Below are 133913 nucleotides of genomic sequence, written 5' to 3'. Positions count from 1 at the left end.
AGCCTCAGGCTCTGTGAAAAGCCGCCGGTGACGTCAGGGCCACGGGGGTGGCCGCGGGGCTGGGTCGCCATTCCGGTGTCCGCTCTCTGGTGTGACTGGTTAGCAGCGCCCCCTGGTGCTGTGTCACCTGCACCTCTGGGGACCGCGGCCAGACGCTGGTTTGGAAAGACGGATGGTGCCGAGCCCCCCTCCCCACCAGGACTGCGAGTGGGTCCTCTTACATTGAATTGAACTGAAGTCATCTGTTGGCCTTCGGATTGGAAGTGCATTTGCATGGCTCAGAAATCAGAGTCCCCAAAGGCACTCAGAGCGGGTCCTTCCCACCTGCCCAGCCAGCCCGTCCCCTCCCTGCAGGTGACCCATGCTTGTGACTCGTGGCGGCTCCTCAGACACGGGCGGCCGCACGCCAGCACACGTGTGTCACCGAGCCATGCACGCCGGGAACCTCTCCGTATCCGTCCACACAGCCTCTGCTCTCTTTTATTTTATTTTATTTAATTTCTAATTTTTATTTTTTTTAAGTTTATTTATTTTTGAGACAGACAGAGACAGGGAGAGACAGAGCATGAATGGGGGAGGGGCAGAGAGGGAGGGAGACACAGAATCCGAAACAGGCTCCAGGCTCCGAGCTGTCAGCACAGAGCCCGACGCGGGGCTCGAGCCCACGGACCGCGAGATCACGACCTGGGCCGAAGTCGGCCGCTTCACCGACCGAGCCACCCAGGCGCCCCACCTCTGCTCTCTTTTAGAACATTTCGCCTTTTATTCTCTTCTGTCTTTACTGAATTTTTAAAAATTGTGGTAAGATAAATGCAGCACAGAAACGGCCGTCGTAACCACTCTCAAGGACGCAGTTCGGGGGCGTCAGGCGCACTCACACTGTCGTGCAGCCGTCTCCCCGTCCGTCCCCAGAACGTGTTCGTCTTCCCAGACTGGACTCTGTCCCGTTACACACGGACCCTCCCCTCCCCCAGCCCCACCCTCCCGCTCTCGGCGTCCGTGGCTCCGACTCCTCCAGGGCCTCCGGCGAGCGTCCACTCCTACAGGACGTGTCCCCCCGTGACGGGCTGACGTCACTCAGCACGGTGCCCTCCAGGTTCGCCACGTGGCAGCAGGTGCCGCGATTCCCCTCCTTTTTGGGGCTGACGTTCCCGGGTGTGGGCGGAGCACGTGGCCGCTTCCGCCTCTTGGTTTTGCCAACCACGCTGCGGTGAACGTGGGCGTGTACGTCTCCCTTCAGATCCTGCTTTCGGTTCTGGGCGCGCGCAGCGGCGGGACCGCGGGGTCACACGGCGATTCCATGTCACATTCTCGGAGGCGCTCTGCTCTGTTTTTTTGGAAATATATGAAATTTATTGTCAAATTGGTTTCCATGCGACAGCCAGTGCTCATCCCAGCAGGTGCCCTCCTCGATGCCCCTCACCCACCCTCCCCTCCCTCCCACCCCCATCAGCCCTCAGTTTGCTCTCAGTTTTTGAGATTCTCTTATGCTTTGGGCCTCTCCCGCTCTAACCTCTTTTTTTTTTTCCTTCCCCTCCCCCATGGGCTCCTGTTAAGTTTCTGCTCTGTTTTACAGCTGCCTATTGGTCCAGCAGGCTTTCTGCCAGCGCCCTGCTGCTGGGCAGACGGGGGTCTCCAATCTTTTGCAATTGGAAACACACTTTGGGGAGTGGGCCCAGGGGTCTACCCGAAGGATGCATCTCTCGGAGTCCCCGTGTCTCCACATCACACGTGGCCGGTCCCCTGAACTGGCGCCTGCCCCGGGCATTCCCTTACTCTTTGTTCTTTGCCATCTGATGGGCAGCAGATGGCCCTGTGTCAGCTTTTATGCGTCTTCTGTAAGGACAAGGGCCAGGGGCATCCTGGGACATGTCAACGTGCCTTTTGTGCTTCCTCCCCAACACGGGGCTCAAACTCACAACCCTGAGATCAAGACCTGAGCCGAGATCAAGAGTCGGACGCTTAACCGACTGAGTCACCCAGGCGCCCCTGCCTGTTCGTATCTTTGGCATATTTTTCTGTTAGGTGTGTTTTTACCGGTTTGTAAGAACCCTTGAGTGTTCGGGATATTAGCCTCTCATCTGTGGTAAAAGTTAGTTGCAAATATATTTCCCAGTTTGTAATTTTTCTTATAACATTGAGACGGGTTGTTTCTGTTTGTTTTATTTTTTTAATTTTAATTTTTTAAAGTTTATTTACTTATTTTGAGAGGGAGAGAAATGGTGAGTGGGGAGGGTCAGAGAGAGAGAGAGAGAGAGAGAGAGAGAATCCCAAGCAGGTCCCACGCTGTCAGCACAGAGCCTGACACGGGGCTCGATCCCGCAAACCATGAGATCGTGACCTGAGCTGAAATCTGGAGTGGACCCTTAACCACCTGAGCCCCCCGGCCGCCCCAAGACCAACTGCCTGTCTGTTGTGTCCGTTCACTTTAGGGACTGATTGGTCCTTGTGATGCTGGGGCTCCTCACCCAAAATTGCAGAGGGCCCAGCGTCTGTCTGAGGCTCATTTTGCGCCCTTTGTGCCCCCACCACCCTGGGGAGGGAGCTGATCTGCACTTGCTCTCTTGTGGCTCATTCCCGAGCCAGGCTGGATTCACTGGAGAGCGAGGTTTCTGGGTAATGGGGGCCGTCAGAGGAAGCCAGGATCCCCTCTGCGACACGCTGGCGGCAGGCCGGGCCCTGGCGGCAGGACCCTTGTGTCCCGTGGTCCCGACTCTGGACCCTGAGCTGAGGACGGACGGTCTCTTTTCCAGGCCGGAGAGGTGTGATGTGGGCACGGTGTTGCTGTGGAGACAGAACTCTGGATGGGTGTTTGTGAACCCCTGTAAGGCGACAGCCTCTGCGGTGTCCCATGGGGTGCGGGGCAGCGTGGGGATGGGCTCGCTCGCCTGGCCAGCACCGTGGGAAGGGGAGGGGATCGGTCACCCCCAGACTCCCTCTGTGGTGTGCAGGGGGGTGGCCCTCCGCCCCCGTGGGGACAGGACCGGGGGAGTGTGACCCCGGATGAGCTGGGACAGGCCCTCGCCAGCTGGCCATCCGTCACCGGGGACCAGGGGACCACGGGGCTCTGGGGCTCTGAGCTTGCCTGGGGGCCTCTCGTGTCTCCCAGCCCTGGGCGTGTCAGACTACTGGGTGCTGGGCACTGACTTCAGGGACTATGCCGTCATCTTCACCCAGCTGGAGTTCAAGGACGAGGCCTTCAGCACCGGGAGCTGTACAGTAAGTGGAGGAGACCCCGGGCCCGCCCACAAACTCCCTGCCGGCCGCAGCCACGCTGTGCGGGAAGCACATCGTCCCAGGGTCCGGGGCTAGAGAGAGGGGCCCGCCGCCTGGGCTGGCCCCTGTGCCCCCAGGGACCCGGCGCCTCGCCATGGCCCTCTCTGCCTGGGGCCTCATCCCTGCACTCCCCCTGCTGCAAGAGGGACAGCTGGGGCGGGGGCACAGGTGTGAGGGTCCCCTCCTGCCCCGCAGGTCGGACGGAGCTGGCCAGCCAGGAGGCCGTGTGCCTCTTCACCAGGTGGAGCAGGGGCCTGGGCTTCCTGTCCCAGCAGCAGGCCGCGCTGCAGCGGGACCGTGAGTGTCCCCCGGGGCCGCCCCCCGCGCCCAAGTGTCCCCCGGGGCCGCCCCCATGCCCAAGAACCGGCTCACTTCCGCTGGTCTCGGGGAGCCTCCCGGCCTCAGTGAGTCAGGCAGGACTAGGGGGGGTGAGTTCTTCAAGGAGTCACCTGCTCCCTGCCCGAAGTCAGGCCGACAGGGGAGGCCCCGTCTCGGGTGAGGCTGTGGGCCCGACCTCACGGCTCCTCTTGTCCCCCCAGTCACCTGTGCGCACAAGGCCTTCCAGGTAAGCTGGCTTCCCGAGCATCACCCCGCGTCCTACACCCCAGTGCTCTGCAGCCATGAGGGGCCGGGGACCCGGGTGGAGGCAGACGCCCCTCGAACCTGGGGTCCTCCAGTGCTCTTCCTGGTTTTCAGTGAATGCTTCGCCTCCAGTGGGGACAGTGCCCACCGTGTCCAGGCGAGGCCGGCCAGGCGCTGGCAACCTGCTCAGCCACCCAGGTGCTGGGTGCTGGGTGCTGGGTGCTGGGCAGGTGCTCCCAGGGAATCTTGCTGCGTTTCCAAATAAAGCGATTCCACAAACTGCTATAGTTACCTCTCACTCGTGTGCTGGGCTGGGCTCGGTGTCGAGGGCGGACAGAGATGGACGGGGCGCCGCTCTCGTGGGGTGCGGGCCGCGCAGGGAGAGGATAGGGTGCGGTGGGCACACCTAGGGCTGAACCACACGGCACAGAGCCAGCTCGGGGGCGAGAGGGCCGGCCTGCACTTGTGTCCCTCGGCAGAGTCCCTCTGGGTGGGGGGACCCGCGCACACGGGTCTTGGCTGGGGAGTGGGGGCTGGGCCGGGGGCAGCCGCTCCCCGGGGAGGGATCACACAGCCCCGGGCCGATGGGAGGGTCGTCTGCCTGAGTGAGAGCAGGCCTGCGGTTCGAGTTCGGACAGGGTGCTGGGCCGACGAGGTGGGCACTGGTGCCCACTGGGGTGCCGGGCTGGGGCACCTCGGTGTCCGGGGCGGGGCTCTGGGGCAAGGCCAGGGGCCCAGGATTGCAGAGGCCTGGCCTGTGGGTCCTCCTGTGGTCCGGTGGGGCCCTGCCTGAGGTCTTGGCAGGAGCTGGGGTGGGGGCTGCCCATCCCTCACGGCGAGGTGGGGTGCACGCCAGGAAGGGGACAGGCGGGCACATACAGGAGAGCTGCACGCACATGCACATGCACCCCATGTGCCTGTGCACACACACCGGCTGCCCCCTCTGTCAGCACCTGCTCAGGACAGACCCCCCATCAGCACCCGCTCAGGGCAGACCCCCCCGTCAGCACCTGCTCAGGGCAGACCCCCCGTCAGCACCTGCTCAGGGCAGACCCCCCGTCAGCACCTGCTCAGGGCAGACCCCCCCCCGTCAGCACCTGCTCAGGGCAGACCCCCCCGTCAGCACCTGCTCAGGGCAGACCCCCCGTCAGCACCCGCTCAGGGCAGACCCCCCCGTCAGCACCTGCTCAGGGCAGACCCCCCCGTCAGCACCTGCTCAGGGCAGACCCCCCCGTCAGCACCTGCTCAGGGCAGACCCCCCCGTCAGCACCTGCTCAGGGCAGACCCCCCGTCAGCACCTGCTCAGGGCAGACCCCCCGTCAGCACCTGCTCAGGGCAGACCCCCCGTCAGCACCTGCTCAGGGCGACCCTGCGGTCAGGTCCTCCTTCTCACACGCAGATAACCTTATGAAGTGACTCATGGTGACACCAGCTGGCTGTTGTCTCTCTTCCGGGGGTGGGGAGCTAGTGTGAGAGGCCCAGGGCTCCCACTGTGAGGAGGGACGGCTCCAGGGGACATGTGGTGACCTGAGGTCTGGGGGGAGTGACCTCGGGAACACGATGGCTTTGTCTGACGCCTCCCAGGCAGGCGGCACCGACCAGGCTGAGCACCTGGGCCGGCCCTCTGTGCCCGGGGCAGGAGAGGGCCCGCAGCCCCCCGGCCTCCCCATCGGCCCACCCCAGGCCGGCTCAAGGCTCCGGGTTGGTTGGACGGCCACGGCAGGGTCCGTGGGTGGGGAGATTTAAACTCAGTGCCCTGGTGGCCGAAGAAGGAGGCTGAAGATGGGACCGGGGAGGCTGGTGCCCACGCTGGTCCTGGCGCTTGTGCTGGCCATGGGGTCCCGGCCACAGGAACAGCCGCCCAGGGAGGCCCACAGCCTCAACTGGAACAAGGTAAAGCCGTAGGCCTGCTGTCCCCCGAGCCAGGCACCCAGGCCGTGGGGGCCGGGGGTCGTCCGAGTGTGGGCAGCTGGAAGATCGCTCCCTAAAAATCTTCCAAGGGCCTTCCCGGGGCCCTGGGCAGTGCCCCGAGGCTGGCAGGAGTCTCCGGCACAAGCCCCTGCCAGCCCAGTGGGACTGCCCCCCGGCGTCTCCCAGAGCAGCTGCCGGCCATGGGGGGTGGGTAGGGCGCAGGGCCCCAGGCAGGTGCACCCAGAGATGCTAGGTGGGCAGAGGTGGAATCAGCAGGACGTGTTCTGGAACGAGGAGATCGCTGGCAGGTGGAACCCTCCAGCGGGGGTGGCTGTGGGCACAGGCTGAGCGGGCTGTGGCGGTGTCTGGGACGGTGGGCTCGTGGCAGGAAATCAGAGGGATGGGGCCCCCCCGGAGGCCCCGCACGGGAAGAAAGTTATAGCACACGGTTCCCACTGCCCAGCCCCCACACCCCCGGACAGTCTGGCGTCTGCCCACCAGGGCCCCTAACCAGGGGCCATGCAGGTCTGTGGGTGTTGGATGCGGGCTGGGTGTCTGGGAGGCATCCCTTGTCTGGTGGGTTCCGGGAGCCTGGCTGGGAGCCTGGGAAGGAGCGCCTTCCTCAGCACCTCTGCACAGTTTTCAGGGTTCTGGTACATTCTGGCTGTTGCCTCCGATGGCCAGGGGTTCTTGCCTGGCAGACACAGGAGGAAGCTGGGGGCATCCACGGTAAAGGTTCACAAAGTGGGCCAGCTGAAGGTGGTCCTGGCCTTTAGCCGGTGAGTGGAGCAGGGCGGGGGGCCCAGCACAGCGTCCCCAGAGCCCTGGCCACGGCAGCCTGGGGCATCATCCTGTCCGGGTGGGGGTGCCGGAGCCGGATCACCGGGAAAACCTAGAGTGACGGTCCCCACAGCCCTGAAACCTGTCACTTCCTGCCCCTAAAATTCAAGAGCCTGATTTTGGGAGAAGCCCCCACGCTACACGGGGTCACTCAGCAGGCACTGGGTGTTGGAAGTGTTTCCCTTAAGCTGTGGGACCGGTCCCGGTCCAAATTGGAAAATTCCAGAAATGGGCGTCCCGCCTTGTCCCCCTAGGTCACAGGGGTGCCAGGCATACACGTTAATTCTTCGGAAAGATGGGAAGAAGGCGGTGTTCAGGAACACACGTGCGTATGATAGCCTGGGGCCGGGAGAGGGAGGCCTGGGGTGGCAGTGCCCCCCCGGCTTCGTCACCCAGACGCGGGACAGGGTGCCTCTGCCGGCGCCGTCCCCGGCCGCCCCTCCGTCCTGGGGAAGGTCCGGGGGGGGGCGGGATGGGTGCCAGGCACACGGGGCGGTCAGGCGGGCCGTGGCCCCGGGGGGAGCAGGGGGCTCTCGACCCCTCCCGCACGCCCCTGCCTTGCTTCTCTCCCGCCCAGTGAAGGGGGTGGAAGGTTTCCACGTGCTGTCCACGGACTACAGCTTCGGCGTGGTCTACCTGCGCCTGGGCCGCGCCGGCCGGACCGCCAAGATGCTACTGTTCTTAAGTGAGTGACATCTGGGGGAGGGGGTGTGCGGGGGCAGGTAAGGGGGGGGCGCAGGGGCACAGGCTCAGAGGGAGGCCTCTGCCGCAGCTCGGGCTCCGCGACAGGGCGCCCGCGACCGACACCGATCCTCACGGCTCAGGGCGCGGACCCGATGGAGGGTCTCGCCGCGTCAGGTGTTGGGGAGGGGGCTCCGGTCCCTTCCTCTTCTTACCAGGGCACTGATCCTGTCGCGAGGACCCCAGCTAACCCTGCACACCGCCGGAGGCCCCGACCCCTCGCACCGTCGCACTGGGGCTTTGGTGTATGAATCTGGGAGGACACGGGCAGTCCATACTTTGGGTCGCAGCCCTTGCAGGGCAGGCTGGCGGCAGGTGGCAGGGGGCAGGTGGGTGGGCGGAGCCTGGAGACCACGTGGGCAGGTCTCTGAGGTGGCTGCTGCAGGGGTGAGTGGGGGAGGCCAGTGCAGGGGGGAGCCCGGAGGAGGAGAGGCCAGGCGTGGGGCTGGCCATCCACGGGAAGCTCAGGCCCTGGCGCTGAGGGCAGGATGGGGGGAGTTGGGGGCAGGGCAGGTGGAGGTGGTGAAGGGAAGGCAGACGGGGAGAGGTTCTGTGCCGGGTGGGGGCGGTACGGAAGGGAGTGGGGTCGGGAAAGGACCCCTCCAGGCACGGGGCACGCGGGGCATGCAGGGCACGCACGGGGGGGAGGCGGGGGGGGGGGGAAGGGCTGCAGCCAGAGGGGTTGGGTGAGCAGACGGGGCTGCCCGAGCCGGTCTCCAGGGCCTCGCTGGGGACACCCGCCCGCCTCGGGGCACAGAGGGGACAGAAGGACATTTCCCCATCACCTGTCTGCTGCGCCTCCCGTGGCAGCGCCCTCGCGTCTCTGTCCTGCGAGGGACTGGCGGTGTCCGTGGGGGTCGGGGTGCAGCCCACGCGGCCAGAACTGGTAAATGACGTGACTGTGCTTCCCGACCGCAGGCAGACGGAACACTTCCAGCTTCCCGAGCATGAAAAGATTCGTAGACATATGTGAGACTTTGGAGCTCGCCGATGGTGTGACCGTTCTTCCGAAAGACGGTAACACGTGGTCGAGAGCCCTCCCTCCCCCACCACTGTCCAGGTCCGCGCCATGCCTGGCCCCGTCCGCCCTGTTAGGGTCGGCTCACCGGGGGCAGAGAGAGGAGGGGTGACAGCGGTCTCTTCCAAGCCCCGTGGGAGGTGCTCCCCTTCCACGGCCCTGTCCTGCATCAGCACCAGGCTCGTCCTGCCGACGGGCGTGGGCGGTGGGCACCGGGCAGCCCGTCTGGTCTGGGCTCTGTGGCCGTGGCTGGACGACCCGGGCAGTGTCCCACACCAGCACACGAGAAACCGGGGAGAGAAAGGGAACGCTCGTGGGCAGACCGGCCCCCACCGGGCAGCGCCCCCTCAGTGCCCCTCTGTCTCCACAGCCTCCTGTGCGCACACCATCCTGCCCTGAGGGCCACCACCGTTACTTTGGGCTCCGCTCGTGGCCCTCCGAGACCCCAGGAGCGTTCTTCACGGTTCCGGGAGTTCGCACGCTGAGAGGTGTTTGGTGACCCCGGGCCGCTGATGGGGTGAAGTCCAAGGGCCGTGGCTCTAGCCCAAGAGGGATCCTTGATGATCCTCAGGAGCTGGGGATAGGAGGGCACGTGCTGGCCGGCAGGGAGAGTCCAGTCCTGGCCCGTCAGCTCGTGCCCTCCAGGTTCCACGGCCGAGAGGGGCTGTCACCTCCTGTCTGCTGGGAAATAGACCTCGGACCGGTCCAGTGTAATCCTCGCCGCGTGTCTTCTCTGCAGTGAGTCTGCGCACCGCTCCCCGGGCTCCCCGACACCCCACACTTCCCCAGGAAGCCGCTCACTCCTTCGGGAAACACGTATAAGCACCCGTGACACGCCAGGCACGTGCTCGCTGCTGGTGAGAGGGCAGTGAGCAAAACAGGCAATAGCTTATTAGAATTTGGGGACTATCCGCCTCCGAGGGAGAGGGCCTCGAGCGTCCTAGATGCCTTCTGCACAGCTGCACAAGGACTACACACACCATAATTCTTCCAGACTCTTCACAAAGACGTTACCCTAATGAGGTGCCTGCAGGAAGAGCCCTTGACCACCTCACGCTTTCTGTGCCAGTCTCCCGGCTCGGCTCGGCTGGGAGCCTCAGCCCCACGGTCACCCAGGAGGCCAGGGCTGCAGCCTCAGCGGAGGCTCGACTGGGGCAGGGTCCGCCTCCAAGACCGCGACCGGGCACGTGCTCTTGGCAGGATTCGGCCGGGACCGGGGGGGTCTCAGGACTTCTGTGTCTCAGCCCGGAGCCTCTGCAGGTTCTTGGCACTGGGCCTCCTGGGGCAGCTCATACTGTCTGCTCTTGCTTCGTCAGAGAGAGACACACACACAGACACACACACTGACACAGAGACAGAGAACGGACCCGGGAGAAAAGGAACCCGGAGAAACCACAGGCTTTCATGAACCAGCTTGGAAGCGACACCCATCGTTATATTCTCTCCCTCAGAACCGGTCACACGGGCCTTCCACCGGGGAGGGGAGGGTTTGTCACAAGGATACAAGAGGCTGTGTTAGTAAAAGAGGGCACATGTCGGAGACAGAGACCTTTGTTTGTGCTGTGACACCACAGCCTGACGCCAGCAGGGACACGGCCGGTCCTCCCGTGGCCCAAACAGAAACCGGGAGATGCAGAAGGCTGGACAGTCACACCACAGGGGGGAGAGCATCCCTCACGACCCAGGGCCAGAAGATTCACAGGCCTCTGGGCCAAATAATGCTCCAAATCAGTGCATTCCCCGGGATGGAGGCCAGACCCGTCCCAGTCCAAGGGGAGGCGACCCCCATGGGAGCAGGCATCAGAGATGCGGGGGGGTCCCTGGGAGGGACTCGGGCAAGTGAGACCCGAGGGAGGCAGAGGTGGTCACCTTCAGACGGGCAGGTTTCTGGTCTGGGGACCGGCAGCCTAGGTGTCCACGTGAGGAAGCAGAGGCCCCAGCCGATCCCCAGTGAGAAGTCCTTGTCCTGCAGGGGACCGGCTGGCCCAATACTGGGAGAGTCCCCAGAGCCCGGAGTCGACCCTTCCCCAGCCCCATGTGGGGCCCCAGGCAGGTTGGTCAGCTCTGCTCCCCTGAGATCAGTGAGGGGGGGCCTTCGGCGGGTGGTGAGATCCCCCAGGAGGAGGGACCCTGAGCCCCAGGAGGCCAAGATGCAGGCCTCCGGGTAGGACAATCCAAAGTCAAGGAGATGGGCTTCCTGACCCAGCTCGTCTTACTAGTGACCCAGGCTGTGCTATTAGCCTCGGTGTCCCCATCTGTGACATGTGGACGTAACGGGCCTTCTAGATGGGTGGGCACATTCCCTGAGACATGAGGTGGAATCGTGGCCTGGTGCCTGGAGGACATAAAGGGCCACCTGGAAGGCTGTCCCAGAGTCCCCCAGGGCACAGGATTCCGGAAGCCCGTCCTTGGCCCCTGCCTGCTCTCCCCCTTCTGAGAACACTCAGCGTTGTTTGCGGAGGAGGTAGACATGATCCAGGAGGTCAGCAGGGCCCACGTGGAGGAAGGTCAGCGCTGGAGGGACAGAAGGACGTGTCCCGTGCCCCCTTCCAGGGCCCGAGCTGTGACGCCCTCTGACCGGACCTCTGACCTGACCTGGTGTGGACCCCGCTTCTGTGGTTTCACTCCCTCCCTCCTTCCCTCCCTCCGTGCCTAAATCAGCCAGCGATCTCAGGTCCCTGCCGTGTGCCGAGCACCGTGACCTCTTCAGTGAGCACGACCCAATAGGTCCCCCACGTGGCATCTTCCTTTGCAGGGTCTGAATGTTCCTGGCCGTGTCCCCTCTGGCGAGTCTGGGAGGGAGGCCTCTGCTCACGTTCCCGACAAGGAAGCACGAGTCCAGAAGGTCCAGACGACCTGCCCCAAGTGCCAGCGTGTGGAGCCTGGACAGAGGGTGGTCCCTGAGCAGAGGAGGACTTGGGCCCACGCAGCCCAGAGGAGGAGGGGGAGCACCGTGGCGGCCTGGCGCTCAAGTCCGCTGGGAGACGGTGTCCTACCCGGACCGGCCCTGTCCCCAGGGCATTCGGGGTACCTGCGCTCCCAGGTGGCAGGCTGGCCCCGGCTGGCAGGAGAGGAGGCGCCCCTGGGGCAGGACAGAGCCCTCAGGCAGAGAGGAGGGTCGCAGGTGCTCCCCCAGGGGCAGGTGGACTCGGGCGCCCTGAGGGGGCGTCACCGGGACAGCTGTGCCTTGCCAGCCGCAGTTCCCCAAATCCAAGCACAAGACCCTAACAGCCTCTGCCCCACCCCCCAGACAGAAACCGCTTCTGTCCTTGTTCCTTTGTGGATGCGTCCATGCCTGCCCTCAGCACCCTGTCTGCTCCCTGCTGTGTGCACGCACCTGGATCCCACAAGCGAGCCCTGGACCCCACCCAGGGGCTCTGGGCCACAGCCAGCAAGGGGGAGCGCCGTCCCCATGGCCCTCCTCACCCTAAGAAGACACATAAGCCATATTCACCAAGGTTTGTAACCATCGTACACTCTCACACACACACACACACACACACACACACACACGTAGAGCAAAGGGTGGGGGCCCTGGAGGACCCGCACACGTATGTCTCCGGCACCTCCCGCCGCCCCTGTGCTTTTGTGGGTTTGCTCTGGTTCTCTCGGATCCTCCGCCCGGCTCCCTTGAAGGCGTCAGGTCTCCGCCCGAGTCCCTGGGTCACCCACCCACCTCTCCTGTTAGGAAGACGTGCAAATGCACAGCCTGCATTTCCTCCCATCTTCCTCTCGCCTCCCAGACTTCGGTCGTCAGATTTGGGAGTCGAGAACACCCCTTGTGTCTTCCCTCACGTGTCCTTCCACCTGGCTCTTCCCAGGCTGTCCCCGAGGCTATCCTCAGGCTGGATTCGTCTCCTGGGAGGTGGGGGTCAGCGGACAGAGGGCAGACGGTGCCGGTGGGGGCAGGAGAGGGCCGTGGCCCACAGGCCGAGTGCCGGCTTGTCTGCCAGGGCCTCTGGGCTGGGTGAGCCCCGCCGGTTCTCCTCTTTCTTACCGGGAGGCATCCTTGTCCTGAACGGGCACCAGGGAACCTGAGTGAAGAGACCACTTTGCTTTGAGACGAGGGGCGGAGTGGCAAGGGCTGCAGAGGACGTTGGCCTTGGATGGGGAAAGCGAGGCCGGCCACGCACTGCTGTCCCGTTCAGGTCCCTCTGTCACCTGAGTGCACCTGCAGCCAGAGGGGCTGGTTCCCGGCAGGCTGGCCGCGTCCCCCTGGAGCCCCCGGTCCCTCCTCTCTGCCTGAGGACTCTCTCCCGGAGACGGGAGCCCGTCACACCTGTCTCTGGGGACCTCTGCTTCCTCACCTTGTAACCTGGGAGGCCGGTCGCCAGACCAGAAACCTGCCCGTCTGAAGGTGACCACCGCTGCCTCCCTCGGGTCTCACTTGCCCGAGTCCCTCCCCGGGATGCCCCGCATCTCTGACGCCTGCTCCCATGGGGGTCGCCTCCCCTTGGACTGGGACGGGTCTGGCCTCCATCCCGGGGAACGCACTGGCTTTGGTGCATTATTTGGCCCAGAGGCCTGTGAACCTTTCTGGCCCTGGGTCGTGAGGGATGCTCTCCCCTCTGTGGTGTGACCGTCCAGCCTTCTGCATCTCCTGGTTTCTGTCTGGGCCACGGGAGGACTAGCCGTGTCCTGTCTCGTGTCAGGCTGTGGTGTCACGGCACAGACAGGGGTCTCCACCCCGAGACCATGCCGTTGTCACCAAAGGGGCCTCTTTTTCCCCACCTAATCTTTAATCCATTGTGATTTCAATATCAAACGAGAAAAAGTCTATTTCAAACGACCACAAAGTACAAAAATGAATCTGTCTCGTCTGAAAAGTCGGTGCAGACCCAAAGGTATCTCTGGCGAGATTCCACTTGAAGGAAACCTCCAGAGTAGGTAACGGAACACGGAGAGAAAGCAGACTGGGGGTTCCCAGGGGCTGGCGGGGGACGAATGGGGAGTGAGGGCTCCGGGTACACGGTGACCCTTGGGGACCGAGATGTTCTGCAACAATATTCTGTGGCGTGGTTCACAGCGTCGTGAGCGTACCCCGTGCTCAGGAATTGCACAACGTAAAATAAATAAATTTTTATTGAAGATTAATGTGGATTTTAAACAAACCATGAGCAAATAAAGTAACAGCTAAAAAGTAGAGAGAAAGGATAAGGGAGAAGAGGAAGACTCATTCTGGTGGGACGGTGGAGACTGGGACTGGAGCAAGAATTAGAAATACAATAAACACCCTTTGTAGGCCTTCGGGCCCTTGATTTGTGGCCGGCATCCATGCGGGAACAAGGGCGGTGGCAGGAACGGTGTCGGGAGCAGAAGCAGGAACCAGCTGACTCTGTTCAGGTGCCCGCTGTCCCAGCACAGGTCCCAGGTCACCTGCTGGCTCTCCGGCCCCTGCAGGAGTCGCCCCAGACTCCACCCCTGCCTGCGGAGCCCCCGAGGCCCCCGATGCCGTTGGGCCGGGCTCTGGAGCCACACCGGCTTCTGCTCCTGCCCCGGACTCTTGAGAAGGAAACAGAGTGATGGTTGCAGTGTCTCCAAGGCCTCAGGGTGAGAGGAGGGAAGGTCCCCCCCCCCACTCAGCACCGGCCTCTCCAGGGGCCTTTGCAGAGACACAACTCACCCCAGAGCCTCCCCGAGAAGCCGAGGCCAGGAACCCACACCAAGACCTCTGCCCCCTGCAGGCCGCAGCCCGGGGCTCTCAGTCTCTGCTCCTGGCCCCACACCAGCCCCCGGGGGCTCCTCCCTGGGAGGCCCAGCACCGCCCAGCCCCGTGCATCCCATCCCCCACCCCCAGCCTTCTCACCCTCAGGCTCTGGCTCCGGGGGCTCCGGGTCCTGATCCCAGGACCGGTGAACCAGGACCCTGTGGAGGGGCCAGGGTGGTGAAGGAGGCCTGCCCAGGCCACCTCCAGGCCCTGCTTCCCGAGACCTCCGTGCGGCCACTCTCTCCCTGGGTCCAGGGTGGCCCTCCTGGGCGACGGGGCACACGCACAACTCTGTAGGGCAGGTGTAACGGGATTCCGCCAGACGTTTCCCGATTTCATCGGTTGATTTCTGTAAAGACAGTGACCCGCGGACGGCCCGGAGACATCACAGCCCGCCCGGCCATCCTCAGTGTCCTTCCACCCTCTCCACCTCTCTCAAAAATAAATAACCATTAAAAAAAATTTACAGAAACCACAGGAAAGTATGTGGATGATGACTTATGGAATAGAGAAAATAAAGACATGGAAATTATAAAATTTTTTTGAATGTTTATTTATTTTTGACATAGAGAGAGCCAGAGCATGAGCAGGGGAGGGGCAGAGAGAGGGAGACACAGAATCCGAAGCAGGCTCCAGCCTCCGAGCTGTCGGCACAGAGCCCGACACGGGGCTCGAACTCACAGACCGCAAGATCATGACCCGAGCCGGAGTCGGACACTCAACCGACTGAGCCACCCAGGTGCCCCAAGACACGGAAATTATTAAAAAAATGCAGTGGAAACTCTGGAGTTGAAAAGTACTGTCACTTGTGTGGAAGATTTTCTGGGAGATCTCAACAGTATATCTGAGATGGGTGAGAAAGTTTCCCACACAATCGGCAAACTGTGAAGGGAGACCAAGAGAAACCATCCAATCTGAAGAGCAGAAAAAATGAAGGAAAAGGAGCAGAGCCTTCAGGCCGTGGAACTCAATCAGGCAGCATAGCCATACTCACAGTCCAACAGAAGAGGAGGAAGAGAGAGGGAAGAGACAAGTATCTATTTAATACAAAAGAAGACAGTAAGCGACATGAGACATATAGAAAACAGATAGTGGAGGGCAGACATAAATCCAACTGAAAGGGCGGGCCTATGCCGGCCGACTCCATCTTGTTCTGTGTCCTTCACCTTGACCACACCTCCTCCCCTTGAGTAACCCCCCCCCTCACCTGTCTAACAGGACTCGGACCCTTCCCCAGCCAATCGGCTGAGGCCACAGCCGTTACCTCACCAACTGCCCCTGGGCCCCAATAAAACCTTTGTCCTTTTGAAACTCGCTCTCTCTCCCTGGTATCTCACCGCTGCGTCGGTGCAGGTAGGGGATTGAGCTCGAGCTAGCTCGAATAAAGGTTCTTTTGCTTTTGCATCGGACTCGGCTCCCTAGTGGTCTTTGGGGATCACGAATTCTGGGCATAACATTTGGGGGCTCGGCCCGGGATCCCCAAGACCCCTGAGGGACCCCCGACCCGGAGAGCCTGACTGGCCACGGTTAGTGTCTGTTTGTTTGTTCTGTCTTTTCTGTGTGAGCTCACTTCTGGAGTTCTGGTAGTGCCCGACGCGGTCTAAGTGGACGCACTGGAGGACCACGGGCCGGGAGTTTCGGAAGACGTTCCGATTCTCCCTTCTGGAGGGACGTGGAATCCCCTCAAAGGTCTGAGACGAGGCGGGTCGCTCCCGCTGGTCGGTGTGAGGCCGTCGTCTTTGGAGGGACGTGGAATCCCCTCATCGGTTTTGGAGGGACGTGGAATCCCCTCAAATGTCTAAGCTAGCTTTCAGTGTTGCTTCCATGGAGTTGGAAGATTTTCTAGGGGCCCTCTGTTTGTCTGTTTTTGTGTTTCTCTGTTTTGTTCTGTGGACTTACTGGACGGACGTTATGGGACAGACTCAGACTACTCCTCTAAGTATTATGATTGATCACTTTAAGGATGTGAGGGGAAGAGCTAACAACCTCAGTGTGGAAGTCCGAAAGGGTCGGTGGCAGTTTTTTTGTTCTAGCGAGTGGCCAACTTTCAATGTCGGATGGCCACCAGAGGGGACCTTCGACCTCCCTACCATCCACCGAGTCAGGAGTATCATCTCTCAGCCTAAGACGGGCCATCTTGATCAGCTCCCTTACATTATCACTTGGCAGGACCTTGTGGAAGACCCACCCTCTTGGCTTAAACCCTTCCTAGCCCCGCTCCCTCCGGAGCCAAAACCCATTCTTGCTTTGCAGGGGACAAAGAAGAAGAAAAGTCTTATCCAGCCTTCAGCACCCCTCTACCCTGTCTTACAGGGGGGTACTGAAGAAGAATTAATTTTTCCTCCCTCGTATAACCCCTCTAGGATGCTGGAAGAACACCATCCTCCCCCTCCGGGGGAGGCAGATGCTGTTCCGAGAGCGGGAGGCGGAAACGCTCCAGTGGGAAGCCCGCCCTTCACCAGACAAAGGGCTCAGAGGGAGCAATCCGCCTCCGCCGCCGACTCCACTATTCTGCCCCTGCGAGCCACCGGACCCCCAGACGCGGAGGGGAACCAGCCCCATCACTATTGGCCTTTCGCCACTAGTGACCTCTACAATTGGAAAGCTCAGAATCCTAAGTTTTCCGAGAAACCGGCAGGGCTTATTGATTTATTAGACTCTGTTCTTTTTACCCATCAGCCCACGTGGGACGATTGCCAGCAGCTTTTGCAGGTCCTGTTCACGACTGAAGAAAGAGAAAGAATCGTCAACGAGGCCCGAAAACTAGTTCCGGGCACAGACGGGAATCCCACCACCAACCAGGCTCAGATAGATGCCTCCTTCCCCTTAACTCGGCCCCAGTGGGATTTCAACACGGCAGAAGGTAAGGAGAGGCTCCGGGTCTACCGCCAGACTCTAATGGGGGGTCTCCGAATGGCTGCTAGAAAGCCAACCAATTTGGCCAAGGTAGGAAATGTACAACAGGGAAAAGATGAATCTCCGGCTGCCTTTTTAGAACGGATCATGGAGGCATTCCGTACCTATACCCCCATGGATCCAGAGGCTCCGGAAAGCAAGGCAGCTGTTATCATGGCCTTTGTAAACCAATCGGCCATAGACATTAGGAGAAAATTACAGAAAATAGATAGACTAGGAGAAAAAAGTCTGCAGGACTTACTGGTGGTAGCCGAAAAGGTATATAATAACCGGGAGCTTCCTGAGGACAAGCAGGCCCGCGCCATGGCGACTGCCAGCAGTAAGCAGACTCGAGACCTGGCCAGAATACTACTAGCTACCACTGCTGACTCCCCTGAGGAACGAGACCGCCATCTCCGGCAGCTGGCAGACGACACAAGAAAAGGTAAAAGAACCACCAAGGGGGGGAAGCAGAGGCTGCAGAAGGATCAGTGCGCATACTGCAAGGAGATAGGGCATTGGGCCCGAGATTGTCTGAAAAGGGCCGGCGGGAAAGGAAGCAAGACTGATCGAGTAAAAGTCCTAGAGCTAGATGAACTAAGTGATTAGGGGAGTCGGGGTTCGGACCCTCTCCCCGAACCCAGGGTAACTCTTAAAGTGGAGGGGACCCCTGTTGACTTCCTTGTCGACACCGGAGCACAACATTCGGTCCTCCGCACCCCACAAGGAAAACTAGCCAGCAAGAAGTCCTGGGTACAAGGGGCAACTGGTATGAGCCAGTATTCATGGACTACCCGAAGAACAGTAGATTTGGGAACGGGCCGGGTATCCCACTCCTTTATGGTAATACCAGAATGCCCCTACCCGCTGTTAGGACGGGACTTACTGACCAAGATTGGAGCTCAGATAACTTTCAGACAAGGGGGGCCTCAGGTCACCGATGGCAAGGGCCACCCCATCCAGGTCCTGACCATGAAACTGGAGGATGAATACCTCCTCCACCAGGAGGCGCTCCCGAGAGAGGATAATATAGACAGATGGCTACAAGAATTCCCCTCGGTTTGGGCAGAGACTGGGGGGGGGATGGGACTAGCCGCTCATAGGACCCCAGTCCTGGTAGAGCTCAAGCCAGGAGAGAGTCCGGTAAGGATCAAACAATACCCCATGTCACAGGAGGCCCGGAAGGGGATCCAGCCACACATCCGGAGACTATGAAGCCTAGGGGTACTAGTTCCTTGCCAGTCTGCCTGGAACACCCCCTTACTGCCGGTCAAAAAGCCTCACACAAATGACTACCGACCGGTACAAGACCTCCGGGAAGTAAATAAGAGGGTCGCGGACATACACCCAACTGTTCCCAACCCATATACTCTCTTGAGCTCCTTGGCGCCCTCCAGGGTCTGGTATACTGTACTAGATTTAAAGGACGCCTTCTTCAGTCTGCCGCTGGCACCCCAGAGCCAACCCTTGTTCGCCTTCGAGTGGCATGATCCGGAGGAGGGCTACAGTGGGCAACTCACCTGGACACGGCTACCTCAGGGATTCAAAAATTCACCCACCATCTTCGACGAGGCACTACACGAGGACCTGGGTGAGTACAGAAGGGAGCACCCTGGCCTCACCCTCCTACAGTACGTAGATGACATCCTGATTGCTGCTGACACGGCCAAAGACTGTGAGCGAGGGACCCAGGACCTGCTGGCTACCCTGGGAGCTTTAGGGTACCGGGCATCCGCGAAGAAGGCTCAGATATGCAGGGAGAGGGTAAGTTACCTGGGATATATCCTGGAGGGCGGACAGCGGCGGTTATCAGATGCCAGAAAAGAAACTGTCCTAAAGATCCCTACTCCCACCTCCCGAAGAGAAGTGAGGGAATTCCTAGGATCAGCCGGCTACTGCCGCCTCTGGGTTCCAGGTTTTGCTGAGATCGCCAGGCCCCTATATGAAGCTACCAAAGAGGGGAAAACATTTAAATGGACTGAAAAAGAAGAAATTGCCTTTAATCAGTTAAAAAAGGCCCTCCTAAGTGCCCCAGCCCTGGGCCTACCAGACATTATGAAACCCTTCCACCTCTTTGTAGACGAACATAAGGGAATAGCAAAAGGGGTTCTAACTCAAGCCTTAGGCCCCTGGAACCGCCCAGTGGCTTACCTGTCTAAGAAACTAGACCCAGTGGCTGCCGGCTGGCCGCCATGCCTAAGAATTATTGCGGCGACAGCACTCCTAGTCAAGGATGCAGACAAACTGACCCTAGGACAGGAGATCTGGATCACAACCCCACACGCCATTGAAGGGGTCCTGAAACAGCCTCCTGATAGATGGATGAGCAATACACGTGTGACTCATTACCAGAGCCTCCTACTCAACCCTCCACGAGTGCGGTTCCACCCCAGTGCAGCCCTCAATCCTGCAACCCTGCTGCCCGACCCTGACCTAGGTGCTCCACTACATGACTGTGCGGGAATCCTGGAACAAGTACATGGATTCCGGATGGACCTGACCGACCAGCCCCTCCCCGATGCCGAGGCTACTTGGTTCACTGATGGCAGCAGCTTTGTGCGAGATGGACACAGGTATGCGGGTGCAGCGGTGGTCACCGAAATGGACACCGTATGGGCGGAGGCTCTACCCTCCGGAACGTCAGCCCAGCGAGCGGAGCTCATAGCCCTCACCAAGGCGCTGATGCTGGGAGCTGGAAAACGGCTTAACATCTACACAGACAGCCGTTATGCATTTGCCACAGCTCATATTCATGGGGCAATTTATCAGGAGAGGGGGTTACTGACGGCAGAAGGACGGACTATAAAAAATAAGCAGGAGATACTTAACCTGCTTACGGCCTTATGGCTTCCTGCCAAGCTAGCCATTATCCACTGCCAAGGGCACCAAAAAGCTGATAACCCAGTAGCTAGAGGTAATCGAAAGGCTGACCAGGCAGCCAAGGCAGTAGCCCTTACTCCAGTCCCCACCATGACCATACAACTACCAGACCCGGGAGACCCAGTTTTACCAGACCAGCCCAAATACTCCCAGGAGGAGTTACAGCGGATCAAGAAACTCCCCATGGCCCAGGAGATAAAGGGATGGTGGTATACACCTAACAAGGAGCTCGTGCTGCCAGACCGGCTCGGAGTCTCAATATTAGAGCACATGCATCGGTCTACTCACATGGGGGCCCGAAAATTAAAAGACTTAATCCGACATGCCGGAATCAAGATTCACCAACAGGACACCAAAATAGAGCAAGTTGTATCTGCCTGCAAGACCTGCCAACTCACCAACGCGAAAGCCACATCAAATAAAAAAGGAACCAGGCTCAGAGGCACCAGACCGGGAGCCCAATGGGAAGTCGACTTCACTGAAGTCAAACCAGGAAAGTATGGTTATAAATATCTTTTAGTATTTACAGACACCTTCTCTGGCTGGGTGGAGGCATACCCAACCAAGCATGAAACGGCTCAGACGGTGGCTAAGAAGCTACTAGAAGACATCTTACCCAGGTATGGTTTTCCTGCCATGGTAGGATCAGACAATGGACCAGCTTTTATCTCTCAGGTAACACAGGCAGTAGCCAAGGCGGTGGGGGCAAACTGGAAATTACATTGTGCTTATAGGCCCCAGAGCTCAGGACAGGTAGAAAGAATGAATAGAACCCTAAAAGAGACCCTTACCAAATTAACCATGGAGACTGGCGGGGACTGGGTGACTCTCCTACCGTACGCCCTTTACCGGGTTAGAAACACTCCTTACACTCTGGGTTTTACTCCCTACGAGATCATGTTTGGCAGGCCACCCCCTGTTATTCCCAGCCTTCGAGCTGAACTTCTTGCAGAGTTTAAAGATCAAGAACTTTTTCTTTCCTTGAGAGGGCTCCAGAGGGCGCACGAGGATATTTGGCCGCGCCTCCGTGCCATCTACGAGGCTGGCCCGACCCTGACACCTCATCAGTACAAGCCGGGAGACTGGGTCTATGTCAAGAGGCACCACCGAGAGACTCTCGAGCCGCGCTGGAAGGGACCCTACATTGTAGTGCTGACAACCCCCACCGCTCTCAAAGTAGACGGCATCGCGACCTGGGTCCATCACACCCACGTTCAGCCAGCGGACCCCTCCTCGATCCGGAAGGACTTCGTCACGCGATGGGCCATCAGTCGGGACCAACACAACCCGCTCAAGCTCAAGCTCAAGCTACAGCACATTCGACCCACCTAATATTGGTAACTCTGTTAACTCTGCTTGTCATTGCTCATGCTACCGGGAGTCCCCACACCCCCCAAAACATCACCTGGCAGATCATAGATACCAGCTCAGGGACAATACTTAATTAGACCTCCCAGAGCCACCCCAGGGACACATGCTTCCCAGAACTTTGCGTAAACCTCTAAACTCTGTTCCCCTTGTCACCATAAATGCAGCCGGTCCCATGATTGGGTCCCTAAGCTACATGACAAGGGAGGAATGAAAGGGCGGGCCTATGCCGGCCGACTCCATCTTGTTCTGTGTCCTTCACCTTGACCACACCTCCTCCCCTTGAGTAACCCCCCCCCTCACCTGTCTAACAGGACTCGGACCCTTCCCCAGCCAATCGGCTGAGGCCACAGCCGTTACCTCACCAACTGCCCCTGGGCCCCAATAAAACCTTTGTCCTTTTGAAACTCGCTCTCTCTCCCTGGTATCTCACCGCTGCGTCGGTGCAGGTAGGGGATTGAGCTCGAGCTAGCTCGAATAAAGGTTCTTTTGCTTTTGCATCGGACTCGGCTCCCTAGTGGTCTTTGGGGATCACGAATTCTGGGCATAACACAACCTTATCTAGAGTTCCACTAAATGTAAATGGATTAAACATTTCAATCAAAAGACAGACACTGTCAGACTGGATGGAAAACACCATCCAGCTCCATGATCTACAAGAGAAATGCTTCAGACTGAAGACACAAGGAGGTGAAAATAGCACGATGGAGAAAGAGACACCATGTGAACAGTGATCATGAGAGCTGGAGAAGGTCTATCAAATTTAGAAAAATAGACTTTAAGACAAGAGAAATATTACTAGACACCAAGAGGGATATATCATAGCAAATGGAGACTTGATTCTTCAAGAAGGTAAAATAATTATAAATGTCCATGCATTCAACACCAGGGTCTTCCAAATTCATGAAGGTTCTCTCTGGTTCACTCTGACAAAAAAAAAAAAAAAAAAAAAAAAAAAAATGAATAACAAACACCACAACCAAAACCAAAAATGAGAAAAGGCACTTAAGCTCCCAGTTGGAGAGGAAGAAGCGAAATGGTCTTTCTCCACAAATGACTGGTTCTCTCTGTAGAAGATCTTGGGAATCGACAACAAGAAACTATAAAAATCAATAAATGAGTTTGCAGTGTCATCCATTGTGTTTCTGTGTACTAGCGTTGGGCAATCTGCAACGAAAAAGCAAGAAGACAATTCGAGTCACAATACTCCCCAAAAGAGTAACACGCTTAGAATAAATTTAACGAAGAAGTGCAAGTCTTGTGGGCTGACCTATAAGCCATTGCTGAGAGAGCTCAGATGTTGTACGTAGACGGAGGGATGTTCCATGCCTGTGGATTGGAAGAGTCAGTATTGTCAGGATGGCGAATCCCCCCGAATCAATATATAGATTCAATTCAATCACTGAGAAAATCCCAATGGGATTTTGGAGGGGTTTTTTGGGAAATATACCAGCTGATCTTAAAATTTATATGGAATTGCAAGGGATCCAGATAGCGAAAACAATCTTGAAAAAGAACAATGTTGGAGGTCCTATACTTCTCAATTAAAAAGTATTGTTGGGGCGCCTGGGTGGCTCGGTCGGTTGAGCGTTCGACTTCAGCTCAGGTCATGATCTCACGGCCTGTGAGTTGGAGCCCCGCCTCGGGCTCTGTGCTGACAGCTCGGAGCCTGGAGCCTGTTTCGGATTCTGTGTCTCCCTCTCTCTCTGACCCTCCCCCGTTCATGCTCTGTCTCTCTCTGTCTCAAAAAAATAAATACATGTTAAAAAAAATTAAAAAAAAAAAGGATAGACATATAGATTGATGGACTATATCGGAGAACATGGAAAGAAGCCCAACTATTTTTGTCTAATTGATCCTGACAAGGTGCCAAGGCAACTCATTGGTGAAAGGGAACATCTCCTACTAATTCTGCCACGATAATGGCGAGACCACTTGCAAAAAGATTAATTTAAGCCTGCACTGCACAACATATGAAAAAACTAACTTAAGATAGAGCATAAATCTAAATGTAAGAGCTAAAGCTATAAAATTTCAAGAAGAAAACACAGGAGAAAATCTTCATGACCTTGGGCTAGCCAGATTTCTTAGATATACACCAAGAGCACGATCCATTTAAAACAAGACAGATTGGACTTCCTCAAAATTTAAAACTTTTGTGATTCAAAAACACCATCATTTCCAAAATGTATAAAGAACTCTTGAGTAAAGAAATAATAGAGGAAGAGGAGGAGGAGGAAGAGGACAAGCCATAAAAATGGAAACTCAGCTTAAAAAACGGGTAGAAGATCTGCATATGCATTTCACCACAGAAAATGCACGAATGGCCAAAGTCCCGTGGAAGCGACTCAGCCCCACTAGTCATCAGGGAAATACACATCAAAGCACAACAAACACCCCCTTACACCCACTAGAAGGGCATCGGCCAAGAAAATGGGCAAAAACAGGTGTTGTCACGGATGTCGGGAACATGAGGCCATCGCCCGTTTCGAGTGGGAATGTGAAAGTGGGGCCACCATGGAAGACACCCTGTCATTTTCTCAAATAATTGCATAGCGCTGCTGGAAGACCCAGGAGCCCTCTCCTAGGCACGTACCCCACAGAGCCGGAGCCGTACGTCCGCACGGAGACCTTCACACAGATGCGGACACAGCATCCCTCGCCGAGCCCCGAGGTGAAACAACCCAGATGCGCAGCAGGTGGGGAATGGACAAACAGAACGTGGTCTGCCCCTGTGATGGAATATTGTATCATTCAGCTGTGAAAAAGACCAAAACACTGGCCCCGCTACCACGGGGATGTATCCTGAACACATGATACTGAGTGCCAGGCCACGTATTTTATGGATCCCCTTGTATGAAATGTCCAGAAGACAAAAATCCACAGGGCTGGCTTCCAGGGGCTGGGGTGGGGTTGGGAATTGATGCTGGGAATTATGAGGGGCCTTGTTGGGGAGGTGGGAACGTTCTAAAAGTAGATTTTGCCGAAGTCTGCGCAAGCCTGAAATAGAGCAAAAATCCCGAATTGTCCGGTTAACACGATGAACTCTAGGGGATGTGACGTACGTGCCGACAAAGCTGTTCAAAGGCAGCGTGACCTGGAAGCCGTTCTGTCCCTTGACGGAGGCGGAGGAAGAAGAGAGAACTGAGAAACATTTCCAATCTAACCCAGCAGTTTGATGGGAACGTCCGCACTGCTGGCACCTGGGGCAGGGTTCAAGGCGAGCAGAGTCACTCGGGAGTCACAGCGAGGTCACCAGACCAGCCTAGTTCTGGGATGGTTTCCGCTGAAACCCGCAGCGTCCCCCGCTTCCCCAAACAGAACAAAATCAGAACAGAGAAAGCAGACACGCTTGCTCTGTCCAACCTACAGCAAGGTGGTGACGGTGGGCCGACCCTTGGAAGTCACCGGGTCCGCCTGGCCCTGCCGCCCGGCGGTCAGTGCCGGGGGCCGCGAGCCAGGGGCCAGCTTCACTTCCCCGCGCAACGGCCAAGCCAGCTGGAGCCTCGCGCACGCGGATATTGATGTTGGCTTTTCCACATGCACGGCAGACCGCATAATTGTTTGAGAGCGAGGACTTTTGAGACGGGCACGGTCCGTCTCTGGAGTCTTAAAGGTCAGCTGCTACGGGTTTAGAGATACATCCTGTTGCTTTGTCCCGGTGCCTCCTTCCTTGTTGCTGGAGATCCGCAGTGATGGTGGCCTGTGCAGGCCCCCCCCCCCCCGCCCCGTGTCACCGCTGCCGACCTTGCGCTGCCCAGCCCCTGCCTGTCCCCCGATGCTTGAGCCCGCCGTCGCCCGCACCTCTCCCGATAGAGTACCCTCACTGTGCCGTCCACGGCAGGGCTGTCCTGACCGCAGCACCCACACCAGGTGCCGTGCTTTGCCTCCCACCGCCGGATCAATCTGGCCGTGTGTCGGCTCATGTGGCTGGAGTCCAAGCTCCGGGGCGGGCTTCCGTGAGGTCACTCAGGGTCTGGAAACTCTCCATGTCTCTACTCAAGGGCCCACGAGCTTGGCTCATCCTGATGGGGTTCCTGTTGTGGCTCTCAGATGTCCTTGGTTTGTCTCTTCCCGTGTCTCCCGGCTCGTTCCAGAGCCGTCACTGACCAGAGGATGGGGTCGCGGTTAGATCAGCCAGACTCACCGTGAAGGGCGGTCAGCATCCATGAGGACACCGGTCCATGGAGAGCGGGGAGGGTGGAGGTCGGGAACGGTCGCTGGGTCACCCGCCACGGTGCCACCAAAGGCTTCCTCGAGACCCTGACTTCCGGCACTAACAGGGCTCCCGTGGGCCCAGCAGCCCAGGGACACTGTCAGCCCTTCACACTGGTCCCCCTGATGCCTAGGAGAACCTGAAAAGATGTGTTCGGCACCCACAAGGAAATGCCCAACGGCCCCAAGGGACGTGGTGGCCGCAGACCAAATGGGGAGCAAACGAATAGGGGAGAAACCATGGCAATAATGGGATTATCCCCAAATTCAACCTCATACCTAATGGCAACCCTGTTAAAACCCCTGGGGAATGTTCTTTGGGGGGTGGTGGTGAGATTATAGACAATTTACATGTTTTCTGAAAAGCATAAGATTACAATACAAATATATCGGCTTATATTTAATGTAAACAGCCTTTAAAAAAAAATTCTGATTATACAGCTGACCCTTGAACGACACGAGTTGGAATTGCGTGGGTCCACTCGCGACCCGGGATTTTTTTCAGGAAATACAGGCCAGCGCCGTAAATGTGTTTCCTCTTCCTTTTCATCTTCCTCTGACGTTTCTCTTCTGTGGCTCCCTTTACGGTAAGAACACAGTGTGTGTTCACAGAACGGGCCAACTATGAGCCAGTCGACTGTTCGTGTGATCGGTACGGCTTCCGGTCACCAGCGGGCTATCAGCAGTTCAGTTTTGGGGGGAGGTCAAAAGTTATATGTGGATTTTCAACTGCCCAGGAGGTGGGGTTGGGTACCCCAACGCCTGCGTTATTCAACAGCCAACTGCACAGAACTCAGAAGAGGCTGAAAATTTAAAAGTCGGAGTTAGACTCTCCCTTGTTCAGCTCCCCCACCCCCCAGGGGAGTCTTTCTATTAGTATTCGGAGTCTGGTAGGGCCATCCCATAGGCAATTGCAAACAAGGGCTCAGAAAACCAGAAAAGGGGAGAAATGGGAGCGGGTCAGAGGCCACGGTGTTGTAGACCCCCCTCCCCAGCGCACCCCCTGGTGAGCCTGCCGCGGGAGGCGGCCCCTCGGTCACGCACAAGCCCCGGCACGCACCAGCCTCTGAGGAGTTGGCTCCCTTCCCACCCTCTGGCCCCTCCACGCCTTCCGTGAAGGGGGCCAAGACTCACGGCCTCTCCGAGGTCAAGGCCGATGGCACCTGTGAGCCGGCCTGCCGGGAGCAGGGGGAGGGCACGGGGACAGGGCCTCCCTCCCTCGGCGCTGGTCTCGAGGCCCCGCCTGCGACAACTTCAGCCGGGGTGGGCTGGGGACTGCCGGGGAGGCGAGGCGGGAGAACTTCAGGGTGGAGGGCAGGGGCCAGATTCCCCGGGGGGCAAACAGGGCCGGTTTCATTCTGTTCCCTCCTCAGCGGCCCCTGCTAGTGAGCCCTTCCTCTCTGCTCCTCCTAGTCGGTGAGGGAAAGCGCACAGCCTGTCATCTGCGGCACAGGGACAGTTACCGGCCCTCAAGCCCCCTGCTCAGAACCGGCCCCAGCTGCAGAGTGAGGCGTCCAGTCCCCCGGAAGAAGCCCGGCTGAGATGTCAGCGTGTCCGTAATGAGGCCCCTGCACCCCCTTGGGCCGGCCAAGGCCGATCGGGCACGACCCCCGTGCCGAGCACACGGGGGGGGGGCCCGACGTGGCTCCCGGACACCGACTGGGAGAGGCCTGCCTTCGGGTCCCGTTCCCTGGGATCTGCCTCCCGGGAGGAGGGTGTGAGGAGCCCCCGAGAGGCTCCTCGCGCCGGGGCAGCGGCCCAGAAAGGTTGGCCAAGCCTCCCCTGGGGCCATGGCCACCGGCACTGACCTAGCAGCCAAGACAGGAGGACACACTGTTCGTGTGACATTCACCATAACACAGAGCGAACTAGTGGTACAAAGGGGTCCTGTGTTCAGAGAAGCCGGGGACCTTGCAGGAGCTCAAGGTAGAAAGAGCTGGAACAGAAACACGGCGTGACCTTTCCTGGAAGCCGCCTTGGCACCGCTGGGCCCTCCGGCTGCCTCGCTGCTCCCGGGCCCTGAGGTCAAGTGTGGCTCGCCTCGTGCCAAATGGCTGCCACTGGGTCAGCTGGGCTAAGTCCAAGCTTCTTTTTGAGCCCAGTCCCGAAGGAACGCGTGAGCCAGCCAATGGGGGAGGTGGGAGCCGAGCTGACCTGGTGACGGGGCCCCCTCGGCACGCCGCCATCAACCGTGACACGCGGTCCTGCACGGACGGTGGCCCTGGCCCCTTCTTCCCGAGGACAGGGCGGCCGCGCTGGGCTTTGGGACGGCACAGGCCGGGGGTGGGGTGGGCGGGGGTCAGATGGAGACAGACCGACCCGCGCTGGACATAGAGCAAAAACAATACAAATTATTAACCTGAACTAGATGGGAAAGTAAATATTTATTTGGAGCGAGGAAAAAAATCCACAAAACTGCACGCCGAAACAGCAGAGTACCAGGGCGCCTGGGTGGACCCGGCGGCTGTGCATCCAGACTCTTTTTTATTTTTATTTTTTATTTTTTAAAATTTACATCCAAGTTAGTTAGCATAGAGTGCAACAGTGATTTCAGGAGTGGATTCCTTGGTGTCCCTTACCCGTTTAGCGCCCCCCCCACCACAACCCTTCCCGTAACCCTTAGTTGGTTCTCCATATTTATGAGTCTCTTCTGTTTGGTCCCCCTCCCTGTTTTTATATTATTTTTGCTTCCCTTCCCTTGTGTTTGTCTGTTTTGTCTCTTAAAGTCCCCATATGAGTGAAGTCATATGAGTTTTGACTTTCTCTGACTGACTAATTTCACTTAGCATCATACCCTCCAGTTCCATCCACATAGTTGCAAATGGCAAGATTTCGTTCTTTTTGATTGCTGAGTAATACTCCACTGTATATATAGACCACATCTTCTTTATCCATTCATCCATCGATGGGCATGTGGGCTCTTTCCAGACTTTGGCTCTTGTCGATAGCGCTGCTATAAACATGGGGGTGCATGTGTCCCTTCGAAACAGCACACCTGTATCCCATGGATAAACGCCTAGTAGTGCAATTGCTGGGTCGTAGGGTAGTTCTATTTTTAGTTTTTTGAGGAACCTCCAGACTGTTTTCCAGAGCGGCTGCACCAGCTTGCACTCCCGGCATCCAGACTCTTGATTTTGGCTCAGGTCGTGATCTCACGGCCATGAGATCGAGCCCCGCGTCGCACTAAGTGCTGACGGTGCAGAACCTGGGGGCTCTCGCTCTCCTCTCTCTGCCCCTCCCCTGCTCACACTCACGTCCTCTCTCTCTCTCAAAATAAACATTTTTTAAAATAAAATAAAAATTACAAAGCTACGTGCCAGACACATCACCAAATCCAAGGAGAACCATGACATTTGATTAGTTACTACATGCACATCTCCAGAAAATGTCATTGTCCCGTGTCTTTTAGTCGCTTCCCGTGACGTTGACTTTCTACTGTTTCCTGCAGCAGGAAGAAAATTCAGGCTCCGCTCTAGTATGGGGCACCAGAATTCGTTTGTCATTGCTGGTGGCTGGGGCGCAGAAGACACGTGACTTCCAACATGACACATTTGTTACCCCGTCGGGATTTGGTGCCTTGACCAGAATTCTGATCAATTCTGCTTCGTGTGATCACCGTCCAAACAGCATAAAAGTGTGTGGCATCACCCTGCGGCTTCAGACAGAGAGGGGCTTGCGTTTAGACCGGCCCTCGACGGGAACCGACCACCATTTACAAGTGACCGCACCGGGGCACGGAAGCACGGGACACAGACCGGACCCCGGCTTCGCGCAGAGCGGCCTTTCTCTTCCTTCGCTCTCCACGTGTGGTGACCTGCAGCCCACACACCCGCGTGGGGACCCCAGCGGCATCGGCACAGAGGGCAGTGGGGGGGTTCCTGAAAGCCAAGGCCACAAGGGGGAGCCAACAGAGAGTAGCTCTACACTCAAGTGGCCGTCACACCGTCCCACTGAGCCCCAGACTGCCCGTGGCCCCCTCCCGCACCACTGAGAAGCTTCAGCAAATTTACAAATTCTCACGACCAGGGAGCAGTTCACCTGCGCATGGGAGGGGCCCGCAGGGACGTTTCAGGGTCTGTACGAGCAGAACCGCGGGGGCCCCGGGCACGAGTGTCTGCCGGGGACTGCCTGTGGTTCTCCCTTGGGGGCTCACACCCCGCGGCCGTGGATGAGAATTCCGCACGCCACGTACTAGGGGCACCTATCCTCGGGCGGGGCTCTGCGGGGGGATCTCCTTTTCGTCCCGCCCCGCGGTGACGCCGAGCGCCCCGCACCCCACTGCCTCTTCTGTCCGCCGCCCACTTTGTCCCCCGCCGCTGCTCTTTTTTCTGATTCCTTTGCAGGAGCTCCCGGTGGACCCCGCATAAACCTCCCATCTGTACACGCTGCAAACGTTTTCCTCCTGCCTGGCTTGCCTTTCACAGCCTCTGTTAGGACCTCTCCCTCTCTTTTCGGGTCTCCAAAGCTTTGTTTTTCATATTGCGCCTCACGGTCTGTAGGGAACTACGTGTGTGTGGTGTGAGGTAGGGACATCAGCGTTCGCACCTGTTCCACACGGTGGGATCCGTTTATCCAATGCCCCCCCCCCCCCCCCGCCCCCGCAGCTGCTCTTGTCACCTGCAAGGCACGTCTGCATTTCCGCTCCTGCTCAGAGCTGTTCCTGGGCCGGCCACGCCATCTCCCTCTCTCTCTCTCTGCCCCTCCCCTGCTCACACTCTGTCTGCCTCTCTCTTTTTTTTTCTCTCTCTCAAAAATAAACATTAAAAAAATATTCTAGTTCGTTAATTTCTGCTCTTTATAATTGTTTAGATTTTAATTTCTTTAGGCTATCTTTCCTGTTTCTTGACTCACATGCTTAGCTCATTTATTTTCATTGTTTTGTTGTTGTTTAAGAAACCACCCAACGCTCTAGACGTTTCTCTCTGGATTTCTTTAGCTGCCCTGTCTTTGTCCACGCAGGCCGCTATAGCAAAAGCACCAGACATTGCTTTCTCAGAGTTTCGAGGCCGCAAGTCTGAGATCACCTCGCCAGCAGGTGCGGTGTCTGGCGAGGGCCGTCTTGTCGCTGTGTCCACACCCGACGCACGGGGTGAGGCAGCCCCCCGGGGTCTCTCCGCAAGGGCACCGATCCTGTATCTGGGGACCCCACCGTCAAGGACCCACTCGCCCCAGGGGCCCCACCTCCTGACGGCATCATGGAGGGGCTAGGGGTTCAGCAGAAGAATGTGGGGGCCACAGCACGGGACACGATTCGACACCCAACCTGTTTATAGTCTTTCTAAATACTCTATACTTTTCTTGTGATTTCCTCTCAAACCACGAGCTGTTTGGTTCTGAAGTGTGGATTTTCTCTCTCTGCCACCCTGTTCACCGCGGGCCCTCGCGGCTTTGCGGCCACAAAGGGCACGCTCTTTGTATTGCTTCTTGAAATTTGCCGCATTACCCGCACGTGGACACTTTGCGGCTCTTCCGGAGCGAGATTCTTCGGCCGTGAGACAGGCCTCTATCGTCTTGCTCTGGAATCTGCTTCGCGCGCACAGCCTCTCACCCCTGCATGCCTCTGCTCCCGCGGAAGGGTGTGACGACTCCCGTGTGACCGCGGGTTCCTGCAGCTGCTTGGCCTTTTGGGTTTTGACCCAGCCTGTCCTCAAGGTCGCGACGGTCGTGCCTTCTCGGTCGACTGCTCCTTCAGCTGTTTTTGTGCTGGTTCCCCTTGCGTCCCTACTAACGCTTTTCGCCTGAAAGTGTGTCTGGTCTGTCCTGCTCTCCTGTGACGCGGGGGGAGTCGGATGTGACGTGGCCAGACCAGAGGCGGTGTGTCCCCTGCGGCCTCGCGGGCCGCCTCTGCGTTCTCCGGGCTCCTGATGTCACGTTTGCGCGTGTGTGTGTGCACATCACACACATCCCCATTTCCGCCTGCCCGTCGTGGTCCTCCCCTTCCGCGTCTCGTCTGTCACCGCTCCGCGCAAGGCGTCCACGCACACGTCTTGCCAGGAGGGTGGACGACCCCTTTGAGTCGTTCCCACACGCCGGATACTTCCTCCTCGATGCTGAATCTGGGGTCGGGTAGCCTGCCCGGGATACAGGAGGGTCTGCGAGACCAAGCCTGCGTCCTCTCTCTGGCGGCCGGCACACCAGCCGGGCTCGCTTCCCTTCCCGATAGCATCTGCTACTGTGTCTCTGGCCCGTGGCGCAGACCTGACGGGTCCATGGCGGTCACCCAGAGTTGTTCAGTCCTACAATAACGATGTTTTATCCGCTTCACTGCAGAATTGGCCACGGTTGATGGCTGGGAGCGGTAGACTGTCCGTGCCAAGCCTCCCGGGGGACCCGGGCCGAAGAGTATAAAGTGTGGCTGTGCGAAGGGCCGGGGCAGCCTTTCGGAGCCCCAGTGAGCACCTGTCGGCAGCCGTGAGCACGTACCCCTAGACATGAAGGCCCTGCTCCTGGCCGTCGGCCTCGGCCTCATCACCGTCCTCCAGGCCCAGGATCCCCCGGCCTCGGGCGAGGACATGACGGCCGTGAGGCTCGGACGGGGCAGGGTGGGCTGGAGGGGGCGCAGGGAGGCGTGAGACGTTTCAGGCCCAGGCACTGACCCCTGCCCCTGAGGCAGTGGTCAGACAGAGCAAAAGGGGTCTGTACCAGAGGACCCCCAGGGTGGAGGGCACCTGTGGAGGCTGGCAGCTGGCACCCGGGTGCTGGGCGCTGGCTGGGGAGGGTGGCGGGCTCGGAATTGCGGTGTGCCTCCAGTCCCGGGGGTCGGGAGGGCCTGGGCCCGCAGAGGGGGAGGGGGGCCCTGGGGGGGTGGTTGGCCTGTGTCCTGAAGAGAGGGCACCTTCTGCAGATGTCAGGAAAATGGTACCTGAAGGCCATGATCACAGACCGAGAGACATCCCAGAAGAAGCCGGAGTTGGTGACTCCCATGATCCTCACGGTTCTGGAGGGGGGCAACCTGAAAGCTGAGACCACCTTGCTGTGAGTGTCAGCTGTGGTGGCCCGTGACCTCCCTCAGCAGCCCCCTACGTGCACACGCACCGCGAGGCCAGCATCTGGGTGCGGCGGGCACAGGCCACACTGTTGTCTTCCTCACGCTCAGCACGGGGCAGCTTTGGGGGGACCCTGCCGTGGGAAGTGCCTCACTGCGGGGGGGGGGGCACCGGGGAGGGGAGAGAAGCCCCAGACGGGACCCCGTGGGCTTTGAGGGGCAGCGCTGGCTGATTAGGGGTGAGACACCCACATCCCCTCCCCTGGGAGAGCCCCAGGGAGCTGCCCCACGTGGCACTGGGGGCCCGGCCGAGACTTGGGGTGGGAGATGGCAGCTGCCCAGTGGGCCGGCCTCAGACCCGGGGCATCACGGGGCCCTGGCGAGAGGCCACACCCACCGCAGCCCCCCACGTGGCTTCTGTGTTCCAGGATAAATGGTCAGTGCAAGGAGGTGGAACTGATCCTGGAGAAAACCTCTGAGCCCAACAAATACATGGCCTGTGAGTCCTGGAGCCTCCACCGGGCAGTGCGCGCCCCCCCCGCCCCCCCCCGGCCCCGGGAGACGGGGCAGTGACATGATTCCAATGGGGACTCCCGGCCTGAGAAGCCCCGCTCCTATCTGACCCCTAAATGCCTGCCGTCTCCTCTCATCAGTCAGTGTGCCTCACAGATATGAACACCAGCCCCCAAGCACTGGGTGTGACAGATCTGTCCCCGGGGGGACTGGCCTGTCCAGAACGTTCCCATTATGGCTGTGCCCACGTCAGGGGTAAGGGCTGAGCTCCCCACGCCCCAACCTCTTCCAGCCCCACAGCCCGAGACTTCTCCGTGACCCGGTGTGCAGGGGCTCGGGCCAGTGGGGAGGGACCTGGGGGGGAGCCCGGAGCGCGTGGAGGCCGGGGGGTCTGCTAAGCTGGACCCGGGTGAGCGCTTCTTTCCGGAGAGCCACGTGGCTTCTCCCCGACGTGTGCACTGTCCTCCCGCAGACGGGGGTAAGCGTGTCGTGTACATCAAGCCGACAGAGGTGAAGGACCACTACATTCTCTACTGTGAGGGCGAGATCCAGGGGAAGCAGGTCCGAATGGCAAAGCTTGTGGGTGAGGCTCACACATCCAGGCGCTGCCCACCTTCCCCTTCCTTCTCCTGGGAGGAGCCGCTGCCTTCGGGCTGCTTTTCCGGAAGGGAAGCATTTATCCCCATCCCCAGAGGTTGGGCTTCTGGGTCCCAGCCTGGGTCTCTGCAGTGGAAACCCAGAGCACAGGGACTCGAATGTCACAAATGTCACGGGGCAGGCCCCGCTGGTGCATGGGGACAGCTCCGCTTCCGGTGGGGGGCGGGGTGTCTCTGGGGCGGGAGGGAGAAGAGCTCTGTGCGCAAGGGGGCCTGCCCGGGAAGGAAAGGCCAGCTGCCAGCCTTCATTCCTGGACAGGTGGCTCAAGGAGGCATCGGGAGGTCGGCACCACCCCTGCCCGGTTACAAGAGGCCCCGAGAGGGTCTCCTGAGAGCTCCCTGTGGCCCAGAGCTGCAGAATGTCAGTGCCGCAGACGGCCTGGGCCCCAGGACCAGAGAGGCCGTGCATTTCCTCTGTGGCGGGAGGGTCCAGCGGCCGGGGCGGGGCGGGGGGGGGGGGGGGATCCCCAGGGTGTTTGTGAAGAGTGTGCTTCCTCCCGGGTCTGCCGCTAGGAGGCCACAGCATCCCGGCTCTGCCTTTTCAGCCATACTCCCCCCCCCCCCCCCCACCGGCCGAGGGCCCTCCGGTCCAGGCCCCACGCGGGTGTGGGGCCTCCCTCCGCCCAGGCTGGGGTAGACACGGCAGCGGCTCCGAGTGGGGCCCCTCACCCTCGGATCTCCTGGTTTCACCCACAGGAAGAGATCCCGAGAGCAACGAGGAGGCCTTGGAGAATTTTCAGGAGTTCTTAAGAGACAAAGGATTCAGCCAGGAGATCTTCTTTCCCAAACAAAGCGGTAGGAAGGGCGGCTTTGCCCGGTGCTGCCCACTCACCCGGACGGTGGATGGGGACACACTGTGTCTCGTTTTGGCTTGGCTCTCTCCGGGGTGGTCCGAAACCTTGGCCGGTGAGGGGCCTGGGCGCTGACCGACTCCCTGTCATCTTCTGAATCACGTGTGTTTTCTTCTGTCCACAGACACCTGCCCTCCCGGGACGGATCAGGGTAAGTGAGCGGCTGCAGAGGACGCCTGCGAAAACCACCTTGTTGCTGGGGGGATTTCAAGAGGCCATCTGGTCTGCCCCCCACCCTGGATCCCCCCTCCCAGGCCAGGCAAGGGGACTCCCTGCCCCTGGAGTCATCCTGGCACGTGGGCGTCGCCTGCACATTCGGTCTCATCGGGTGAGCCCCTGGGCACTTAGGAAGTCCTTTACGGAGAGCGGGCAGGAGACATACCTCCCGACATGCCTGTGCGCTGGCCAGCAGGTGCGAAATCCCTCCTCGCCCCTGAACAGTCATGGTGACTCTGTTTACCCAATGACTTGCTTAAAAGGTTCAGAGATATGGCAGCCATGTGCCGGATACTTCAGCTTTCCTGGGTCTCTCACTGGAGTTTTAGGGACTTGCCTAGTCCCTAGTCACCTGCCCAGGTGCTGGCAGAGTCAGGATCCAGACGTCTTCCCGGTTCCTCCTTTGCTCTCCCCCATCCTTGGACTGAAGCTGGCTTGTCACATGTTCACACCTGGCCTGGGAGCCTTGGGGACAGCCCCAAGGGGACAGCCCCTGGGAAGCTGCCCCTTCTGATTGTTCAGGCCCAATGGCTGGAGCCCCCCGTGGGCCCACACTTGTACCCCACAGTGGCCCCCCCCAACCTGCACCCGTACCCCACAGAGGCCCCCGCCATGGGCCCACACCTGCACCCCACAGTGCCTCCCCCCAGGCCTTCCCCCCCGCCCCGGCCTCACTGACACCCCCTCCTTCCAGAGCCGGAGGCGTGAGGAACGGATCCACTGCAGCCCCGGGGCGGCACCACCAGGACCCTCTGTCCTGCAGGACATGGAAGGAAGCCCTGCCCACCGGGCCTGGGCTCGCCCCGCCCCTCCTGCCGCCCTCCCCTCCCCCGCCTCCCTGCCCCACCCCTCTCCTGTCCCCACATAAAGAGCTTCTGCAATCACTGCTGACTGTGTGTGGGGTCCCTCGCGTGGGCTGGGGTCAGGGAGGGCGGCCAAGCGAGGCAGGGAGGACGCGAGGGCACCCGACGTCCTGGTTCTCGGCGGTGGTGCGGCGGCCCAAGGGGCGTGGGGGTGTGGGCGGAGGGGTGGGGGTGCGGCTCTGCCCAAAGGTCCTGTGGGGGCTTCCCGCGGGGCCGACGCCGCAAAGCTCAGGTCCTGGGTGGTCCTGAGGTTGGGGGTGGGGGAGGTCCTGGTCCACGGGGCTGCACGAGTGAGACTCGTCAGGCTCGGAACAAAGGGGAGGGTCTGCCCCAGGTGGGCATTGGTCCTGTATCCGGGCAGCCTGCACGGGGCAGCGGGGGCCGGGGGGACAGCAGCTCAGAGCAGGGGTGCGGCTCGGGCCTGAACCTCGTCAGGGCCAGCGGGCCAGCCCCCGCTTCTTAGGCTGCCACACCTGACCTCCCACGGTCCCCTGGGGCCTGGAAGCTTGTCAGGTCCCGGGAGCAGAAGTACGGACTCAGACACCTTCAGGGCTCCCGGTGCTTTATAAGATTTAAAGATTCTCTGAGGACACCACACCACAGAATGAGACACAGCGACACTCGGACATGAGAAGGGCAGTGGCTACTCAGCTCTGAACACAGAGGACGGCCAGCGGGGCCAGGCAGGGGCTTTGCCCGGGGCCGGGAACCAGGGCTGGAGCTGCCGGGCCACTCGCGTGCTGCACGTCGGGTGGGCCAAGCCGGCTGCCGGGGCTTCCTGCGGACGGGCGCTGGCAGCACCGGGGGCCCCGGGGTGTGCACGCCATCCGAGGGCCTTCTTGTAGCCGCTGCTCTCGACGCCCAGCTCCAGACCCAGCAGCCCAGCTGCCAGGTCACGTGTGGCAGGCGCACAGGGGTCTCGGGCAGTTTCTCTGCTTTACCGTACCCGTGGGGCCTCGGGAGCCGGCTCGGAGCCCCGAGGGCCATCTGGGGGTATGCGGTGTCCCGACTGTCCAGCCCTCTGTCCCTCAGGGCACCCCTCAGGGCACCGCTCGCGTTGTTTCCGTGGCTCCTCGCGGGTCTCAGTCCCTCCCCTTCCTCCTGCTTCCTGGGCAACACCAGACACACCATGGGGACCAGTTCCTTGTCCCTGGGGTGTTTGGGGAGGACATCAATTTAGGACACTGTGTGTCCCTGGGGACCACCCCCCCCATGGGGACAGAGGACGTGCTGCTGACGCAGCTCCTGGCCAAGGCTCTGGCTTGGAGGGACGGCCACCAGGCTCCTGGAGGTGGTCCCAGGCCTGCGCCCTCAGACTGGCCCGGCTGACGGGCCGGTCAGTGCCTCTGCCCAGGCCCCAGGCATAAGGACCTCGGCCCACAGCACACGGTGTCGCCTGCACGGGACCTTCCTCTGCCTGGGATCAGACCAGAGCCGTCCTCAGCACAGCCAGAGTCTCAGCAAGACCTCCAAGCTCTGTCCTGGGCACCGTGTCACGTGGGGAGGGGCATTTTGGAAGAGGGGGTGTCCCTCAGACTGGTGGTGAAGAAAGAAGAAAACCAGCGGCCGGTCTCAGGGCTTCCGAGGGGCCCGGGGATCCACAGGGGCCCCGAACACCGTCCCCGTTCTGGTTGCGTTTCCACCCCCTGTGGGCCTCTCAGCTTGTGAACGGGGTTGCCTGGGGCTGCAAGACACGTGACCTTGGGCACCTGCTCGCAGCTGGCGTCTTACCTGAACAGTGGAAACCTTGCCCCCGGACAGCCCCGTTGTCCCCGGATCCCTGTAGGTGCCCGTTGACCTGCGTGTCTCACCCAAATGGTGGGATGTCACAGGGGGTTGGGAGGGGACAGCAGGTTTCCCCTTGACTCCCCCCTCCCCCACCGCCGTGACGCTGACTCCCCCCCCAGGCAGTCCCTGCCCTGCTGGCCGCTCTGTCGCCCCCAATCCTCAGCGACTACAGTTTTGCTTTTGTTCAGGAAGGGTATTTCCAGCAGACGGGATTCTGGGTGGGCTCCTTCCTTCAACACTTTACAGACATCGGCCCACGTCTTCCGGCCCTGGGGGCTTCCCGGTAAAACGCCACGGCCTTCCCGATGTCACCTTAGCCCGCATCTCAGATATCGCATGTGGGTTTGAGGCTTCCCAGTGTCCCTCCCTTGGGGGTCCCTGACCTTTTGTATCCATCCCTCATGGCTTTTAAGAAAATCTGGGCACTTTCTAAGTATTGTTTCTTCTACCGACTCTCAGCCCGGCCCGCCCCACCCCTCCTGGAAGGCGATTATGCTCGCTCTGGACACTGGCCTCCCGAGACTGTTCTGGTTTTCCACATTTTTTTGTCTCTACTCCCAGGGTTGCCTTATTCCTCCTGACGCGGACTCAAGTTCTCCGCGGCTCCTGTGTCCCTCCGTCGGCCTTGGCCAGTGCGTTTCCACGTCAGCTATTGGAACGTTTAGTGTTAGGGGCCCCCGTCTCCCGCCGGGCTCGCCTGTGTTTGCGTGGGTCAGCAGCACGCTTTCCCCTGCAGCCTTACGTGTCCTTAGAACACGGCCTCAGCCTCCTGGTCCGCAAGCCCCGTGTACCTCGAGCCTTTCTCTTTAGAATGGGTTGTATTTGGGGCGCCCGGTGGCTCAGTCGGTTATGCGTCTGACGCTTGATCTTGGCTCAGGTCCTGATCTTGCGGTTCGTGGGACCGAGCCCCACGTTGGGCTCTGGGCCGACGGTGCGGAGACCGACTGGAACTCTGTCTCCCCCTCTCCCTGCCCCTCCCCCACTCTCACACGCTTGTGTTCTCTCAATCTCTCCCTCAAAATAAATAAACTTAAAGAAAGCAGAATGGGTTGTAGTTTCCCGTTTCCTCGTCTGCTGAGTAATTTCGGGTTGCCTCCTGGGTTTGGGGAACGTATTGTACAAATTCTGGATTTGGTGGAGCTCCTTGGAAGAGTGTGGACTTTGCCCTTGCAAACAGGCGCCTCCCCTGTCTGAACCCAAGCTGCACAGTCTGCCTCCCCTGCATGGTGGCAGGTTCTTCTTTCGGCCCTAGCTGGGCGGCACGGAGTCTGCCTTGCCCGTGCCCGTCGTAGGGTGAGCCTGAGATTCAGACAGTTCATGTGCAGCACTTGGGGCTCCCGCTCTCTGGCTGCCTTCCTTCGAGGATTTCTCCCTTCCCTTTCCAGCAGCCAGAATTGCCCAGGACTCTGTCCCCTGGTTCTTCAAGCCAGGAGGAGGGCGGGGCTTCTGTGAGCGCCGCACCTGCTCTGCGGGGCTGAGAGAGAGCAGAGAGAAGGGGGAGCGAGTGCTGTGACTTCCGCGCCTCTCGGTGCCCTCAGAGAGTGGTCTCCGGGCTCCGTCCAGAGTGAATAACGCTCCCTGAGCTGGCGGGCAGGTGGGAGGTGGGGGTACCACCATTTGGTAAAGGAACTGCCCTTGATAATCCCAAGAGAAGATGGTGCGTGTGAGCTGAGAAACGGCCAGAGTCCCCAAATCCTTGCTCTGCCCTGCGAGGGGATGTTCCCGCGGTCTGGGAAATCTGATGGGCTTTGTACACAGTCACCACGAGGAGAGGACAGAACGTGAGTGTCCCAGGCGGGGATCCCGTGGCGTCAGACCCTCACACCTCACTGGAAGCTCGTCCCCCCCCAGGCTGGGCTGACCCAGAGCCCGAGTGGGGGGCCGTGCTGCTGTGCCTTGGGCTGCTGTGGGTGTGCTCCTGCCCCAGGGAGAGCCCAGCCTCTGTGCCCAGGAAGGACGGGCCCGGGGCAAGATGAGCGGGGCCCCGGCATCGCGGCCGGCCCCCACACCTGCCTTCCACACTCAGACACACTTGGCCCCGGGTCACGGCCTCGGACGCCTCCGCGGCTGTACAATCTTCTCGTCTCCAGGCTACTTGGTGGCAGTGCTGACCCTGACCACGGTGAGCGGGCAGGCTTGTCGCACCCAGGAGAGCGGGAAGGGGTGCGTCCGGGCCGGGGGTGCCCTGGCGGCTCCCCTGCTGAGGGCTCCCTGCCTGGGGACCGTCATGACAAGACAACCATAGTCACCAAGGCGTGGGAAGGGCTCAGACCCGGGGGCTTGGCCCCCCAGAGACACGGGTGGGGCTGGCCCCTGCAGACAAGCGGCCTGGAGAGAGAAGGGAACCCGGAAGCAGGACGGCAGCGGGAGCCCTTGTGGCCACAAGGCCCACAGCTTGTCCGGCTCCCCTCCCGCGTGGGGTCTAAGTGCCGTGGGCAGAGGGCGGGGGAGGGGGTGCCCAGCTTGGGGGGCTGCCTTCTCCCCGCTCCTCTTCTGTCTCGAGATGCTTGGTCCGTAAGCAGGATGCCCAGTGGAGTTCATCCACTGGCGGCTTTACAGGGATTCCACGGGGACCCTGGCCCGCCGGCCCCAAGCCCCACGAATGTCTCTCCCTTCCAGCGCAGTCGGCCCCGGCCGGGGTCCCGGGCCTCCTCTCTGATGTCTGTGTGGTTCTTGCTGCCGTTAGTGCCCGAGCCCTGCCACCAGTCACTAATTCCTCACGTGACGCTTTGTTCAAACGGCCGTGTGGTCTCTGTCTCCCGATCACCCCGAGTGACAGACACAGGACCCTTTCTCTCTTTCACGCTCAGAGCAGTTCTGGGGTCTCAGCCTCTCCGAACGAGAGCACGAAGCAGTTCCCAGCCGGGCTTTGAAGCTGCCCCCAGCTGCCCGAGCCGCCTCGCAAAGTCCTGACCCTGGCGCGTGCACGCAGACCAATGAGTTCCGCTCCATTCAGCACGGAAGGCAGCTCTCTCGGGGTGACCCCTTCCAGTCCATTCCTGCACGGCGCCTCGGCAGAGGGTTTCCAAGGGCAGGAAGTCAGGTGCCCCCGGGCAAGGGCAGAGGGGCTGATAGTGCTCGGGGAGGACCAGGGGGCGGGAGGGAGGGCCGCGGTCCTCACGCTAACTGGACTTCATCGGTGTCCCAATCGGGGGTCGAGGGCCCGTCCCCTCCTCACGCCCCCCCTTGCACAGGACTCGGCAGGGTCTGAATTCAGCTGCTGACGCAATCCCGCAGCCCACACTGTCGCACGGGGGTCCGGTTTTCCTGCACCTCCACCCGGACGCTTCGAGAATGAACATGAGGCAAAGGCCCTCATGGAACCAGAGCTCCAAAGTTCGACGTCCCCTTTCTGAAAGCTGCAGCCAGACGGCCGCCGGTCCCACATTTCCGGTCAAGCTGGGTTCCCGAAACCTAGCTTCCGACGGGGGCTGTGTCCCAACGAGCCAGCGGAGTCATCCGAGGGACTGTGTCACTCGGTGCCGACACACCGGTGCCCCGTCTTCTACCGACGAGGTGGCCCCACCTGTCTTCTGGGCAAGCACACGCACACACGTGGAGACCCTGGGAAAACCGATTCCAGAGGACCCACCTCCCAAGGGGCTGGAGGAAGAAAACCAGCCGGAAACGCTGTGCCTTCGGGTGTTGGCCCAGAAAGCGGTAAGGGAGCGCGCTCCCCGGCGGGGCCGGGGGCGGGTGGGTGTTTGCTCTCCACCCCAACCCGTAGCATTTTTAAGTACGGTTCTGTGAACATTAACTCGCATGGAGACCCGCGTAGCCAAGTTCAGGACGTAGAGCGGCTCTATCCCCTGAAACTCCCCGCAAAACCTCCCTCCTGCTGGGTCCCCGACCCCTGCAACCACTCACCCCTCCTGCACACCAGGAGCTTTGCCTTTTCTAGGACGTCACAGAAACGGAACCACACGGCACGGCGCCCGTGAGCCTGGCTGCCGTTGCCACCCACAGAGCTGTCCACTTGGTCCACCCCTGACTCAGTTCATCGTGTCAGTCCATCGCACGGGTGGCCCGGGGTCTGTTTGAGCCGCTCGAGGTGAAGGCCTGCGGGGCGTGTCTGGTTCTTGGCAATTACGGCTGGAGCTGCCATGAGCATCCGCAGACGCGTGACTCTGCGTTCTCTTCTCTTTCACGTGCAGACCTGGGAGAGGTCACCGGGTCGTACGTAAGGTTAAGGGTATATTCCGATCCGTGAGAAATCGCCGAGCTGTTCCCCGGAGCAGCTGTGGACCAGGGTCCTGCTCTCGGCCATCCTCTCCGCCACTCGGCATCCCGTGCTGCGGACGGTATGAGTTGCTGTCACCTCAGGGCCGGCAACCCTCACCTTGGCTCCCACGGCCCTTTGCCGCCTGGGTGTCCTCTTTGGGGAAGCGTCTGTTCCAGCGTTTTGCTCGTTTTTATTGGGTCATTCACTTTGTTACTGTTGAGGCTTGGAGTGCTCATGTGTCTTGGGGTTTTTTGGGGGGCGGGGATTATGAAATCTGCAAACATTTCTCCCAGGGTGCAGCTTTATTTTAAAGAATTCTCTTGAGGGGCGCCCGGGTGGCTCGGTCGGTTGAACCTCCGACTTCGGCTCAGGTCATGATCTCGCAGTCCGTGAGTTCGAGCCCCGCGTCCGGCTCTGTGCCGACAGCTCGGAGCCTGGAGCCCGTTTCGGGTTCTGTGTCTCCCTCTCTCTCTGACCCTAACCCACTCGCGTTCTGTCTCTGTCTCTCTCAAAAATAAATAAACATTAAAAAAAATTTTTTTAATAAAAAAAATAAAGAATTCTCTTGACAGTGGAATTTGCAGAGCAGAACTCTTGCATTTTGACGACCTCCGGTTCGCTAATCTGCCTTTCTGACATGCTTCTGGCGCCGATTCACCTGACTCCAAGTCATGCAAATTTCTCCTAAATTGCGTTGCACGAGGCCCATGACAACTGAGCTGCTTTTGTAAAGGAGGGCGTGAGGCTGACGTCAAGGCTCCTTTGTTTGCCTGTGGATGTTCCATTGTTCAGCACCTTTGTCGAACAGCACACAGGCCCTGTGGTGTGGCCCCGTGCCTGGTCCTCTGTTCTGCTCCGTTGACGTGTGTGTCCCTTCTCACACCCACATGACACCTGCAAATGGAACGTGGCATCAGGTGACATCTTATCTGCCTTGAGGGCTGGGCCCACTCCCTGCCGTGGCCTGCCGGCGCCCCTCAGCACCCCCGAGTCTGCAAGCCTCAGCAGGGCTGTGGACACAGGCCGCCCCACGCCCCCCACCGGTGCCCCGGTGTCCCGGCTCCTTGTCAGGATGGACAGCACCAGAGTCTCCACAGAGCTGGGGCGTCAAGGGGTCCGGGGAGCCCTGTCTTCACTGAGACCTGGAAGGGCCCGCCCCTGGGAGAAGGTCAGCACAGCAGGGAACAGGGGAGCCTTTCTCAAGGCCTGGACCTGCCTCCTGGTCTCGGGCCTAAAAGGGCACTGGGCCCGCCCCTTCCCCACCCCTGGAAGGCAGCGCTCTGCTCAAGAGCACCTTTCCGGGGTAATTACTGGGGGAATGACAAGTGACACGTTCAGTTCCATCACCCAGGGGTCACTGAGGGCGTGTGGGGGAGGCGCGGCTCGTGCACAAAGGCACAAGTTCTCGTCTGTGGGGTCCGCTACACCCGCTGCGGCCCTGGGCTCCTGCCGAGGCCAGCTCCGGGCCCCAGGACAGACGCTCCCGCCCAGGACCTGCTGTGGTCCTGGAAAGAGCACGGGGGTCCTTACTCAGAGGGAAGCGGGGGCTCGGCCGCTGGGTGCGGGCTCTGGGGCCCGCGCCTCCCACCCGGCCAGTGTGAAACAGAGACGGCGGGCAGCAGGCAAGGCTGAGGCTGCCGGGGGAGGGCAGGGCCACTCTGGGCAGGTGGCCGTGAGCAGGGGAACCGAGGCCCTGCTCTCAGGCAGCCTACTTCTTCCAGGAGAAGGTGGCAACAAATGAGAAGGCGCGCAGGGTCATTCTGGAGAGGGGGGCGCGTGCTGGGCTGGATGGGGCCCCAGAAGATACGCCCGCCTGGGGGCTGATTCAGACGCAGGGTCTTTGCAGATGTGATCGATTATGTTACAGACCGTGAGACGAGGTCATCCTGGACCGAGGGCTGTGCACCGAGGGCTGGTGTCCAGAGGAGAGAAGACGGGGATTGGGGACAGAAGACACGGAACGAAGGGCACACAGCTGGGGCGTCCGGGAGCCGGGAGAGGCGGCAGGGACCACCCCCCACCCCCGGAGCCTCGGGGGACAGGACGAGGCGGGGTGGGGGTGGGGGCTCAGCCCTGCCACCCCTCGATCTCAGACTTCTGCCCACCCAGGCTTGGTGACCACGTTTCTGTAGCTCCTGAGAACCCAGGAAACGAACAACCGTCCTACAGCAGATCAATCAAGAACATGATGTGCGGGGAGGGAGGGGACATTCCCAAAGCGTGTCTGGGGGCCTCCCCAAGGAGGCGTCGTTGAAGCTGAGCCTGAGGCCCAGAACAGGGCCCTTATGGGACAACCAGGGTGGGATGTGGCGGGTCCAGGAACAGCAGGTCCAGGGGACCTCCGAGGTGGCGCGGGCAGGCCCGGGCGGAGCCAGGTGAGCCGTGGGGAGGGGGCCTGGGGCTGAGGAGCCGCCCCACTCATTTCCCGCCGGAGGCTCCGATACTGACAGTGTGTCCCCGCCCATTCAGGGACCTCCTGCTCCGAAGCACAGACCCCCTGCGACCCACCGCCACTGGGAATAGGTGACCCGGGAGAACACGGGGGCCTGAAGACTTAATGAGCTGTCATCCCAGATGATAGGCTCTCCCTGCCAGCTGGCGGTGGGTCGCAGGGGGTCTGCGCCAAGTCCCCGGGACCCAGCCTCTACACCCCGGCCCTCCCCGAGCCCCAGAGACAGGCTTGTCTGGCAGCCGTGACCCTCCCCAGGCTATTGTCAGAGAAGCGGGAGAGTCAGGGCCAAAATGACCTCCATTTCGTCCTCAGCACCCTCAGAGATGAGGGAGTGGCTGAGGGAACATGCTAGAATCTGGAAGGGACTGGGAGCCCCGGGGGGGGGGGGGTGGACAGGGGACCGCTGGGCGGCCTCAGACGGGCTGGGGGACGAGCGGCCGGGTCCTGGTTGTGTCTGCTGGGGCCCGTAGGTGGAATTATGGGGGGTGTCGCGGTCGGGGGGGCTGGTCACGTGTGCGGCAGTGCCTGCAGAGGGCACACGTCTTTCAGACCTCGGGCAAGTGGTACTTTAACGCTCTCGTGTCGGAGGCGGGCTTCCCAGTGGCCGAGGTGACCCCTGTGCAGTTCTCGGTGCTGGGCAGCGGCTACGTGACGTCTCCTTGATGCACAAGCGAGTGGCCTCTCCTTCCCGTGGCCTTAGTCCCCACTCGGGGGCCTCCTGCCCTGCTGTGCGCGTGGGGTGACACTAACGGCCACCTAACTCTGGAGGTAGAAGGGCCCCAGGCAGGGCAGGAGGAGAGGCCTGGTGCGTCCCCCCAAACAGGAGTGGACTTCAAGCCCTTGCCCACCTGACTCCTGCCCTCCAAGACCAGCGGCCGGTGCCACACGGTGGAGTCTGTCCTGGAGAAAACCGCTGTGCCCGGCGAACACAGAACCTGCTGGGCGTGGGGGGGGGGGGGCGGTGCCTCACGCCCTCCAGGCCTTCCCCCTCCCCCGCGGCCCTGGGTCAGGTCCTGTGCCCAGGAGGGGGCAGGCTCGGGACTTGAGTCCCTGGTGCTGGGGACCCCACTCCTGGGGCTCAGGTCTGGGGTGGAGCCCAGGGGGCCTCCGCCAACGTGCCCCACCCTGTGACCTTTCGCGGTGTGGGGCGTGAGCCACCTGCACGTGGAGGGACGCCCGAGGGGACACCCGTGAAGGGCCACCTCATGTTTCACAGCGAAGGGCGTTTCCAGGGGCAGAGGCTCAGCACAGCCAAGCTCATGGGTATGTTTCCGCCACCCCCACCCCGACTGCTCCCGGGCTGTGCCCCTGACACCTCAGCTTGCCCTCTCACCTCTCCGCAGGTAGAAGTCCTGGGGCCTCCCGGAAGTTCTGGAAGCATTTAAGAAATTCTCACAGCGCGAAGGATTGCCGCAGGAGAGCGTCTTCAAGCCAGTCCAGACGGGTGAGAGGATGGCCTGGCCCGTGTCCCCTGGGTCCCCACCCGGACCGCTCCTTGGGGGAGACATCGGTGCAGTGACGTGTCTCAGGGGCGCCAGGGGCCCCGCTCTTGGGTCTTTGTTGCCGGAGCGTGAGCGGTGCTGGGGTCGGGGCCCTCGGCTGGGGCACCTTCCCATTCGGTCTCCTTCTTCGTTTCCACAGAGAGCTGCGCCCCCCCGGTGATTGGGGTGAGTGACCCCTGGAGAAAAGTCCTGTATTCGTTGGGATGTCGGGTACCCCAGGGGCACCCCAACCTGCAGACAGGAGGGACCCGGTGTGGGCAGCCCCCTCTGGGGCCTGCTCGTCGCCTCGGATATCTGTCCCCAGGTGTCACTCAGTGACATTGAGGGACTCCTTTTCTTTCTCTGTCCACTGGCTTCATATGTGGAAGTCGGGGCCAGGGGCCCAGGGTCTGCCTGATCACACCCGGCCCACCCAGAGAGAGCTGCCAGGCCACCCTGATCCAGGACAAGCTGTCACTTTCCCCTCCTCCCGCATCCCCTCTGCTGCCCTGTCACCAGGACCTCTGTCACACGGCTCACTAATACTGGAACCAGAGGTGCCGTGACCCGCCTGAGGCCCCCAGATCTGCTGGGAGCACAGCCAGATGAGGACGAAATGGGGCTACTTTTGAGGTCCCACCGTGGCCCAACCCCTCGTGCACACAGAGCTTTGGCTGGGGGCAGATGGCAGAAGGACCCTCCCCCTCTGCTCAGACTGGCTCTGCAGCGGCCCCCCTGTGAACCCACACCTGCACCCCACAGAGCCCCCCCAGGCCTTCTCCCCACCCCCGGCCTCACTGACACCCCCCTTCCAGAGCCGGAGGCGTGAGGAACGGATCCACTGCAGCCCCGGGGCGGCACCACCAGGACCCTCTGTCCTGCAGGACATGGAAGGAAGCCCTGCCCACCTGGCCTGGGCTCGCCCCGCCCCTCCTGCCGCCCTCCCCTCCCCCCTCCCTGCCCCACCCCTCTCCTGTCCCCACATAAAGAGCTTCTGCAATCACTGCTGACTGTGCCTGTGTGTGGGGCCCCTCGCATGGGATGGGGTCAGGGAGGGTGGCCAAGCCAGGCAGGGAGGACGCGAGGGCACCCGACGTCCTGGTTCTCGGCGGTGGTGCGGCGGCCCAAGGGGCGTGGGGGTGTGGGCGGAGGGGTGGGGGTGCGGCTCTGCCCAAGGGTCTTGTGGGGGCTTCCCGCGGGGCCGACGCCACAAAGCTCAGGTCCTCGGTGGTCCTTAGGTTGGGGGACAGGGGTGTGAGGGTGACAGGTTTCAGATGTGGGGACACACGCAGGGGGGATCTCCTGGCCCCCCAGCTCCCCGCTGGCTGGAGACCGGGCAGGAGTGAGGGCGGGCAGGGGTTTGCCCCGGGCCACAGATGGGGGCAGCCGGACACTGGGAGCCCAGCCGGGGCGCCCTCTGCTCCTGCCCCCTCCCTCCGGGCCTGGCTGGACGCGGCTGGCCGGGAGGGAGCCGCTGTCTGAACGCCCTGCAGCCAACCCTGCGGGCTCCCAAAGTCACTGGGCAGCTTTGCATCCAGAGGCCTGACACACAGCCGCGGGGACCAGCGTCTCCCTTCTCCCGGCGGGAGGGTGAAGCCGGCCCGGCTCCCCTGGAGGCGGGGAGATGAGGGCAGCTCCGTCCACGCAGGGTCAGTGCAGCTTCCTATGTCGCGGACATCCCTGGGTCTCTCCGGGACACAGCCGGCCCCAAATGCAGACTGCGGGGGCCCAGGCAGGAAACACGGGCCAGGGGTCCCTGCTGCGTCCAGAAGCAGTGCCTGAGGGCCCGGCCTCACTGGCCTTGGCCTTGCATGTCTGGCTTTCTGTAATGACAATGCTCCTTACCCTGCTTTCCCTGCAAAGACACGAGGCCCTCAAGCTGGGTACCTGGCAGGGAGACCCCTTGGATGCCGCCCCAGCCACACGCTCCTGTCCTGGGGTTCCAGGCCTGTCACCATTTATCTACCTGGTGCTGACCTGTCCCTAAGCAGCTGGTCCTTCTGCCGTGGCTGCACCAAGGCCCAGAGAAGGGGCTCCGGGGAGCCGGGGCCGGGGGCCCAGTGTCTGTAATGGTCTGGGGCTGAGACACAGGGTGGGGGTGTAAGGTCTGACAGGTGACAGTCCCAGGAGGCCTCCCTCCAGCTGGAGAACAAGGAGGCAGGGGGCCCGTGCCCAGCTCCTGGGGGGCCCCGGTGGAGCCCAGTAGCCTGGTCTCCGGGTCCCTGGTGGGGGAGGTGGCAGACACCCCGTTGGAGGTATTTTCCCTTCCGGAAAGCCAAGCCCAGCACCTGCCCGAGCACCGTCCACTCCCCCATGACCCCAGCCTTGCCTGAAGGCTGGACAGTGGTTTGCAGGGAGGCCCAGACCCAGGAGTGTCCCAGGGAGGACAGTCACCGGTGAGACGGGGCGGAACAGCGAGACCTTCACGGAGTCCTGTAAACTGCACTTCCCGTGGGGCCCCCCTGCTCCCTGACCCACACCTTCCCTCCAGCCCCCCGCAGATGCTCTGCACCTACGGCTCCTCCTGCTGGTCCTCAGCAGCGGCTGCTCGGAGGCAGAGTCCTCCTCTTACACCCGGCCTGAGCACTGATGTCTGCGCTCCGTTCTGGAAAATTCTGGAGAATTCTGGAAAATTCTCCATCACTGCCCCAGTGCACCTGCCACTCCATCTCGCAAGTCCAGACAGACGGATTTCGTCCTTGGTCTTTTATTGAGGTGACAGTCACACAACATAAAATGAGCCATGGAAATGAACAATCCAGTGGCATTTGGGACACTCACGATGCTGTGCAGCCACCACCTGTCTCTGGTCACAGAATGTGTTCATCGCCCCAAAGGGGACCCCAGCCCCCCTCCCCGAGCCCCGACACCCTGGATCTGTGCTCTGTCCCCGACCTTCGTAGGTGAGGAATCATTCCGCGGGCGGCCTCTCGTGTCTGGCTTCTCACACGTGGCGCACTGTGACGTTTCCGAGGCTCCCCCCGCCGTGGCGTGTGTCCGCGGCTGTGGCCGGTGCTGCTGTGACCACGCGCGCGTGTGGACTCATGGGAGCCCCTGTGGGCGGATGTTCTGGGTCAGGTGAGGTTTGCCCACCTTCCGTCGCCCTTCACGTTTTATTTCCCTGTGTCCTGACAGCCCCGGTCCCGGACGCCGGCTCTGGTACAGACCGTGGGGTGCAGCCGCCGTGGGGGCCACGTTCGTCCTGTGAGCATCTGGGCCGATCGGGGTGATTGAGCACAGACGCCAGGAACAAGCCAGGTAACCGAGGCGGAAATCAAACTCAATCAGATGCCTGCAGCTCACAGAATTCACTGGATCCGGATAATCAGGCTTGAGAATGTGCAGGAACGGGGGCAGTGGGCAGGTGGGGACGCCCCCCCATCCCCACCCTCGCAAGAGCCCGGTCGGCAGGCTGCCCTGGGCCTCCGGATGCTGGACTGTGGCCACAGGGGTCACTGAGGTGAGCTACCCACTGCTCTGGCTCCCGGCAGACACACACACACACACACACACACACACACACACACGGACACACTCACCCCCAGAGGCCCAGGGCTGCATCTCGGGCTGAATTGTCTCCTTTGGCAAAGCCCCCCCTTTAGACTTGAGAACAGCCCCTGCCTCGGGTCCCCGGGCTGGCCCAGGTCCCTGCGCACAGAGTCGCCTCCTGAGCCGCCTTGTCTGGTGTGCACAGGGCACCCTCCTGCGTGAGCTGAGCCACCGGGTGGGGACACAGGGGACTGGGTGGCTGTGCGGAGATGGGGTTGGCCAGAACCAGGGATCAGGGAAGGGGTTTGGAGCTGCCAGAGCTCAGGGACCAGAGTGAGAAGTGACAGGACCCTGGGGACCGGAATCCATTTTGACCTGGGGACTCTGTCCTCTCAGTGAATACTCACCAGCCGGTCACGTAGGAGCGATCGTGGGTTGCATTTTTATTTAAAATGTTATAAACACTCACGTGTGCGGAGAAGACTGGGTGGCGGGTGAGCCCCCTGGACCCTACACTCAGCTTCACAGCTGTCCGGGCTCCACAGACAGACCTGTCACTTTCCTTCTGTCTCTGGCGGAACATTCCAGGGCCAACCCCAGACATGCCTCCCTGGCCTCTGTAATGAGAAGAGACTGCACTCTGCTAGCGTGGTATTTTAAACAAAGCAATGTGCTGTGACCACACGTGGTAGTTACCACGCGTGAGCACGCCTCAGTGGCCGCCCGTACCCGTGTCCACATCTGGGGGTCGTCTCGCACACGGGCAAGGCGGGGCCGTCCCTGCCTCGGTGGGTCTGGATGGGCCCAGGACTAGCACCGTCTTGAAAAGTTCTCCAGGAGATTTCAGGGAGCCCTCTAGGTCCAGAACTGCTTCCCCCAAAATGCACAAGCTCCAGGGCCATCCCTTCTGTCTTACAGAGAAGACACTGGGGTCATATCTGCATTAGAATCTCCTTACTGGTAGCTGAGTGGGTGACCGGGGACAGGGAGACCTGTCTCCGTGGTTGTGCCCACTGACAAGCCTCTGTGCGGGTGGCAGTCACCCAGATGCTGCTGGGGACACAAAAGGGAGGTCGTTCCAGGGTGAAGTTGTCAAGGTCGTTTGGACACAACGTGGTGACCCCGGGTTCCCAATGGGGGTGCTGCCTGGGTCCCGGCTGCCAAATGGCACAGAGCTGGGGAGCACAGAGGCAGCAGGCTCAGCTGTCCTCAGAGAGCACGACCCAGGAAGTGTTCCCGATACTGGCGACCAGCCTGGACCCACACCCCGGGCCCTGCCCCCTCGGGGGCCTACCAGGAACCGTCCAGGGACACAGGGAACGTCCCGTTCCCGCTCGCTCCGCAGGAAGAAGGCCTCCCCTTGTGCGGGTGGAGGAAGCCCCCTGAGGGCCTGGGGATGAGCCACGGGGGATTCGGGGAACCACATGGCTCGCAGGCCCCCGGCCCCCGTATAAGGGCCCGAGGCCGCGGCCAGGCCTTCCTCAGTCCCGGGAGCTCAGCGCCACCACAGCCGCAGCCATGAAGTGCCTCCCGCTCGTCCTGGCCCTGGCCCTCGTGTGTGGCCTCCAGGCCGCCACCGTCCCCCTGACCATGGACGGCCTAGACCTGCAGAAGGTCTGAGGACGGCTGGGGGGGTGGGGCGGTGAGCTGCAGGGTGGGCGGGGGGCGGGGCCTCGGCCGTCTGAAGAGCATGGGTGGAAGCCAGGACGCTGGGACACCCCCCCAACCTGCTTCCCGTCCTCAGGGCGGCTTTCCCTCGCTTGCCCAAGGTCCAGATGGTTCCACTGAACTCGTACGACCTGTCCTTTAAAGCCGCCTGGGAACCCAAGATGTTATTTCAAGTGTGGGGGCTCCCAGAGGGGCGTCTGGTCGGTGGCGGGGGGGTCGCCCAGAGCTCACTGGCTGCCACCCCACTTAGACCGGGCCCCCGGCCGGGGCGGGAGGGAGAGCCCGTTGTGGGGCCGGGGCCGCCTCCCCGCCCCCCATGGCAGCTCAGGCCCCCTCCCCAGGTGGCTGGGATGTGGCACTCCGTGGCCATGGCGGCCAGCGACATCTCCCTCCTGGACTCGGAGACCGCCCCTCTGAGAGTGTACGTCCAGGAGCTGAGACCCACGCCCGGGGACAACCTGGAGATCATTCTGCGCAAATGGTGGGTGACCGAGGCCCCCGGGCTGGGGGCCGGCGAGGGCCTGGGCCCAGGGCGGGCAGGCGGGCAGGGTCCTGACGGGAGCTGGCTCCGTGTGGGTGGTCCCCGGTGGCCTCGGAGCCCCCGCCCAGGGCTCCGGGCCGACGGGCCGACCACACAGGGCGGCCTCAGGGCAGTGCGCAGAGAGGCCTGTGTGGAGGCCGGCCGGTCAGCTGGGGGGTTGGGGCCCTGGGGGCCTGGGCGGTTCCTGCCATGAGGGATCAGAGAGGACAACTCAAGTTCAGTGTTACCACCTTTTAGGGAGGACAACAGGTGTGTTGAGAAGAAGGTCTTAGCAGAGAAAACGGAGTGTGCGGCCAAGTTCAACATCAACTGTAAGTGTCCCCGAGGGCCGGGTGCGAGTTGCAAGGCTGGTCACAACTGTCCTTGGGTGGTGGCTGTCCTTGCAGGCGGGGACGAGGTGGGAGAGTGCCGGTCCGGTCCCACTCTCGGGGCTGCCTGGAGTGGCCAGTGGGGTGCTGACCCGTGGGCCTGGCCACGCCCGGAGCCATGAGCCTTTCAGGCCCGGTTACCCAGCCCGACCACAGAACCGGGGCAGGGAGAGCTTCCGGCCCCACGACTGCGGTCAGTGAACAGCTGAGCTCCTGGACTCTGCTGGAGTGGGGGCGGGGGAGGGTTTAAGGATCTTCTACCGAATTCTCTATCACTAACTGCAACATTTAGGGGCTTTTGTGAACTATAAAAAGCCACAAATGGAGAGCTAAGTGCTAAAATTTAAACAAAGGAGGCACAGAAACTTCTTGTGGGTTTTCGGTCGGCAAATTCGATTTTTCTCTCACGCTGAAGATGTGCTCTGGGCCACCCTGACCCTCCTCCTCTCTCTCCTTCCTTCATGCCTCACCCCCACCTCACCCCTACCTCCGGCCCCTCCCTGCCAAGCCTGAGTGCTTGGTCGGGAGCTCTCCTGCTCACAGCCCCGGGCACAGCTCCGACCGCTGTGTGCGCGTCTGACTGTTCTGTCCCCGCCACCTGACCCGTGACACGCCTGGCCTAGGGGACACACCCGGCCCTGTGCTCCCCTCTTTCCACTTCCTGCTGCCGATGGCCACGCTTGCATGTGGGCAGCACCCTGGGGGCTGCAGGACAAGGAACCACACCCGTAGGGGGCTCCCGCTGGACAGGACTTCGTCTCCCCTTTGGCTCTTCTCCTCTCCCCAGATCTGGATGAGAACGAGGTCATCGTGCTGGACACCGACTACGAGAACTACCTGTTCCTCTGCCTGGAGAACACCGACGCCCCCGGGCAGAACCTCGTGTGCCAGTGCCTGAGTACGTCACTGAGCAGGCCCGGGTCCTTCCGCGTGGGGGGGGCGCTGAGGACCCCCGGTGGGGGCCAAGTCCCCTGACATTGCCTCGGGAATCGGGGATCCAGGATCCAGGCCGAGGGGCTGGGCTTAGTGTTCCTGCCTCGGCCAGAGGATGACTGCTGAGTAGAAGCTTTGGTTGGGGGTGATGTTCCACAAAAGCACCATTAAACCTGTCAAGTTCTGAGCGGAACGCAAGCCGGTAAGATCCGGTAGCAGGAGGCTGAGACGTGGCCGCTTTGCCTGAATGAAGCACTTTGTGTGCGGTTAGAGACGCGTTCTCGGCCAGCACGTCAGCCCTGCGGGCGAGCCCCAGCCGCCCGGGGACGGGGACCCTGGCCTCGTGTCCCTGCAGGGCCCCCGGCGTCGTCCTGGGAGGGCGGGGCGGGGACCCCGGAGGGCAGGGGGGCTGAGCCCCGGAGGCCACCCCGGGGGCTGACCTCAGGACGCCAGTGTGTGCTTTCTGCTCTGGCTCCCTGGACGGGGCTCCCCGAGGCCGTCAAAGCCCCGCGGCCCAGGGACTGACCCACCGCCCCCCACAGCCAGGACCCTGAAGGCCGACGGCGAGGTCATGGAGAAGTTCGACAGAGCCCTCCAGACTCTGCCCGTGCACGTCCGCCTCTTTGACCCCACCCGGGTGGCAGGTGACCGCCTCCACACCCCGCGTCCCTGCTCTCACCCTGCATGCGGCTCACCCGTCGGGCAGCCATGAGCCCGGGGCGCGTCCGTCTCCCACGGTGGCCCCCATTCCCCGGGCCCCCGGGGGAGGGGGTGCAGAGCCCCTGGGGCGGGGTCCCCCTCCCACCCCTCTGGGCCCAGGGCTGCCTCGGCGACCTTTGACCTCTCCCCCCGGCTCTCTCTCCTCCCTCAGAGCAGTGCCGCGTCTAGGTAGGTGAGCTCCTGCCCGACCCGCCTCCTGGGGTAACGTAGCAGCCCTGCCCCCACGTCCTGGGCACGTGCACGGGTGGGGGGCGTCCCGGGGGACCCCCAGCTCCCCTCCGTCGGGCCCCGGCCCCTCTGCGGGAATGGCTGGAACCCGGCGTCTCTCCTGCTGACCTCGGGGGCCGGGCTGGCAATGCCAGTCAAGTGCCCGGCTCTGTCCTAGAGCCTCTTAGGTCCAGGCATGTGCCCCACTCTGGGACCTCGTGCTTTCTTTGGGGGTCAGGTTGTTGTTTGAAGGAGGTGGGGGGGGGAACTGGACAGGGAGGGGGTTGGGTCGTGGGTGGGTGGCATTGAAGACTGATAAGTTGCAGGCCTGGTGCTAAGGGGGATGTCCTTGGCCCCACCCGGTCCCCTGTCCCCAGCAGCACGCTGCTCTGCCTTCGTCTGTGTTCGTGACCTCATTGCTCACCTCCCACACAGGAGCAAGCAGACCTTTCCGTCCCCTCCTCCAGAAGGCAGACGTCTCCTTGTCCTCTCAAAGAGGAAGCCAGAGACCTGGTCCCGTCCCCTTCCTCCTTCCTGGTCCCTGTGCTTGGGGGCCGGGCACCTGCTCTCTGAGGATTCTAAATAAAGCCGCATGACCTCTGCTCCTCGGTGTGTCATTGGGAGTGTGTGGGGACACGGGCTCTGCTGGCACTTCTGGGGGGTGGGACCCGGGCAGCATCTGCGGGGGGCAGGTTTCTCATCAACAAAACAGGAGAACCTGCTTGTGCAAAATTTGTCAAATACGCGCAAAGTATCAGAATCGATGGGCCAGGAGGAGTCCTTAATCCTTACGGTAGTTAGGTAAAAGAAGCTAAGGGGCGCCTGGGTGGCTCAGTCGGTTAAGCGTCCGACTTCAGCTCAGGTCACGATCTCGCGGTCCGTGAGTTCGAGCCCCGCGTCGGGCTCAGGGCTGATGGCTCAGAGCCTGGAGCCTGCTTCGGATGCTGTATCTCCCTCGCTCTGCCCCTCCCCCGTTCATGCTCTGTCTCTCTCTGTCTCAAAAATAAATAAACGTTAAAAAAATTAAAAAAAAAAAGAAAAAAAAAAGAAGCTAAAATAAATGAATCTACAATCAACTCAAGTTAGAAAGCATTAAAGTGAGGAAAATCAAGGTGCCTGTGCCCCACGGTGAGGGCAGGGTGAGGCTGCACCCGTTCAGTTAGCTCACCTGTCAGAAATAGCTGGGAAAAGCCACAAACTCCAGAACAATCAATGACCACAGATCAAGAGCAATTTTATTAAAAGAATCATAAGGGACTTGGCTATTTGGTTCTAGCCTCATGTACTTGAAACCCCAAATGGATGACTTCCACAGCAAATGCAAGCGTCCAAAATCAATCGAAGAAGACCAGAGAAAAAGTAGACAGGTCCCTCCGCCAGGCAGACAGGCAGGCAGACAGACCGATAGGTGCAGAGCCCCCGCCCGCTCCCCGGCCCGGCCACCAGCATCAGGAGGGGACAGACAGGTGCTTCAGGGACAGAAGGTCAGCAGTGGGCAGCTCCATACGCCACACCTGACAGAGACTGGCAGAGACAGCACAGTGACAGAAAGCCCTACCAGGAGTAGTGCCCTTGCACGGCACCAAGGGGCTCCTCCCTGCCCCGCGTTCACAGATGGCCAGTTCACCCCTACGACCGCGCAGGGGGCAGGCACCGGGTACGCCTCCGATCCACCTGCCCGATGGGTCGGCCGGCCCGGCGTCAATGCACACAGCCACCCAGGACACCCCACGCGTCAGCACGAAGCCCCTGAATGGCATAGTCGCCCCTGGGATCTAACAGGGGGGCATCGGGGTGAATTTCACACCCAGAAGACATCTCTGAACAAACTAGGTTCAGGTAACAGAAGGCGAAGGGGAATGGCTTCTCTGTAGGTGGTGAAGTCTGTGAAAACTCCTTCCTGTAAATTCTCTAAATGGACACGGGGAGGTTTCCAGCGTCTGCCGTGACGTGCTAACTCCTGCGTGGGAAAGGACGGCCATGAGCACGTACGCAGGAACCCGTGAGAAGACACTCAGGAAGGAGCACACATCAGTGAGTTAGTGATCTACCGCGAGGAACGCAGGTGTGCAGGCAACAAATTGGTGGGCGCAGGTTTTCATGCAATTTTAAGTTTCGAACCAGTTCATATCTTAAATATTTTAAATGTAAGAGAAAAATAAAAACTGAAAGGCAGCAAGCCATAAAATGATAAACAAGCAGAAACAAATGAATCTAACTTCTATAAATTGACCATTTCAGAGAAAAATTCCCAACCTTTTTTTTTTTTTTGCCAGTGACATGTTTTTTTTATTTTTTATTTTTTTATTTTTATTTTTTTAATTTTTTTTAACGTTTATTTATTTTTGAGACAGAGAGAGACAGAGCATGAGCAGGGGAGGGGCAGAGAGAGAGAGGGAGACACAGAATCTGAAACAGGCTCCAGGCTCTGAGCTGTCAGCACAGAGCCCGACGCCGGGCTTGAACTCACAGACCGCGAGATCGTGACCTGAGCTGAAGTCGGCCGCTTAACCGACTGAGCCACCCAGGCTCCCCGCCAGTGACATGTTTTAATGCCATACAGAGATAGATCTGCCATGAGGCGTGGTCAGTTCCAATATTAGGGAACATGGACAGTGATGGAGTGAGTAGCCTCATCGAGAAATCTTAGCCGGATGCCACACTCTCTGGTCACCCCATGTTCACTGTGCTGTGTGCCCACCCGGGGGTCTCGCCCCTGCGACAGTGCCCCACTTACTCGTACTCAATCTTGTGTGGACTATATTCTAGGGAAAAAGAAATCTTAACATCAACCTAGTAGTAGCATTTGTGTTGGTGACAATATGGGTGTTCTTATCAGCTGGAATCCAATTTGAAGCAGATGGAACTTTAGGCGTGGCTTTGATCGAGGACTCATTTAGAGCGATCTGGTACCAGGGAAGGAAGGAGGGGGCTGAGGACAGCGGAGCCAACCTCTTGCCACGCACAGTCACGAGGACAAGGGACAGGGAAGGACCCATGTTGTCATTGGAATAAATGAAAAGGTCAGTGGAGCAAAGTAGACTGGCGGGAAATTTGTGAAGAAATTTAATGGAAGCTAAGAGTGGCATTTCAGCTCGAAGGAGACTTAAGTCTTCTTTAGTGAATGGCACACAGCCAGCTGGAATCTGTGTGGTGCGAGCCTCATAACGTGAGTTGGGGAGTCACCCCTCGGCTTGTGGTTTCTGGAAGAGTTTTTGCAAGGTTCATGTTACTGCTTTCTTAAATGTTTAGCAGAATTTAACAGTGAAGCCAACTGTGGTTTGAGATTTTGATGGTGGGGGAGATTTTTATCTATAAATTCAATTTCTGCAATAGATCTACGTCAATTCTGGCTAAGCATTGCTTCTCTAATAAGCTTGGATACTTTGCATCTTTCCAGGATTTATGCATTTGTCCAAGTTATCAAAATTATTTCCATGAAGTTACTCAAAATGCTCCCTTGATATTCTTCTAGAGTCCATAGGATCTGTGCTGGTGTCACATTCTTCATCCCCAATAGTGATATACGCCAGCTATCTGGGGTTTCCTGATTAGTCTGGCTGGAGGTTTATCCATTTTCCTCATCTTTTCAAAGATCAAACCTGATTTGGGTTAATTTTCTATATTGGTTTTCTGTTTTCCATGTCATCGATTTTTGCTATTAGTATCATTTCTTTCCTCTTGCTTACACTGGTTTTGACTTGTTCTCCTAGTTACTTAAGCTACAGACTTAGATTTTTAAATTGAGCATGTTGTGTGGTCTAATGCTGGAAGCCGAGATGTCCCAGCCTGAGTGGCAGGGCCCGGGCTGTGGACGGATTGGTGACTGCAGGGCGGCCCGCCGACAGTGAAGCTTCTTGTACTCCCGCTTTTAGGTAATTTGGCCTTAAAAGTACCTGGGGTATTGTCTGTTGGGGAATCGCCCTCGACAGGCCCTCTGGGAAAAGAACCATTAGGAAAGAAAATAAAGTTTTGCAAGAAATTGTGCGGCCTTACGTTTAGCCCTTGCCATTCCCCACGGAGACTCCTCCACTTACAGGAAGGATAGGCTCATGCATTTGCCAGCAAAGGCAGCCAACAAAGCAGAGACATATGGATCCGAAAGCCCCACTCCGGTAACTAAGGAGTGTTATCTATGGACACAGGTCACTCTGACCCCTAGGCCTGCTTGGCCCCCAGGAGGCATTCCAGATGATGATTGAACCTCGTCGGTTAAAGTACAGAATGGTTCATTGGTTCCTAGGTGCATTGTCTCTCTGAGAATGTATAAGGCGTGGGTTTCTAAGGCCCTCTTGGCCCCCTTCCTGGCACCTCGGACCCAGGCGAATGCTTTTGTTCTTCCAAACCACGAATGGTCCAGGGAAACAACTAAGAGGTCGTGTCCCTGTAACTGTTCCACTTGAGGTGTTGAGAGATAAATGACCTTTCGTGAAAACAGCAAAGCAAATACTTTATAAATTATAGATAAACATAGATACATAATAAAAACAATAAAAGAAATTAATCAACAAGCAAAGGGCAGGAGGGAACGTTATGACAAAACAATCATGTTATTCCTTATTGGGTGATTATACAATGGAACAATTTTAGAATTGGGTAATGTTAGAAAAACATAGATGACGTACGTTACAAGGAAATCACTAGCAAATATAATGCCACGTTTACTGCAGTAAATTGGCCAGTTCAACACACTGCTGTTGACTGTGTCCGTTTTTATTTTAGTTTTTTATTTTCCAGTTTTTTATTTTAGTTTTGTTTTATTTTCACCGACACCGTTCTTCCTTCGGGAACCCCTGGTTGCTGGAGCTGGTCTCCGGCAGTCTAATAATAAGCATCAATGCCACAAATTCCCTTCAAAGTGCTGCTTGAGCTGTGTCCACATATTCTAATAGATTTCGTTCTTGTTTTTACTTAATTCAAAATACTTTTCTGTGAAGGAGCAAATCATATCTTTTGTCTATTGAGTTCTTGGTATTTCTCTATTGATTCGTAGGAGCTCTTTACATATTAAGGAAATTAGATTTTACTTGTGCTATCAGTTAAAAGAGTTAAACATAATTTTCCTCAGTTTATCATTGCTTTTCTTGCTTGGCTAGTGGTGTCATTTTAATGTGTTTCCTCTATGTGGCTAAACTCACCGGCGTTTCCTTTTGTGGCTTCCGATCACCGTCACAGGGCTTCGATCATCTTCAGAGAGGCTTTTCATATTCTAAAGTTGAATTCCTGAATGTTCAATATTTCATCTTTTGTGCTCAACATCACTCCTCATCAGGGAAATACAAATCAAAACCACACTGAGATATCACCTCACACAGAGTGGCTAAAATGAACAAATCAAAAGACTATAGACGCTGGAGAAGATGTGGAGAAACGGGGACCCTCTTGCACTGTTGGTAGGAATGCAAACTGGTGCAGCCACTCTGCAAAACAGTGTGGAGGTTCCTCAAAAAATTAAAAATAGATCTACCCTATGACCCAGCAATAGCACTGCTAAGAATTTACCCAAGGGATACAGGAGTGCTGATGCAAAGGGGCACTTGTACCCCAATGTTTATAGCAACACTTTCAACAATAGCCAAATTATGGAAAGACCCTAAGTGTCCATCAGCTGATGAATGGATAAAGAAATTATGGTTTACATACACAATGGAATACTACGTGGCAATGAGAAAGAATGAAATCTGGCCTTTTGTAGCAACGTAGATGGAACTGGAAGGTATTATGCTAAGTGAAATAAGTCAGGCAGAGAAAGACAGACACCATGTGTTTTCACCCTTATGTGGATCCTGAGAAACTTAACAGAAGACCATGGGGGAGGGGAAGGGGGAAAAAGTTTCAGAGAGGGAGAGAGCCCAACCATAAGAGACTCTTAAAAACTGAGAATAAACTGAGGGTTGCTGGGGGGTGGGGGGGGAGGGGAAAGTGGGTTATGGGCATTGAGGAGGGCACCTGTTGGGATGAGCACTGGGTGTTGTATGGAAACCAATTTGACAATAAATTTCATATTAAAAAATATTTCATCTTTTCTCCATCAAGAATTCATTGGCTTTAATTCATGAGTGAGCACCCAAACAGTATTTTCCAACCATCCACCCTGTTCTCCCGAAACCGTCTATAACTACTGAGTTCTCCCACATTCGTGATTCTCATGTGTATTTTGGTCTGTTCAGAGGCTTCTCATCCATTCTCCCGGGCTGTCCACGTGCCAGAACCCCAGTGGTTTTGTTCTGTTTGCTTCCTTTTGGAAGCACAGCTGACCCACCACATGACGTTAGGTTCAGGTCAGGTGCACAACATCGCGATTCAGCATCTCTGCACGTTGTCCTGTGCTCACCACGAGCGTGGCCACCATCTATCACCATACACACGATTGCAACCTCACTATGTCCCCCATGCGTCCCCCATGCTTCGCCTATCATCCCCGTGACTTATTCATTCCGTAACTGGGAGCCTGTGCCTCCCACCCCCCTTCACGCATTTCGGGCACGGCTCCCTCTCCTCTGGCAGAAAACACTTTTCTAGAAAATTGTCTGTTTCATCCAACTTTTCATTTATCCCGTGAAGTTAAATAAAAATTTCCCTTCCAACGGTTCTTTACTTTTTTCTCCTTTTGTGGTTGTTTCCCATATTTGATGTATTTTTTTTTCTTTTTCCTTTTTATCTTGAGTAAGGCACCTAATGGCTTCCCCATTTTATCGATATTTTTCAAGAACCACCACTTGACCAAGTAATGGTTTTTCTATTTTCTTTACGTTTCTTTATTATTTATTTATTATTTTGAGAGAAAGAGAGAGAGGAAGAGAGCGCAAGTGGGGGAGGGGCAGAGAGAGGGAGAGAGAGAATCCCAAGCAGGCTCTGTGCTATCAGCACAGACACCTCCCCTCCCATTTTCCTATTTGCTAATTCAGTAATTTCTGCTTTTATGTTTGCAGACATGTAAATGTTATCTTCTTTATCCTTCATTATGGTTACGTTGTTTTCACCCCTAATTTTTGAGTGGTATAGCTAACCAATTCCTTTTCATTCTTTTCATTTATTAACATCATCTTTAGGACAATAGATTTTCCCAGATCCCTCAGAATCTGACGTGCTACGTGTTCATTTTTATTTTCTAAATACTCTGCAATTTTCTCTCTCACTCAAGAGTTGCCCTCCAATCTCTATGTTCTTGCTGTAAAAAGAACCATTGACTAGTCTAGCTCATAATCCAATTTTGGAGGGGAAAATCGCATTTTGATCATCCTAAAACATGAAGGGTCCCCTGGTTTGTCCTCTGGGTACCAAGCGTATCTGGGTAAGTGGAGAAAGCCTGGGAATAACAGGGACCAGTTTAGGACTCTGAGTCCTACTTTGACTCTCTCCTTGTAAATGTTTATCAGCACCAGCTGAAAGCCCTAATTACCACTTGCAGCCCTGAGACTGAATTGGTGTTCACCTCCCTCCTGCCCTACTCAGTTGATCGGATCCAGCTGTCAGGGTTACTGGGAAGTCTCAGAAGGGGCCAAAAATGGAGCCAGCAAGACACAAAGACCCATTATGAGGAAGTGCCCGAGGACTCTGCAGAATCTGGCAGGTGTTGGGCTCACTCTGGGTTCAGGCGGATGGCCCCACACCGGGTCTAGGAGGGCCCTGCGAGCTGGAAGTGATGTTTGTTCCAGAACCTGCTTCTGGCTGACCTCAACAGCCCTGGACTCTAGGCCAGCCTTGGCCACTAACTGTGGGTAAATATAGGTCAGGCACTTGGCACATTAGATCTCGTTCTTGACATCTGCAGAGGAAGCTGGCTGGGAGGTGTCAAAAGTGACAAAGGACACGAAAGCACCTTGGGAAGTTGGAGGAATTGTGAGAATGAGAAGCTCAATGTCCTGTCCAATAGGAGTTAAGGAAGCCATTCGTCCATTTTTCTACCATCCATCTATCCGCTTACCATCCAACCATCTATCCACCATCAATCTATCCATCCACCGTCATCCATCCATCCACCACCCATCTATCCACCACCCATCCACCATCCATCCATCCATCCATCCATTTATTTACCATCCATCCACTAACCATCAATCCATCCATCCATCCATCCATCCATTTATTTACCATCCATCCACTAACCATCAATCCATCCATCCATCCATCCATTTATTTACCATCCATCCACTAACCATCCATCCATCCATCCATCCATCCATTTATTTACCATCCATCCACTAACCATCAATCCATCCATCCATCCATCCATCCATTTATTTACCATCCATCCACTAACCATCAATCCATCCATCCATCCATCCATCCATTTATTTACCATCCATCCACTAACCATCAATCCATCCATCCATCCATCCATTTATTTACCATCCATCCACTAACCATCCATCCATCCATCCATCCATCCATTTATTTACCATCCATCCACTAACCATCAATCCATCCATCCATCCATCCATCCATTTATTTACCATCCATCCACTAACCATCAATCCATCCATCCATCCATCCATCCATTTATTTACCATCCATCCACTAACCATCAATCCATCCATCCATCCATCCATCCATCCATTTATTTACCATCCATCCACTAACCATCCATCCATCCATCCATCCATTTATTTACCATCCATCCACTAACCATCAATCCATCCATCCATCCATCCATCCATTTATTTACCATCCATCCACTAACCATCAATCCATCCATCCATCCATCCACCATTTATCCATCCACCATCCATCCATCCACCATCCATCTAACCATCCACCATCAATCCATCCATCCATCCATCCATCCATCCACCATTTATCCATCCACCATCCATCCATCTGTTTAACATCCATCACTCCTTTTCTCAAACACCATTTACAGTGCTGTGTGACCTGTTTTTGGAATCTTTGCTATCTCAACACTACCTCAGTAGAGCCCCTTAAACAGTCAACCCTGGGATAAATACTACGGAGGTTTCCTGTGTAGAGTACAGGTAACTTTCAAAATGCAGAAACAATTGTTTCTGCTACACAAATATGGATTAATTAGTGTTATTGGTGGCGTAACAGATATACATATCAAGCAAGGCTGACAGATTCAGCTGGTAAAGAAACAATGAGCCCTTTTTAGATTCAGAAATTGTATTACTTACACAGACAGCAAAAGCAAGATCAGAAAGGGTGCCAGGTCCCAGGTCCCTGCCCCTCCCTGCCCACCGCGTCCCCATGTCCACCTTCCTCTCTGGAGTTGGTCAACTTGCTGGCCATGCACTCGTCCACCTGGGCCCAGGGACCCGAGCCCCCCTCTCTGCCTACCTGAATTCCCACTCCCATGACACCCTCCACCCCACCCCCAGACCCGCAGAGGGAGCGAAGGTGAGCTGACTGCCCGTGCTTCAGGGGCACCTAGAACCTGCCTGAGGGGTGGCTTTGGGAGGGGGCAGGGTCCTCTGTGCACTCTGTATGCCACTAGCCTGCCCAAACATCTGGGACTGCAGCCTTTGCCCCCAGAATGATGACCTGTGAGCCCAGGTGGCCACACAGGAGCGAGGTGGCTGTGGGGTCCTCATGGAGCACAACAGAGCACACGGCCATGTCCGGCCCAAGGGCACGCAAGCTCAGAACAACGGTGTGAACTGGGCATCACACAGGGAGGGGACCAGGAATGTGACAAGGTGGGCCCCTTGTGCTCGACAGTCAGCCACCCACGGGCATGATGTCTACAGACCCAGGGGCCGGCATAGGGATCTCTGGCCATTGGTGGAGCCCCGGGGCCCACCTTCCAGGACACAGCTGTCCTCAGTGCCGACTCTGACCTGTTGTTGCCCAAGATTGCGACCTGGGAAGTGTTCCTGATGCTGGCGACCAGCCTGGACCCACGCCCCAGACCTACCCCTCTGGGGCCTACCAGGAACCGTCCAGGCCTCAGGGACACAGGGACCTTCCTGTTTGGACTGGAGTGGGGGAGTCAGTGGCACTGGAAGAGGGCCTCAGGCTGTCCTGGAAGATGATGTCCTCGGGACCTTGAGGATAAGCCACGGGGCATTCGGGGAACCGCATGGCCGGGGTCCCAGAGGTCCTGACTTGCAGGCCCCCGGCCCCCGTATAAGGGCCCGAGCCCGCGGCCTGGCCTTCCTCAGTCCCGGGAGCTCAGCACCACCCGAGCCGCAGCCATGAAGTGTCTCCTGCTCGCCCTGGGCCTGGCCCTCGTGTGTGGCCTCCAGGCCGCTACCGTCCCCTCCGCCATGGAGGACCTGGATATAAGACAGGTGTGGGCGTGTGGGGTGGGTGCTGGGGGGCCTACAGAGGGCAGGAAGGCCTGACTGCAGAAATCTAAGGGAAGACCAGATGAGGCATAGAGCTAGGCCAGGCCTTTGTCCCCCCAAATGCTGGCTCCGACCACCTGCCTGTTTCCCTCTCACTCCCGGGCGGAGTCACCCATGACTCTGCCACACTCCGAAAAGGAGCTCACCCAGGACAGCACTGGGGAGAGAGGGCAGCTATTGCAAATATGCAAGAACCCCTTGGGGTGCTGGCACACGGTAGGAGGGCCTCAGATGTGCCCTGAGTCCTGACACACCACAATCGCGATCCCACTCGAGAAACCCCGGAGTGTAGGGGACAAACCAGCAGGCGGGTCAGAAGGAGAGCCCGCTGTGGGGCCGGGGCCGCCTCCCCGCCCCCCATGGCAGCTCAGGCCCCCTCCCCAGGTGGCTGGGATGTGGCACTCCGTGGCCATGGCGGCCAGCGACATCTCCCTCCTGGACTCGGAGACGGCCCCTCTGAGAGTGTACGTCCAGGAGCTGAGACCCACGCCCGGGGACAACCTGGAGATCATTCTGCACAAATGGTGGGTGACCGAGGCCCCCGGGCTGGGGGCCGGCGAGGGCCTGGGCCCAGGGCAGGTGGGCGGGCAGGGTCCTGACGGGAGCTGGTTCCGTGTGGGGGGTTCCCGGTGGCCTCAGAGGCCCAGCCTATGGCTCTGGGCCTATCACACAGGGCGGCCACAGGTCAGTGAGCAGAGAGGCCCGTGTGGAGGCCGCCGGTCAGCTGGGGCTGGGGCCCTGGGGGCCTGGGCGGTTCCTGCCACGAGCCCTGTCTGCCCTGGAGAGAGGGCCGGGGACCCAAGGAATTCTCACTGTGATCGGTGATGAGATCCTTAGAGGCGCTGTGACCAATCCCCCGCAAACGGGGTCAGTTCTGAGCTAGCCCCGCCCCCCACCCCCAGCAGCTTTCTGGGCTGGCTTCATCTACCCCATTGTCACCTTGTCCGAGTCACCTGCTCAAGGCCACAGGGCCACTCACATTTGGGCCAACACCTCATGGCCTTGCTCACAGCCGGCCCAGGGCTGGGTGTCCTCAGGGTCTGTGGATGCTTCCTGGAGCCCAGCTCCTGTCCCTCCACTGGGGTTCGGAGGTGACCCCCACCGCTCTGGCTTTTCAGGGAAAACCACGCATGCATCGAGGGGAACATCATGGCCCAGAAGACCGAGGACCCAGCCGTGTTCACGGTCGACTGTAAGTGCCCCCACCCCGTGCCCGTGGGGCCACCCCCTGGTCAGCCCCCCTTAGGTGCCCGTGGACAGAGTGCTCCCTCCCGCTCTGAGCCCCCCACCCCCGACCCCCGCCACGTCCTGACGGCAGGGAAGAGTCAGACGGGTGTGTGGTCTGCCCTGAACGCCAGGCCCGGCTTCTCTTACCCTACATCGCAAAGGGCACTCCCAGGGAGGGGGGGTAGATGAGGCCTGGGGACCAGCCCCCCGCCTCTGGGGCTCAGTCTCCTCCAGGCCCCTTGGCTCCCTGCTCAGGTAGGAAGGCGGCGGAGAGGCATCTGGTTCCCTGCAAACCCGGGCAGGTTCGGTCCTCGCAGGGAACGCCTGAGGGCAGGCCTGTGGCAACTTCCTTGCTCAGGGACCAGTGGCCTGTGGCTCCTTAAAAATACCCAAATAAACCAGATCGGTGGGCAAACACCCTGTGGATTTGCCGGTCAATCCTGGAACCTGCTTCTGGAACCTTCTGGGCCTAACTCCAGCCTTTCTGCCCAGGCCCTGTCTCCTGGGCCTAGCGGCCTCATCCGGGGCGGGACCCGGGCCCACCCCCTAGCTTCCAGCCCTCCTCTGCCACCAAGGACGGCCACCGGGCACCCACCCCAGCACCTCCCATTCTTAAGCTATGAGCAGGCTTTCCAGCAGGACCTCGGGTCATCCTGGGAAGGTGGCGGGAGCCTCCGAAGAGCTGGGCAGTGCCCGGCAGGGACACTGCTGTCCTGCTCCGAGCCCTGCCAGGCCCACGGCCCCACAGACTTGGGGTCCCCACACGCTCCCGTTGGCTCCCCACCTTTGAAAAACAGACATCACGGCCCTACCCACCGCGATATTTCTCCATTTCCTTCTGCCCATTGATGTCCACGTAGAGCCGCGACTCCAGTGGGGCTCCGGTTCTGGATTATTTTGTCATCGCTCACAGAACCTGGGCACCTGTCACAGGAATTGGGGGGGGGGGGTCACCTGGGTCTTAGCGCCTGAGCGTGTGCACGAATATCCGAAAGGATGAAGGGCACAGCCAGAAGTGGGGACGAGCCTTGGGCCAAGCAGGGCAGAAAATCCCAGAAGGGCTTTGCTGCCGTGCGGATTTTGAAAGACCTGCCCACGGTCTCGGCCCAAGTGCAGGGGGTGCCGGTCCGGCACAGCCAGGGCCGCTCGGAGGGCCCCCCGCGGGGTCCCTGCCAGGGGTGGGCCGTGGAAACGCACGGCAGGTGAAGGGGAGGCCCGAGGTGGCGAGGGGGGTCGTGGGCCGGATCTCAGGTCTCTGTTCTGGCCTCTTCTCCAGACCAGGGGGAAAGAAAGATCTCCGTGCTGGACACTGACTACACCCACTACATGTTTTTCTGCATGGAGGTCCCAGCGCCCGGCACAGAGAACGGCATGATGTGCCAGTACCTGGGTGCGTAGCCGCCCCGGGGCCACCCTCCAAGGCGTGGCTCGTGAGCACCCCGGGGGCCCCGGTGGGAGGAAGGGAGCAGGGCTGCCTCCTGGCCTCCATGGCTCACGTTAGCAAAGGTCCTGGGGTGTGATCCGATGTGGAGTCATCCACACGGGGAACCCTACCATTGTTCTCCGGTGCTCTCTCCCAGGGCTCCCGAGGGGACCGTGGGCGCTGGGCCAGCAGGACGCTCCCTGGCCAGTTGACTCACGGTGTCCTGATGCGGCAGGACAGCTGACGGCCCGGGGGCTGTGGGCCCTCTTGTCCTGTGTCCATGCAGACCCCTCGGTGCTGTCCTGGGACTGGGCCGGGGGAGGGGCAGGGACGCTGGAGGGCAGGGGGCTGAGCCCCAGAGGCCACCCCGGGAGCTGACCTCAGGACGCCAGTGTGTCCTTCCTGCACTTGCTCTCTGGACGGGGGGGGGGGGGGGGGGGGGACCTCGGGCTCCCCAGTGTCATCAAGCCCCGCGGCCTAGGGACTGACCCACTGCCCCCCCCCATGCCCCCCCAGCCAGGACCCTGAAGGCCGACAACGAGGTCATGGAGAAATTCGACAGAGCCCTCCAGACTCTGCCCGTGCACATCCGGATCATCCTGGACCTGACCCAGGGGAAGGGTTAGCTCTGCCCTCGGTCGCCCCCTCCTGGGCTTGCTGTCCCAGCTCTGGGACCCATCGGTGGTTCTGTAGAAATCAGGACAGCGTCATCCTTCATCATTGGTCCCCATTCCCGGGTTGGGGAGGGGGTGCAGAGCCCCTGAGGCAGGGTCCCCCTCCCACCCCTCTGGGCCCAGGGCTGCCCCGGCGACCTGTGACCTCTCTCCCCGACTCTCTCTCCTCCCGCAGAGCAGTGCCGCGTCTAGGTAGGTGAGCTCCTGCCCGACCCGCCTCCTGGGGTAACGTAGCAGCCCTGCCCCCACGTCCTGGGCACGTGCACGGGTGGGGGGCGTCCCGGGGGACCCCCAGCTTCCCTCCGTTGGGCCCCGGCCCCTCTGCGGGAATGGCTGGAACCCGGAGTCTCTCCTGCTGACCGCGAGGGCCGGGCTGGCTGTGTGTCCACTCTCTCGAATGGCCTTTGTGGGATGTCGTTCCTGTGTCCCGGTCGAGCCCCCACGCGGACGTCCCCATGGGCTCTTCTGGGCAAGGGCGTGGGGTGACCAGCACTCAGCCTGAGGTGGAGAGGCCGTCCCTCACCCCCAGGCTGGGAGGGGCCGGCGAGGGTCCGACAGGCTCCCCGGGAATCACAGGGGAGCCCTGGTCCGTTTCAGGGCTCAGAGAGGATGACACCCCTTCCAGCCCCGTCGGGGACTCAGGAGGGACCGGACCTGCCGGACCTGTTCGTCCAGCCCCCAGGCTCCTGGGGGGGGGGCCCAGCCTGGGGACTCCTGCTCTGAGCCCCTCCCCCTCTAGCAATAAAGAAATAAAGCAGGGAACAGTCTGCCTGGGTCTTTCCTGGCCTTGTGCGTGTGGGGATGGGGGGGGTCCTCGCGGGGTGTTAGACGCGATGTCCCGTTGCCACGTGTGGCGTCTCTGGTCACACGACCGTGGAAGCTGAGGGGGCAGTGCAGCTGGGGTTCTAACTGCTCCGTTACTTTCCTGACACAGAAACGTCTCAGGGGTCTCCTTGGGGCCTCTTGCCCTCCCGCCAGCCTGAAGGTCGGGGATGGGGGGCGGTGGGAGCTCCAGGGCCGAGAGGGCACGAGGCCTGCGGTGTGGACGACAGGCCCACAGACACCAGCATCAAAGAGCAGAGCCCCCCCCCCGTTAGGGCTCTGGGGTCCCCCAGGGAGCCACTGCAGAGGGGACCTGCCCCCCTCCCCCGCCCCGGACAAAAACGGGAACAGGAAATGGGCCGGCCTGTGGTCACCCTGAGCCCCTGCCTGGGGGCTGAATGTAGGCCTTCCTTCCACCGTCACCAAGGCCCTGGAAGGCAGCCACTCCCGTCCACACCGAGGGAGGGTGTCCCAGCAGCAACTAGCCTTCAGGTCCACACAGCCCGGTCAGAGGGGGACCTGGACGTTGACCCAGACCGTGTGACTCCAGCCCAGCCCCGAACTCGACACAAAGCCCCATCTGAGGGCAACACCGGGTTCGGGCCCGGAGACACCACTGATGGGATCCGGCCCACCCGGGGCGGGTGGAAAGGAAGTGAGCTCGCTTCTGGGGGCGCCGGGCACGGAACCCGTGTGCCACACGCGTCCGCGGTCACCAGGGCCACGTGCTGGCGAGGCGTGGGTGCTGGAGTCAAGAGGGCAGCGCAGGCCAGCCCGCCCGGCCCCTGCCGTCCATTCCGAGTCTGGTCTCGTCCGTAAGTGGAGACGGCTCAAGGAACAAATGCAGGGAGTGGGAGGTAGGACACGGGGGAGGACAGCTCCTGCACCCTGAGCTCGGCTGCACACCCCACGTGGTGGTGTGGCCCCGCTGCCGTGACCACAACTCTGACACCCCTCGGGCCTCAGGCCCCAACCTCAGGGCCGGCTGCCCCTCCCGCCGGGCCCCTCCGGCCACCGCCATGGTTACCTGGAAGCCAGCAAAGTAAGCACCACGATCACGAGCCCTGAAAATAACATAAACTCCAAAAAGAGAGCCCTGGAAGGCTGGCGAGCAGGGCGGTCTGGTCTGGGACCCGGGGATCCGAGGACAGCGCAGTGGCAGCTAGTTCTGGGTCCCCCCCAGGACAGAAGGCAGCCCAGGGTGGCCCACTGCCCACCTGGATCAAACCGGGGTCCCCCCACGACACCAGGCTAGCCCAGTGCCTGTGGCCAGAAGGACCAACGGGGGGCCCTCCAACCGCGAGCCGCCGGGACGGACTCCCCTTCCTCGGGACACCGGGCCTGAGACGACCCTCCCCTGGGGAGCCGGGCCGTGGCCTTGAGCTGGAGAATCGCTCCTGCCCCTCAGGCAGCGCCGGCAGGACCACGGGAGCCCCACGCCAGCCACGCCGGCAAAGGCATGCTGTGAACGTCAGACCGGCGGGACTGCGAGCTGCCCCCAAACCGGAAGCTGCCGCCGCTGCTGCTGCTGGGACACTTTCAACAGGACCCGGAGTCTCCGACAGAAGAGGCAGAGTGACCGGGGAGCGGCCGGAGGTCACCCGGCACAGGGGACACCAGGAGCATCACAGCCTGAGGGAGAAGACGACGAGAGGGCGCCCCACGGACATTCGCGGGACGGCGGACATTCCCGCTACCGCAGCACCAACCACACCTCCTCGGGCAAAGGAAACTGCTCTGATGACAGGTCCCTGAGCACGAGGCCACCCGCTCACCGGACACATGGCAGTCCCGACGGACGCGCCACACAGCACGGCTGCAAAACGCCCCCAGCGAAGGCTGACAGGCCTGAAAGGGGGACGGACAGACAGACACCCCAGGCTCCGAGCCGGGGGCTTGCACCTGCCCCGAGTGGCCGAGGGATGCGGGAGGCCGGGGGCGGTAAGTGCGGGAATTGGAGCCACGCGGTCAGCCACGGGTGGGTACAAACCCGCTTACACAGAGCGCGGCCCCAACGGCCGCAGAGCCGGACGGCTCTCACCCCTGACGTCCAGACCCCGGGACGCCCCCCCTGCAGACGCCAGGCGAACTCCCCGTGGGCCCCGCGGGCTCTGAAGGCCCGGCTACCGAACGCGGGTTGGGCGGGGGGGCAGGAAGTCTCCAGAGCAGCTCACAGAACTCAGAGAAACACTAAGAAAGGGCCACCAGGACAGAGCGCACTCACATGGCCTGACCCTGGGACCGGGGGCGCCTGGGGGGCTCGGTCGGTTCAGCGTCCCACTCTTGGTTTCTGCTCAGGTCGTGATCTCATGGCTCAAGAGCTGCACGGTGCGGAGCCTTCTTGGGGTTCTCCGTCCCCCCCCCCGCCCCTCCCCTGCTTGCGTGTGCGTGCACGCGCTGTCTCTGTCTCATAAATAATAAATAAATAAATAAAATCTGTGATGGAGACAAACAGACAAATTACATGTAAAGAAGCACAAAGAGAACGATGGCAGCATTTGTAGGAGGGAGAGATTCGTGCTGGGGACTGGGCGTTCGTGTGCGTTATTAGGTCAAGGGATGTCCCTTCCATTCCTGTTTTGCTGAAAGGTTTTACTTCATTGTCCTGGGCTGTCCTGTCCTCCTGTGCTGTCCTGCCCTGCCCTGTCTCGGCCTGTGCCGGGCTGTGTTTTTGAGCCAGAGTTGCCGGTAAACTGTAAGCAGTGTGATTTCTGCATAAGCTAAGCTGACCAAATCGTCTTTCTTCTTTAGCCTGTTGAGGTTACAAATGGCACCGGTGTGCAGTTTGCAGTGTCAGAAGGTCCTCACGGTTGCCGGAGGTAAAAACCGATTTCGTTCCGATGCTCTGTCCGCTGCTGGGTGCGACATTCTGCCCTTTAGCCGAGGGCGTTTTGCACTTACTTCCGGGGGAGGCTGCCGCTCCCTGTCTTGCTGTGACACAGAGGTTGAACGGGTCCGTGGGACGGGCTGGGAGTACCCTGCCTCCCGTTCTGGGTTTGGACCCTGTACTCGAACACGTCAGAGGAGAGCAGGGCGGTGAGGCGGTTGGAGCTGGTGATGTCGCGGCAAACACTTAGATCACTGCTACGATGGGCTTGATAACTGTGGAGGGTCCCCACTCTCTTCGGGCGCGTTTCCTGGTGGGCGCTCCCCGGCCTCCCAGCCTCCCGGCCTCGGTCTCTGCCTCCTCCACACCTGTGGCCCTTTCACCCGGCTGTTCTGTGCAGTGTCTCTCCTCGTCCTTGACTGAGCTCAGCAAGGACCTTGGGGGTCCACGTTGTTGAGTCTGGGAGGGGCCTGACCCCCGGCCTCTGCGCAGGGCACTCAGAACACCTTCACCCATTTCTTCTCCCGGGGGTTCCGCTGTGCTGTCCTGTCCCCACGTCGGGGCCTCAGAGGCATTCGATCGCTCCGTCCACCAGTGGCTCTGTCTGTGCTGTGGGTCCTGGGCGTGCCTGTGCCGGCACCTGCTCCCAGGCGGCAGCCGCCCTCCCCCCGCCCAAAGCAGGTCTGGCGCTCTGCTCTCTGCTCTAAGACCATGCCTGGCAAAACTCAGACTCACCCTCGTGGTGCCACGCTGCCCGCTGGTCCCACTGACGCCCAGCTGGAGGGACAGGTCCTGGGGAAACAGGGCGGGGCATCAACTCGCGTGAAAGCCCACTGCTCCTCCCTGGCCCCAAGAGTTCATCCTAAGAAAAGTAATGTCCTGCTTCTGCCGTCACAGGCCTGCCCTCCGGCCACTTCTAAAGACCTCAGGGTCCCGACAGGAGGGCAAGGGCCTGGGGCCAGTCCCCTCCCATGTCCCACTCACTGGGGCAGCGATCTGGGAAAGTTGGATGCCGGGGCCTGGGTCTCCCCTCAGACTGGACAACGCCAACCGCCTGAGGCCAGCGATCACTTTTTTTTCCTTTTGTGTGTGTGTGTGTGTGTGTGTTTTAAGTTTATTTATTTTTGAGAGACAGACAGAGCATGAGCGGGGGAGGGGCAGAGAGAGAGGGAGACACAGAATCCGAAGCGGGCTCCAGGCTCTGAGCAAGCGGTCAGCACAGAGCCTGATGTGGGGCTCGAACCCATGGACCGTGAGATCATGACCCGAGCCGAAGTCGGACGCTCAACCGACTGAGCCCCCCAGGCGCCCCTCTTTGTGTTTTTTTAAATAGCGTTCTGAGGAGTATTCTGGAAATTACGACCAGGTGCGTCCTGAACAGCACGCTTTGCAGCACCATATTGGCAGGGACGCGGCAGAATCTCCGAGAACGCGAGAGGGATGTCACCCGAGGAGGGCGGGGCCAGCGCTTCCCAAACTCACCAGAAAACGGGACATCTGCTTTCTGCAGGCTGACACCCCCACGACCCTGTTCTGGAAGCCAAGTACGGCCTCGCATCTCGCAGCTGGGTCACCGTGGACACCGGTCGAAGCTGCTGGAGCTAGTAGCCGGGGCCACCGTCGCAAAGGACCCCCCGCTGGTGGGGACTGCTAACCACAGAGGACCACTCTCCCAGCTCCCAGGCCCGAAGTCCAGTCAAGGGGTGGGCAGGGCTGTGCTCCCTCCGAAGTCTGCAGGGGAGGCTCCTGGCCTCTTCCAGCTTCTGGAGCTGCTGGGTGTCCCAGCATCCCTTGTCTTGTAGACACATCCCTCCCAAGTTCTGGCTTCGTGGCCACAGGCCTTCTCCCCGGGTCCCCTCTCTGCCCCTGTTTTCTCTTAAAAGGACATGAGACAGTAGCCCCTACTCCCACGTGTGCCTCATCCATAGAAATCACATCTGTAGAGTCCCTGTTTCCAAATAAAGTCACATTTGGACGTGCGTTTTGGGGGACACCATCCAACCCAGTGCATTCCCTGCTGCTCCCCAGAAAAGAGGAAAACGCTGAACCCCGGAGGCTGTCACGGGGACTGCAGGGAGGGCGTGGGGAGGGCCCGGAAGGGTCACGGTGCCTGGCACACGCCCCACAGAGGTGCTGCTGGACGCCCACCTCATCCGGACCATTCCAGATCCTCCACCGACAGGCAGCAAGAATGTCCACCCCACCCCGCCTGGCTTCAAGGCCACTCCTCAGAGTTTCCACAGACACCCCCACGTCCGGGGTCAGAGCCTCCCCCGGGAGCGGCAGCCACACTGAAGCCGGCCACCTGCCAGGGAGGATCGTGGACACCGAGAGGCAGGTCCGCACCAGCTGCCACAAGAGGGCCACACCGGCCTGATGGCCTGAGCCACCGCCTCTCCCGCCCTTAGAACCAGAGCCCCGTGGCCCGGAACCTACAATCTCTCTGCAGGGTGGGCTCTTTCCTGGCACAGTGACATGCAGGGACATGTGGCCTTTCCAGGAAAGAGAGCAGAGCCCTGGGCCTCCACCCGAGCTGCTGCTGCTGCCTGTGGGTCACCCGGATGGCCCCCACCTGTGGGGGAGGTGCTCTCCAGACGCCCCATCGGGAGAGGGCACAGGGCAGGTGGCTGTCCCCCTCCGCGCTCCTCCTCCATCCCATGCCCGCCTCCCGGGGACGGGCAGGTTGACCGTCTGAACGTCAGGTGGTGGCCTCTCACCCCCTTGGCTCAGCGCACGGGGCTCGCGCGTCCCCCTGTGGGTGCTGGTTTGCAACCTGATCGGCGGGACACGTTCTTCTGTAACCGCTCGACTCCCCTCCACGCCCACACACCTGGAGCTCCCGGGCACGAGGGGCCACAGGAAGTGCTTCGGGCGACTTCAGAGGTGCGGCCTGGCAGACCCGTGGGCTTCCTGAGGGCACGTACCCATGGACACCCCTCGTGCTGCCCCCACGCGCGCCCCACCCTGAGAGGGACCTAGCCCGTGGGCTGGGTGACCCTGCCGATCATCGCGGTCCCCGACCACTCCTGTGACTCGGCAGACCGCCCACTGCCGGCCAGGCCCGTCCTCGGACCCCGCCTGAACCCGCGGCACCTTCCCCTTCCTGCAGGCCGTGGGGTGACCGGGAGGAGAACCCATCCTCCCAAGGCCGTGGCCGTGGGTCGTGGAGTCGCTGATGCCCCAGGAGAGAGAATGGAACCGAAGGAGAAAGACCTGGGAGGCCTGACCAGCCGGGCACGTGGGGGCACCGGGAGGTGCTGGGCGCCTGCAGGAGGAGAGGGGGTGAAGGGGTGACGTCTGGTCCTCGTGTGGGACAGACAGCCACCCGCAGGCACGATGTCCCGGACCCTGGGGCTGGCGTGGGGCCCTCCGGCCATTGGCTGGGCTCCGGGGCACAGCCCCCAGGACACAGCTGTCCCCAGTGCTGACTCTGACCTGTTGTTGTCAAAGATCGTGACCCAGGAAGCGTTCCCGATACTGGCGACCAGCCTGGACCCACACCCCGGGCCCTGCCCCCTCGGGGGCCTACCAGGAACCGTCCAGGGACACAGGGAACGTCCCGTTCCCGCTCGCTCCGCAGGAAGAAGGCCTCCCCTTGTGCGGGTGGAGGAAGCCCCCTGAGGGCCTGGGGATGAGCCACGGGGGATTCGGGGAACCACATGGCTCGCAGGCCCCCGGCCCCCGTATAAGGGCCCGAGGCCGCGGCCAGGCCTTCCTCAGTCCCGGGAGCTCAGCGCCACCACAGCCGCAGCCATGAAGTGCCTCCCGCTCGTCCTGGCCCTGGCCCTCGTGTGTGGCCTCCAGGCCGCCACCGTCCCCCTGACCATGGACGGCCTAGACCTGCAGAAGGTCTGAGGACGGCTGGGGGGGTGGGGCGGTGAGCTGCAGGGTGGGCGGGGGGCGGGGCCTCGGCCGTCTGAAGAGCGTGGGTGGAAGCCGGGACGCTGGGACACCCCCCCAACCTGCTTCCCGTCCTCAGGGCGGCTTTCCCTCGCTTGCCCAAGGTCCAGATGGTTCCACTGAACTCGTACGACCTGTCCTTTAAAGCCGCCTGGGAACCCAAGATGTTATTTCAAGTGTGGGGGCTCCCAGAGGGGCGTCTGGTCGGTGGCGGGGGGGTCGCCCAGAGCTCACTGGCTGCCACCCACTTAGACCGGGCCCCCGGCCGGGGCGGGAGGGAGAGCCCGTTGTGGGGCCGGGGACACCTCCCCGCCCCCGATGGCAGCTCAGTCCCCCTCCCCAGGTGGCTGGGTCGTGGCACTCCGTGGCCATGGCGGCCAGCGACATCTCCCTCCTGGACTCGGAGACCGCCCCTCTGAGAGTGTACGTCCAGGAGCTGAGACCCACGCCCGGGGACAACCTGGAGATCATTCTGCGCAAATGGTGGGTGACCGAGGCCCCCGGGCTGGGGGCCGGCGAGGGCCTGGGCCCAGGGCAGGCAGGCTGGCAGGGTCCTGACGGGAGCTGGCTCCGTGTGGGTGGTCCCCGGTGGCCTCGGAGGCCCCGCCCAGGGCTCCGGGCCGACGGGCCGACCACACAGGGCGGCCGCAGGGCAGTGCGCAGAGAGGCCCGCGTGGAGGCCGGCCGGTCAGCTGGGGGCTGGGGCCCTGGGGGCCTGGGCGGTTCCTGCCACAAGCCCTGTCCACCCTGGAGAGGTTGTGGGGGTACGGGAGAGAGCTGGGTCAGTGTGGGGGGGCAGAGAGGAGGACACAAACCCCACAATTGTCTGCTGACTGCTGGGGCGAGGGCACTCCCACCCCCGCTCCCTCTGGCTCCCTCCGCCCTCTCATGGGGTGGCCCTGTCCCACCGGGTCACCTGCCGAGTGCCGCCCAGGCCTCCCAGAGCCGGGCTTCTGCTCCCCACCCACAGCTGGGCTCTGTCACGGTAAGGTCTGTGCAGGCGGCCCGCAGACACGGCCTTCTTTCAGGGAGCACGGCAGGTGTGTGCAGAAGAAGGTCTGGGCAGAAAAAACCGAGCTCCCTGCTGAGTTCAAGATCAGCTGTAAGTGCCGGGCCCCCGGCCCACCCTGGACACCCCCGCTGGCGGCTCCCGGGCAGCACGGCGGGGCCCGTGCTCCGGCCCCAGGGTGCTGACAAGAGCGACACGGTCCTCAGTGCCAGCTCTCACTGCCCTTCCCGCCTTCAGGGCCGTGGGCAGGTCCCTGCTGGGCCTCTCTGATCCCCACGGCCATGAGACCCAGCTCGCTGTCTGTGGGCCGGGCCTGGGAGGCACCCGCACCCGGCTGTCCTCTGCAACGCCTCCCAGGCCGCCTGCGCCAGGACATCTCCCGCTTCCCACGGGTCAGGGCGCCCCATGACGCCCGGCCTGCCCCCTGGTTCCTGCACTCCTAGACCCCCGTTGGGTCATTCCCTCCTGTGCTCGCTCCCCCATTCCTCACCAGGTCCAGAATGAGAAGGCCCTGTGGGAGGGGCCCCCTCCTCCACGGCCGTCCCCACTGGGCAGCCTGGGCTGCGTCCCACTTTGCCCCCCTAGGCCAGCCCTCCAGCCTGGCTTCGTGCCACGGCTGCCGACTGGCCCCAGGGGCTCCAGCACAGAGCTGCGTGGGTGGGGGTGTGGCACCGAGCTGTGCAGCTGGCAGTCCCCACGGCCCCCGAGGGCCACCGTCACCTCCGGCCCATAATCATCCCCACCCCCCGTTTCCATGCATCCCACGGCTCCGCCCCTCTTCTCCGAGGTGCCCCATTCATTCAAGATCAGCGTGGAACCCCACTTCTTAACCTCTCTGGGTCCCAGGACACAGGGGTGGGGGGTCCGGGGTTGAGTGCTGAGTGAGCCCATCTAGCAGGAGGCACAGCATTTCTGGCGGGGGGTCCACAGTTAGCAGCCAGGGCCTCGCAGCCCCCTGTGCCCTGTGGGGGTGCAGGAGAAGCCCCCCACCCCGGCCTTGCCATGAGGCCGCCCTGAGGAGACCCATGCTCTCCCTCCTGCTGGAGGGAAGACCCGGGACTCTCTCTCCCCAGATCTGGATGAGAACGAGCTCATCGTGCTGGACACCGACTACGAGAACTACCTGTTCCTCTGCCTGGAGAACACCGACGCCCCCGGGCAGAACCTCGTGTGCCAGTGCCTGAGTACGTCACTGAGCAGGCCCGGGTCCCCCTGCGTGTGTGGGGGCGGGGGCTGAGGACCCCCGGTGGGGACCAAGTCCCCTGACATTGCCTCGGGAATCGGGGATCCAGGATCCAGGCCGAGGGGCTGGGCTTAGTGTTCCTGCCTCGGCCAGAGGATGACTGCTGAGTAGAAGCTTTGGTTGGGGGTGATGTTCCACAAAAGCACCATTAAACCTGTCAAGTTCTGAGCGGAACGCAAGCCGGTAAGATCCGGTAGCAGGAGGCTGAGACGTGGCCGCTTTGCCTGAATGAAGCACTTTGTGTGCGGTTAGAGACGCGTTCTCGGCCAGCACGTCAGCCCTGCGGGCGAGCCCCAGCCGCCCGGGGACGGGGACCCTGGCCTCGTGTCCCTGCAGGGCCCCCGGCGCCGTCCTGGGAGGGCGGGGCGGGGACCCCGGAGGGCAGGGGGGCTGAGCCCCGGAGGCCACCCCGGGGGCTGACCTCAGGACGCCAGTGTGTGCTTTCTGCTCTGGCTCCCTGGACGGGGCTCCCCAAGGCCGTCAAAGCCCCGCGGCCCAGGGACTGACCCACCGCCCCCCACAGCCAGGACCCTGAAGGCCAACGACGAGGTCATGGAGAAGTTCGACAGAGCCCTCCAGACTCTGCCCGTGCACGTCCGCCTCTTTGACCCCACCCGGGTGGCAGGTGACCGCCTCCACACCCCGCGTCCCTGCTCTCACCCTGCGTGCGGCTCACCCGTCGGACAGCCATGAGCCCGGGGCGCGTCTGTCTCCCACGGTGGCCCCCATTCCCCGGGCCCCCGGGGGAGGGGGTGCAGAGCCCCTGGGGCGGGGTCCCCCTCCCACCCCTCTGGGCCCAGGGCTGCCCCGGCGACCTGTGACCTCTCCCCCCGGCTCTCTCTCCTCCCACAGAGCAGTGCCGCGTCTAGGTAGGTGAGCTCCTGCCCGACCCGCCTCCTGGGGTAACGTAGCAGCCCTGCCCCCACGTCCTGGGCACGTGCACGGGTGGGGGGCGTCCCGGGGGACCCCCAGCTCCCCTCTGTCGGGCCCCGGCCCCTCTGCGGGAATGGCTGGAACCCGGAGTCTCTCCTGCTGACCGTGAGGGCCGGGCTGGCTGTGTGTCCACTCTCTCGAATGGCCTTTGTGGGATGTCGTTCCTGTGTCCCGGTCGAGCCCCCATGCAGACGTCCCCATGGGCTCTTCTGGGCAAGGGCGTGGGGTGACCAGCACTCAGCCTGAGGTGGAGAGGCCGTCCCTCACCCCCAGGCTGGGAGGGGCCGGCGAGGGTCCGACAGGCTCCCCGGGAATCACAGGGGAGCCCTGGTCCGTTTCAGGGCCCAGAGAGGATGACACCCCTTCCAGCCCCGTCGGGACTCAGGAGGGACCGGACCTGTCGAACCTGTTCGTCCAGCCCCCAGGCTCCTGGGGGGGGGGGGCCCAGCCTGGGGTCTCCTGCTCTGAGCCCCTCCCCCTCCAGCAATAAAGAAATAAAGCAGGGAACAGTCTGCCTGGTTCTTTCCTGGCCTTGCGTGTCTGGGGATGAGTGGGGATGGCGGGGGGGTGAGGTGCAGGCTGGGGCGGGGTTCGGGCTTCTGCACCTGAACAGCCCATCACATCTGGGGACCAGCACACATGATGGGGGGCTCTTTTCAACCTGAGGAAGGAGATCAGAGGGCACAGGGGCAGCCTGCCAGTTCACACTGTGGGGCAGCACCCAAACTCCACAAACGACGAGAAATGAAAACTCGCTGGTCACGTCACCTAGTCAATATTGACAGGAAACCATCAGTAAGTTACTTTCCGATCCAATTGCATTCTCTTTGAAAAGTGCGGCCCATGACCCTCCAGGTCGGCTTTCAGGAACTTGAGGACGATCGCGACCACCGGGAAGTCCTGGGGCCTCAAGCATCACGTGCCTGTGAGTGCGTGGCTCTGCCCTGGATGATACGACAGAGATTTCCCCCGGGTCGTGGTCTGGGCGAAGGCAGCAGAGGTGGAAAGAAACTTGTTTTCCACTGACTTTAACGTACAGAGCCACAGAAACAGGGATTTTCAAATAACAAAGTTTACATATAACAATATATACACATGTTTATATATATGCCCAGTTATATATAAATGTTATATATACATGACAATTTATGTATGATATTAAGTTTTCATTTATTTATTTATTACTATTATTTTTTAATGTTTATTTATTTTTGAGACAGAGAGAGACACAGTGTGAACAGGGGAGGGTCAGAGAGAGGGCGACACAGAATCCGAAGCAGGCTCCAGGCTCCGAGCTGTCAGCACAGAGCCCGACGCGGGGCTCGAACCCACGGACCGCGAGATCATGAACTGAGCCGAAGTCGGGACGCTTAACCGACTGAGCCACCCAGGCGCCCCTTAAGTTTTTAAAATATAGATGGAACGGAACATTTCTAGAAAAAGATCGATTACCAATATTGGCTAAAAGGAAAACTGGAACAAAATTTGTAAAAAATGTTTAGTTGAGGAACAGTTGACACAATGCTATTAGGTTCAGGGCTACACTGTCGTGATTCAGCAGCTGTACCCTACAGAATGCTCACCACCTGTCACGGCACGGGGTTATTACAGGATTATGGGCTGTATTACCTGTACTTCCCAGCCCGTGACTTATTTATTTTATAACCGGAAGTTGGCACAGCTCAACCCCCTTCCCCTCTTCTGCCCAACTCCCTCCCGCCTCCCCCTCTCGGGGACCCACCAGTTTGTTCTCTGTATTTATGACTTCGTGTTTTGCTTCGCGGTTTGTTTCTTCATTTGTTTTGTTTTTTAGATTCCACATATGAGTGAAATCAGATGGTGCTTGTCTTTCTCTGTCTTTCAGTTATCATAGTACACTCTAGGTCCATCCACGTTGTCACGAGTGGCAAGATTTCACTCTTTTTGTGGCCAGGTAATATTCCATTGAATACACACCCATCTTCTTTATCCGTTCGTCTATGGAGGACATTTGGGCGGCTGCCGTATCTTGGCCATCGTAAATGGTGCTGCCGTGATCGTGGGGTACGTGTATCTTTTGGAATGAGTGTTTTCATTTTCTTCAGGTGAGTACCCACAAGTGGAATTTCTGGGTTGCGTGACATCTCTATGTTTAATTTTTACCAAGAAAGCTTTAAAAGAACAATAACCATAGAAAATAAGAAACAGTTCCAGATCTTCTGAACCAGCACACTGCCATCAGATGGTTCCCGGATCATGCAGTCGTTCCAGGGTGTAGACATAGATGGGTGGGAAATGCTGGATTCTCCTATAACAGAGCTGGGGGACGAGGGCACAAGAGAAGAAAGGAGAGGACAACCATCCCTTTTGCAACAAAGACAAATGTCTGAATAATTTATTAGCAGGCTGAATCCAACAATGAATTCAATACATCGTGATTTAACCCAGACAGTGAAGGACATTTCCATATTAGGAAATATCAAAAACTCACTGGCTAAGAGATTAAGGGTGACATGTGCATATAAGCACTTTTAATTGATTTTTTTAAATATATTTCGGGACGCCTGGGGGGCTCAGTCGGTTGAGCGTCCGACTTCAGCTTAGGTCATGATCTCTCGGTTCGTGAGTTCGAGCCCCGCGTCGGGTTCTGTGCTGACAGCTCGGAGCCTGGAGCTGCTTCCGATTCTGGGTCTCCCTCTCTCTCTGCCCCTCACCTGCTCGTGCTTTCTCTCTTTGTCCCAAAAATAAATAAACATTAAAAAATATATATACATATTTCAAAAATATCATACCCTCTCATGAGGCAAAGTTCTCACATATCAAGAGAGTCATTCAACAGAAGCTGGTTTATGCTGCATTAACAAATGAACTTAAAATCTCAGTGGCTGAAAACATCAGATATATTGATTGTTTACGTGCAATTCCCGTCACAGGTTAGCAGGGATATTGCACCTCAGGGCCACTCAAGGATCCAGGTGATCAAACAGCCACCCCCAGGAGGTTGCTGGTCACCACGCTACAGGGAAAACACAGACACCCACAGGGCCTCAAACCGTTGTTCAATGCTCCACCCTGAAAGGCACACACATCCCACCCGGCACCCCCTCCCCCCCTCCCCCACCCATTGGCCAGAAGTCACTCAACTAGGAAGCCAAAAATGCAACCCTTAACATCCCTAAACTGATCATTAGCAAAACAAAATGAAACAAAACAGACAAAACAAAAAAAAGTAAGCAGCTGACATCATTCTTAATGGTAAGAGACTAACTGCTTCCCCCTAAGATTGACAGCAAAGTAAGGTCGGCCTCTGCCAGTTTTCCTCTTCAACATCATGCTGAATGTCTTAGCGCAGTAAGACAATCATAAGAAAGGAAAAGCATAAACACTGGCAAGGAAACATCTAGCATGACTGACAAAGCGCGAAGGAGAGAAGATACAAATTTTAACTCAGGAATGAAAGAAGGGATATCATCACAGCCACTGCAGGAATCAAAGGATAATAAGGCAATACTATGAATGCTTCTGTATACATAGATTTGACAACTTAGATGAAATGGACCAGTTCCTTGAAAAATACAAACTACCTGGGAATGCAAGCTGGGGCGGCCGCTCTGGAAAACAGTCTGGAGGTTCCTCAAAAAACTAAAAATAGAACTACCCTACGACCCAGCAATTGCCCTACTAGGTATTTATCCAAGGGATACAGGTGTGCTGTTTCGAAGGGGCACATGCACCCCCATGTTTATAGCAGTGCTATCGACAACAGCCAAAGTCTGGAAAGAGCCCACATGTCCATCGATGGATGAATGGATAAAGAAGATGTGGTATATAGATACAATGGAGCATCACTTGGCAATCAAAAAGAATGAAATCTTGTCATTTGCAACTACATGGGAGGAACTAGAGGGTATGTGCTAAGCGAAATTAGAGAAAGACAAAAATCATATGACTTCTCTCATATGAGGACTTTAAGAGACAAAACAGATGAATATAAGGGAAGGGAAGCAAAAATCATATAAAAACAGGGAGGGGGACAAAACAAGAGACTCACAAATATGCAGAACAAACTGAGGGTTACGGGAGGGGTTGTGGGAGGGGGATGGGCTAAATGGGTCAGGGGCACTAAGGAATCTACTCCTGAAATCAGTGTTGCACTATATGCTAACTAATTTGGATGTAAATTTTAAAAAATAAAAAATAAAATTAAAAAAAAAAAAGAAAAATACAAACTACCACAACTCATCCAATATGAACTAGATAATTTGAATAGCCCTACACCTATTGAGAAAATTGAATTCCTAATTTTAAAATTCCACAAAGAGACATTTCCAGGTCCAGGTGATTTCACAGGAGAATGACACTAAATTTGTAAAGAATTAGTGTGAATGCTACAAAACCTCTTGCAGAAAATAAAAGAGGAAAGAACATTTTCCAGTTCATTTTATGAAGCTGATATTACTCTGATACCAAAAGCCCACAAAGATTTTTTTTAAAAAAGGAAAACTACAGCCTAATGTTTCTTATCTATATAGATGCAATTCTTAACAAAATATTAACAAATGGAATTCAGCAACGTAAAAAAAAAGAATTACGCACCATAACAAAGTGGGATTTATGCCAGGGATGCAGGGCTCCTTCAGCACTTGAAAACCAATCAGTGTAACCCTCTGTATTAGTAGGCTAACAAGGAAAAGTTACATGATCACATCAATCAACGTAGAAAAAGCATCTGACAAAATTCGGCATTCCTTCACGATTTTTTAAAAAAACTCAGAAATGTTGGAATAGAGGGAGCTTCTTCAACTTGATCAAGGCATCTACATAAAACTTAGAAAAGTGGTACTTACCGGGCAATGATGAAGACTCTCATCAGTGATGAATGGATGGTGAATACTCAGGAACGTGGCAAGGACACCTGCTCCCAACTCTCTTACTCATCAGAGCGCAGGAAGCTCTGGCCAGGGCAAGAAGTCAAGAAAAGGTAATAAAAGACATACAGATATTAAAGGAAGAAATGAAAGTATCTCTATTTGCAGATGACACAATTATTTATGTAGAAACTCTTAAGGATAAATCAACGAAAACAAAAACAAAATCTCCTAGAATTAATGAGATCACCAATGTGGCAGGATACAAGATAAACATACAAAAATCAATTACATTTCTACATACTAGCAATGCACTTGTGGACACGGAAATAAAAAACCAGCACCATTTATAGGCGCCTGGGTGGCTCGGTTGGTTGAGCATCTGACTCTTGATTTCGCCTCAGGTCATGATCCCAGGGTCATGAGATGGAGTCCTGAGTCGGGCTCCACGCTAAGCATGGAGCTTGCTTAAGATTCTTTCTCTCTCCCCACCTCTGCCCTTCTACCCTGCTCATGGTCTGCCTGTCTCTCTCTCTCTCTCTCAAAAAAATTATATATATATATATATATATATATATATATATATATATATAGCACACCATTTATAATCACTCCCAAAAAAGTGGAACACTTCAGTGTAAATCTAATGAGACATATACAGAATCTGTATGTTGGAGACTATGCAATCTTGCTAAGAGAAACCAAGGAAGATCCACATAAGCAGACTTACTGTGTTTATGAGTTGAAAGGCTCAACATAGCAGAGACGTCAATTCTCCTCAAGTTGATATACGTTTTTTAGTACCATTCCTATCAAAATCCTAGGAGGGTGTTTTGTAGACATAGTTAAGATTATTCTAAGATACATATGGGAAGGCAAAGTACTAGAGTATCTAAAATAACTTAGAAAAAATAATAAAATGGTAACAGTCTGTCAAATTTTAAATCTTATGATACAACTCAATCAAGACTGTGGTATTTGCAGAGGCACAGACACACAGATCAGCAGAACAGAGCAAAGGACCCAGAAATAGATTCGCACAAATACACCCAACTGACCTTGCTGTCTGGAGATTTTTTAAAACTCCAGTTTTTAAAATCCGGAGTGGGGCATCCCTAAAACCATGCTAAACCCTTCCTAATTTGCGTACAAGCCCAGGCAAGGCTCCCAGCACACAGTGGCCTCTGCTTGTCTCATTCTCCACGGGTTCCTCCTAGGAAGGAGCCTTTTTTCCCCTCCAAATCACAGCCCGGCTCTGCTCGACTAGCCAGGGGGGCACCTTGGAGATTCTGCTACTGCCCACTTTCCGCCTAATTGTCAGCTGCTCCCTTAGAAACCCTTCAGCTGAGCTGCCTGGTCAGGGCTTGGGTGGGGAGCTGTGACAAAGGACACCTGTTCCACTCCAGATGGATGTGGAGATATTGGGGTTCAGAGCAAACAGTCGCGAAACCCTGTGCGACAAAAAGTCTCATGAAAGAATTCTTGAGACATCTTTGGTGCTTTATTAAAGCACGGGGGCAGGTCCGTGGGCAGGAAGAGCTGTGAGAAGCCACTGCTTACCCACCGCCAAGTCGGGAGGGGCTGGGGACAGCACAGGCCTCCAAGGGATTTGGGAGCAAGGTTTCCAGGGCCCCGAGAGGGCTCACTATTGTTGGGAAAAGGTCACATATTACCGTTTAGCAAACCCTCAGTCATGAGACCTTTCAGATGCGTATCAGGGGACTTTACGCTTGGAGTCTGATTTGTTACCTTGTATCTTGGGGGGTAGAGGTGAAGGAAGTTTCCTTCCTGTCCTTTACACGATAAAGGACACTCACAGGATCCCGGAGGTCGGGATGAGGTTAAGCTAAGATCGCCTTTTGCCCTTAGCGAAGAGTCATCATCGAGGCAGCTGGGCTCCCAGAGGGCGGTGACTCTGCCTGTCCCAGGGACTTGTCCAGGGGCTGGACGCAGTGAGGAAATTTAAGGTTTTCCACATCACAGAACACCAGTCCCCACGACCCACACTCCCATAGACAGCCCTGTTGTGGTCCTTTCCGTGGCCCGTCCCTATCTTTTAAAAAATTGAAGTCTGTTTCCCGCCTTAAGTGCCAGGCTCGGGAGCAGCTCAGGGCTGTGTCTTCCGGGGCCTCAGGGGGCATGTGGCTCCGGGACCTCACGGGTGGAGTCACCAGTCACACCGATGACGGATCGGCCTCCAGGGTTTCACGATCTGGTGTCACTGCACAGGGATGCCTCACCCTCTCTGTTACCCTAATGCAAGAAGGAAATCAGTGACTTACCGGAAGCATCGGCAGGACTGGAGCTGACGCGCACACAGAATGAGTAGTTTCAAACCCAAGGGGAAAGTGTCAGCTCACTGCTAAGCAAGACATCTCGTGGGTTTCCTCACTTTGAAATCGCAAAGATTGAACTCAAATGCAGAGATTTGCTCCCACAGAAGGAAAAGATACTGGTGGCTCCATGGTGACGGGCGTTGATGTCCCCAGGATGGCCACTTGGTGGCACCCGAGCCCTCTTAGTGCGTAAACACACCCTGGGCCGAGCTGTACGGAGACTGGCGGGACACTCTACCCGAGTGGCTCAAACGTCCTGCGGCACCTTAACTCGGGAAACTCTAGGCCACCCTCGAACCCTCCCCTAAGCAGCCACTTTGGACTATCACTCTCATTAGAGTCCTTCGGTGGCTCCCACAGCGCGGGCTTGATCTCCAGTCTGCCAGGATGCGTCAGCCACGCGTTTAAGCCAACCAGGGCTTTCTGGGTTAGCCTCCGACGTGGCCGTGACGGTCCCGGGGCCACCAAGGCCAGGCGTGCACAGTGACCATCGTGTGTGAGCACAGAATCACCCGCCCAGGTGCCTGCCGTCCTGTCCAGCACGGCCGTCCTGTCCCCAAGACCCACCCCAGGAAGCACACCCTAGACCCCTCCCAGGGCAGAGGAAGGCCCAGAGGAGCTGTGGGCTGTCACCTGAGATCCCAGGGCCCACCCGGGGGTGCCCGCGGGGACACTCCTTTGGTGAAGGCACGAGTGACCTCTCTGTGGTCAGGAGCTGGTGGTCTCGCTGTGTCTGTGGGTGATGGCGGGCCCCAGAAAGGCAGGGCCGGGCAGCACCTCCCCCGTCAGACACAGGTGGGCATCATGATGGTAAGAGCAGCAGGCCTGTCCACGGGGCGGGGGGCTGACAGTCCTGCGGCTCCCGGGGCAAGAGAGGAGGTGGCCACAGGAAAGGGCAGCCTCGGGGCGGAGTCCGAGCAGGCCCGGAGCTCAGCGGACACTCCGGCCTTGACCTCTGATGTCAACGGCTTTATGATGGGGGGGGATGGAGGGAGAGAGGGATGGAAAGGTCTGGTCTAGCCCCCCAAACACACGCCCCGGCGCCTCCCGGGCCTCTGTGCACTGTCCTCACTGTCCCAGAGGAAAGGTGTTTTCGTTTCCAGCTTGCGTAAGTTTTTTCGCTTTTTTGGAAAGGACAGGACAGAGCCCGTTCCGGGAAAGTCCGCGACACCCCCCGCGAGCGGCTTCCACGACGATGCATCTGGACACCGCCGTTCCCGGCTCTCTGACCTCGGCCCTCCAGGCCGGCTGGCTGCCCCGCTTCTCGGAGGCTGGCCTCCTGCGTGGGCTCACCTCCGCCTCCCCGCCAGCCTGGCCTTGGGGAGAGGGGGCGACCCCCACAGCCTCACAGCCCAGGAACATCGCCAGAATGTCACCCCGCTTGTGTCCCTCCACCAGCCGCCACCACGCAGACAAAATCCACATGATGCACGTGGTCCAGGGGCTCCTGTGACCTGGCCTCGGTGACCTCACGGAGCCTCCGCACCTTCAGCAAACGTCTGCGTTCCCACACTGCTCGGACCTCTCCTCACTCAGTCGGCCGTCCCCTGCCTGCCTCAGGGGTCTCACACATGCTGTTCCACCCACCGGCAACTGTTCCCTCCTCCCTTCACCCAGCCCCACCCCCAGCGCACAGCTTGGCGGCCAACCCTTCCCGACAGACGGGCAGCACGTGACTGTCACTTGTGTGGCTCTGTGTGGAGCCCCCAGACGGGAACTAAGTTCCACAAGTCTGTCGACCTCACAGTCTCCATCTCCCTGTGCCCGCGGCTGCCTGGAATGTGCCGGAGGCCCGCTCGGTGACAGGCTGTGGCCCGCAGCTGCGCCGGGCCCTTCATGCTCAGGGTTTCTGGGCTGTTCTCCTGTTTCTCCTTCCGATGGACACAATCGTTGTCCTTCAGGCCCTCATCCGGCTCCAGAAGCTTCCCCGCCTTTGGGGTCTGGGGCTCAGTGGTAGGTCCGTCTTTGGCTCTGTCACGAGGTCAGACGCTCCGAGGCTGCTTCTGTCGGCCTGGCTCCGGGCTCCGGGCCCTGGGGTCCAGCTCAGCCTGGGACGTGCTCCCCGCAGGCCTCACACCTGCCCCCCGGCCGCCCGGACCACGGCTCTCCCCCGGAACCCTGCGCCCGCTTCGGGGGGGGGGGGGGCGCATTCCAGGACGATTTCTGGGAGCGGGACTCTGGCCCTCCCATGTGACTGGGACGTCCTAACCCCCGAAACAACTCAATGCCACCTGGGGGTGGAGACCAGGACCGGATCCAAGGATGGGACCCCAAGTTACGGAAGGAGTTCCCACCCACGTGCTGGTATCTGACATCAAACCCCTGGGAAACTACAGCCGAAACATCACCTCCCCTGCCGCACCAGCCACCTGGCTCAGCCCGGCCGTGTCCCCAGAAAGCCCAGGGTTGACGGGTCCCCCGGCTTTCCCGCCGCTCCTGGGGCGTCCCCTCACAGCCCTGGGATGGGGGTGCCCGTCTGCGTGGCCTCTGCTCCCGGAGGGCGGGTGGAAGGGGATCCCGCAGCCCCACCTGGGAAACCCAGGCCGACCGGTTCTCGCGCCGGCCGTGACCCACATAGGGCCCGACTCCAGCAGGCACAGCTCCCCGAAAGGCTGCTTTCTTCTTAGAAAAAGCGGAGAGGGCATGACAGAACCCCACATCGTGGACTGGACTGAGGGGGGTGGCCGTCGGACAGCGTCCAGCCAGCTGGGTCGTGCAGCTCAGAGGGTCCCGGGAGAGGGGGGTGGGCGGCCCGGTCCGAGTGGCCATGGGGTTGGAGACGGGGTGCTGGGTACGAGACATGCTCGTCATGAGTAGGAACAAACGTCGCCCGGAACGGTTTCTGGCAGGCGTGCTGAGCGCTGTCCTCGGGGATTATGTGCCCTCCAGCTGTCACTCCCCACCACACCCCCTGGGACAGTGGGAGGTGAGGAGGGAGGACTGGGGGGTGGGGGCCCCCAGGGGGAGCACAGGCCGGGAGGAAGGACGACTGGGGGATGGAAGCCTCCAGGGGGAGCACAGGCCGGGAGGAGGGAGGAATGGGAGGTGGGAGCCCCCAGGGGGAGCACAGGCCGGGAGGAGGGACGACTGGGGGATGGAAGCCTCCAGGGGGAGCACAGGCCGGGAGGAGGGAGGACTGGGGGGTGGGAGCCCCAGGGGGAGCACAGACCAGGAGGAGGGAGGACTGTGGGGTGGGAGCCCCAGGGGGAGCACAGACCGGGAGGAGGGAGGAATGGGAGGTGGGAGCCCCCAGTGGGAGCACAGGCCGGGAGGAGGGAGGACTGGGGGGGTGGGAGCCCCAGGGGGAGCACAGGCCGGGAGGAGGGAGGAATGGGATGTGGGAGCCCCCAGGGAAACACATGCCGGGAGGAGGGAGGACTGGGGGGTGGGAGCCCCCAGTGGGAGCACAGGCCGGGAGGAGGGAGGACTGGGGGGTGGGAGCCCCAGGGGGAGCACAGACCAGGAGGAGGGAGGAATGGGAGGTGGGAGCCCCCAGGGAAACACATGCCGGGAGGAGGGAGGACTGGGGGGTGGGAGCCCCCAGGGGGAGCACAGGCCGGGAGGAAGGACGACTGGGGGATGGAAGCCTCCAGGGGGAGCACAGGCCGGGAGGAGGGAGGACTGGGGGGTGGGAGCCCCTAGTGGAAGCACAGACCAGGAGGAGGGAGGAATGGGAGGTGGGAGCCCCCAGGGAAACACATGCCGGGAGGAGGGAGGACTGGGGGGTGGGAGCCCCCAGGGAAACACATGCCGGGAGGACGGAGGACTGGGGGGTGGGAGCCCCCAGGGGGAGCACATGCCGGGAGGAAGGAGGACTGGGGGGTGGGAGCCCCCAGTGGGAGCACAGACCAGGAGGAGGGAGGAATGGGGGGTGGGAGTCCCCAGTGGGAGCACAGACCGGGAGGAGAGAGGAATGGGAGGTGGGAGCCCCCAGGGAAACACAGGCCGGGAGGAGGGAGGACTGGGGGGTGGGAGCCCCCAGGGGGAGCACAGACCGGGAGGAGGGAGGATGGGAGGTGGGAGCCCCCAGGGAAACACATGCCAGGAGGAGGGAGGACTGGGGGGTGGGAGCTCCCAGGGGGAGCACAGGCCGGGAGGAGGGGGGACTGGGGGATGGAAGCCTCCAGGGGGAGCACAGGCCGGGAGGAGGGAGGACTGGGGGGTGGGAGCCCCAGGGGGTGCACAGGCCGGGAGGAGGGAGGAATGGGAGGTGGGAGCCCCCAGGGGGAGCACAGGCCGGGAGGAAGGACGACTGGGGGATGGAAGCCTCCAGGGGGAGCACAGGCCGGGAGGAGGGAGGACTGGGGGGTGGGAGCCCCAGGGGGAGCACAGGCCGGGAGGAGGGAGGAATGGGAGGTGGGACCCCCAGGGGAGCACAGGCCGGGAGGAGGGAGCCGAGCCGTGGGGTGAGCTGACGCCTCCAGGAAGCCAGCAATGTAGGTAAACTGCTCCGACAGCACCCGCCCCCCAGGTCAGATGACGCCCTTCACACCCTTCAGACACAGGTGGGTGTCGGGAGGCCACTTCCTCCTGTGGGAGGCATTCTGGGTGCTCAGGGGCCCGGGCCAGACGGCAGCACTGGCCAGGGCAGCTGTCCAGGCGAGCGGCCTCTGGAGGACACATACAAGGAAGGGATGGGAGCTGCCCGGCCTCTCCCCACTCTGGGCCCCGCGGTCATGGTCCCCCAGAGAGGGCCACTCCTGCTGCTGGCCCTCAGCCTGGGCCTGGCTTGTGCCCAGCAGACGCTAGAAGAGGTGCCCGTACAGCCAGGCTTTAATGCCCAGAAGGTAACCGAGCCGGGTCGGGTCCCAGCTCGGCCCTGGGACAGGGATGAGGGTCCTCGTGTCTCGTGGTGGCACTCTGCCAGCAGGAGCCGAGGAGAGAGGCCACGTGAGGGGCAGGGGTGTCCCCAGCCCAGGCCCGCATCTGCCCAGGCCACCAGGCACCCAGCTGAGCACTGTCACCCTTGGGACGGGAAGGGACCTGCCCATTGCCCACCACCGCAGGGGTCGTGGCTGGTGCTGGCTGGCAGGAGCAAACCCAGGCCTCGGTGGTGGCCCCAGGACAGTCCCCCCCTCCCCAGATCCAGGCCAACAGAAGACGGAGCCTGGACCAGACACGGGAGGAGCTGAAGGGGGCAGGGAAGGGAGAGGCAGCAGGAAGGGGCCCAGGGGACCCAGAGGGCGGCCTGACAGGGAAGGGCATTTGCAACAGGGACAGGCCACTTGTCCCCCACCCTGACCCCCGCCCCCGCACACCCGCAGGTGGAGGGGCGCTGGCTGACCATCCAGTTGGCCTCTAGCCGTGCACACCTGGTCTCCCCAGCCGACCCCCTGAGGCTCGGCCTCCATTCCATCTGGACCCGGGACGAGGATGTGACGTTCGTCTTGTTCTGGACGTAAGCGTGGTCCCTGCAGCTCCTCACGGGGTGGTCTTCCCAGGGGCCTCCCAGGGGACAAGGACCAGGGGTTAGACCCGGAGGGACCCGGGGCACCGAGCTGCAGGCTCGAGACCGTCCTGAGAGGTAGGAGGTTTCACTTCAGAAGCCCCCAAAGCTTTACGACAGGGGCCGTGGGGAGACACACGGGGCCCGGTCCTCGGCCGCCGGCGTCCCTTCCCGCCTTGTGAGCTGGAGGGGCTGGGGCAGCACCGCGGTCAGTTGGTCAGGAACATCTACGGTGGTGACGAGCCGTGTTGAACCCAGAGACACTTACAACACTCTGCACCGGTGGCCTTGAGGACAGTGAGAGCCACGTCCTTGCCTGCGCTGGGCCAGACACCACGGCGCTGGCCTGTGCAGCCACAGGGTCTGTTGGTACCCAGCCCACCCCCGCCCACCCCAGGTGAGAAAGGAAGACTGTGGGGCAGGGGGCCAAAAAGGCTTGGTCTTCGTGTGGAGCCCAGGTGACCGGGGACGGCCAGGACCAGGCCACCCACCCAGAGACCGGAGGCTCTGAGCCAAGGACAGACAGGTGCAAGTCGTCCCGGGGGCTTTGGTTCCGTTCCAGAAACCAGGAAGCACCTGGTTCCTCACTCCTACCCTCTAGCCCCGTCCAGGCACCTCAGGGGCCCACCCTCTTCCTCCCTGCTGGGTGACCCTCGGGAACCCAGGTAGCCGAGGGATTCAGGTGGACACCTGGGACCTCAGCCAGGGCGCCTCCGATGCCCCCTGGGGCAGAGCCCAAGCCGGCACCGTCCGGTGCCAGTAGACAGGAAGAGGCCGTGACCCCGGAACGCTCCCTCCTCTTTCCCCAGAGGAGAGGGCGTGTGCCAAGGAGTCAACGTCACCGTCCACCCGACTGGGCTCCAAGGCCAGTTCCAAGGCTCCTGTGAGTGGCCCAGGCCCCCGGCCCGGGTGCCGTGCTGGGCGAGGGGAGGGCAGGGGACGCCCGATGCCCTGCACCAGGGTCACGGGGGAAGCGCCTTGCCGGAGGGAGACGCCCTCCCGGTGCCCAGCGCTGCCCCGGGGGTGGGCCTGGGGGCGGAGGAGAGAGGGCTCACCTGTCACCGCCCGGGGTCTCCCACAGGGGAGGGAGGCAACAGCATGCACGTCTGCTTCGTCGGCACGGACTACAGTAACCTCGTTCTTTATGTCCGCCTCGAGGACGCCGGCGAGGTCACCAGCCTGTGGGCGCTGCTGGGTAGGTGGTGGCTCTCCCCGACCCCGGGGCGTCTGCCGAGCCCTGTGCTTACTGCCAGCGGCTCCCGGGCCGCTCAGAGCTGCACCCCTGTGGGCATCCCTGCCCGCACCGCTCAATCCCTCAGGAATTCATCCAGCCCATCTCCCGCCTGCTTCGCCTGTGTCCTGGGAGCGGGGACGCTGCGCCAGAGCAGAAACCCTCCCCTGTCTTCGCCGGGGAGATAGCCTATGAGCCTAACAGCCGCTGAGTCACATCAGGCTCCAGAAAGTGGAAGTGCCACGTGCAGGAGACCGGGGGTCACGGGGGGAGGGTGTGGAGGGTGGGCTTCGTGGGGAGGGGGGCGCACCTTGTCCTCCAGACCAGACGGAGGGGAGGGGCCGTCCCGGGGATGGGCCCCACCAGAGCCAGAGCCCAGGGGGTGGGCAGCGGGGAGGGGGCGGCCGGGTCCTGCAGGCAGCAGGCTGCGGGGCGAAGGGAGGACCCCCGGGGACCCTCCCCCGAGGGGCGAGGGCTGCACCTGGGCTGCCCAGGGTGGACCTGCTTTCCGAGGGGGGAGGCGGCCCAAGGCTAGGCCGCGGCAACCAGCCGCACGGTAGGAGGAGGGGCCCTGAGAAAGGTCGGGCCCGTGGGCTCTCGGCGTCCCCCCCACCCGACCCTGTGATTCCAGCCAGAACGACGCCCGGGGACCCCACGTGGCTGGGGAAGTACCTGGAGTACGTTAGGGAGCTCCGGCTGCACAAAGCCCCGGTCTTCAATCTCGATGGTGAGTGCGTGGACGCGTCCCCGACGCCAGGCCGCGCTGGGAGCATAAGACCGGGCCACAGAAAACCACGGCCAGCCTCTCCGGGGCCCATGTGGGCGGGCCTGCGCTGGGCGCCCTGTAACGTGGTGACCCGGGCACAATATCCGTCTCCATTCCGTGGGTTCAGACACTGAGGCTCAGAGAGGCTTAGAAATAAGGCCAAGGCCACACAGCAGGGCCCCTCACCCTCCCTTCCCTGTGCGTCATCCAGTCCATCAACAAACACAGGCCAGGCTGTTTGGGGGGCACGATGCATGTAGATGGAATGAGACAGACACGTTGTCCAGCCCTTGTGCGGTTTCACAGGGACAGGGCAGTGGGGACAGGGCAGCGGGGACAGGGCAGTTCACTGATCTCCTGGGAAAAGAGAGCCCAGAGCAGGGGAGCACGGCCGTGCTGTGGGTGACCCACGAGGGGGCTAGCTGAGGGGCAGGTGGGGTCGTGGAGTCTGGGGGTCAAAGTGAGGGCCCCGGGACCATGGCAGGATGTGGCTGCCTTGGGTGCTGGATGGCAGAAGGCAAGGTGATCCCAGAGAGGGACGGGCTGCGAGCTGCGTTTGCGTGATTTCTAAGTGGACGGACAAAGCCTCGGCATATCCCCATCCTGTTCTCTTCCCTCCACAGCCCGGTGTCCCCCAGCTGAAGCCTAGGTCAGGGCCGCCCGAGGCTTCCTGCCCGGCCCTCCTGCCCCCTGCCCTCGCCTCTCCCCGCTTCCCCCACCTTGCTTGCCCCGGTGCCTCCCAAACCCCCTGAGGCAGCCCCTCCAGCCTGGGCCTGGCCCCCACCTTGTCCGCCTCCCAACCTCTCCCGGCCGGGCCCAGGGGCGTGAGAACGCTCTAGGAGGGGACAGGTGGCCCCCAGAAGTCTGGGCCACAGCAAACACAGCACTGAAGTCTGGCGGATGGGGCCACCCGTGGAGTCCCTTCAGGGACACGACCCTGCGAGGGGCTGGACTGTACCCTCTGACCTGCTCCCGCCACCTGGGTCCTGCTAGGATGACTCCAGAGAGGTGCCCTGGGCCCCGTGAGCCGATGCAACGAGTCCCCGCCCAGGTCAGAGGGCGCCGAGTGAGCACAGCACCAGCCCGTGCTCCCCAGAGGAGCCAGGTCAACACAGGCCCGTGCACCTGCACCACAGATGAGACATGCCAGCGCCGTGCCCTGGAAGTCAAGGCCACTACGAGGGCAGTGCCCGGACGGAAGGCGTCCCCCTCTGCCCAGGTGAGCCGGGGACCACCCGCTGCAGGGCGGGCTCTCAGGAAACTGGGTCAGGGGCCTCCATACTTACCGTCTGGAAATGCCAGAGACAGGTATGACCGGATCCCGCCCCAGATACGCCCTGGGCAAAGACAGGGCCTCCCAGACCCACGCCTCTCAGCAAGGCAACATCCACGGCCACGTGAGGCCGGCACGACGGTGAGCTGGCCGCCGGTGCGGATGTCTGGCTGTGGCTCCCTCAGCCCCTGGAGACGAACAGGTACTCAAACACGATGCTTTCCTGCTCATTCGTCAAGAAATCTGCAGAACGTACGGGGAGAAAAAATTTTTTAAATCCTTACTCTGGGACGCTGAAAAACGACTTGAGTAAATGGATATGGGATGTTCCTGCAGAGTCCTTCAACATCACAAATATTTAATAATCTTCAAATTAACCTAGCTATCCGAGCAATCCAGTCAACGTTCCAGTGGGATCCTTACCCCGAACTGCAAACCAGAATCTAAAAGGAACAAAAGTTTTGAAATGTTTGTCAGAGAAGTCATGCAAATACTGTGTTATTCTAACAAAATATGAACGTACAGCGATTACAATCGTGGGGAGTTAGCTCAGGGACAGAAAGAAAGATCAAGAAACGAACCCTAACAAGTATAATAACTCAATGTGGTGTACAAAGGGCCTGTCTTAAGGGGCATTATTTATTCAATAAACACTGCTGGGGGAAATGGCCAAGATATTTAGAGAAAAAAATAAGTTTTGATATCTGACTCTTTGCATTATCTCAAAATAATTCCTGACTGATTCCAAATAAGCAAGAAACCTTGAGAGTTCTACACTGTGTGGAAGAATGGGATGGAATCCCACCCCATGGATCCTACCCTACGGATGGGATGGGATGACATCCTACCCCACACATAGTAAGGGAAAAGATGGTGATTATGTTTTCGGCGCATCAAAACCATCCTCGCCAAAATTACGTATAAACCTGAACCCAATGTCGTCGACGAGCTCGATAAAGGGTTCACGTCACATCTGTGAAGATATGTATCCAAGCCTATGACCGGGGCCCCTACGTGAGAAAAGTGGCACACACACACAGATGCACACACACACAGACAGCCCGTCCCTACGGCGTAAAAGGAGCTTTGACATCATAAGGATCCCAGAGAAAGATACGCTATTTTTACTTACCAAATCGGCAAGATTCCATTTTTTTCCACGGCTGAGTCAGCGCCCACTGTGTGGGGGTGCTCGCGCTTGCTCGGAGAGACGGCCCTGGCTTTTGTGTCCTGTGGACAGACCTGCTCTTGGGCCTGAAACTTTTAGGCACGAACACGTTCACCTGCCCTTGTCCCAGAGAAGCCAGGGAACTCACGGTGTCTCCAATGCCGTGATTTCATCAGAGGTAGAAGGTTAGAGCCCCTCCAGTAAGACCCCCGGCCTTGCCCACCGGTCGGGGAAACGCTTCTGTTTGCTCGAGTCAGGTACTGAACCGCACGGCCCCCTCTCAGGCCTGACCTGAGATGGCTAACGCTAAGCGTCGCACATGCGGGGCTTGTGGCTCACAGAACATCTCTTTTCTCCGTTTGGAGACATTCACAGACTTCTGTGTGAGAGCCACTCGGCGAAACCCAGGAGTAGGCGTCCCCGAACATGACATGGCATCATTCTTTTGTCAAAGAAGCCAGCTGCCAGAAAAAGTGGAATCGGCTAACCCTGGACAAACACGTCCTTTAAGGAAACCTTCGTGTCACATGGCATCCAAATAGCGGGGGTGGCAGGATGCGGTCGAAGGGGCACGGGGCTTGGCCCCAGGTGGACTCGGGGACGAGCCGGCAGCCTTGTGCCTGCCTCCCCGGCCCCCCGCTTCTACTCCGGGGACCGATCCTCAGGATTTCAGTGTTTTATTTGCCGTTGGGGGACGCTCACTGTATGGCTCACCGGCCGTCACAGGGACCCACGTTCCGGCGCCTCAAACCTCAGACGCGTATCCCGCGCGTCCTGGAGGCTGCAGTCCGAGATCCAGGCGGGGCGGGGCTGCTACCTCCCGAGGCGTCCCTCCTGGCGTGCAGACGGCCGTCTCTTCCTGTGTCCTCACACGGTCGCCCCTCCGTGTGTGTGTGTCCCGATCCCCTGTCTCAAAAGGTCGGGGCCCGCCTCGTGACTTCACCGTAACTTCATCACCTCTGTGAAGACCTCGTCTCCAGGTAGTCATGTGCTGGGGTGCTGGGGTCAGGGCCTCCACGTGCGAACTGGGGGACACAATTCAGGCCTGACGCTATCTAACCCTCTTTGTTGTCCCATAAAGAAAAGCTTCGGGCCCTCCAGCCCTCGCAGGGACTCTCTAAGCCCTCCCTGCCCTAAACATACAGCGGTCTCTTCCACGATGGCATGCAGCCGCCCACGTCCCCCTCCAGAGCCGCCCAGGTCCCCCTCCTCGCTTTTAGCACCCCTGGCTACTGAGGCACATGCGTATTCTGTGAGCTGATGAACGTCTCCTCTGTATTTTAACCCTTTGCCCTTTTGGGTGTGTATGTTTTTTTCTGGGCTATAATCTTTCTCCATTTAAAAAATCATTTTGGGGCGCCTGGGTGGCTCAGTCGGCCAAGCACCCGACTCTTGATTCGCTTCAGGTCATGAACTTGCAGTCTGTGAGTTTGAGCCCCACATCAGGCTCTGTGCTGACACTGAGGACCTTGCTTGGGAATCTGTCTCTCCTTCGCTCTCTGCCCCTCCCCTGACCTGTCTCTCTCTCTCTCTCTCTCTCTCAAAATGAATACACTTAAAAAAATAAATCATTGTACGCCTCAGAAATGACGTCCCGGCTCTCTACAGTACATGGGTCCCAACGTCACTGTGAGTAGACATTAAATAATCATTTTTAATGATTGGGACTGGACTTGCCAAATGGCAAGGAGAAACATTTCCCTTGGGTGGTGTGCACGCGCCAGCCCCGGAAGCCAGGAAAGCGTCAGGACGCCCGTGACCCCGGGAACCTGCCGCTGGGCATTTGCAGGAGCCGGCGGGTCAGAAGTACCGGCGGGAGAGCCGCGTGGCCTTGACCGACCAGACCTGCGCGGGGGGCCGGAGTGCCGCGTTCCAGCTGTATTCGGGAGACAGCAGCTTGGTGGGCTTGTGCGTGAAAAAATACTTGTTCAGGTGCCTTTCGTAGGTGCTGTTCAGCCCATTCTTGTGGTCGTGAGTGACCCCTTGCAGGTAACCTTCGATGAGGGTTAAAACCTCCAGGGGCCGGCCACCGATGACGGAGCCGTCATAGTAGAAGTCCCCCTGCCCAAACGGGATGCACGCTGCCGATTTGGGCCTCCTCTCGTAAGGGATGTCCTTGTTTTTAAAGTACCACCAGGCATGGAGCTGAGCCACGGACGTGCCCAGGGTCTCCACCCCAAAGTCGTTCTGGAAGACCCTGTTGACGGTCATGCTGAACAGAAAGTCGACTTCGTCCTCAATGTGCCCTAGTATGTGTTCAGCCAGGGAACTCATGCGTGTGAGGTGAAAGTCACCCCACCGGTCTCCTTTGATGGGGAGGACCTTGAAAGTTCGGAGAGGATCTGGCTCCAGGTCCGGCAGCCTGGACAAGGCGTCCACCATGATGTAAAAGACGACTCTGTAGCCGGTCATGAAGTGCTTATTCGCTGATCGCATGAACAGCTCCAGGTACTGGTCCGCAGTCCTGCAAAACACACACACGCACGGAGGAAGCCGCTCCCCGAACGCTCGCGAGAGAGGAACGCACGTCCCCAAACGTCTGACTTATGAGTCACCGACGCTCCAGGACCCCCGACAGGAAAGGGGAGACAGGCCCGGTCTATAGTTTCGACTGCACTGGTCAGTGAGAAAGGACATATTGACCTGGAGGGTCTGGGAAAAAAGCCTTTAAAGTTTTGGAACGACTGTTGGGAAGAAAGAAACTGAACTCCATGGTATCTGTAAAAAGGCAGCCAAGTGGCTTTAACGACCCGGCTAAGGAAGGAGTCTTTGTTTTTGTTCAGGACAGCCACATACGGTGGTTGTGGGCAGCTACGGGCAGCCTTTTGGAGGTAGAAGGTCCCCGGGCACTCATTCGTACTTTTTTTTTTTTTTTTCAGAATAAAACGGGGCAAACCGATGGCCCCTACCTGCCAGTAGCAAGGACAGCCAAGCCTATGGTGAGGTTCTGTCTCCTGTAGTATCTCCCCAGGACCTGTCTATTGAAGGTGCCTTCCCATATGACTGGGGCCAGCCAGTCTGTGACTGTTACAACATCAGGGCGTTTCCTGTTAACAGACGAGAAGCCAGTGAAGCCGGTGCCCCAGCGGAGGCCGTCCAAGCGACACCAGCTGACGCCTACGGAGCCCTTACCACGTGCCGGGCACTGTGTTGGTGTTCATTCGGTCCTTGCAGCGGTCTGTGCGGGAAGCACAATTATGGTCCTTGCTCTTGGTGTGCAGAAACAGAGGCGCAGATCGGTTGAGCGAGCTGCCTAATACCGCAGGGCTGACACATGTGGGTCAGCACGCGAGACCCAGCACCTGCTGCTTTTGTCACCACGCCACCTGCCTCTGGGCCCAGGGACGACCTCCTCTGAGCTCCGGCTCAGCTGAACTGAGGCAGCTCAGAGTCAGAACGCCCTCTGGTATTGCCTGAAGCCAGGGCTGCACGCACACTACCTCTGTGTCCCTATGCTTTATCTTCCCTTCCTCCTCTTTTTCTCTCCCTCCCCTTTCCCTAGAAGATCCAGAAGGTGCTTTCTCTAAACTTCCCCCTCTTGCATTAGGTCCATTAGTGCAATCTGGCAGAAGTAAAAAGTCTAAAAAGGAGAGAGACGTTAGATGTGCTTTCAATAACAGCACTTAAAGCACGCAAAGCTGGTTCAACATGTGAAAATCGTTTGATGCACCTGCCATAGCAGGAAATTAAAGAACAGTAGGATGCCCATAGCAGTTGACACAGAAAAAAACATTATACAAAGTCCAACACCCATTCATGATGAAAAAAAAAGAAAGAAGAGAAAGAAATGAAAAACTCCCAGAAAAAATAGAAATAGAGGGGAATTAACTTGATCAAGAGCATCTACAAAAATCCTGTGGCTAACATCATACTCGACGGTGCAAGACTGAATGCTTTCTCACTAAACCTGGGAATGAGGCAGGGATGTTCACTCTCACCAGCTCACAGTCAGCAAAGTTATGTGAATTCTAGCCATTGCAATAAGGTAGGAAAAGGAAATAAAAGCACCAGACTAGAAAGGAGAAGATAATAACATCCCTATATGCAGATGATTTGTTTACATATAAAATCCTACAAAATCTACCCAAATCTCCTAGAACTAACAAGTGAAGTCAGCAAGGTTACGGGACACAAGATCAGCACACACACAGAATGAATCCATTTCCATATACTAACAAGGAACACGCAGGAACTAAAATTAAAAACACAATGCTATTTGCAGTTGCCTCCAAAAAAAAAATGAAGTATTTCGATACACCACTGTACCCACCAGAAGTCCCTGCCCATTCCCCCCCCTTCCTGTAACCCACGGCAACAACTAATCCACCGTCGGTCTGTGTAGATTTGCTTATACTGGGAATTTCATACAAATAGAATCATGCCGCACGTGGTCTTTGGTGCCTGGCTTCTTTCGCTTAGCCTGCTCGTGGGGAGGTTCTGAATCGTAGCATGGATCAGTAGTTCCTTTCTGTTGTGGCTAAATAATATTCTGTGGCATGGATTTTGTTTATTCACTTGTCAGTCGATGGACGTTTTAGTGGTTTGCATTTTTCGGCGACTATCAATGGTACCGCTATGAACGTTTCTATGCAAGACTTTCTGTAAACATACATTTTTTTTTAATTCTCTTGGGTGTGTACCTAGAGGGGAAATTTCTGGGTCATACTGTAATTTCACGGCTAACTTTTTAAAGAACTGCCAAACGTTTCCAAGCAGCTGCATCGTTTTACGTTCCCACCAGTAGTTCGCAAGAGTTCCAAACTCGCTGCTTTCTCACCAACATCTCCTGTGGTCTAACTTTCGGAATCTAGTCATCGTGCAGTCTTTACACATCGTAGGGTGTGAAGCGGTATGTCACCATGATCTGGATCTGCATTTCCCAGATAACTAATGATGTCGAGGATCTTTTTGTGGGCTTGTTAGCCACATAGTCGAAACAGCTGAATTAAGTCTTGGGGCAACAAAAGCAAAAGCAAACAGCTGGGACGACATCAAACTAAAAAGCTTTGGCACAAAAAAGGAAACCATCCACAGAATGAAAATGCGACCTACTGAATGGGAGAAGATATTTGCAAATGACATGCCCGATAAAGGATTAATATCCAAAATAGTTTTAAAAACCCATACAACTCAACACCAAAAAACAATCCAGCAAGAAAACTAGAGGGGTGCCTGGGTGGTTCAGTTCGTTAAGCGTCCAACTCGATTTTGGTTCAGATCATGATCCCAGGGTCGTGGGATCAGGTTCTGTGCTGGGCACGGCGCCTGCTTACGATTCCCTCTGACTCTCCCTCTGCCCCTCTGCCTCACTTGCGCACACACTCTATCTGCCAAAAAAAAAAAAAAAAAAAAAATGGACAGATGGGGGCACCTGGCTGGTTTCATCAGTACAGCATGTGACTCTCGATCCCGGGGTTGTGAGCTGGATTTGGGCGTGGAGGCTACTTAACAATAAAATCGTTAAAAATAATAATAATAACATAATTTAAAAAAATTAAAAATGGACAGATGACCTGAACAGACATTTCTCCAAAGAAGACATCCAGACGGCCAACGGACACGTGAAAAGATGCTCGACATCACTCATCACCAGCGAAATGCAAATCAAAACCAAAACGGGGCATCACCTCACGCCTGTCAGAGTGGCCAGTAGCGAAAAGACAAGAAACGACACGTGTTGGCGAGGATGTGGACCCAAGGGACCCTCGGGCCCTGTTGGTGGGGACGTGAGTTGGTGCAGCCGCTGTGGAAAACAGTACGGAGGTTCCTCAAAAAAGTCTAAGACAGAAATTTCAAAACAGAAGTAATTCCCCTTCTGGGTATTTACCCGAAGGCAATGAAAACACTAATTCCAAAAGCTACATGGTCCGACATGTTTATAGCAGCATTGTTTGGGACAGCCAGGGTATGGAAGCAGCCCGGGGGTCCGTCAGTAGATGAACAGATAAGACGTGGTGTGTTCACACAACGGGGTACTGATCAGCCACAGAAAAGAATGAGATCTCGCCATTCGTGACGGCACAGAAGGAGCTAGAAAGGTATTGTGCTAAGCGGAACAAGTCAGTCAGAGACAGACAAGCACCATGTGATTTCTCTTATACATGGATTCTGACAAAACAAATGAACAAAGAAACAAAAAAACAGACTCCTTAAATGCAGAGAACAAACCCGTGGTTGCCCGTGGAGGGGGGGCGGGCGTTGACAAAACAGGGGACGGGGAGTGAGGTACAGACCTCCGGTAATAGGAAAAGCAAGTCACGGGACGAGAGGTACGGCACGGGGAACACGGCCCACGACACTGCACTGAGTCTGCAAGGTGACGGTTGGGGCCACACGGAGGGTGGGGGGGTGGGCACTTTTATTGTCTTCTCCGGGGGCAATGTCCCCCGTGTACAGGTCATACCGTCTTCTTTCTCTGCCGGTCTGGTAATTTCGGGTTGAGAAACGGATCATTTCAAGAATGTGGCAGTCTAGAAACCTGACTCTTTCTAACTGACCAGGGATTTCAGCGAGACCATAAATAACAAAGAAAACAGACTTTAGGGGGCTCCCGGGTGGCTCAGCGCGTTAAGCGTCCGACTCTTGATTTCGGCTCAGGTCATGATCCTGGGGTTGTGAGACTGAGCCCCGAGTCGGGCTCCATGCTGAGCACGGAGACTGCTTAAGATTCTCTCTTTCTGTCTCCCTCTGCCCCTCTCCCCCACTTGTGCTCTCTCTCTCCCTAAAATAAAAAAAAAAAAAAAATACAGACTTTATAAAAGTCATTAAACAAAGGACCGTAACGACATAACGAGAAACAGGAAACATACCCAGGGTGGGGGGAGGGAGGTCTGGCTCAAGACTGTTGCAGAGCCAGAGAGAGCACCCAGTCCAGGGCGAGTTATAATGCTGGAACGCTTACTTTTCTTACTGAGTGTCTCCTCTTTTTTTTTTTTTTTAATTTGAGTTGGATGCTTAGCCAATTGAGCCCCCCAGACGCCCCTACGCCTGTCTTCTTTGACCTAATGGCTCTGTCTTGGGGATCTGTCCCACAGATCAACTCGCGCGACAGTCGAAAAGATCGACGTCCAACGTGTGTCGCTGAAATATCATTGCAAAAGCCCCAAACCGTAGACAATCTAAAACCAGTAGGGAGTAGGGTGAGTGCCTGGCGGTGCATGGCCCTGAAGTCCAGTACTCCTCGGCCGTTACAGACGGGGACGGGGCTCCCCAGCGCGGGTGCCAAAATATAGAGGGGCCATCACGGCATCTTCAAGCCACCCCCAAAGACAGTCTGTCACTCACTACGCCAAGACGGTTAAACCAAGTACCGCGTGCCCACATCGACGGCCTTAAAAATTGCAACTCCGGCCGCAGGAAGCCTCCCGGGGCAGCTATGATTGGGTGACCGGGAGAGGCCCATGGCTCCAAACTGGGCGCTATTATCCTCGCGCGGGGGTGGGCGTGTTCATTCTTACCCAGGATGAAACCAGTCTGAGAGCCTGAGTTCTTCTGCGGGAGGCCTGCGAGCGAAGGGAAAACCGAGTTATTATAAGTCACCCGTGTGTTCAGCAAATACTTACGGAGCTCCCGCGGCGTGGGGTGCCGTCAGGCACTGGTTCCACGGCTGTGGCCCTACAGCCTTCACACTGCCCTGGGGGAGCTGAGGAGGCGACCAGTGGCCCCCAGGCTTAGGGGCTGCCGGTGGGGACAGGCTCTGGGTATGTAAGTGGTCCATCCGACCCGATTTGGGGGTCAGCCGTGCCGCGCGGAGAGAAGTTATCTCCGCGCGTCTGGGAGGGGACACGTGGTCAGGAAGAGGGGCAGGGCGAGGAGGCGATGGCCACAGTGGGAAGGCAAGAAAGGGCTTGTCCGCGTGTTCCTGACTTGTGCGGATTCAGCGGCCTCGTCCCCCGCGAGTGGCTGTGCCGTGTTAGTGTGAACGGGCTGGAGAAGGAGTCAGTCGTCGTCTTTGGTTTTCATCTAAGTACGTGATGCACCTCGAGTTCTGTGGTGCTTTAACGAGCGCATTAGGTGGCTTGCTCCCGTAGTGCTGGGACGTGCTGTCCGTAAGGGAAGAAGCTCGAGAGGGCACCCCAATTTCATCATCGGACCCTCCAGGATCAGACTGTCAAAATCCAGCCAGTGCCGAGCTGCACTAAAACCACGAAGTGACAAACGGCCAACTCACCACAAAGTGGCCTTTCTTTTAGAATGTCGGTGTCACGGGCTCCTGGGGTTGTACCGAGCGTTGGAGGAGTGGAAGACGCGGTTGGTTGAGGAGGGGGTCCTGACCTAAAGACACCACCACCCCGGACAGAGGGGCCCAACGCACGGCGGAGCCGGCCTCGTCCCGGGCGGGCGGGGGAGGGGCTGAGCCCACGGGACGCAGGGAAGGGCGCCTGGCTCCCTGCCGCCCCCCGTCCCCGCCCGGTCCGGCCCGACCACCCACGCTGTGTGCCCACACACCCAGCTGCTTGCAATGCGGCCGACTTCACGGAGCCCACAAACCTGCACTGGTTTGTGGTCTTCTAATCACCGAGCAGCAAACCATCACACGGACGTGTGGTCCTCCTGGCTTCCCCGCGGGCTCCAGGGACAACAAAGCTTGCGATGCGGGACTGTCATCTCTGTCCTGCTCCCCGAACACCCCTCTCCTTGGACCTGCCCCCACCACACGCGCACACACACGCACACACACACACACACACACGCTTGCCTAACGGAGACGCACCGTGTGTAGAATATTCCCGAGCTGGTAGGCAAGAAAGCTGACTTTCTGGATGCCTCTGGGACCTTCTGTCTCTGGTTTTCCATCCCTTCTGGCTTGATCACCACTGGAACCGCCTGGCTCCTGCTGGCTTTGCTATCAATCTGCAGGGTCTTTTTTTTTTTTTTTTGGTGAGAAAGAGTGAGTGTGCGCGGGGGAGGGGCAGAGAGCGAGAGAGCGAGACAGAATCCCAAGCAGGATCCACACGGTCAGCGCAGAGCCCAACGTAGGGCTCGAACCCACGAACCATGAGATCATGACCTGAGCCTAAATCAAGAGTCGGACGCTTCACCGACTGAGCCCCCAGGCGCCTGTGGGTCTTTATACAACAAAGCTTCTGGCCACGAGATGCCCCTTCTGGAGGGAGGTTTTCCAGACAAGATACAGGACCCCCCTGCCCCCGCCATGTGAGTTTAACATACACTGCGTGGCCTTTTCAGATGGGCTTCCTGTTCTTTGTGACCCGCATTTAAGGCTCACCCGTGTGTTCGTGGCTCCGTGGCTCCGTGGCTCATCTCTTTTTAGTGCCGCATAACATTGCCTGGTCTGGACGCACCGCACTTTATCCGCTCACCCCTGCAGGGCATCTCAGTCACTTTAATTCTCAGTAACTGCGAATAAAGCTGTCGGTTGTTTGTGGACACAGTTTTGAGACCACTTGGATAAATTCTCATGAGCATGATTGCTAGGTAATTGGAGAGACTGTGTTTAGGTCTGGAAGAAGCCGCCAGACAGTCCTCAGCGTGGCTGCCCCGTGTTGCGTGGCCCCTGCCGCGAACGAGAATCCCGCTGCCCCGCGTCCTCCCCGGTGTGTGTGCTGTCGGGTTCGGGATTCGGGTCGTTCTCACGGGCGTGTGGCGGGGGCTCCTTGTTCTATCTGCAATTGTGTCGTGACACACGATGTGCCCGTCTGCTCCCTGCGTAGCTTCTTGAGCTGTCCTTTCGGATTTGCCGTTTTAATTAGTTGTTTCCTTGTTGTTGAGCTGTAAGAGTTCTTTGCATATTTTGGACACAAGCCTTTTAGCAGATGTGCGTTTTGTGAGGGCTTCATGTTTAAACATGTTCTTTCTCACAATATGATGCCTTTCCAATAGCTCGTGGGGAGAGAGCCCTGCTCCTGAGGCCGTCGTGAGGAGTGGGGAGGAGTCGAGGATCGGGAGAGAGGCGCCCCCTGGGCCACGCCTGCCGCTGTGGCCCGGACGCCGGTCATCGTGGACACAGGCTGGGGCTGTTTGTCTGGAAGAGCAGCCCCGTGCTATCGTCGGCCTTGCTTCCCTTTTCCGTCACGACTCTTATTGTGCAAACTCCCGACGGGCGTCTCCCTCCAGCCTCTGGACCGTCTGCCTCCCCTCCGTCAAGAATGGAAAAGCTCCCGGGAGCAGGTGCTTGGGGTCAGCGCTGCTCCCTCAGAAACAACCCTTAGCCATCGCACGGTGCTTCGTCCCACGGAGGGAAGGGAACTTTCCAGAGTGTTGCCAACGTCTGGCCAAAACCCAGCACCCCACCCCATCTGTGCCAGTCACTACGGGTTGTGATTCCCTGGCATCTATTTACCTGAGACGATGCTCCAGCAGCAGGAAGGAAAACACACATGAAACCAGCACCAGAATCTTTCTCTTCAAATTCATTGTCTCCTGGACGAAAAAGGAGAAGAGAAGATGTCAGATAGTCAACATTCACGTGCCTTTGCCACTTGCAACCATGGTTCACAACGTCTAATCTGCAGACATGGGGACACCAACCACAGCCCCTGCTTCCAGAGCGCTCGGCCAGCAGCACCAGGCCGGCCGGGGTGGGGGTGGGGGGCTCTGTCCTCCCGCAGCTCCTCGGGGCGCCGGGTGCCCCCCCGGGACCTAGTGCAGCGGCCGTGGTCCTCCTCGATTGCTCAGCGAATGCCACCCGCGTGGCAGAAAAGAGACGCACGAAATCTCCCCCACCGCACGGCTGGGAAAGTAAAGCGAGGTCACGAGAGGAAGTCTTCCTGAACTAGGAGGCGTGGTGTGTCCCCGGAGTAGATCTCTTGTTCTTTTCTCTCGCACAGATAGTAGGATGGCTCATTTGTCCCAAGACTAAATGGGGGTTTAAACAAAAACTACGAGCTCCCGCGAAGGTCGGTGCTTCCAGACAGGGATTAAAGCCCAAAGCGTAGGCCCTACATTGAAACGTGGAGCTCGGCTCCAGCCAGCCCCCCGAGCTCACACGGGAGGGTTTACGCGGGGTTTCTGTTCACACGTCTGGAGGGTTACGTGGCCGAAGCAGAGCGGAGGCCTCTGATGCCTCACTTCTGAGCACTCAGTTAACGGGCAAGAGGCTTTCGATCCGCGCTGAGCAGCTCAGTCGCCACCAGCCACGTGCGGCTGCTCTGACCTCAGCTGTCCCCCGAGTGCACAAGACACACTGAAGGCAGACGCAGGGGGAATGGAAAGAAGTAAGGGATCTCCTTAATAATGTCACATTGGTAAGATCTCGAGATTATAATAGGCCGGATCTACCGAACTAAGTGCCGATATGCTGTGAAAATCAATCCACACGTTCTTTTTAGCTTTTACAACGTGGCCACTAGAAAAGCGGACGCTGCAAATGCCGTTCTTCCGCCAGATGGTCCGCTTGGACAGCACCGCCCTGGACACGGCTTTCACGCCCGTGACGGGCAACGGGCCACCGCTCAAATTCAAGGGCGTCAGAGATGCCAGGCAGAGGGGGACGGAGGGGTCTCTCTAGCATGTGCCCCGGTGACACCGCTCCAAGCAGGTGCCACGGTCACCACAACCCCTCGAATTTTTCCACACCCCCCCCCCAAAAGGGTCCCTGTACCTCGGCCAGGAGGATGGAAGAGCCCAGGTGGGTGTTTCCCAAGCATTCTGTCTCCGGGTCTTTGTGAAATCACAGGCCGGACCCTGTGCCCTGCTCTCGGGGATGGTGAGCCTGCCGTGGATGGTGACGTCGGCAGACCCTTTGATGATGCGGACGTCAGAAAGTCAGTCATAATGATGCACCTGCCAGCGGGGGCTTCTCACGGTTGCCAGACGACGGGACCTTGTCCCATCCGAAAGGCAGAGCGTATTTCTAAGCGCTCCTTTGCCTTTCGCTTCCTCCGTTTTCCCTCCTCATTCTCTAGGGACCGACCCTTACCCACCGCGGGGTGTCTTGAATGGTGCGTGTGCTCACCCACACGGCAGAAAGAGCGCGCCCGCTTCTCTTTTCTCGTCCTGCAGGTGCCGTCCACCCCCGCCCAGGAGCGCGTCCCTTGTGCTCCCCGGCAAGCCTATGCAGGACTCCCCTCTCCGACCACAGAGGTGACACGTTTCTGTGCCGTGCGGCCTGTCAGGTCCACTAGCGAACAACGAAATCACAGTCACGCGTGACCCCTGCGTCCTGATCCGTGGTCGTCACACGCGTCTTCCTTTACCCTCCCCTTTGGAAATAAAGGCGTTGTTATTACCGGGAAAGTAACACGTATGTGTGGCGTCTCCACCCCCCGGGGCTGCGTAACAACTTGTCACCGCAGAGTCGCGTGCCCGCACAGCAGAGGGGGCCCGAAGTGCGGGAAGCAGGTGTGAGCACGTCCGTGCCTGTGACCGTCCAGTGTCTACGGAGCGGAACGTCGACGGCCGTGTCCAGAGGCGGAGGCGGCCCGGGAGGACGAGGGCAGTGGGCAGAGGCTGAGGCCGCGGGGGGCCGGGTCTGAGTGAGGGGAGGCTTCTCTCATAGAGGGGAATCCAGCACATTCCACCAGCCAGCGCCCCCCCCATCTTCAAGGGGGCTACAGGTGCCTGTGCCAAGTGCCAGAGGGAGTCGCCGGCATGAACCGAACGCACCCGCCCCGCCCTCGCACTGCCTCGTGGCCCCGCCTGGCCTTTGCTCAGTGATGGAAAGACTCGTACCTGAGACCACGCCGTGGGGGCAGCGCCTTCTCAGAGGAGTCCCTGAGACTGTGGCTGCGGGACTCACCCGGTTTAGGGAACCCCGACTAAGCCCCTCCTCCAAGGACAGCCGGACTTAACATCCTTTAGGTCACTTTGTACCTGCCGAGGGACCGGGGGAGGCCGGGTTTGGTCGGAGGGAGAAGTCGTTGCCTCGGGGGTGAATCAGACAGGGAAGGGGACCCCTGGGAACCGGAGCCCGATAACGAACGACGAAGCGGAATGGGGGGCGGGGCAGGGACCCGTTACTTCGGGTGCCGTGTTCCAGAAGCCACACACCCGAACAGGACAGAGGCGTGGAGACAGAACCGGCCGTAACGGGGGACGGCCAGGGAGGGGGCCCTTCCCCACGAGGGCCGGCCAGCAGGCTGGAGGGCAGCGAGCGCGGCAGGCAGGCCCCGGTCACCACCACTACCACCTGCCTGGTCTGCCTCCCCCTCTGCCAGGAGAAGCCCTGGGACCCGGCAGGTGCTCAGTGAAACAGAAAGTACTCCATCGGTGCATGCGCTGAGACCTGGTGTCTTACACAGGCTCGGGGGTCCCACGTCCTGCTCAGTCCCGGCCCCCGGCCACCAGCCAGCCTTGTGCCCGCACGCAGCACAGGGAGACGGGGGTCCTTCCGCCACTGCTCTGGACCCTGGCCAGGAGGGGGCAGGGTAGGGGTCAGGCCCACATCTGTCCGAACCCCCCTCTCTGTTCTCCAGACCCCAAACCTCAAAACCTCTGTCTCGTTCCGGCCCCTCTCCTGGGATTCGGCACCTCCTGGGCTCCGTGGACCTTCACTCCGAGTCCACGGTCGCATCGTCACGGCCAGGACGGCCGCACAGTGTCCTGCGTGCTTAGCTGCGTGGGCACGACGGTGCTCTCAGGCCCAGACACGTAGGCCAGGCGGGGATGGGAACTGCAGGGCCGTCTGCTGCCCAGCCCCCCGGGGCGCAGAGAGGCCAGCGAGGCCCCAGCATCATCGGGGCCTCTGCAGCCCGCGGGGGCTCCGGCCCAGGGTGCCTATCGCCCAGCCTGCCCGACCCGACCTCCCTTTGCGGCCTCTGACCTGGCTGGACACTCCGTCCAGGTGGACTCCAGGGCGCTCCCGTCATAGGCTCAAGGACATCCATGAGGGGCGGGGGTGGGTGGCAGTGGTGGCGGCCTTTGGCTGTGTTCCCGGCCCTCGGAGGAAGGGTGGGGAGGACAGGCTGTGCTGGGCACAGAGGGGTGGCAACCGTGGAGCAGAAAGGGGTATAAAGGCAGTGGGCCGCAGGTGAGGCCCCCACCAGAGGCCATGGCTCTCTTCCTGCTGACCCTGGGGCTGAGCCTGGTCTCTGCCCAGGAGCTCAACCCCCAGGCCATCGTGCAGAAGAACTATAACATGGCCAAGGTGGGTCTGCGATCCGAGTCTGGGCCTCCCCCGGGGGCTGGGCTACGGGGCGTCTGTCCTCCCTCCATCCAGGGTCTTTGACCTGTGACCAGGCCACTGCTCCTGGGGGCCTGCTTCTCCTCCCCCAGCTGAGAGGGCAGGGGTGGGTCTCTGGGAGGACGGGGAGGTCTCTGGGAGGAGAGGGGCGGGTCTCTGGGAGGACGGACGTGTCCCTGGAAAGGCAGAGGGGGACCTCGGAGGACAGGGGCTGTCCCCAGGAGGGAAGAGTGATCTTTGGGAGGATGGGGGTATCCCTGGGAGGGCAGGGGGTGCCCAGGAGGGCAGAGGGGTCCTTGGGAGGATGGGGGCATTCCTGGGAGGACAAGGGCGTCCCTGAGAGGGCAGAGGGAGTCCCTGAGAGGATGGGGGGGGTCTCTGGGAGGGCAGAGGGGGACCCTGGTAGGGGGCCACACACCCAGGGCCTGCAGGAAGGAGTTACCAAGAAGCCCCGGGGCCATACCGCACGGGCTCCTCGTGCGTCTGCGGGGCCTCGCCTGCAGGTTTCAGGGATCTGGTATCCGGTGTCCGTGGCCTCCGACGACATAAAGCGGATCGAGGAAAACGGGGACCTGAGGGTCTTCATCCGGAACATCGAGAGCTTGGGGGACGGGCGTCTGAGATTCCATTTCCGCACCATGTGCGTGCTGACCGAACCGGCTGCACCCATATCGCGGGAGGGAAGGCCGCGCCCGGGGCCGGGTGGGGGCTGAGGGAGGCCGCCCAGCTCACGCCCCGCTGGTTCGCAGGGTGCACAGGGAGTGCGAGCACGTGGCCATGGTCTGCGAGAAGGCGGAGAGGGACGGGGAGTACAGCGTCAGCCGTAAGCGGAGGCGGGCGCTGCCCCGTCTGTCTGGTGGCAAAGCGCCGCGTCTCCTCGGGCCCTCGGCCCCCGCCCGGGGCCCTAGGGGGGCAGGTGCGCCAGCCCGGGGCTGGGGGAGGGGGCGCACGCCGCTGCCACCCACGCTGCCCAGGGACCCCCGCCCGGAGTGACACCGCTCCCCCCGCCGAAGCCCACCGGCCCACCGTCCGCACCCACGGCCTCTCAGCACGCCCGGCCCACGAGCCGTGGGTGCCGGGTGCCGGCGGCAGGCAGGGGCCGCTCTGAGCCGAGTGTCCACACAGATGAGGGGGACAATACGGTGCTGCTCTTGGAGACCGACTACAGACAGTACATCACCTTCCACCTCCGGAACGTCAGGAACGGGACACAGACCACCGTGCTGGCGCTCTATGGTACCGCCTCCTGACCCCTCCCGTCGGGCCTCGGGGTCCCCCTCCTCTGAAGACAGGCCCTAGGCCGGTGGCGGTCTGGCCACGTCCCGAGGTCCCCACCTGCCAGAGCACCCACAGTCAATCACATCATAGGGTGGGGTTGGGGCTCCCAGGTCCAGGCTTCCGAGCCACGTCTGGACCCCCACCTTGCACCGCCCGTCTGCTCAGGGCACCCCCCCTTCGGCCTCAGCACTGCCCGAGTCCCCCTCCCCCCCTCCCGAGACCTTCTCCACACACCGTCCCAGGGGAGCAGTGAGGGACCCCGGCCCCTGCTGCTGCGTCCTCAGGACGGGTGCCGGACCTGGATCCCAGCTTCCTGGACAGATTTGAGAAAGTCTGCAGAAAGTACGGGCTGGGTCCGCAGAACATCATCAGCCTCGGCAACCAAGGCGAGCCTCCCGCCTCCTGCGCCAGCAGCCCTGGGCCAGGAGTGTTCCGGAGAGTCCCGGGCCTCGGGGCTGGGGGTGGAGGCCCCAGAGAGGCTCCATCTGAGACCCCCCCCACCCCCGGCTCTGTCTCCCCAGATGCCTGTTTCAAATACAGGAGGTAGAGATGCCCACCCAGGCCTGACGGGGCGTGAGCTTGGCCTCAGGGCAGGAGTGGGGGCTGAGGCAGCACTGGGCGCCGTGGAGGAGGCCGGGGGCAGGAGGGGGCCCACTTCCCCAAACCCACCCCTCACCCTGTCTGCGGGGTTTCCCCGCCGAGTGGCGGGGAGCCTTCTGGGGAGGAGCCCACCCTGTGTCAGTGTCCCGAGGCCGCCCTAGCCGGTGACCACGGACTGGGGGCGTAGAGCCACAGAACTCATTCTTTCCAGCGTGGAGGCTGGAAGTCCGAGGTCCAGGCCAGGCAGGGCCACGCTCCTGCGGAGGCTCCATCGGGGGGTCCTTCCTGCCTCTTCCAGCCTCTGGGGCTCCAGGCGTCCCTCAGACCTCTGTCTCCATGTTCATTTTTTTAAAGTTTATTTATTTATTTTGAGGGGCGCCTGGGTGGCTCAGGTGGTTGACCATCCGACTTTGCTCAGGTCATGATCTCGCGGTTCGTGAGTTCGAGCCCCGCGTCGGGCTCTGCGCTGACAGCTCGGAGCCTGGAGCCTGCTCTGGATTCTGTGTCTCCCCTTCTCTCTGCCCTTCCCTGTTCACGCTTTGTCTCTCTCTCTCAAAAACAAATAAACATTAAAAAATACATATGGGGCACCTGGGTGGCTCAGTCGGTTGAGCGTCTGACTTCAGCTCAGGTTATGATCTCACCGTTTGTGAGTTTGAGCCCCACATCAGGCTCTGTGCCGACGTCCCAGAGCCTGGAACTTGCTTCGGATGCTACGTCTCCCCCTCTCTCTGCCCCTTCCCTGCTCATACTCTGTCTCTATCTCTCAACAATAAATAAATGTTAAAAAAAATTTTTTTTTTAATAAAAAAAATTTAAGGGGCACCTGGGTGGTGGCTCAGTCGGTTGAGCATCCAACTTTGGCTCAGATCATGATCTCACGGTTTGTGGGTTTGAGCCCCACGTCGGGCTCTGTGCTGACAGCTCGGAGCCTGGAGCCTGCTTCAGATTCCATGCCTCCCTCTCTCTCTCTGCCCCTAACCCACTCGCATTCTGTCTCTCTCAAAAATAAATAAACATTAAAAAATTGTTTTAATGTTTATTTATTTATTTATTTTGACAGAGACAGAGAGAGAGAGCAGGGGAGGGACAGAGAGAGAAGGAGAGAAAATCCCAAGCAGGCTTCGAGCTGTCTATGCAGAGCCTGACACAAGGCTTGATCTCACGACCCTGGGATCGTGACCGAAGCCAAAATCATGAGTCAGACACCCAACTGAGCCCCCCAGGCACCCCGTGCCTCCATATTCACAGGGCTTCTCCTCTGTGTCTGTGTCTCTCTTCTTCTGTCTCTGATAAGGTCATTTGTCATTGAACTTCTTTTTTTTTCTTTCTTTTTTTTTTTAACAGTAGCTGTGACTTCTTTTTTTTTAATTTTTTTTAACGTTTATTTATTTTTGAGACAGAGAGAGACAGAGCGTGAATGGGGGAGGGTCAGAAAGAGAGGGAGACACAGAATCTGAAACAGGCTCCGGGCTCTGAGCTGTCAGCACAGAGCCCGACGTGGGGCTCGAACTCACAGACTGTGAGATCATGACCCGAGCTGAAGTCGGACGCTCAACCGACTGAGCCACCCAGGCGCCCCTCATTGCATTTAGAGCCCACTGGACAATCCTGGATGATCTCAAGATTCTTACTGTAATCACAGCCGCAAAGACCCTTTTTCCAAATAAGGTCACACTCACAGGTTCTGGACACTAGGATTGGAACACAGACATACGTGGGGGACCCCACTCGGCCCACAGTTTCCTTCTCTGAACTGTCCTTTTCAAGGGCCAGCCGTGTCCCACTGCAGATCGCCCCCTACCTTCCCAGGGACTGGTCCCCCCAGAGTGCCTCATCTGGGGAGCGAGGGCCTGGGGCACCTCTGGTAGGGGAGTCGGATGGAAGGCGGTTCCCCAGCAGAGAGGGACACGTGGTGACCGTCGTCCCTCAGAGATCATTAGTTGCGCAGCTGGGACACGCATCCCGTGTATGGCGGATCCGTGGAGAGTCCCCACTATTCCGTGGTTATTCTGTGGATTTCAAGCGATGGCCCAGCGGGTATTCACCTCAGAGCTAGGGAGGCTCACACACGAGACCTGGACACAGACGTCCGTGGCAGCCCTGTCCACGTCTCCCGCCTGGAATCGGCCCAGCAGCCGCCCTCGGGAGAAGGGTGACTGAACGTGCCACGGGCCACAGCTCCGCGTGGACAGGCACAAGCTGGACGGCCTCAAGGCCGTGGGGTCGGGGAAGGCAGGCAGCCCCAGAAGGAATCCGTGTGTAGAATAGTCTCAAAATGTCAAAACCACATCAACAGGGAACCCTCCGTGACCTCCAGGGGTTAGGGGTGGGGAGGGGCGAGAAGGCAGCAGGTGTGGCTTAAAGGGGCCACAGGAGGGGGTCCCCCCGAATCCGGACTGCGGTGGGGCGTGTGGCTTTCCCTGCCAGGGAAAAGCACAGAACTGAGCGCACAACCCACACTCCACGCGCAGGAGCAAGTCTGCGGGGGCAGGGCGTGGAGGGGACGGAGTGCAGGACAGTAGCATCGGGAGGACAGGTGACGGGCGCCGGGGGTCTCTCGAATCTGTTCACACAGGTGCCTGTGAGCCTACAGTTAACTCCAAATAGAAGGTGAAAAAGAGAAAGTGTCTGCCTTTCTTTCCAAGTCAGCCTAGAAAATGCTAACAGGCTCCTTCTGCACTGTCCCCACCCTGGGGCCCAGCCCCAGGCCCCACCACCCTCGCTTGCCCCCTCGCTGCCCACCGGGCTTCCCCCACCTCCCCTGCTGCCCCTCAGAGCAGAGACCAAACTCCCCACGCGTGCTCTGCAGACGCTTAGCCGGCTGCCACACAGCCCCAGGGAGGGCAGCCGGACAGGGCAAGGAGGGGGCTCTCCTGGCCCCTCAGCACCCCAAGTGTCCACAGGTGAGCACAGCCTGACATCTCCCCACAGCCCACTGATCCAGAAATCTCCAGGATGGAGACACGGGCTGGATGGCCCTGGCTGGGGTCAGCAGGACAGGTCGAAAGCCAGCGGCCACCCTCAGGGGGCCCGTCCTCCGGGGTCCCCGGGGGAGCAGTGTCTGTTCATAACAGCTGAGTCGGCTGCTTTAGGACCAGGGCTCAGGCGCTCCAGGCGGCTGATGGAGAGCTTTGTGCCCCTTCCAAAGGCGCCAGACGCACCCAGCACTCCCACGGCCCACCCGGCCTTCTGGCTCTTTGCCCAGAAACTCAGTCCGGCCTGCGGGGCCTGGAGGAGGAGGAAGCTGCCCGCTCGCGTGGGAAGTTGCATTTGGGGATCAGAACGGGGGCTTCCCGGGATGGATGCTAGGACGTGGCAGATAACAGGGCTTGAAGAGACCCCAGGGCCACCACGGAGCACCGCCCACCCCAGAAGAAGGTCCAGAGGAGCACAGAGCCCAGGCGCGGTGGGCAGGGAAGCCGGGCCCATGGTCTCGGGGTCGGGGGGAAAGCAGGACTCGGCGGGGCATGAAGGAACCACCAAGAGACCGTCATTGGCACAGGCTTTGGGGCAGCTGAGGTCCACCTGCAGTGAGTGAGTGGGACCTGAGGGGTGAGTCTGGCATGATCAAAATTAAGCAGGCTTGTTCCAGGAGGGTAAGTAGAAAAGTCGCCCCGTCACCCCCAGAATGCCAGTGTGATGCTAAGGGGAACGTGCTTGACCCAAAACGACTTTACTTCCAGGGGAAAGGCCGTCCATAACCCTGACGACACCTGCCCGCCGACTGCACCGGTCCCATCGCGCTTCTAGTGGCTGGCTGCAGAACCAAGGCGGGGCAGGGCACCCAGTGGCATCGGTCAGGACACCAGCGGGGTGCCCCGGGACACCGCTCCCCACGGCGGCACGGATCCCCACTGGAGCAGCCTGTGCCAGCCCAGCGTGTGCATGGGAAGCCCTAGGACAGCTCCACGGTCCTGCGCCCTAAGGACAGAGGGGTCAGACCACACGGCCCTGCGGGGGGAGGACAGGAAGGAAGGGCTGCCCCCCCTCCCGCCCCACAGTGGTGCACGGGGTGGGCAGAGCTTGCAGGCACGGAGCGGTCTTCTTTCAACTTTGATTGCCCCCACGGTTTTCCGGAAGGCTGCATTCTCCTCTCTCGGCTTCGGAGGAGAGAAGGCAGGAGGTCGGTCTCCTGGTGGGTTTTATCCAGAACACTGATGTGCATAATGAGGACCCAACGCCTCATTCCTGCTTCCCCAGAGACCCGGGAGGGGTGGAGGCCCCGGCAGAGGGGACGCTGGGCACGGGGACCCCGGTCCCTGCTCAGGTGAGGCTGAGAGCAGAGGAGACCCCGAGCCAGGCGGGCAGCCCATCGAACGCTCACTCTTTCCTTTCCAGGAACAGAGCCTCACGTGGGCTGCTGGGTCTGGACTGGGGACACTTCTGCTGGAAAGAGGGCCAAGGAGGAGAACCAGCCACGGACTTGACAGGTCAACACGTGCACGTCCAGGACAAAGGGGGTTTTGGAATAAGTAATATCCGGCAAACAGGTAACCTCCCACGCTAGGCGAAGAGACGGCCGGTTCTGTCCAACTAAATCAGGTGCTTGTCTGGGGGATGGGAGAGGGCGGGCGGGGGACAGCTCACCAGAGCAAAGGTCCCCATCCTGTACCAATCAGTGCCACCCCCAGGCCTGGCACCGCTCCGTCATGCAGCAGCCAGACCCTCCCCTGGCTGCAGGGCTGGGATGGCTCGAGTAGGAGTCCCTGCTGGGACCTGCAGCTCAGGCCACGCCTCCCTGAGCCCCTGCCACCGGGGGGGGGGGGGGGGGGGGGGCGGGGGACACTGTCCCGTGACCTCATGCACCTCCAGCGGCCTGATATCCTGCTTTTGAAGCCCTCCCGAGCCTGGAGTTTTTCAGGTGTTCCCAAGGAAGGTGCCTGGAATCACCCCCTCCCTCAGTGAGCCACGGCTGCCACGTGGGGCCGTCCAGAGAGGTCAGGGCGTCACTGAGCACATGGGGCGGGAGCTGGGGGCGGGAGCTGGAGGCGGTGGCGGATGGCACTGGCCCCCGCTCAGCGCTCCCGGCAAACGCCGGGCTGTGGGGACCAGGGCCAGGCCGGGCGGACGGCAGACACGGAAGATGGACCCGGGGGGCTGCAGTGCGGACGGCCGAGCCCCCCTGGGCTGTGCAAACATGCGGCAAACCCACGGGTGGAGTCGGGAAAGCGGTCTACTGCGCCCAGAGGCCATAGGGAAGTTTCCAGATGGACATCCTATAAAGAGCATTGGGATGGGCAGGGCCGCCTCGGGTCAGAGCCCAGATGTCTGTGAGCACCGCCTTCCCCCGTGGCAAACCTCTCACGGCCACGTTGGAGGCAGAGTCCCAGGCAGGTCCCCGTAGCTCTGACACACGGACACGCACCTCCCCGGGGCGAGGGGGGGGGGGGGCGCTGGGACCTCTCCCTCCCTCTCACCCGGCCCTTGGGGGACATCTGAGGTGCTGGTCGGGACACACGGCTAGACAGGCGCTTGGGGGCCAGGGTCCCCCAGGGGTGGGGCCTCTCGGTGCTTGTTCACGTCTGTAGAGGCCAAGGTTGAGGCCCAGCTGGGAAACGGCTCAGAGCAGCCGCCTAGAGTCTGGTCAAGGACAACACCTTTGTCCCCTGGCCCCCAGTATTCACAGTCCCCCAGCAACGCCCACCAGCAGAGGCCGCGTTGTCAGGATCCCTGTCAGCCGAACGCAGGACCCACAGTCCCCAAGCCACAGGCCCGGCCACAGCCTCTCGATAACTTGCTCCCCGAGGTCGACCTCCAACCACTGAATTCAGTTTTGTAAGCAGGGTCTAGCTCAGCCTTCCAGAGAACGTGGCAAGCAGGGGCCAGGTGTGAGGGGGCCAGAGAGGAGCCCTGCCGCAGAGATCCTGCACGGCAGGGTCAGGGGTCAAGGCCGTGACACAGGGAGAAGGGTGGGCAGAGGCGTTAACCCTGGTCCGTCCACCTCACCCACAGACCCAAGTCCCCAGAGGCACGTATACGGCCTCCTCGTCGTCCACGTTCCCAGCCCCACGCCCGTCACAGGCCCCGGAAGGTAACGCGAAGGGTCTGGCGAACGAGGGTGGGTGGTCTCGCACGCGGCACCGGTCCCCCCGGAGGGCTGGTGGGGGCCACCTGGAAGCCCTTGGGCTGAGGGCCGGCTGACAGGTGCAGCCAAGCTGGGCCCAGAAGAGAAAGACGACAGACTCGGGACCCTTGTGTGGGAGGGCCCCTCGGGGCACGTGGGGATGATGGACGGGAAGGAGTTCGGGGCTCAGGCCCCCGGGACGGACGGCAGATTCGCAGGGGACAGCACGGACGCCCTGGCAGCGGGCCGTGCGTGCTCCAAGTCCTGCTCTGCCTGACGCTGGGGTTTAACCGGGGCGCTGCGAGGCCTCGGGCAGGGAGGCCCCGGCGAGGGGCCCCTCTGCACCCGGCCGGGGACACGCGCGCGACTGGAGCTGCCCTGGGCACACTTGGCTCCAGCCTCGGGGAGGAAACCGAGCTCGGCGTCCGGCGAGCAGACCCACGGCCGGCGGCACGGGCCTGGGGACGCTCCCCGCTCCCTTCTGTCCTCAGACAAGAGGCTCCAGGTCCTTCTGGGTGGCCCCCGCCCCCCGCAGCCAGGCTCGTGGCACTTGGTCATCGATCCAAGGCAGCGCGGTGGCAGGTCCAATCAGCACTACCATCTAGAGGGGCCCTGGGGGGGCCCGGAACAATGGCTCCTGCCTGCACCGCTCAGAATTCCCCCTCCCCCCGCCCCCGGCCCGAAATGAGGCCGGGGGCTGCTGGGTGCGCCAGGGCGTGAACCCAGGACGCTTCTCGCGGCACAGCCTTCCCTGACACAGGCCACCGCAGGTCTGTCGTCTGTCTCTCACGACTGCCCCCAGAGGGCCGAACTCAGGGGCGCCCGCCTTCCGGCAGGAGGAGGGGGCGGGCCAGCAGCAGGTCCCGGGCCTCCAGAGCAGGGCCAGGCTGGGCGGGGCCTGCCCGTGACTCCTCCCAACCCCGGTCACTGGGCGGGGGAGGGGGGGTCAGGGGCCACCTGAGCCGTGGGGAGGCGGAGGGGCCTGGCTCCCCCTCTCTCTCCGACAGCCCCACGAGGGGGCTGTGGCGCTCCACTCTCCTCCCGGGGGCGCCCTGAGACCCAGAGCCCCGCACTGGCTTCTCCGGGGCCTCCTGCGCGGCCTGGTGCTGGGACCCAGGCCCAGGCTGCTGGAGCCTTCTCCACGCGCAGCGCCCCTTCCGCTCGGGGCGTCCGGGACGGACTCCTGGTTGCGGCCGGCCTCCTACCGTCCAGGCGCTCGGGCCGACGGCTCCGAATCACCCCCGGGTCCCGCGCCCAGAGCCCCCAGCCGACCCCCCAGCGGGCCACCCCGTGTGTCCTCCGCACCCCCGGCTACCACGTCCCCCTAAACCGTGGGTCTGCGTTCTGCTTCCAGCGACGCGGGGCGGCGGCAATGGGGCGCGTGGAGAGGGAAACGAGCCGACGAGCCACGGAAGAGACGAACGGCCATCTGAAGGGACAGGAGAGGGGACGGGAGAGGGACCACGAGACGGCAGAATGGGACACAGCTGACACTGGAAGAAGCAGCCCCGGGTGAGCTGCCATTGTCCCTCCTCCCCTTCCCCTCCCCCTCTCCCCCTCTCTCCCTCCCTCTCTCCCCCTCTCTCCCTCCCTCTCTCCCTCCCTCCTCCTCCCTCTCTCCCTTTCCCTCCCCCTCCCCTCCCTCTCCCCCCTCCCTCCCCCTCCCCTTCCCACTCTCCCTCCTCCTTTCCCTCCCCCTCTCCCCCTCCCCCCTCTTCCTCCCTCTCCCCCTCCCCCTCCCCCCCACCCCCTCTCCCTCCCTCCCCTTCCCTCTCTCCCTCCTCCTTTCCCTCCCCCTCCCCCCCCTCTCCCTTCCTCTCTCCCTCTCCCTCCCTCCTCCTCCCTCTCCCTCCCCCTCCCTTCTCCTCTCCCCCTCCCCCCTCTTCCTCCCCCTCCCCCTCTCCCTCCCTCCCCTTCCCTCTCTCCCTCCTCCTTTCCCTCCCCCTCTCCTCCTCCCCCTCTCCCTCTCCCCTCTTCCCCCCTCTCCCTCCCTCACTCTCCCTCCCTCCTCCTCCCTCTCTCCCTTTCCCTCCCCCCTCCCCCTCCTCTCCCCCTCCCCTTCCCTCTCTCCCTCCTCCTTTCCCTCCCCCTCTCCCCCTCTTCCTCCCCTCTCCCCCTCCCCCTCTCTTCCTCCCCCTCTCCCTCTCCCACGCTTTGCTCCACACGACAAGCCTCAGGGGTCTGACTGCAGACCCCATCACTGCTGCGTGGCCTCGGCCACCATCCTGCCCCCTCTCGGCACGGGGTCCCCAGCAGGGCTGCTGTCACTGGGGCGCCCCCTCAGCTGCCGCCATTGACTCAGCGTCCAGGCATCGGAGGGGGCCAGACCTGGAAATGCAGTCCAGGAGCAAGGAGGACCGAGGCCACCCTCAAGGGGATCGATTGACGCGTTTGTCAAATTCCTAGAACCCCACACGGAGAACAGTGACTGCCACTGTGGGAAAATCATATTTCCATTTAAAACATGATGGGGCTCAGTTCTTGATTTTGGCTCGGGTCGTGATCTCATGGTTCCTGAGTTCGAGCCCCACATCTGGCTCTGCGCTGACAGCGCGGAGCCTGCTTGGGATTCTCTCTCTCCCCCGCCCCCTCTCTCTGCCCCTCCTCTGCATGCGCTCTCTCTCTCTCTCTCTCTCTCTCTCTCTCTCTCAAAATAAATAAATACACATCAAGTAAGTAAGTAAATGAGGCACCATGCAGACCCTATGCCTGTTCCCCCGCAGTCTGGGACCCCATCACACACCCCAAGTTCCTGCGGGAATTCGAGTCCGTCTGTGAAGGCCTCAGCCCGCCCAAGAAGCAGAGGGTGGTTCTGGGCCCTCACAGTAAGGCCTGTTCCTCTCCCACGCCCTCAGGACCCCTTGGTTCAGCGGCCGCCCAGTGGCCACAGGTGGGCCGGGGGCGGGCGGGGGCTCATTCCAGGTCACTGTGTCCCCTCAGATCGCCGCGAGAATTTCAGAGACTAGGGCCATCGGCCCCAAACAGGTGGGTGGCGCCTCCCTGCAGCTGGGCCCCGCCGGGCTTCTCCAGGGCCCGAGTTACACAGAAGGGCCTGGGAGGTGGACGGAGCCCCTCCCCTGACCCCTGGGCCGCCTTTCAGAGCCCAGACCTGCCCCCACCTCGTGTGCTGTCCCTTCCCTGATCTCTGCCCCCATGGGCAGAGAGCCAAGAAGTGGGGTCTCGGGTACACAGGGACTTAGACTTGGAGGTTCAAGGTGCTCAGCCCCCCTCCCCGTCTGCAAACCCTCCAGGGATTCTGCCGAGAACACCCACCTGCGCGTCCGTGTGCGGCCCTGCGCAGCCTGTCCCCACCGCGCAGGCCCCCCTGCTACACGCTTCGCCCCACCCCCGCACTGTGGCCCCTCCTTGCACAATAAAGGATATTCCTTCTAGAGATGACTGTCGGTGGGTCAAAATTTCTTCTGGGGCTGCAGAAACGAGCAAAGGAAAAGATGAAAACGCCACCCCCAATCGGAGCACTTGAGCAGAAGGGGTCAGAGCCCTCCCCAAAGCTGAGTGACCACAAAACTCAGTCATATCGCCAAGGGACGAGGCACACGGTCACGACGTTTTCACTCTTTCAAATGCGCAGACGCACGTCCATGAGGACTCTCTCGGCTTGAAATGACGGAAAATCTTAGGCACGCACGTATAGCTCTAGCAGTAAATGGGATGTGTTGGCTCTTACACGTGAAAGGCGCTTGGATGGGCTGCTTGCAGGCATGGCTGTATCCAGGGGGAGAAAGGCCATCTTCCGCCGCCTCTTGCCTCTCCTTTCTCTCGTTTTCTCCATTCTTGGGCTCCACCATGGCTGCCGGCAGACCACCTCCTCCTTCCTCGAGATGCAGTGAAGTGACCTCACGCCTCTGCAAAGCCCCGCAGAGGCCTCTGCACTGCGGCCTGAGGGCCTGCCCGGGTCCCAGCCCCTCCTGTGTTCACCTCCAAGTGGAGACAGGTGACGCTCTTGCTTCTTGCCAGTGGCCAGGCCGGAGTTGTGCGTCCTCGAGAGTCAGGGGTGGGGGCAGCTTCACCCAAAGCCCGGTGTCTAAAAAGAGAGGGTGGTCTTCATGAGAAAGTGGTTTAGTGGGTGGGGGGTAGGGACACAGGCCCCACCTGGGTCCACGCCACCGGCCGCAACCTCTGTCCTGTGCCTCCTCCCAGTGATGTGACTGCATCCCAATCCCCCAAACACCCTGAGATACCCCAGGGTGCAACTGGGGCTCCCGTCACAGTGCAGGTGCCAGGGGTGGGGGCTGGGGGCTCTTCTCCTCAGGGGAGAGGAGAAATCTGGAGCAGGTCAGAAAGTTAACAGTCCAGCACTCCCAGGACCCCCCGCATGAGCGAGGACGAGGGCAAGCTCCCAAGTCCAACCCGCGGGTAGGAGTGGGGCCAACAGGCCACCTGGGGGTCCTGCCCGAAGCTGCACAAGGAGGGAGCGGTGCCCGGTAGAAGGCGAGGCCTTTCTCCTGTGCTGGGACCCTGGGGCAACCTCCGGGAGCCCACGGCACAGGCTGCCCGGCACCCCCTCCTGAGGGGGCGCCCGGGGGACGCGCTGGCAGGTGGAGTGATCCGGGCGGTCCCTCTGCCCCACAGCTCTGAAGAGGGGCTTCCCGGGCAAGACGAAGTCCTCCCTAAGGGCACTGCTCTGGGTCCACACACCGGGCCAGCTCCCAGAGCTAGCAAGGCACAAAGACTACGAAGAAGCGATCCACCAAAGAGAAACTTCAAATGGCCAATAAAGATACGCGGCTACGCTTAAGCTGGGCAGCAGAGACGCGGGAATGGGAGCAATCAGACGGGCCACTTTTCAGCCAGCCACCAGAGGGGCAAACATTAAGGAAAACGCAACAGCTATGTACAACATTCAGAACTCAGGACCACGTGACAACAGCCGTTGCGTCAGACGCACACGTTCTCAGAACCAGAAGCCCCACCCGAGAGGGGAGCCGGTCCTCCAGAACCGTCTCCCCTCAGAGAAGCCGAGGTGATCCCAACACGCGCACCATCGCCTGAGAAGGCACGGGCGAGCGGAAGCCGGGGAAGACAGGACAGTCCGCAGCGAGGCGCGGAAGGCCATGCCCAGAACCCTCTGAGGTGCGCCGGAGCCCCAGGCGGCCCACGCCGGCGGTCAGGGAGACGCGACGCCCAGGGCAAGGAAGGAGGGGGCGGGAGGCCAGTGGCCGCACCAACACACAAGGGCACAAGGACACCCGTGGAAGGAAGGCGTCACTGGACAAACGTGAAACCAAAGCGAAACTGAGACGCAGCCGGTCACTTTGTATTGATGATCATCTTTATCCTTTGTCACGACTCCTCGGCACCACGAGCTGTGAGCAGAGCTTGAGAAACAGGACAGGCCGGGGGCTGTCCTCCGGGTCTCCTTCCGATGGCAGGCAGAGGCCGAGGACAGAGGAGGTCGGGTGGGCTCGCACGCCCAGGAACATCACCAGGCGTGGGGGACGCTGGACCCCCCGGGGCCGTCTGCCAACTCCCCTCCCTCGACGCAATCACTTTGCTGTCTCGCAAGGACGCCAGGCCAGGTGCCGCGTGGACCACAGTGGAAAAGCAGGCGGGACCCAGCCCCCAAACCGTGGCAGTTACCCAGGGTGGGTGGGTGTGAGACTCACCTGCTCCCCGGCAAACACCAGCCCGCTTCTGTGGACGTGGTCAGAGGAGAGTGAAAGGGGGGCTGGTCCGTGATCTGCGGCCGGGCACACGCCCGGCCCGCCCCACCCCAATGCCAGCCCGGCAGTGTCAGCCCCCCTCCCCGTGCCTGCGTCCCCAGCCCCTGCCCCACCCCCACAGCCCCGCCCACACCACAGGTCTGAGAGCTCCCTGCCTCTGTTTCCCTGCGTGGCCGACAGCCGCCCGGAGCGGGGAACACCACCTGCTTGGAACACAAGCAAAGACACCCAGGTCCCCAGCAGAGCTCTGCCCAGTGGTGCCGCGCAGGGGACAGGGCGCGGCCGCTGCTCCTCGACATGAAAACATCGCCGCCCTCCCCACTGGTGCGGACAAGCTCAGAACGGACGCCGAACTCCCTCGGGGGAGCTCCGGGCGGAGGAAGTGCCCTCGGACGGGTCTGCCACACCGGCTGGCCTGAAGCCGGGCACCTGCGGTCCCCGGCAGGCTTCGGGAAGCCCCTGAGACCACCAGCAAGAGCTGCATTTCACAACCCGGCGCGCCTCTCGGTGAGGGGCCATCTGCCTCCTCTCTGTCCACAAAGGGCTCCGTGACCCAGAAGAGGAAGATTTCTCCCTGAAATAAGGGTGTGCAGGCTGAGTGCCGTCTGCCGGCTGCAGACACCCAGGGGATGGCTTGGGCCCCGGGCAAGTGAGGGGTGGGGGTGGGGACCGGGACCAGCAGGCAAGGAGGCAGGGGTGGGGACCAGGAGCCTCAGAGGGGCTGGGGCGGGCACGGGCCGGGCCTGGGCAGACGTTCCCACCTCTGGCTGGAGGGTTCTGGGTGGTGGAGGCCATAGGCTCTGTGTTCACCTGGTAACCCCCGGCCTCTCTGACTCAGGGCATCTCTGCCCAGCACAAATGGGCCTCTTCCGGCTCTGGGACTCAGAAGTCTGAGATCAGTCTCCCTGGGCCACAAGCAAGGCACCAGCAGGACCACAGTCCCCCTCAGGAGGACCTGCTCCCTTACCTGCCTCTAGGGCCGCCTTCCTGGCTTCGAAGCATCTTCTGATCTCTCCACATACAGTCTTCCTTTTGTGGCAGATATCCTGCTGCCTCCCCACCACAAAGACCCTTGTAGTTATGTTTAGAGCCCGCCGGGTGATCCAGGACCACCCCGCCCCCCAGGGATGTTCGATGTACAACTGCTGTGCACAAGGTCACGGGCACACGGGGGCCTAGCCTCTCCGCGGGCCTCGCACGGCAGCCGATGGGACCCTGAGCCAGTGCAGATGCAGGTTTGAAGAGAACTGAGCCAGCGTGTGTCCATGACGTGCCGCCCTCCACACTCCATGCACAACCCCTGCCCCTCAGGGGCCCGGAGCATCCATGAGGACGCCCCACGTTTGGGCCGTAACGCAGCAGCCTCAGGACGTTGCAGAGCATCTGAACCATGGGGTGGGAGCTCCTTTTCTCTTTCGTTGCTAATAAATTCTGCGTTACCATTTTTCCACCAGATGATCAGTTAGACTGCACTTTAAGGAAAAAACCTTCACGTTACGTATACCCGCCAAGGGGCTCGTGTGCAGGATCATGAAGGACAACGAACCAACGGCAAGAAGCCAACAACCCAATTAAAAACCGGCAGCAAATGGGAACAAACACTTCACAAGAAAAGACACACGCGTGTGAGTGGCCGACAGGTCCACGGAAAGGCGCGCACATCGTCAGTCGCCAGAGATGCGCCACGCCGCCGACGTGGCCCGTGGCTTCACACCCACTGGAACAGCTAAGTTAAGGGCTGACTCGTGCAACACCGGCGACAACGTGAAACCAGTGTGGTCGGGGGGGCGTGCAAAGCGGCACAGCTCCTTCGGGGGCTTTGCGGGGTTTTTAGTAACACTGGAAGGACATCTGCTCGTGACCCAGCGATTCTGCTCCTAAATATTTCATCACATATTTAGCTTTTCATTCAGTGTTTAGTACTGAACAAACTAAATGTTTGTTTACCATTTAGTATGATTCCGTATTTAGCCCCTAAATAAGTGGAATTATGAGGTACCAAAGGACTTGCACAGGTAGTCGCAAAAAGCCAGAGGGAACCCGAATGTCCGCTGATAGGACGGACGGACGGACAGCCCCACAGAGGACGCTCTACGGCAGGGACTGAGCCAGCACAACTCTATGCAGAGAGGAAAAGTATCTGTCTGCAGATGACATGAATTTATATACAGAAAGCCTTAAAGACTGTACATAAAACAGAATAAAAAACGCGTCTGGCAGTTACAGGATAGAAAATCAACATGCAAGCCTCAGTTGTGTTTCCGTACACGAACAGCGAACAACTTGAAAAGAAGTCATGACAACAATTTCACTACAACAGCATCACAAAGAGCAGAATATTTAGGAACACACTAAACCACGGAGGCAAAAGACTGATCCACTGAAAACCACCAAACATGAAAAAGATGAAAAGAGACACAAACAGATGGGAACACATCCCATGTTCATGGATTGGGAGGCTTGATATCGCTCAAATATCAGTACTATCCAAAGCAATCTACAGATTCAATGCAACCTCTTTCAAAATCCCAGTGCCCTTTTTTTGCTTGTTTGTTTGTTTACAGAAACAAGAAAGCCCGTCGTAAAACGCATATGGGCTCTCAAGGGCACCTCAATGCCAAAGCAATCTTGGAAAAGAAGAACAAAGCCGACGGCTTGCATTTCCTCATTTCAAACCTTACTACAAAGCTACAGACGTACAGACCAGGGGAGAGAATGGCCTGGAAACGAGGCGAGCCCTCTCACATGTGGCCACACAGCTTTGACAAGGGTGCCAGGACCATTCAGCGGGAAGGGACAGTCTTCTCCAAAGACGGTGCTGGGGCAATGACCTCTGCCGGCAACAGAACAGGTGGACCCTTACCTCACACCATATACAGAAGCTAGCTTGGCGTGGATCAAACCTAACAGCTAGAACCAGGGATCCCTTAGAAAAGACACAGAAGAGCTTTCAAACTTCGGGTCTGGCCATGACTTCTTGGACCAGACACCGAAAGCATGGGCAAGGAAGGGAAAACAGATAAATTGGGCAACATCGACATTAAAAACTTTGGTACATCAAAGGACACTGTGAAACGTGCAAAGGCAAACTGCAGAATGGGGGCAGGTATTTTCAATCCTGTATCTGCTCAGGGATTAATATTCAGAAATTACAAAGGGCTTTTACAACTCAAGGACAAAAACACTATTCACGCAAAACGAGGAACCTGAATAGACATTTCTCTGAAGACACACGGACAGCCACCACCACTGACCACGAGGTGGATGCAAACCACAGCCGCGAGCCAGGACCTCACACGCCTGCAGGTGGCTGTTATATCACACACACCACACACAGACACACACACTGAGACACACAGACACATACAGACAGACAGACACCTGTTGCTGGAGGAATGTCTAAGGGCGGGGCTGCTGTGGCAGACAATGTGGCAGTCTCCCACCAAATGAAGCAGAATTCCGACGTGGTCCAGCAACCCCCCCTCAGGCCAACCCGGGACGGACTGGAAGCCGGGACGCAGGTCCTTGCACAGCGGTGTCCCCACGGCAGCACTAGTCAGCGCGGCCAGAAGGTAGAAACAGCACAAACACCCACGGGCCGATGACCGCATAAGCGTCACAGGGCATGGAGTGTTACTCAGCCACGACAGGGAAGGAAAGCCTGGCACATGCCACGACATACGTGAGCTTTACGTCCATCGTGCTCGGTGAAGTAAGCCTTGCACGACAGGCCCAGTCCTGTGGACTCCGTGCATACAGGGGCCCAGAGAGGTTATCTTCACGGAGACACAGTGAGGGCGGGTGGGCTCCAGGGGCCGGGGAGGGGAGGGTCCGTGTTTACTGGGGACAGTTCTGGTTTGGGAAGAGGAAGAAGTTCTGGGGACGGACGGTGGTACGCACAACCCTGTGAGTACATTTAACACCACCGAACCGCGCATTTTAAATGGTTAGGGTGGTGGGGGCTCAGTTGGTTAAATGTCTGACTTCGGCTCAGGTCACGATCTCGCGGTTCGCGGGATCGAGCCCCACGTGGGGCTCTGTGCCGACAGCGTGGAGCCTGCTCGGGATTCTCTCTCTCTGCTCCTTCCCCACTCAAGTGTAAGCTTTTCTCTCTCAAAATAAATAAATAAATTTAAAAAAAAAACAAAACCCAGACTGGGGCACCTGGGTGGCTCAGTCGGTTGAGTGTCTGACTTCAGCTCAGGTCATGATCTCACAGTTCATTGGTTTGAGCCCCGCATCGGGCTCTGTGCTGACAGCTGAGCCTAGAGCCTGCTTCAGATTCTGTGTCTCCCTCTCTCTCTGCCCCTCCCCTGCTCACACTCTGTCTCTCTCTCAAAAATAGAAAATAAACATTAAAAAAAATTGTAATCGTCATGGTGGTAAATGTTACATTATGTAGACCGTGTCACAATAAAAAATAAATTCATTTAAAAAGTAATGTGGACAAATCTTAAAAATGTGCTTTTTCACAAAAAAAAAAAAAAAAAAGCTAGACCCAAAAAAGTGCACCCTGTATGGTACCACTCTTATAAATTTCAAAAAGAGACAAAATGAAATTACAGTGCTAAGGGATGCAGAGTGGGTGGAAAACATACACTTCCAGAGTTCAGGGTCGGGGCCGCCCCTGTCGGGTGCCCGGTGTGGGGGGTGGGGGTGGCACCAGCGTCACATCAGGTAGCCGTTTCAGCGGCTGGGCGAACCACGCGAGCCGTTTCGCATCTCGGCGAGAAACGAAGGGTCATTTTCTTCGCCTGACGCGCCTCTACACCCTCCCTCCCCCCCGCCCCCAGCAAGGCCAGAGCGATGCCCGAGGCCAAACACTTCTGGGAGGATGGCCAGCAGGTGGAGGGTGGGAACCCCCATCCCGATGTGCGTCTCTGGGCAGGGAAAACGCACCCGCAGACAGACGGCAGGTGACCCTCGGCAGCTGGTCTCCAGCACTGCAGGGCGGGGTGAGAGAGGGGCGTCTGAGGTCTCTGGGTTCTGCTCACCCCGGACACGGGGGGCCGGGAGAACCCCCGGGACCACCTGCGGGAGAGCCCTGCCAGCCCCCGGCTGACCACCTGCCCCAGGCGCCGGCCCTTCTGCACCCGTGACCTCCGCGGAGGCTGGGAGGCACATGACGGAAACCGCAAACAGGAAGGGCACGGCCAGCGGCCACGGTCGGCTGCGGTCACCTGGGCCCTGGGACAAGGATGAAGACACCCACCCCACGCCTGCCTCGAGGGCAAAGAACACAAGCGCGTGACCCTCTGGTCCCAGGCCAAAGGCAGAGGCGCCAGAACCGGTCTTCCAGTTAGAAGCCACCACCACACCAGCTTTTGTTTTAGAAGATTAGCATCTCGGGAGCCTCTTTGTTGGAGCGCCGGGTGCGGGTGCGGCTGCCGCCTCGGGCCCCCTGCCCAGAGCCTGGACGGGAAGGACGCTTCCCGGGAGGGGCACTCACCGTGGGGGCCCCAGCGAGGCGCCCAGAGACGGGGCAATTGCATATAAAGGCTCCACGTCTGGAATGCACCTGTGCCCTCCTCTGAGAAGGGGCGAGATGCCCGGGACCTCCCCAAGGGGCCTCTGAGCCGAGGGTGGCCGGGGGCATCTCAGAAGCACCTCAGCCTGGTCAGGAGGCCTGCCTGGGATTGAGAACGAGGACAGAGGCCGCCAGCTGAGCCCCGGAGCAAGGCAGGGACAGCGGTGGGGGCCTGACTTGTCACCGTCATTCATGGCGTGACTTTGAGTGGCCGACCCACCTCATTTCCACGTCTATAAAAACAAGAAAGGACTCAGCGAGCCCACGTGTGGGGCACGTTAGCACGACCTGGGACAAGGTAACAGCTGCCAGGCGGGTTAGCCTCCCCGGGCCACCATCACACAGCACCACACACCGGGCTTAAAACAGAGAAATGTCCTCTCTCCCAGGCGGGAGGCCAGAGAGCTAAACCCGAGGGGTCAGCAGCACTGATCCCTTCTGAGGCTCGGGGGAGAACCTGTCCCTTGCCTGTCCCAGCCTTGGTGGTGGCCGCGTCCCTCCTATCTCCGCCTCCGTCCTCACGTGGCTCATCCCTCCCTGTGAGCCTGTGTCTCTCCCTCTGTCCCCCACGAGGACACCAGGCATTGGATTCAGGGCCCACCCTAGTCCAGGACGACCTCACGGCAATTCTTACCTTCATCACATCCGCAGACTCTTATCCCAAATAAAGTCACATTCTGAGGTTCTGGATGGACATGAATTTCGGGGAGACCCTATTCAGCCCCTGAATTTCCACTCGGGAAATGCTGAGCATGCCAGGAAGGCCAAGGCTCACCTGAATGGGGGGCACGGCTGAGGGTCCTCGGTGCCCAGCTGTCAGAACACGGCCACTGGCGAGCAGGAAGGACCCCAGCCCAGGGGATCGTCCGGTGAAGGCCTTTCCCCATGGCCACAAGCAGCACCTCGTCTCGCGACATGGACCCCACTCTTCGCTCTTGGAGTTGCAGGCGTCTTGAGACCCAACCTGGGCCAGGTGGGGAAGGTGCCGGGGTGGGGGGCACCCATCTCCTCCAGGATCTCAGGGGAAGGAGGTGGGCAACCACAGACTGCAGACAGACACCTGGGCGGCCGCTCCAAAGCTGGTGTGTCAAGACCCCAAGAAGCGAGGGGTCCTGACGACAGCAGCCAGTATCTTGCAAGAACAGCTCCCTAAAATGCTTTCCATGTTGAAATATAGAACCGGACTCCAGCCTTCCAGACTCTCATTCTGGGGGGTGTCTCCAAAGCCCCACCTCAGCCCACGGCCCTGCTCCTACCCCACCCAGGAGGCAGGGGCCTCGCCCTGGGCCAGAAGGGGACCACGTCCCTCACCCCATCCAGGGGCAGGGGCCTCGCCCTGAGCCAGAAGGGGACCACGTCCCTCACCCCATCCAGGGGCAGGGGCCTCGCCCTGGGCCAGAAGGGGACCACGTCCCTCACCCCATCCAGGGGCAGGGGCCTCGCCCTGAGCCAGAAGGGGACCACGTCCCTCACCCCATCCAGGGCCAGGGGCCTCGCCCTGGGCCAGAAGGGGACCACGTCCCTCACCCCATCCAGGGCCAGGGGCCTCGCCCTGGGCCAGAAGGGGACTACGTCCCTCACCCCATCCAGGGGCAGGGGCCTCGCCCTGAGCCAGAAGGGGACCACGTCCCTCACCCCATCCAGGGGCAGGGGCCTCGCCCTGGGCCAGAAGGGGACCACGTCCCTCACCCCATCCAGGGGCCTGGGCCATCTGAGCATCCAAACTTGCTGGATCTTCCCCCCCCACCCACCCACCCACCTTCTTCATTCACAATAAAGGTAAGACCGGGCCCACGGTGCGAGGGATTCCAGGACGCCCCGTGTTCTCACAGGCATGGCGCGGGGCCCCTCTCATGGCAGCACGGATGGAGACGTGCCCGGCTGCAGGCCTCTGGCAGTGGCGGCTGTGACGCTGGGGGCCTGCGGGGACACAGCTTGTAAGGGTTAAATTGCAGTGTAGGGCTAACGCTTAGCTTGAAAAATAACAACTTTGTTCTGACACTGAAGGTCAAAAGATAACAGCCTTGCTTTTACTCTTGTAAATCATACTTCATACTCTTGTGAATCAGGCTTTAGCAATGAAGGAAACAAAAGCTCAAAAAAAAGAGCATCAGAGACAAGGTCAAGGAGATCCACGGGTTGCAACTTAGCGGCAGAAAGTCGAAAATAATCACCTCATTCGATAACTGTTTCTGACTCATCTGGCAACTGTTTCTAACTCATCTGGGAACTGTTTCTCTGTTCTGTTCCCAGATAATGATAAAACGATGTGATCGGCTTTAAAAACTCTGTACCCCGGCTGTTCAGAGCCACACTCTTATCAAGAGCGTCGGTCCCGATCGGTCGGCCTTGCCTCTCACTGTCATAAACTTTGTTGTGACTGTCACTGGTGCCCGTAGCATTCTGTTTCAGGAGTCGTGTGGATGCAACAAGCTCCGTGGGGACGTAGCTGGCAGAGCTCCCGCCACATCCAGGGGCTTTGCGGGCGATGCACCTGGCTCTCCAAGGTCTTGGGACCAATTGACATCTCCCCTAGAAAATCCTTCCTCGTCATGACCAGTGCGGTCGTTTTATTTCTAGCCATTCTGGGGCGTTAGGGGGCGGGGGGGGGGTGTCTGGAGTCTCAGTATAATCTTCATTTCTTGGGGTGCCGGTGGGGTTGAACACTTCTTCAAGGTTTGGGCCGTCAACCCCCCCGCCCTGCTCCGTCCTCTGGGGTGCTGCGTCCTCCCCGAGGCTCCCCCGGGCCCAGGGTGGGACCAGCTCCCCGGGGTGGCCTGGCCTCACCCTCCACAGCCGGGCGACGGTCCCTTCCCTGAGCTCTCCGCCGTTGCCCCTTTGGGGGTTCCACCTGTTCCCGCTGTCACCTGACCCCATCCTGCTGCATGGGTGTCACATAGCCGCAAGATCCCATCAGCGGTCACAGGGCCACACTCACTCTGGAGGCTCCAAGGGAAGACTGGACCTTCCGGCCCCTCCCGGCTCTGGGGCTGCCTCCGCGGCCTGGATGCTGGCCACAGCCCCGACCTCTGCCCCGTCCTCAGTCCCCGGCGGTCCTCACACCTTCCTCCGAGTGTGTCCAAACCTCCCCGCTTTATAAAGGCCTCGTCCGCACTGGGTGCAGCCCCCGGTGCCGTCCTCCTAACTCGATTAAACTCGAAAAGCCCCAACCTACACGAGGTGACTCTGAGGTCCTGGACACAGAACCCGAACCCAGCTCTGGGGCGGGGTGCCGCTCGGCGCACTGCGGGATTTGGTCTGCGTGGGCGGAGGGCGGGCTCGCGGTCCTCCTGGTCCTTACGGCCGGCCAGCTGCCCCGGCGCCGCGTGCTGGAGAGACCGTCTCTTCCCGCGCTTCTCTGCAGGGCCACCCGCTACAGAAAGGCCCGCACGGGACGGTCTGTGCGCAGACACTCCCATCAGCACAGCGGCCCTAATGGCAGACTTCGCAGTGAGAACACAAGTCTCCTGGGACAGATCCCCCCAACTGAACCTAGGGAGCGTCCGGGAAACTTGGGGCCGGCTGCTAAAGCTGCACGTGACACACACCCGGCTGGAATTCTGACCAGGATCCGTCTGCCGGTCGGGAGGGAGCGCGCACGTCTACGCATCGGGACCTCGGACCCGCGTGCGAGGGACAGCGTTTATTTAGTCTGAGCATCTCGATACCAGTTTATAGTTTTCTGAGCAGAACGTCTGCACGCTTTTCCTGTTGGATTCATTTCCGGTTACTCGACTTTTGTTTTTTACTGGGTCGCAAACTCTCTTCACCCTCCTCATCTCGCCTCGTTCACAGGGGTGTCTGGGGGCGGGGGGGGGTCAGTCGGGTGAGCTGCCGACTCTTGACTTTGGCTCAGGTCGTGACCTCAGGGCTCTGTGCTGACCGTGTGGAGCCGGCTTGGGACTCTGTCTCCCTCTCTCTGCCCCTCCCCCTGCCCTGCTCGTCTCTCTCCCTCCACCCCCCACCACGCCCCCAAAACAAGTAACAAGCGTTAGAAGAACCGTGCCCTCTCGGGCACAGAAACAGCTCCTTCTGTGCCGGTCCCGCGGTCGCTCACACACGCCTTTCCAAATTCAGCAGCGCGACAGACTCACCTACAGGTGACGCTCTTCGCATAACTGCACACCCGCCCACGGCCTCGCTCACACCTGACACCAGTCTCTCCGCACGGCTTCGTCCCCACCTGTACTGGAAGGGTCGGCACCTGCTCGGTGGCGGTGGGGACCGCCGGCGCCTACCGTCCTCAGTCCCAGAAGGAAGCTTTCCACCTTCCCTGAGGCAGGACGGGGGCAGTCTGCCTGTTTGGGTTTTAATTTTTCAATTTTACCTAAGTCCACGTTAGTTAACATACGGCATGACAGTGGTCTCAGGAGAACCCGGTGATTCACCCCTACATACAACACCCGGTGCTCATCCCACAGGCGCCCTCCTCAATGCCCCTCACCCGTCTAGCCCATCCCCCCACCCCCCACCCCGCCAGCAGCCTCCAGCGTGTTCTCTGTATTTGAGAGTCTCTTAGGGTTTAACGATCTCCCTTTAAACAGATTAGTTCCCTTTTGTGTCTAGGGCGGTAGGAGTTACTAACACGAACAGTTGTTGAATTTCACCAGATGTGTTTTCTGCAGCAAATACGACGATCGTTCGATTTTTCCGTCCGCTCTCAATGTGAAATGCGTGGATTCCGATGGCTGAACCAAGCTAGCGGGGTTAAAGCCACTAGGCCTCAGTACACCACGCCTTTCCTATACTGCTGGGTTCATTTTACATGTATTTGGGGCCCCTGAACTTTTGTGCGTGTGACCTGTGATTTTCCCTTTCTCGTCATTGTCCTCGTCAGGCTTTGACATCGAGGTGTCACACTGTGAGGGGAGCAGGCCACGGGGATGTGAGGATGGGTGTGGGGAGAGAGCACAGGGTCCGGGCCTTGCTGGGGTGGGGGTGTGGGCGCCTGGCAGGAGGGAGGGGGGCGAGGGCGCTCATGGGAGCACGCGCAAGGAGTCCTGCGGCCAACAAGCGGGCGGACACCGGGGCTCAGAGAACCTGAGTGTCCCCAGCCCACGGGGACACGGCCACCCGCTCGTGCACTGGGCCCGCTCTGCTCCCGCGGGCCCTGGGGGTCCCTGAGGACGAATTCAGAATTCAGCCGAGCTCAGGTCACCCCGCAGGGGGAGGCTCGGGACAGGACTGCGGTGGAGACGGGGCTCCTCTGACTCCCGCCCGCTGCCCCCACCCCACTCCCATTACCCCGGGACTTAGGCCTCCCCTTGCTCTGCCCAAACGGGCGGATCCAGGAGAGGTACCGGCAGCCCGGGCCGTCTCACAGCGCGGCGAGGTCCGGCCCCGGGCGCGAGCTTCCTCAGACCCCCTGCCAAGTGCCCGGACACCTTGAGCAAGCCGCTCCGATGCATGGGAGGCTGTCGGAGGAGACCTCCCGGCCACCCGGGGCCGTGCGTCAGCCTCGATGGCCGGAGGTCCGGCGCTCAGCAGGAACGCAGGGATCCTGGAAGCGGCCCAGGCGGGCCCCGTTGTTCTGGAAATGGCGGGACTGCCAGCACCGAGGGGGCAGAGCCTGGCGGCCAAGTGGCGTTGTTGGCGGTGGCCGTGACAAATAGAGGGTCGTTGTGGGGAGCGGGAGGGAGCCCGTGACGGCCCACCACGTGGCCCGGAACCCTCTCCCGGGAGGGGACAAAAGGGCCACGGCCACAGGCTCCGGACGCCTTTCGTCCGTCGGCTACTCCCGCCTCACCGTGAACGTCCTGAGGCTGGCACTCGTGCTCACCCTGCTCGGTGGCCCCCAGGCCCTGCACATGGGCCCCCAGGACCCCAACTTCACTGAGAATCTGGTAGCCAGTGCAG

The 133913-nt window shown here is 59.7% G+C and overlaps 9 protein-coding genes and 2 long non-coding RNA genes across 27 annotated transcripts in view; 8 read left to right on the top strand and 3 right to left on the bottom strand.

Moving 5' to 3' along the window:
- Nucleotides 1-5604, top strand: part of LCN6 (lipocalin 6) — a 6469-nt gene extending 865 nt beyond the window's left edge. Inside the window, 6 exon segments of the mRNA XM_042912134.1 lie at nucleotides 2754-2824; nucleotides 3110-3205; nucleotides 3208-3219; nucleotides 3472-3573; nucleotides 3816-4015; nucleotides 5443-5604. Of these exon segments, the coding sequence (XP_042768068.1) occupies nucleotides 2754-2824; nucleotides 3110-3205; nucleotides 3208-3219; nucleotides 3472-3573; nucleotides 3816-4015; nucleotides 5443-5604 (643 nt within the window).
- Nucleotides 5605-5640: 36 nt separating this feature from the next.
- On the top strand, nucleotides 5641-8820 carry LCN10 (lipocalin 10). Its single transcript, XM_042912133.1, has 6 exons — nucleotides 5641-5751; nucleotides 6409-6548; nucleotides 6864-6974; nucleotides 7185-7294; nucleotides 8269-8367; nucleotides 8739-8820. The coding sequence occupies exons 1-6, from the start codon at nucleotides 5641-5643 to the stop codon at nucleotides 8765-8767; spliced, it is 600 nt and encodes a 199-aa protein (XP_042768067.1). The 3' UTR covers nucleotides 8768-8820.
- Nucleotides 8821-31824: 23004 nt separating this feature from the next.
- Nucleotides 31825-35426, top strand: LOC122205336 (major allergen Can f 1-like). The gene is made up of 7 exons (XM_042913648.1): nucleotides 31825-31954; nucleotides 32278-32408; nucleotides 32847-32917; nucleotides 33404-33514; nucleotides 34284-34382; nucleotides 34563-34589; nucleotides 35349-35426. Exons 1-7 carry the CDS (start codon nucleotides 31865-31867, stop codon nucleotides 35360-35362), a joined length of 543 nt encoding a protein of 180 aa, XP_042769582.1. The 5' UTR covers nucleotides 31825-31864; the 3' UTR covers nucleotides 35363-35426.
- Nucleotides 35427-50467: 15041 nt separating this feature from the next.
- On the top strand, nucleotides 50468-78166 carry LOC122204875 (beta-lactoglobulin-1). 2 transcript variants are annotated; one of them, XM_042912665.1, is made up of 7 exons: nucleotides 50468-50563; nucleotides 50959-51098; nucleotides 51396-51469; nucleotides 52314-52424; nucleotides 53002-53103; nucleotides 67193-67209; nucleotides 78093-78166. In XM_042912665.1, exons 1-6 carry the CDS (start codon nucleotides 50468-50470, stop codon nucleotides 67207-67209), a joined length of 540 nt encoding a protein of 179 aa, XP_042768599.1. In that variant the 3' UTR covers nucleotides 78093-78166. The 2 variants fall into 2 exon arrangements, 1 of the variants encoding a protein (XP_042768599.1); XR_006195822.1 differs by lacking the exons at nucleotides 50468-50563; nucleotides 50959-51098; nucleotides 51396-51469; ... (1 more) ...; nucleotides 67193-67209; nucleotides 78093-78166 and adding an exon at nucleotides 52655-52725 and having other exon boundaries at nucleotides 53002-53087.
- LOC122204874 (beta-lactoglobulin-3) lies at nucleotides 74420-78174 on the top strand. Its single transcript, XM_042912664.1, has 7 exons — nucleotides 74420-74515; nucleotides 74910-75049; nucleotides 75595-75668; nucleotides 76649-76759; nucleotides 77342-77443; nucleotides 77671-77687; nucleotides 78093-78174. Exons 1-6 carry the CDS (start codon nucleotides 74420-74422, stop codon nucleotides 77685-77687), a joined length of 540 nt encoding a protein of 179 aa, XP_042768598.1. The 3' UTR covers nucleotides 78093-78174.
- A 377-nt stretch (nucleotides 78175-78551) lies between these two features.
- LOC122205018 lies at nucleotides 78552-91910 on the bottom strand. Of its 7 annotated transcripts, none has more exons than XR_006195868.1 (4): nucleotides 91436-91910; nucleotides 83329-84851; nucleotides 82578-82684; nucleotides 80423-80461 (listed from the first exon to the last, which is right to left on the bottom strand). It is a non-coding gene; the product is annotated as an uncharacterized LOC122205018 (long non-coding RNA). The 7 variants fall into 7 exon arrangements; XR_006195870.1 differs by lacking the exon at nucleotides 91436-91910 and having other exon boundaries at nucleotides 83329-83418; nucleotides 84416-86520; XR_006195873.1 differs by lacking the exons at nucleotides 80423-80461; nucleotides 91436-91910 and adding an exon at nucleotides 78552-78777 and having other exon boundaries at nucleotides 83329-86520.
- Nucleotides 89611-93088, top strand: LOC122205017 (beta-lactoglobulin). Its single transcript, XM_042912971.1, has 6 exons — nucleotides 89611-89721; nucleotides 90199-90332; nucleotides 91190-91263; nucleotides 91462-91575; nucleotides 92243-92338; nucleotides 93001-93088. The coding sequence occupies exons 1-6, from the start codon at nucleotides 89611-89613 to the stop codon at nucleotides 93024-93026; spliced, it is 555 nt and encodes a 184-aa protein (XP_042768905.1). The 3' UTR covers nucleotides 93027-93088.
- Nucleotides 93089-93788: 700 nt separating this feature from the next.
- Nucleotides 93789-96155, bottom strand: LOC122205020. The gene is made up of 3 exons (XR_006195874.1): nucleotides 94783-96155; nucleotides 93935-94093; nucleotides 93789-93838 (listed from the first exon to the last, which is right to left on the bottom strand). It is a non-coding gene; the product is annotated as an uncharacterized LOC122205020 (long non-coding RNA).
- A 250-nt stretch (nucleotides 96156-96405) lies between these two features.
- On the bottom strand, nucleotides 96406-108618 carry GLT6D1 (glycosyltransferase 6 domain containing 1). 9 transcript variants are annotated; one of them, XM_042912960.1, is made up of 7 exons: nucleotides 106736-107092; nucleotides 106382-106520; nucleotides 105122-105201; nucleotides 102276-102320; nucleotides 97951-98027; nucleotides 97728-97865; nucleotides 96406-97282 (listed from the first exon to the last, which is right to left on the bottom strand). In XM_042912960.1, the coding sequence occupies exons 2-7, from the start codon at nucleotides 106425-106427 to the stop codon at nucleotides 96619-96621; spliced, it is 1050 nt and encodes a 349-aa protein (XP_042768894.1). In that variant the 5' UTR covers nucleotides 106428-106520; nucleotides 106736-107092; the 3' UTR covers nucleotides 96406-96618. The 9 variants fall into 9 exon arrangements, with proteins under 9 accessions (XP_042768894.1, XP_042768896.1, XP_042768893.1 ...); XM_042912962.1 differs by lacking the exon at nucleotides 106382-106520 and having other exon boundaries at nucleotides 106736-107090; XM_042912959.1 differs by lacking the exon at nucleotides 106736-107092 and having other exon boundaries at nucleotides 106382-106721.
- Nucleotides 108619-108684: 66 nt separating this feature from the next.
- On the top strand, nucleotides 108685-110917 carry LCN9 (lipocalin 9). Of its 2 annotated transcripts, XM_042912969.1 has the most exons (6): nucleotides 108686-108865; nucleotides 109405-109541; nucleotides 109651-109724; nucleotides 110027-110137; nucleotides 110464-110565; nucleotides 110701-110917. In XM_042912969.1, the coding sequence occupies exons 1-6, from the start codon at nucleotides 108770-108772 to the stop codon at nucleotides 110724-110726; spliced, it is 546 nt and encodes a 181-aa protein (XP_042768903.1). In that variant the 5' UTR covers nucleotides 108686-108769; the 3' UTR covers nucleotides 110727-110917. The 2 variants fall into 2 exon arrangements, with proteins under 2 accessions (XP_042768904.1, XP_042768903.1); XM_042912970.1 differs by lacking the exon at nucleotides 110464-110565 and having other exon boundaries at nucleotides 108685-108865.
- A 1890-nt stretch (nucleotides 110918-112807) lies between these two features.
- Nucleotides 112808-120240, top strand: LOC122204620. The gene is made up of 7 exons (XM_042912132.1): nucleotides 112808-112934; nucleotides 113988-114038; nucleotides 116735-116813; nucleotides 116901-117094; nucleotides 117854-118358; nucleotides 119787-119831; nucleotides 120098-120240. Exons 1-7 carry the CDS (start codon nucleotides 112808-112810, stop codon nucleotides 120237-120239), a joined length of 1143 nt encoding a protein of 380 aa, XP_042768066.1. The 3' UTR covers nucleotide 120240.
- Nucleotides 120241-133913: the final 13673 nt, after the last annotated feature.

The sequence above is a fragment of the Panthera leo genome, chromosome D4, assembly GCF_018350215.1.
Source record: "Panthera leo isolate Ple1 chromosome D4, P.leo_Ple1_pat1.1, whole genome shotgun sequence".
In the NCBI taxonomy this organism is placed as follows: domain Eukaryota; kingdom Metazoa; phylum Chordata; class Mammalia; order Carnivora; family Felidae; genus Panthera; species Panthera leo.
Note: the sequence above shows the minus strand (reverse complement) of the source record. Positions and strands in the feature narration are given on the sequence as shown.

Bases quoted from the DNA above. Each gene is read 5' to 3' on its own strand.
- GLT6D1 (XM_042912959.1), bottom strand. From the start codon at position 106,553: ATGACTGACTTTCTGACGTCCGCATCATCAAAGGGTCTGCCGACGTCA. The intron at 105,202-106,381 runs GTACAGGGACCC...TTTTTCGTCCAG, and splicing joins CTTCCATCCTCCTGGCCGAG to GAGACAATGAATTTGAAGAG. The intron at 97,283-97,727 runs GTAGGGGCCATC...TGTGTTTTGCAG, and splicing joins GCTGTCCTTGCTACTGGCAG to GACTGCGGACCAGTACCTGG.
- LOC122204874 (XM_042912664.1), top strand. From the start codon at position 74,420: ATGAAGTGCCTCCCGCTCGTCCTGGCCCTGGCCCTCGTGTGTGGCCTC. The intron at 74,516-74,909 runs GTCTGAGGACGG...CCCCCTCCCCAG, and splicing joins ACGGCCTAGACCTGCAGAAG to GTGGCTGGGTCGTGGCACTC. The intron at 75,669-76,648 runs GTAAGTGCCGGG...CTCTCTCCCCAG, and splicing joins TGCTGAGTTCAAGATCAGCT to ATCTGGATGAGAACGAGCTC.
- LCN10 (XM_042912133.1), top strand. From the start codon at position 5,641: ATGGGACCGGGGAGGCTGGTGCCCACGCTGGTCCTGGCGCTTGTGCTG. The intron at 5,752-6,408 runs GTAAAGCCGTAG...ACCTCTGCACAG, and splicing joins ACAGCCTCAACTGGAACAAG to TTTTCAGGGTTCTGGTACAT. The intron at 8,368-8,738 runs GTAACACGTGGT...CTGTCTCCACAG, and splicing joins GACCGTTCTTCCGAAAGACG to CCTCCTGTGCGCACACCATC.
- LOC122205017 (XM_042912971.1), top strand. From the start codon at position 89,611: ATGGTCCCCCAGAGAGGGCCACTCCTGCTGCTGGCCCTCAGCCTGGGC. The intron at 91,264-91,461 runs GTGAGTGGCCCA...GGTCTCCCACAG, and splicing joins AGGCCAGTTCCAAGGCTCCT to GGGAGGGAGGCAACAGCATG. The intron at 91,576-92,242 runs GTAGGTGGTGGC...CTGTGATTCCAG, and splicing joins CAGCCTGTGGGCGCTGCTGG to CCAGAACGACGCCCGGGGAC.
- LOC122205336 (XM_042913648.1), top strand. From the start codon at position 31,865: ATGAAGGCCCTGCTCCTGGCCGTCGGCCTCGGCCTCATCACCGTCCTC. The intron at 32,409-32,846 runs GTGAGTGTCAGC...TCTGTGTTCCAG, and splicing joins AAAGCTGAGACCACCTTGCT to GATAAATGGTCAGTGCAAGG. The intron at 32,918-33,403 runs GTGAGTCCTGGA...GTCCTCCCGCAG, and splicing joins GCCCAACAAATACATGGCCT to ACGGGGGTAAGCGTGTCGTG.
- LOC122204620 (XM_042912132.1), top strand. From the start codon at position 112,808: ATGGCCCAGCGGGTATTCACCTCAGAGCTAGGGAGGCTCACACACGAG. The intron at 117,095-117,853 runs GTGCGTGCTCCA...TCTCTCCGACAG, and splicing joins GGACGCCCTGGCAGCGGGCC to CCCCACGAGGGGGCTGTGGC. The intron at 118,359-119,786 runs GTGAGCTGCCAT...GTGTCCCCTCAG, and splicing joins ACTGGAAGAAGCAGCCCCGG to ATCGCCGCGAGAATTTCAGA.
- LOC122204875 (XM_042912665.1), top strand. From the start codon at position 50,468: ATGAAGTGCCTCCCGCTCGTCCTGGCCCTGGCCCTCGTGTGTGGCCTC. The intron at 50,564-50,958 runs GTCTGAGGACGG...CCCCCTCCCCAG, and splicing joins ACGGCCTAGACCTGCAGAAG to GTGGCTGGGATGTGGCACTC. The intron at 52,425-53,001 runs GTACGTCACTGA...CGCCCCCCACAG, and splicing joins CCTCGTGTGCCAGTGCCTGA to CCAGGACCCTGAAGGCCGAC.
- LCN9 (XM_042912969.1), top strand. From the start codon at position 108,770: ATGGCTCTCTTCCTGCTGACCCTGGGGCTGAGCCTGGTCTCTGCCCAG. The intron at 109,542-109,650 runs GTGCGTGCTGAC...GCTGGTTCGCAG, and splicing joins AGATTCCATTTCCGCACCAT to GGTGCACAGGGAGTGCGAGC. The intron at 110,566-110,700 runs GCGAGCCTCCCG...CTGTCTCCCCAG, and splicing joins CATCAGCCTCGGCAACCAAG to ATGCCTGTTTCAAATACAGG.